Source organism: Hyla sarda, chromosome 4, assembly GCF_029499605.1.
Source record: "Hyla sarda isolate aHylSar1 chromosome 4, aHylSar1.hap1, whole genome shotgun sequence".
Lineage (NCBI taxonomy): Eukaryota > Metazoa > Chordata > Amphibia > Anura > Hylidae > Hyla > Hyla sarda.
In genome coordinates this window covers 268,992,238-269,136,416 of record NC_079192.1, presented here as the reverse complement: position 1 = coordinate 269,136,416, position 144,179 = coordinate 268,992,238, and the positions used below count along the sequence as shown (strand labels likewise).

At 44.0% G+C, this 144,179-nt stretch overlaps 1 protein-coding gene across 2 annotated transcripts; it reads left to right on the top strand.

Annotated features, from left to right (window-relative positions):
* Positions 1–36,489: 36,489 nt before the first annotated feature.
* On the top strand, positions 36,490–133,745 carry CNOT2 (CCR4-NOT transcription complex subunit 2). Of its 2 annotated transcripts, XM_056574132.1 has the most exons (16): positions 36,490–36,756; positions 75,852–75,924; positions 82,220–82,342; positions 83,447–83,519; positions 88,843–88,990; positions 89,181–89,363; positions 91,328–91,407; positions 98,377–98,502; positions 103,441–103,565; positions 106,213–106,333; positions 118,765–118,921; positions 126,648–126,709; positions 126,886–126,935; positions 127,419–127,519; positions 129,628–129,772; positions 132,495–133,745. In XM_056574132.1, exons 3-16 carry the CDS (start codon positions 82,232–82,234, stop codon positions 132,579–132,581), a joined length of 1,569 nt encoding a protein of 522 aa, XP_056430107.1. In that variant the 5' UTR covers positions 36,490–36,756; positions 75,852–75,924; positions 82,220–82,231; the 3' UTR covers positions 132,582–133,745. The 2 variants fall into 2 exon arrangements, with proteins under 2 accessions (XP_056430107.1, XP_056430108.1); XM_056574133.1 differs by lacking the exon at positions 75,852–75,924.
* The last annotated feature ends 10,434 nt before the right edge of the window (positions 133,746–144,179 follow it).

The window sequence follows — 144,179 nt, the reverse complement described above, 5'->3', positions numbered from 1 at the left end:
TGTCTCGATTAGCTAGAACACGATCGGAGGCCTCCTCACCTGCCTCCGTTGCTTTGGATCGGCGATTGATTGCTCCAAGCCTGAAATCCAGGCTTGAGCAATTGACCGTCGATTACACTGATCTTTGCCAAGTGTCTTTGCGGAAATGTCCGGACTATAAAGATATATTGTTAGTTAAACCGCGCGGTCAATGGCGTACACGCAAAAAAATTCCAAAGTCCAAAATAGCGCATTTTTGGTCACTTTTTATAGTATGAAAAAATGAATAAAAAACGATCAAAAAGTATGAACAATATAACAATGGTATTGATAAAAAAACTTCAGATCACGGTGCAAAAAATAAGCTCCCATATCGCCCCATACGCTGAAAAATAAAAAAGTTATAGGGCTCAGAAAATGACAATTTTAAACGTATACATTTTCCTGCATGTAGATATGATTTTTTTTTTTTGAAGTAATACAAAATCAAACCTATATAAGTAGGGTATCATTTTAACCATATGGGCCAATAGAATAAAGATAACATGTCATTTTTACCGAAAAATGTACTGCGTAGAAACGGAAGCCCCCAAAATGTACAAAATGGCATTCAATTTTGTCGCACATAGATTTTTTTCCCGCTTCGCCGTGGATATTTTGGTAAAATGACTAATGTCACTGCAAAGTAGAATTGGTGGCGCAAAAAAATAAGCCATAATATGGAATTTTAGGTGTAAAATTTAAAGCGTTATGATTTTTAGAAGGTGATGAGGAAAAAATTGGAACACAGAGCTCTGTGCTGACATTATGACCACAGTGCTCTCTGCTGACACCTCTGTCCATTTTAATAACTGTCCAGAGTAGGAGAAAATCCCCATAGAAAACATATGCTGCTCTGGACAGCTCCTAAAATGGACAGAGATGTCAGCAGAGAGCACTTTGGTCATGATGTCAGCAGAGAGCACTGTGTTCCAAAAAGAAAATAATTCCCTCTGTAGTATTCAGCAGCTAATAAGTACTGGAAGGATTAAGATTTTTTAATAGAAGTAATTCACAAATCTGTTAAAATTTCTGGCACTAGTTGATTTAGAAAAAAAAAAAGTTTTCCACCAGAGTACCCCTTTAAGGGGTTAAGTTTGTTCAGGTTGTGGTTGATCATGTGCACTCTTATTTTTAGAATACCTCTTAAAGCATTACTGTCATTCACAGGTGAAATAAGTATTGAAGGTGCTATTGGCATTTAATCTTCACCAGATGGTGGTAGTAATCCAAGTAATCCAAACATACAACAAACCAAAAGAAATTAGCTTAAAAATAAGTTATGTGTAATAATATGGAATAGTACAGGGTACAGTACAGAACGCATGAAAAAAGAGAAGTGCAAAAAGGCGTGGAAAGCCAAGACAACATCTGAAATCTATCAGCAATTAAAAAGCCATCCAGTCCCTTGTCAGTTCGAATTACTGGTTCAGTACCAAATGATGGTCTACAAAAAGATCACATTGCAAATGTGTCACACAAGTCACATCTCATGATAGGTATAAGAGATGTCTTAAGACCTTAACAACCAAATTTTTGCAAAACATAACAATGGTGTTGGTTACAGATGCATTTCTGAGCTTCTGAGTGTTCCAGTGAGCACTGTTGGGGCCATAATACAGAAGTGGAAAGACAATCTTCTCACCATAAATTTCCCGCGACCAGGTGCTCCTCGCAGGATTTCTGACAGAGGAGTGAAAAGAATAATCAGAAGAATCATCAAAGAGCTAAGGACACTTGTGGAAAACTACAAAAAGACCTGGAATTAGCAGGTACTGTTGCCTCAAAGAAAACAATAAGTAATGCCCCCCCATGGCTTGTATGCCCCTTCACTACACAAGACTCCATTGATGAATAAAAAGCATGTTGAAGCTTTCTTTACATTACTGTCATTAGTAAGAAATAGTAGTAGTAATGTGCCCTAAGACCTGTATGCATAATAATATGCATGCTTTAATTGATCTTTTGATCTATGTATATCTGTGATCAGTCTTTCTCTCAGAAGCTGGGGGTGTTTCCCCTGGAGTATGAAGAGCTCCTCTCCTTCCCTCTCCCCTGTCATGAGGTCTGCATAAACATTGCTCTATATAACTCTAATGCAGCCATGTGAAACTATATGGTACAAAGACAGAAGAAAAACCTGTAAAAAAAGATTTTTCCATTTACACAGATTTGTAACCAAAGTGCATGCTTTCTATAACCCTAAAGCAGCCACGTGGAACCTATAGGGTGTAAATACACAAGAAATAAGTTCGTAAAATGACCAAAGAGAAACCATTTTGCATATAAGTAAGAAGGCTAAAGCATTTAGCCTGAGTTTGTGGGAGGGGCGGGGATTTACTATAAGAACCTGCGGGTTCTTCACGTGACGTCAACAGTCAGTTGACAGGAAGTCGATACTGGAAGCGGTGTCTCCAGCGTGAGTATGTGGCTGGTCCTCCCGGCTCCTGCAAGCAGCACGCATGTATTTTGCGGGGTTTGCCCGCACACGTGGGGGGCCCACTCCCGCAGTGGGTCTATCAGGGGTTCACGCTGCTTGTTATTCTGGGGTTTTCTCCTGTGAGACCTCGCGCCCCCACGATTCCATGGGGTGGGGGGGTTCATAGGCTGGTTACTTCCCTTACGCTCGGTCCTCGGCACCAGCATCACAGCCCCCCCTCTCTCTTTTTTGCTGTCTCCTGTGTGATCATATTTGAGACCCGCCCACCCTCCCTGTTACTGGAAGAAAAAAATATCATATTCGGTGTATATGCTCTTTGTTTAGACTGGGGTCACGACACGGCCCTCCTTGCCGTAGCGTTTATACCGTACATACACCCGTGGCTTTTATACCGTACATACACCCGTGCTTTTTATTGTACATACGCCCGTAGCTTTTTACTGTACATACGCCCGTAGCATTCATACTGTACATACACCCGTAGCTTTTTAATGTACAGACGCCCGTAGCTATTATACTGGACAGACGCCCGTAGCTGTTATACTGAACAGACGTCTGTAGCTGTTATACTGGACAGACGCCCGTAGGTGTTATACTGGACAGACGCCCGTAGCTGTTATACTGGACAGATGCCCATAGCTGTTATACTGGAAAGACGCCCGTAGCTGTTATACTGGACAGACGCCCGTAGCTGTTATACTGGACAGACGCCCGGAGCTGTTATACTGGACACACGCCCGGAGCATTCATACTATACATACGCCCGGAGCTGTCATACTGTACATACGCCCGAAGAAATTATACTGCACGTACACTCGTAGCAATCATACTATACGTACGCTTGGGGCAGTCACACGGTACATATGCTTGTATCAATAATACTGTACGTACGCTTGTAGCGGTTATACTGTACGTACGCTCGTGGCATTCTTACCGTGCATACGCTCGGGGCATTTATACTGTAAATACGCTGGTAGCATTCATGCTGTGCACACGCTCGGAGCATATATATTGTACACACGTTGTTTTGTGCATAGATACGTGGTCACGGTTACCACAGGCGTGACCAAGGTTTGTCCGGTACAGACGATCATATAGTTTGTTCTGGGCAAATGCGCATGCACTTGTTTGGCACAGATAGTTGTCCTGAGTATAGGTTCATTAAGTTTGTTTGGTACAGTCACTCATAGTTTGGTTACACTATAGTTTCCAAACTAATGCGCATAGTTTGTTCTGTACGTATGCACATGTAGTTTGTTCTAGGCATACGCGAATACAGTATGTTCTGGGTTTCGCTCTTATAGTTTGTTTCGTTGCATTTTCTCAGATAGTAAGTTCCATGCGTATGCGCACATAGTTTGTTCCGTGCATACGATCACATAATTAGTTAGTGTTTGCACACATTGGGCCTCATTTACTAAGCTGAAACCGACCAGTTTTTGCCTGGTTATTTTGTTTGAGACATGTCTGCGCCAGTGTGCGCCAGTGTGACAGTGTGCGCCTGAAAAATCTGACAAACCCGAAAAAGGGGCATGGTCTGTCACAAAAGGGGCGTGGTTACACAACTCGACCGATTTACTATGGAATTCACAGAAAATCCTGTGGTTAAATGGCTGGAAATATCGACCTAGAAAAAGCTGGTCAGAAAATTTTCCCGACTTTTCCCAATAGTGAATAGAGAGGAATCCTACATGTCTGAAACAACTTTTCCCACTAGTAAAAACCCGAAACTCTTAGTAAATGAGGCCCATAGAGTTCGTTCAGTCTGCACACTCAGTGTTTCAGTGCATACACTCATGTAGTTGTCCTGTGCAGATGTTCATCCAGTGGGTTCGGTGCAAACACTCAATTTGTCAGTCACCTTATAGTTTGAAAAAAAAGAAAAAGAAAACACACACACACACACACACACACGTGTGTGCATATAGTTGGTTCTGTGCATTCGCCCATATAGTTTGTTCCATACATACAGTTCTGTTGTGCACACGTGCGTATGGTCAGTTTATGTATATCTTCACGGTGGTTCTGGACATATGCTCATATAGTTCGTGCTTGGCATAAGCACATATAATTTATTCTGTGTATACGTTCACTTAGTTGTTAGGTGCATACGCTCATATAGTTTGTTCTGTACATTTGAGCATAGTGTTGTTCTCTGCTCGTTTATACACATGCATATAGTTGTTCTTTTGATACGGTTATAGAGTCATTCGGTGCATACGGGCACCTAGTTGTTCTCAGCACGCTCACTTCATTATTCCTGCGCACATGTGCATACAGTTTGTTTTGGAATACGCTAATATAGGCAGGTGCACATGCTCACAGTCTGGTGAATACACCCACTTAGTCTGTTCTTTGGATATGCCCATGCGATTGGTTCCATGCAGGCAGGCTTAGTTGCTCTTGCTTTAAGCTCACATAGTTTTTCCCGTGCTATCCTTATTAGCTTATAGTTGGTCTGTGCTTACGCACATACCGTTTGTTGTGCACCTACTTATTTAGTTGCTCGGTGCATGCACTCATATAGTTCATGCTTACACTCACGTAGTCTGTTCTGCATGTATGCTTATATTATTGGTTCCAGGTATACAGTTTTTGTTTGTTTTGTCATACGCACATATTTTTGCTGTGCATGTACTCATTTAGTTGGTTCTAGTCTCACACGCATGTTAGTCGTTCCAGTCATACACTCATTTAGTTATTCAGGCCACACCATTACATAGTTTTTCAGGCTGTACAGTCTTATAGTTGTTCTGCATATTCACCCATACACTTTGTTCCGATCTGCGCCATAGTTCGTTCTGTGCATACGCTTTTTTTAGTCTGTTCTGGCCATACGCATATATTGTGAGGTCTGTACATACAGTCGTAGTTTCTCTTGGGTACATGCTCCCATAGTCGGCTCTGTCAGTTTTGTTTGTGCTTTTACACGAACAGTTTGTTTTGCCCACAGGCCCGCACACTCGCATTGTTTTTCGATGCTTTCGCTCATATAGTTAGTTCTTGCCATACGTTCATACGTTATTCAGTGCACACGTCTATATACTAGCATCATTCGGTTTATGATCACGCTCACATATAGTTCTGGTTAAGGGCTCATTTGATCAGATATTTATATGCATACGTTTATATAGCTGGCCGGGGCATACAGTCAGTTGTCCCGGGCCAATTCGCTGGCAGGGTGCACTGGTGTGACGTGGGCATGAAACTTTGCGTCTCATTTCATGTCAGGTTTTATAGATGTGGTACAGTGGGTCAGACTACGTAGGTATAATTTTTGGAAGAAGCACGTTTCAGTGTGCCATATAATCATACAGTTCGTACTGGGGATATGCACAGTTCTGTGCATGCTCCTTTAGTTGGTCCAGTGCATACGCTCACTCATGCAGTTCATTCTAGCCATATGTCCATAGTCTGTTCGCTGCATCCGCTCATAGTTTGTTCCGTGCATACGCCTATATAGTTGGGTCGGTATACACGGTCATGGTGTTTGTTTTGGGCATGCGTTCATGGTATTCGTGATGCGCATGGTTTGGATGGTTATGATAGGCCCACGTTAATGTCGTCATGTTCGGTATACGTGTCATGGAGTCATGCTAGGCATACGTTTACAGTGTTCGCACTTGGTATACGTCTATGGCCATTCGGTACATATGTTCATGCCTTTCTACTGTGCATATGTTTGTATTCAGACCATACACTTATGTCTTTGATGCAGCGCAGGTTTTGTTGGCATCAAGTTAATCTGTGCACAGATAATCCGGTGGGACGACATGTTTATTAGTATTGGAGTCTGGCATACGAGTATATAGCTTGGTTTCTGTGATTACGTGTCACGTCTACACGTCAATTCATGATTCGACCTGTCTCAGCTTCAGGTTGTTGTCGACACTACTTGTTATTCATATTGGTGGAGGCTTTAATTTCGACTACACCTGTCACGTCTACAGTTCGGTCCGGAAACAACCTGACATGGCTTCAGGTTGGCGACAAGGTCCTCATTTACGTTGGGGTTTATTTAGCAGACAGGTTGTGCTACAGGAAGATAGCCTTATGGTTCAGTTGAGAATCCTCACGTCTATAGGTCAATCAGGGTTACGATAATACTATCAAGTATATATTTGGCTATAGTCTTTTGCTTTTGGCCAGACCTGTCACGTCTACAGGTCGGTTTATTTACAACCTGACACGGCTTCGGGTTGGCGACAATGTCATTACACGTTTTCAGATGTTTATTAAGCTTTCAGGTTGTGCATACAGGGATATAGTTTGGTTTCTGTCGAGGTTTTCGTCTGTTCAAGTTGGCGATGATAGTAGTTTTGTATTGGTTGAGTCTCGTGGTTATGTTTGCTGCATAAGTGGTTTCATTGCTTGTGACATTCACAGGTCGGTTCAGTTTCAACCTGACACGGTCTTTTGGTTGGCGTCATGTTCGGTTTTTTGTGTATACATGTTATTTGGCACAGGGGGTTGGGCATATGGTTTGTTTGTGGAGACCTGTCACGTCTACAGGTCACGAAGAGCGTCTAACACGCAGAGAGTGGAAACCACAGTCTGGAATATGTAGTAATTTCTCACTATAGATACCTAGAGGATGTCCCACATACCATTTCATTCTATTTGTTTTCATTGGATTTTGCCACTCTTCACTATTTCCTTGCCAGGATGTCATCATACGGCATTTTCCCTACATCCCTCAAGTGGTGCCCTGTTCGAGTGTTGCAAGCTTTGTGTTTTCCGTATGTTTAGGATCCAACGAGGGTCAGCCATGGTTGGTTAAGAGGACAGCACTCACTACTACGTCAATTGGTCAGACATGTACGTATCCTCATTACATCCGTAGGTAATGATCCATCCGCTGTATTCGATCACTTTCACATCTCGGGGCAGCGACATCAACGTCGCACCATGGTGTGAATAGTACCGCTGTTGATATTTAGAGGGGCTGCTCTCACTATGACAATTCGTTAGACATATGCGCAGCTTGGTTAAGGCATTGGGTAGTGATCCATCAGGTATATCCGGCCTCTCGGCACGCATAGGCGCCGGGGCGTCAGCATCTCTCCATGGGGTACCAGCTCACATCATCAAGAAGTTGGGTCGCTGGATATCTAATACTTGCACGAGTTATATCCCTAACCATAAGCCAGAGAGGTGTCACGCCTTTCAGTCAGTGGCTATGTGATTATTATGTAATATGATAATAAAGCGTTTTGTACTGATACTGAAGTTTTTGCCCTCTAATTACAGGTGTACTTTTACGCGGCAGTACATGGCATAACTCAGACTGCCTAGAGGTTATAGATTGTCTAGTCTGGTATAAGGTGTTAGCAGGTAGGTAGGCTACGCTCATGAGCACAGACCACAAATAATAGTTTATCACCTTGTATTGTTTGTAACTGTGAATGTGAATGCTTCTCCTCTAAAAGACTGCAGGCTGTCTGAATCTTGTTTTTGCTCTGAGGCACAGCATGGAGATAACAACACCTCTCTCCCCCCTCCCCTCAGAGAATTTGGACTTAAAAAAAAAAAGGACCAAAAAGGCAGAATTTTCTAAGTTCGTTTGCAAAATTAAAAAGACAGAGACCTCTAGTGGCCATACTTTACACCTGTTTTTTACATCTTTAGAAATGAAATGTTTTAATGAAGCACAGTGCCTTGCAAAAGTATTCACCCCTTTGACTTTTCGTATTTTGGTGCCTCACAGCCTGGACATACCATGAATTGTTTGAGGATTTTGAAGATTTTTTTAGGACAAAATAACAGAAAAAGTCAATGTGCGTAACTATTCACCCCTCTAAAGTCAATACTTTGTAAAGCCACCTTTTGCAGCAATCACAGCTACAAATCGGTTTGGATAAGTCTCTATGAGCTTGCCACATGTTACCACTGGGATTTTTGCCCACTCTTCCTTGCAAAACTGCTCCGGCTCCTTCAAGTTGAATGGTTGGCGCTTGTGAACAGCAATCTATAAGTCTGACCACAGATTTCAATTGGATTGAGATCTGGGCTTTGACTAGGCCATTCCCACATATTTACATGTTTCCCCTTAAACCCCTCAAATGTTGCTTTAGCAGTGTGTTTGAGGTCATTGTCCTGCTGGAAGGTGAACCTCCATCCTAGCCTCAAATCATGCGGAGATTGGTACAGGTTTTGCCCAAAAATATCCCTGTATTGATCACGGCATCTGAGGGGTTTATGGTGGACATCCACGCGATCGCGGATGTCGGCCATTACCGGCGGGACCCCAGCTGCTGATAGCAGCCGGAACCTGTCGTGTATGACGCGAGCACCGCTCCGATGCTCGCGGTCATGCACAGGACGTAAATGTATGTCCTGGTGCGCGAAGTACCGCCAAACCAGGACGTACATTTACGTCCGTGTTCGTTAAGGGGTTAATAAAGTTTTTACATTGATTCCTTCATTCATGGTTACCTTGTGGCCTCTTTTTAGTGGTAATATTGCGGTGGCCATAGGACATAGTATCTATAGCCTGATCTATTTTTGTGATTATTTTCCTTTTTCATTACAGTGTATTGTCTCCCATCACACTGGATTTCATGGCTAGGGAATCGACCTGGAAAACCCAGGCCGAAAATGTATTTGGCAATGCGGTATCTCGAACGGATGGACGGACCAGGAGTCAACAAGAGGCTTAAAATTGACACTAAAGAATCTACTTCATCGCCGTACGAAGATATGGTGAAACAGAGCCTCATTGGAACAGTACAAAAGCAATGGATTCATCCCCCGTGGTCTAAGAATGCAAACCTTTCCTTCATACGGTAAGGATGATGAGATGGGAGGAGATTTGTCATAAGAGCTCGATGGATTTTATACAGTTGATTCTAGACCATAATGCACATCCTCTGACATCAATATCAACTAAAATAGAGACTGTGGGTAAAAAATTACAAAAACTTTTATCATCAGCAGAAAATTAGTCTTTTCAGAAGGAAAAGGATGCAGCATACCTCATCTGGGAGAAACAAATTCAAGATCAGAAGCAAAAAATTCCAACGGGACATGGCAGATTTTCAGAACCAGAGAGTATATAGATGGAAGTTTAATCGTGAGGATCCCAGACCTGGGAGTACTTTGGTTTCATCTCAGACATCCTTGGATTCTACATACGAGACTTTATCTAATACATCTGGCTCCATCGGCAGACGTAATCAACATAATACACAGGACCAATATAGAGGCCCTACTAAGAGGAGACGTCTTAACAGAACCTACAGTGGGGATCAAAAGTTTGGGCACCCCAGGTAAAAATTTGTATTAATGTGCATTAAGAAGCCAAGGAAAGATGGAAAAATCCCCAAAAGGCATCAAATTACAGATTAGACATTCCTATAATATGTCAACAAAAGTTAGATTTTATTTCCATCATTTACACTTTCAAAATAACAAAACAAAAAAATGGCGTCTGCAAAAGTTTGGGCACCCTGCAGAATTGTTACGCTATGCGCTCTGGCCACACATGCTGGCCGTGAGCGCATGCTCCCCTTACCTTCGGCTGCCGAAGGGGCTGGGACTCGCATCATGCGAGCCCCAGTCAGTCACTTTCCAGGTATTTCTCCTGCCTCTGCCTCTCTGCTCCGGCACGCATGTCCCCATCCCTTAGGGTGTGCGCTCACCGGAGCTTTAAGATTTAAAGGGCCAGTACGCTCATTAGTGTAATCCACTTGTGGGTTGTTTATAAATTCCTCCACCCTCCTCAGTTCTCTGCCGGATCTTTGTTGTCTTGTGCCCTAGAGAAAGCGTTCCATTGTATTTCCTTGCTGTGTACCAGATCTCCTGCTTTTGTGACTTGACCTTGCTCCTCTGCCACCTGCCTACTGAACTCCTGCTACATCCTGACTACGCTACTGTGCCACCTGCCCTGACCTTCTGCTATCCAGACTACGAGTTTCCTCATCCCTCCTGTGCCTCGCATCTCCTCAGCCGCCTGTGTGGTCGAGCCGTGCCAGGGGTAGCGACCTGGGTGTCGCCTGCAGCTGCAAGGCCATCCCGCTTTGCGGTGGGCTCTGGTGAAAACCAGTGGCACCTAAGACTCCGCTCCCTGGTACGGTCCGAGTCATCTGCCACATAGGTCCAGCAGATCTACATACACCGGAGTTCCTGTCTTCAGAAACGTGAGTGTTACAGTAAGATCCGGCCATGGATCCCGCTGAGGTCCCCCATCCTGAAGTTGCAGATCTTTCCTCCATTGTGATACGTCAGTCGCAGCAGTTAGCCTGACAGGCGCAGCAATTTTCTCAACTTTCAGCCATGATGCAACAGCTTTTGGCCTTGCAACAGCAGCAGGTACCACAATCTGGCCCACTCCCACCTCCAGCTCCTGCAGTGTCTCCTGGCTCCCAGCTGCACCTGCCTTTACCTTCCAGGTAAGATGGGGATTCCAAGTCTTGCAGAGGCTTTGTTAAACAGTGCTCCATGCATTTGGAGCTCATGTCTGAACTGTTTCCGACGGAACGTAGTAAGGTGGCCTTTGTCATTAGTCTACTTTCCGGAAAAGCCCTGGCTTGGGCTACACCCTTTTGGGACCATGGTGATCCAGTATCCTCCAATTTGTTGGCATTCTTGGCAGAATTTCGCAGTGTCTTTGAGGAACCCGCATGTGCCTCTTCAGCTGAGACGGTGTTGCTGAACCTCTGTCAAGGGAATTCTACTACTGGTGACTACGCGGTTCAATTCCGCATTCTAGCCTCTGAACTTGCCTAGAATGAAGAGGCCTTGTGTGCCACATTCAAAAAGGGAATGTCAAGCAGGATTAAAGATGCCCTTGCAGCACGAGATCCTCCATCTTCTTTGACTGAACTTATCCACTTGGCCACACGCATTACTGTGCGTTTTGCCGAAAGACAGGAGGAATTGCGCTTTGAGAGGGAATCTGCCCGCCTGACACCTGTGTTCCAACGTCCACCTCTTCTGTCTCTTGCGCCTCTTGCCGAAGAGGTTATACAAGATGATCGTTCTCGTCTTACGCAACAAGAGAGGTCACAACAACGTAATGAGAATTTGTGTTTTTACTGTGCTGGCCCAGAGCACTTTCTCAAGGAATGTACAGTTCGCCCGCACCTAGGGTACGTGGGAGAGGCGTCCCTGGGTGTGAACACTACCTCTCCACGCTTAACTATTCCTGTACAAGTCTTCGCTTCAGCCAAGTCTTCCTTCAGCGCTACAGCATTTTTGGATTCCAGATCAGCAGGTGACTTTATTGATGCATCTTTAGTCCACAAATATCATCTTTCCCTTACTCTGCTTGCCAAGCCCTTGTTCATCTCCTCTGTTAATGGACAAAATCTGGACTGTAAGGTTCACTTTCGTACTGAATCTCTCGTCATGCAAGTGGGAGTATCGCATAAAGAAAAGAATGAATTCTATGTTCTACCACACTGTACTTCTGAGACTCTTCTTGGTCTTCCTTGGCTGCAACGCCATTCCCCGCAACTGGATTGGAGAACTGGAGAAATAATTCGCTGGGGACAATCCTGTCAACATTTTTGCCTCTAACCTGTTCTGCGTAAAGTTGTTCCTCGTCTTCCTCCTTTACCTGGCCTGTCGCCACCTTACCAAGATTTCTCGGATGTTTTCTGCAAGAAACAGGCTGAATCTCTGCCTCCACATCATCCTTATGACTGCCCTATTGATCTTCTGCCTGGTACCACTCCTTGTGGGAGGATATACCCTCTTTCAGTTCCTGAGACCAAAGCCATGGCTTAGTATATCCAGGAGAATCTCCAAAAGGCATTTATCTGTAAGTCCTCTTCTCCTGCCGGAGCAGGTTTCTTCTTTGTAGGGAAGAAGGATGGCTCACTCCATCTATGCATTGACTACAGGGGACTTAACAAAATCATGATCAAGAACCGTTACCCTCTACCTCTTATCTGAGAACATTTTGACCGTCTATGTGGTGCAAAGGTCTTCTCCAAGTTGGACTTACGCGGTGTGTATAACCTCATTCATATCCGCAAGGGAGATGAATGGAAAACGGCCTTCAATATTCGTAACGGACATTTTGAGTATCTTGTAATGCCTTTTGGTCTCTGCAATGCTCCAGTCATTTTCTAGGAGTTCATCAATGATATCTTCTGTGATCTTCTCTACACCTGTGTTGTCATATACCTAGATGACATCCTGATCTTCTCTTCCAACCTAGAGGAGCATCGTACTCATATTTGTCTGGTTCTTCAGCGACTTCGGAAGAATCATCTCTACGCCAAACTGGAGAAATGTCTGTTCGAGAAATCTAGTCTTCCGTTTCTTGGCTACATTGTCTCTCATCAGGGCCTGCAGATGGATCCAGATAAGTTGTTTGCAGTATTGGATTGGCCTCGTCCATCGGGCCTACGTGCTATTCAACGCTTTCTGGGAATCGCTAACTATTATCGTCAGTTTATCCCACATTTTCACCTCATCAGCACCACACATGAGATTGCCCCCATTGATCCTAAAGGAACAGGAAGCACAAAGAGGTTAAAAAGCCCCTCCCCAGACAACCCCTAAGTGTTTCCTGTTCCTTTTACCTCTTGGTCCTAGGGCTGGTAACAGGATCAAAGTGGGCCAATCCAGGCGGCGGAGGTCAGTGTCCTCTGTGTCTCCCCTTCGGTATGCCGCTCCAGGTCGCACGCCTGTTGTAGGCCTGCCTCCTGGACCCTCGTGTTCCCCGCCGTGGCACTCCGTGAGTTTATGCGGCGGGGAGAATACAGGCAGGATCTCGGGTGCACGCGTGTGTTCCCCCTGGTCCTTCTTCCGGGTCCTGGGCGGTTCTGGCGCCAGCGCGTGACGTCACGTTGCGCGCGGAGTGCTGAGATAGCCGGGGACCAGAAGTTCCGCCTCTCCGGAAGCGGGAAATTTGAAAATTCGCTGCGGAAGGTGGTATTGTATGCCGAAAGCCCAGAATGGGTGCCAAATTCAAATTACAGCTGGGCTATTTAAGGTAAGACCTCCTTCCTTTCATTGTCTACTTGTCAGAATGAAGGCTGCTTCTAACCACTCTGAGTCTGTGGAGCTGGGGAAGTACATAAGCCCAGTGAGTATCTGGCCCTTTGGGGTTCACTTATTTATACTTGTTTTTTTTTCATTTATTAATGGGTTTCCTTCTCTCCTCTTCTTAGGGAGACAAGGAGACCCTGAAAAAACCTTCTAAGGCCAAGCCTAGGAAATGTGCTATTTGCAATGAGAGGTTACCTGAATGGCATCTAAAAGCTTTATGTAATTCTTGTACGGACAAGATTGTTCAGCAGGAGACTCCATCCTTTATGGACAAATTAAGATCAATAATTAAACAACAGGTCCAGGCCTCTGTTGCAGCTGTTCTGCCTACGCCATCTTCTCATGATCCTCCTCCTGCTAAAAAATCTAAGCCATCCTTCCTTGTGGATTCAGATTCAGAATCTGAAATAAATATTCTTTCTTCTAACTTGGATTCAGAAGAAGATCTTCCTTCTACTTCCAAAAGCTAATAAAATATACCATTTTTCTGCAGAAGATACTGATACTCTCTTAAAGGCAGTAATAAGTACCATGAACATAGAAGATCCTCAGGTTACCCTTTCTGTGCAAGATGAAATGTTTGCAGGTTTAAAACCTAGAAAACAGAATATGTTCACTATTCTTGAGAACCTTAAAAGCCTGATCTTAGATGAATGGAAGGATCCTGATAAAAAAAAACTCACGATCGCTAAGGAATTCAGAGCGAGGTTCCCATTTTATAGTGAAGATACAGACTTATGCAGTAAAGCTCCTAAAATAGATATACAAGTGGCTAAAGTAGTGAAAAAGACGTCTCTGCCCTTTGAGGATTCTTCACAATTGAAGGAACCTTTAGATAGGAAAATGGAGGGGATTCTGAGAAAAAACTGGGATGCCTCATCCGCCTTATTAAATCCCAACATTGCAGCCACAAGTGTTGCAAGATCTTTATTTTTATGGCTAGGTCAACTCTAAAGCCATATTAAAAATAAAACACCTAGAGATCAATTGCTTTCTTCCATTCCTATGCTAAAACTTGCCACTGCTTTTTTGGTAGATGTTTCAGCAGAATCCGTAAGGACGGCGGCTAAGTCAGCAGCATTATCTAACTCAGCCAGAAGAGCCTTGTGGCTCAAGAATTGGCAAGGGGACTCTCTGTTTCAAAAACTAAATTATGTTCTATTCCCTTTGAAGATAAACTGGTTTTTGGATCTGTGTTAGATAACATCCTTCAGCAAGCAGCAGACAACAAGAAAAAGTTCCCTGAAGAAAAAGGTGTAAAACCGAAGAGGAATTTTCGGCCCTTTAAGAACAAGCAGAGAGAATACAATGGCAAAGGGAAGTCGGGCAGATGGAGTTACCCTAAAGGAGGTAAAGGGCGAGACTTCTTGCTCAACCCTAACAATCCAGACAAAAAACAGTGACTTGTCTCTGGTGGGGGAAGACTAACTCTATTTTATCATCAGTGGGAGAGTATAACAAAGAACCAGTTCATTTTGAATTCTATCAAGAACAGGTTCAGAATAGAGTTTGTTTCCCCTCCACCTCAAAAATTCTGCATGACAAATCTCAGTTCCACTTGTTTAAACAATCAGTTGTTTCAAGGGCTCCAGGAACTGTTAGCTCTAGGAGCAATAATTCCTGTTCCTCGGGAGGAACAAGAACAGGGCCACTATTCTCGCCTTTTTCTTGTTCCCAAACCAAACGGTTCCTTCAGAACCATAATAAATCTAAAACATCTGAACCATTATATATTTTACAAATGCTTCAAGATGGAGACACTCAAAACAGCGGTTCCCTTAATACCCCAGAATGTCTGGATGGCAACAATAGATCTAAGGGACGCATATTTCCACATACCCATTTTTCCGGCTCATCAAAAAATTCTGAGATTTGCTGCAATTCAAAACCAGTTGACCTTCCACTTTCAATTCAAGGCACTACCGTTTGGGATATCCTCTGCTCCGAGGGTTTTCACAAAAGTGATGATAGAAGTAGTAGCGTCTGTGAGATTGAAGGGAATCCTAATTATTGCGTAACTGGATGATCTTCTAGTCATTGCTCAGTCCAAAGAACTTTTGGTTCAACATGTCAATCTAACAATCCTCTCTCTCCAGGATTTTGGTTGGATAATAAACTTCTAAAAGTCAAATCTTGTTCCTGCAAGACAAAAGTTTTTTTTTTAGTGAGGATGTAGGACTCAAACAAGCAAATTACTTTCCTGCCAAACGAAAAAGTCCTGGAGCTAATTCAAAAAAATTTAAGCTTTTTATCAAGCCAACCTGACTACCATCCGGAAAGCAATGTCCCTGTTAGGTTCCATGACCTCTTGCAGTCCAGCAGTTCCTTGGAGCCAAAGTCATTCCAGATGTCTTCAAAAACAAATCCTCAAGGTTTGGGACCGTTCCCAGAATTCCCTGGAAAAGAAGATGGTAATTCCTCTGACTGTCAAGAAATCACTCAAATGGTGGATGGAAAGTCGAAATTTAAAGAGGGGTGTATCCTGGATACCCCTTCCTTCAGTGACAATCACAACAGACACCAGCAAAAAAGGCTGGGGAGCACATGTTCAAGATCTCTTTCTCCAGGGCACATGGTCAGAGGAAACCCGTCTTTGCTCTTCAAATTTCCGGGAACTAAAAGCAGTATTCAAGGCTTTGAAAGCCTCAAAACACCTCACGCTGAATCATCATGTGAAGATTTATACCGACAATGCGACTGTAGTAGCTTTGCTGAACCATCAAGGAGGAACAAGACACAGCCTCCTTCAAGTATTGACACCCCAAACATTTTTGGGGGCAGAGGACAAGATATTGTCAATCTCTGCTATACATCTCAAAGGAAGCGAAAATATTCAGGCGGATTATTTAAGTCGCCACCAAATCAATCCGGGGAATGGGAACTCAATCCTCGAGTTTTCCAGGAGCTAGTCTCGAAGTGGGGAATACCCGAAGTAGACCTTTTCACCACTCAGAAAAATCGGAAGGTAGACAAATTCTTTTCCCTTTTTCCAGGTGATCTCCCAGATGGGATAGATGCTCTACAGCAAAGATGGGACTTCAAAACAATCTATGCATTTCCTCCGTTCCCTCTGATCAGCAGGACTCTGCAGAAGATTCGTATGGAGAAATCCAAGGTTATATTCATAGCCCCAAGGTGGCCCAAGAGGGGATGGTGAACCCTACTTCAACATCTGTCCATAGATCATCCGTATCCTCTTCCCATAACAGAAGATCTTCTAATGCAGGGTCCGCTGTTCTTCAAAGACCTGTTGAGTCTGCAGTTAACAGCTTGGCTCTTGAGCAGTCGATTTTAAATCAAAAGGGTCTCTCTCAGAGTTATTGATACTCTTTTGAAAAATAAAAAACCTACAACTTCGGCAATTTACTGGAAACAATGGAAAAAATTTGTCTCCTGGTGTGGTTCCTGTACTCCGGATCCCTTGAATCCTAATATCCCTCATATACTTAATTTTCTTCAAGACGGTCTGGACAAAGGGTTATCTACTAGTACTTTAAAAGTACAGGCATCAGCTTCGGGTTGTTGTTTTTTTTACTCAAATATTGCTGACCACAAGTGGATTAGAAGATTCTTTAGGGCTGTGGCCAGATTGAAACCCAAAATATCAAATATATCACCACCTTGGGATCTAAATCTAGTCCTTACTGGTCTCACAAAGGAACCTTTTGAACCACTTTCTGATTCTTCAATAAAGTGTCTTACCTGGAAAGCAGTTTTCTTGACAGCCATTACAACCACAAGAAGGGTGAGTGAAATTCAGGCATTATCCATTGAAGAACCTTACCTAACTGTCCTTAAAGACAGGATTATTCGAAAACTAAATCCGGCTTTCCTAACAAAAGTAGTGACAGATTTTCGTAGGTCTCAAGACATCATCCTTCCCACCTTCTGTAACTCTCCAAAAAACAAGAAAGAAGAATTATTCCATTTCCTGGACGTGAGAAGGACAATCCTTCTTTATCTAGAGCAATCAAAGGATTGGAGGAAGTTTTATTCAGTTTCAAGGCCCTAACAAGGGGAAGAAAGCTTCTAAAGCCTCTATTGCTAGATGGGTCAAGTCAGCTATCTCTGAAGCTTACAGAAGATCTGGAAATCAAGTTCCGGAGCATCTAAAAGCCCACTCAACAAGAGCAATGTCGGTCTTCTGGGATGAAAAGCCTTCTGCCTCTTTAGAACAGATTTGCAGGGTGGCAACTTGGTCTACACCTCACACCTTCTTTAAACACTATAAATTGAATGTAGCCTCGTCTCAAGATTTGGCCTTTGGACAGAAAGTGCTGCAAGCTGTGGTCCCTCCCTTGACATTATTTATCTGGTATGTCTCATGTGTGGTGCTGATGTGATGATGAGGTGAAAAATGGGAATTAGGACCTACCGACAATCCTGTTTTCTTGAATCATCCCATCAGCACCCTTTAATCCCTCCCTAAGTTGTGTACGTATGTTTATTATGCATGTAGGTTTCTTAATTAATTTGAAAACGCTGAGGGGTTGTCTGGGGAGGGGCTTTTTAACCTCTTTGTGCTTCCTGTTCCTTTAGGATCAATGGGGGCAAACTCATGTGAGGTGCTGATGTGATGATTCAAGAAAACAGAAATATAAGTCATAATTCCCATTTTTTCATCCTTGGTTGCTCCTATTGTGGCTTTCACTAAAAAGGCATCTAATCCTAAATCTTGGCCTCAAGAGGCTGAAGAGGCCTTTTCCCATTTAAAGTCTGTGTTTGCCTCTGCTCGGGTGCTTACAAGACCTGATCCAGAGAGGCCCTTTGCTTTGGAGGTTGATGCCTCATCTATTGGAGCGGGTGCCGTTCTCACTCAGAAAAACGCCAAGGGCAAGAGTGTAACTTGTGGGTTCTTCTCCAAGACTTACTCTCCTGCTGAAAGGAATTACTCCATTGGAGATCGTGAACTTCTTGCTATCAAGCTAGCTTTGGAAGAATGGCGACATTTATTGGAAGGTTCTTCTCATCCGGTCAGCATCTACTCCGATCATAAGAATCTTCTATACCTTCAGTCTGCTCAGCGTTTGAACCCCCGCCAGACAAGATGATCACTGTTCTTTTCCAGGTTCAACTTCTTCATTCACTTACGTCCATCAGACAAGAACATCAGGGCTGATGCTCTCTTAAGGTCCTCTGACGTCATTGGTTTGGATTCCACGCCTAGGCATATTATTCCTCCTGACCGTTTGATTTCTGCTGCTCCTGCCGAGATTCAGCAAGTTCCTCCGGGAAAATCCTTTGTGCCCGCCAGATTGAGAGGCAAGGTCCTGAAATGGGGTCATTCTTCATTGACAGCAGGACATCCTGGAATACGCAAGACCCTACTTCTTATTTCCCGGCACTACGGTTGGCCCCATCTTGAATGTGATGTTTCTGATTTTGTTCGGTCCTGTGTAACATGTGCCCCTGATAAAACTCCTCGACAAAGACCTGCAGGACTCTTACAGCCTTTACCCATTCCAGAGACTCCCTGGTCCCATATCACCATGGATTTCATCACCGATATGCCACCTTCTCATAATAACACTGTCATCTGGGTCGTGGTGGTCTCTAAGTTCTGGCAAGCCATTTGTTACCGTCTGGACATCAATCTGGACTTCTCCTAGGCCTACCACCCTCAGTCCAACGATCAGGTGGAGAGGGTTAATCAAATCCTTGAGACTTATCTTTGGCATTTTGATTGGGTCAACCTTCCCCCCTGGGCTGAATTCTCATATAATCTTAAGGATTATTAATCGTCTCCCTTTTTTGTTGTCTACGAACACAATCTCCGTTCTCTTTTTCCCCTTTCAGTCTCCTCCGGTGTGCCTGCTGTTGATGAGCTGGTCCGTGACTTCTCCACCATCTGGCAACAGACCCGAAAGTCGTTGTCCCAGGCTTCTTCACGCATGAAAGCACAAGCAGATAAAGGTAGAAGACCTCCTCCGTCCTTCTCTCCTGGTGACATGGTGTGGCTTTCATCCAAATACATCCGCTTCAAGATCCCCTGTTACAAGCTCGGTCCCCGCTACCTTGGTCCCTTCCAGATTCTACAAAAGATCAATCCTGTCTCTTACAAACTCCGTCTACATGCTACATTACGTATTCCCAATTCCTTCCACGTCTCTCTCCTCAAGCCTCTTGTCGTAAACCAGTTCTCTCAGAAGAATCCTGTCCCAACACCTGTCTCCGGCTCATCTGACGTCTACAAAGTTAAACAGATTCTTGCTGCAAAAACTGTGAGAGGTAAACAATTTTTTTTGGTCGACTGGGAGGGTTACGGTCCTGAGGAGAGATCGTGACCTACTCAGAAATTTTCTCTGTAACGCTATGCGCTCCGGCCACACACGCTGGCTGTGATCGCATGGTCCCCTTACCTTCGGCTGCCGACGGGGCTGGGACTCGCATCACGGGACACGCCCGCATGCGAGCCCCAGTCCGTCACTCTCCGGGTGTTTCCCCTTCTCTGCCTCCGCCTCTCTGCTCCAGCGTGCGGGTCCCTGTCCCTCAGGGCATGCGCGCACCGGAGCTTTAAATGGGTACTCCGCCCCTAGACATCTTATCCCCTATCCAAAGGATAGGGGATAAGATGTCAGATCGCCGCGGTCCCGCTGCTGGGGAGCCCCGGGATCCCCGCTGTGGCACCCCGCTATCATTACAGCACAGAGCGAGTTCACTCTGTGCGTAATGACGGGTAATATAGGGGACGGAGCAGCGTGACATTATGGCTCCGCCCCTCGTCCCCTTAATGCAAGTTTATGGGAGGGGGCGTGATGACCGCCACGCCCCCTCCCATAGACTTGTATTGAAAGGGGCGGGCCGTGACATCCCGAGGGGCGGAGCCGTGACGTAACAATGCTCTGGCCCCTGTATTGCCCGTCATTACGTGCAGAGCGAATTCGCTCTGTGCTGTGACAGCGAGGATCCAGGGGCTCCCCAGCAGCGGGATCGCAGTGATCTGACATCTTATCCCCTATTCTATGGATAGGGGATAAGATGTCTAGGGGCGGAGTACCCCTTTAAGATTTAAAGGGCCAGTATGCTCATTAGTGTAATCCACCTGTGGCTTGTTTATAAATTCCTCCACCCTCCTCAGTTCTCTGCCGGATCTTTGTTGCCTTGTGCCCTAGAGAAAGCGTTCCATTGTATTGCCTTGCCGTGTACCAGATCTCCTGTTTTTGTGACTTCACCCTGCTCCTCTGCCGCCTGCCTACTGAACTCCTGCTACGTCCTGACTACGCTACTGTGCCACCTGCCCTGAACTTCTGCTATCCAGACTACGATTTGCCTCATCCCTCCTGTGTCTCGCATCTCCTCAATTGCCTGTGTGGTTGAGCCGTGCCAGGGATAGCGTCCCGGGATGTCACCTGCAGCTGCAAGCCCATCCCGCTTTGTGGCGGGCTCTGGTGAAAACCAGTGGCACCTTAGAATCCACTCCCTGGTACGGTCCGAGTAATCTGCCACACAGGTCCAGCAGATCCACATACACCGGAGTTCCTGTCTTCAGAAACGTGAGTGTTACAAGAATTTATAGCATGCACTTCCCCCTTTGCATAGCTGAGACCTGCCAGTGTCATGGATTGTTCTCAATCATCATCTGGGAAGACCAGGTGATGTCAATCTCAAAAGTCTTAAATGCCCAGACTCATCTGACCATTCCCCAACAATCAGCACCATGGGTTCTTCTAAGCAGTTGTCTAGAAATCTGAAAGTGAAAATAGTTGACGCTCACAAAGCTGTAGAAGGCTATAAGAAGATAGCAAAATGTTTTCAGATGTCAATATCCTCTGTTCGGAATGTAATTAAGAAATTGCAGTCATCAGGATCAGTGGAAGTTAAAGCAAGATCTGGAAGACCAAGAAAAATATCAGACAGAACAGCTCGCAGGATTGTGAGAAAAACAATTCAAAACCCACGTTTGACTGCACAATCCCTCCAGAAAGATCTGGCAGACACTGGAGTTGTGGAACACTATTCCACTTTAACCCCTTAAGGACTCAGGGTTTTTCCATTTTTGCACTTTCATTTTTTCCTCCTTACCTTTTAAAAATAATAAGCCTTTAAATTTTCCACCTAAAAATCCATATTATGGCTTATTTTTTTGCGTCACCAATTCTACTTTCCAGTGACATTAGTCATTTTACCCAAAAATTCATGGCGAAACGGAAAAAAAAATCATTGTGCGACAAAATCGAAGGAAAAACGCCATTTTGTAAATTTTGGGGGCTTCGGTTTCTACGCAGTGCATATTTCGGTAAAAATTACACCTTATTATTATTCTATAGGTCCATACGGTTAAAATGATACCCTACTTATATAGGTTAGATTTTGTCGTACTTCTGGAAAAAATCATTACATGCAGGAAAATTTATACATTTAAAAATGTCATCTTCTGACCCCTATTACTTTTTTATTTTTCCACATACAGGGTGATATGAGGGCTCATTTTTTGCACCGTGATCTGAAGTTTTTATTGGTATGATTTTTGTTTTGATCGGACATTTTGATCACTTTTTATTCATTTTTTAATGGTATAAAAAGTGACCAAAATACGCTTTTTTGGACTTTGGAATTTTTTTACGTGTACGCCATTGTCCGTGCGGCTTAATTAACAATATAATTTTTATAGTTTGGACATTTACGCACGCGGCGATACCACATATGTTTATTTTTATTTACACTGTTTTATTCTTTTTATGGAAAAAGGGGGGTGATTCAAACTTTTATTAGGGAAGGGGTTAAATGACCTTTATTCACACTTTTTTTTTTAACTTTTTTTTGCAGTGTTATAGGTCCCATAGGGACCTATAACACTGCACACACTGATCTCTTACACAGATCACTGGCGTATATTAACACGCCTGTGATCAGTGTTATCGGCGTTTGACTGCTCCTGCCTGGATCTCAGGCACGGAGCAGTAATTCGTCGATCGGACACCGAGGAGGCAGGTAAGGGCCCTCCCGGTATCCTGTAAGCTGTTCGGGACGCCGCAATTTCACTGCGGCGGTCCCGAACAGCCTGACTGACTAGCCGGGATACTTTCGCTTTGACCGCCGCTTCTAAAGGGTTAATACCGCACATTGCCGCAATCGGCAATGTGTGGTATTAGCCGCGGGTCCCGGCCGTTGATGAGCGCCGGGACCGACGCGATGTGATGCGGGGTCACAGCACGACCCCGCTTCATATCGCGGGAGTCGGCGCAGGACGTAAATATACGTCCTGCGTCTTTAAGGGGTTAAACCCTCGGATAAAGGGGGCAACATAGTTCTATGGCCAATTGAGATGTATGAAAAAGAGGCCTTTAGACAACTAAGAGATATCACACGTTACAGAAAACTTACCTTTAATCCATTAAATTAATTTAAGGGGGAACTATTAATTATTCTTTCAGGAGCCGAGGAAACAGGTACCATCACACCCAAACAAAAGAGAAGCCTAATCCGGGACAAACCAATCATCGCTAAACTGTATCTTCTTCCAAAGGTGCATAAACAAGTAAGCATCCCTCCAGGTAGGCCAATAGTGTCAGGCCGCAACAGTTTATGCGAGCTAATTTATCGACCATAATTTAAGACCTATTGTGGAAACGTTGCCATCATACTTTAACCCCTTCCCGCAGAATGTCATATATAAACGCCGGGTTGTGCAGTGCGTTCGCGCATCCCGGCGTTTATAAATGACATGCAGTTAACCCGGCGATGCGCAGCATCGCACGGGTTAACTGGCAGAAGTCCCGCTGTTTCCAGCAGGGGACAACTTCTGCTTCACCCCCAGGACCATCAATTGATGGTCCTGGTCAGCGATCACTGTGATTGGTCCCTGTGGACCAATCACAGTGATCTGGGGTGAAAGTTCAGATCCCCCGCACTGCCCGCCCCTGGAAGTCGGGCAGAACGGGGGACGAAGGCTGCAGGGGCTCGCGGGGACCTGCGGCATTCGGGGGGAACACGTGGGGACCGGCGGACTTACCTGATCCAGCGGCGGGACCGAGGAGCAGCGCGGGACCGGCCACGTGGACGAGCAGCGACGGGTAAGTATGTGGTCCTCAGAGGCAGCAGTGAAGATCTTCACTGCTGCTTCTAGGAGTCTGAAAACTACAACTCCCAGCATGCCTAGACAGCCTTTGGCTGTCTGGGCATGCTGGGAGTTGTAGTTTTGCAACATCTGGATGGCCTCAGTTTGGAGACCATTGTATAATGGTCTCCAATCTGTGCTCTTCCAGCTGTTGCAAAACTACAACTCCCAGCATGCACTGACTGTCCAGGCATGCTGGGAGTTTTAGTTCAGCAACATCTGGCCCTTCAGATGTTGCCGAACTACAACTCCCAGCATGCCCTTCAGCTGTCTGGGCATGCTGGGAGTTGTAGTTTTGCAACAGCTGGAGACACACTGGTTGGGAAACATTGTTTCTAACTCAGTGTTTCCTAACCTGTGTGCCTCCAGCTGTTGCAAAACTATAACTCCCAGCATGCACTAAAAGACCATGCATGCTGGGAGTTGTAGTTTTGCAACATCTGGATGGCCTCAGTTTGGAGACCATTGTATAATGGTCTCCAATCTGTGCTCTTCCAGCTGTTGCAAAACTACAACTCCCAGTATGCACTGACTGTCCAGGCATGCTGGGAGTTTTAGTTCAGCAACATCTGGCCCTTCAGATGTTGCCGAACTACAACTCCCAGCATGCCCTTCAGCTGTCTGGGCATGCTGGGAGTTGTAGTTTTGCAACAACTGGAGACACACTGGTTGGGAAACATTGTCTGTTTCTAACTCAGTGTTTCCTAACCTGTGTGCCTCCAGCTGTTGCAAAACTATAACTCCCAGCATGCACTAACAGACCATGCATGCTGGGAGTTGTGGTTTTGCAACAGCTGATGCAAGCCCCCCCCGCCACGCCACCCCCGTGAATGTACAGGGTACATTCACATGGGCGAGGCTTTTACAGTGGGTTTCTCGCATCTTGAGATGCAGCAAATTTTGCGCTGGGAAACTCGCTGTAATCCCCCGCCCATGTGACTGTACCCTAAAAACACTACACTACACTAACACAAAATAAAATAAAAAGTTAAAAACACTACATATACACATACCCTTACACAGCCCCCCTCCCCCAATAAGAACGTCCGGTACACCACTGTTTCCAAAGCAGAGCCTCCAGCTGTTGAAAAACAACAACTCCCAGTATTGTCGGACAGCCGTTGACTGTCCAGGCATGCTGGGAGTTTTGCAACAGCTGGAGGCACCCTGTTTGGGAATCACTGGCGTAGAATACCCCTATGTCCACCCCTATGCAAATCCCTAATTTAGGCCTCAAATGCACATGGCGCTCTCACTTTGGAGCCCTGTCGTATTTCAGGGCAACAGTTTAGGGCGACATATGGGGTATCGCTGTACTCGGGAGAAATTGCGTTACAAGGTTTGGGGGGCTTTTTCTTCTTTAACCCTTCATGAAAAGGAAATGTTGGGGTCTACACCAGAATGTTAGTGTAAAATTTTTTTATTTTTTACACTAACATGCTGATGTTGCCCTATACTTTACATTTTCACAAGAGGTAAAAGGGAAAAAAGCCCCCCAAAATTTGTAACGCAATTTCTCCCGACTACAGAGATACCCCATATGTGAGCGCAAAGTGCTCTGGGGGCGCACAACAAGGCCCAGAAGGGAGAGCGCACCATGTACATTTGAGGTGATTTGCACAGGGGTGGCTGATTGTTACAGCGGTTTTGACAAACGCAAAAAAAACAAAACCCCACATGTGACCCCATTTCGGAAACGACACCCCTCATGGAATGTAATGAGGGGTGCAGTGAGAATTTACCCCCCACAGGTGTCTGACGGATCTTTGGAACAGTGGTCCATGAAAATGAAAACTTGTACAGCCCACTGTTCCAAAGATCTGTCAGACACCAGTGGGGGGCAAATGCTCACTGTACCCCTTGTTACGTTCCTCAAGGGGTCTAGTTTCCAAAATGGTATGCCATGTGTGTTTTTTTTTGCTGTTCTGGCACCTTAGGGGCTTCCTAAATGCGACATGCCCCCCGAGCAAAATTTGCTCTCAAAAAGCCAAATATGACTCCTTCTCTTCTGAGCATTGTAGTTCGCCCATAGTGCACTTCAGGTCAACTTATGGGGTACCTCCATACTCAGAAGAGATGGGGTTACAAATTTTGGGGGGTATTTTCTGCTATTAACCCTTGCAAAAAGGTGAAATTAGGGGGGAAACACATTTTAGTGGAAATTTTTTTTTTTTTTTTTTAGATATGCAAAAGTCATGAAACACCTGTGGGGTAATAAGGCTCACTTTATTCCTTATTACATTCCTCAAGGGGTCTAGTTTCCAAAATGGTATGCCATGTGGGTATTTTTTGCTGTTCTGGCACCATAGGGGCTTCCTAAATGCGACATGCCCCCCGAGCAAAATTTGCTCTCAAAAAGCCAAATATGACTCCTTCTCTTCTGAGCATTGTAGTTCACCCATAGTGCACTTCAGGTCAACTTATGGGGTACCTCCATACTCAGAAGAGAAGGGGTTACAAATATTGGGGGGTATTTCCTGCTATTGACCCTTGGAAAAATTTGAAATTTGGGGGGAAACACACATTTTAGTGAAAACATTTTTTTTTTTTTTACATATGCAAAAGTCGTGAAACACCTGTGGGGTATTAAGGCTCACTTTATTCCTTGTTACGTACCTCAAGGGGTCTAGTTTCCAAAATGGTATGCCATGTGAGGATTTTTTGCTGTTCTGGCACCATAGGGGCTTCCTAAATGCAACATGCCCCCAAAAACCATTTCAGAAAAACGTACTCTCCAAAATCCCCTTATCGCTCTTTCCCTTCTGAGCCCTCTACTGCGCCCGCCGAACACTTTACATAGACATATGAGGTATGTGCTTACTCGAGAGAAATTGGGCTACAAATATAAGTATACATTTTCTCCTTTTACCCCTTGTAAAAATTTAAAAATTGGGTCTACAAGAACATGCGAGTGTAAAAAATGAAGATTGTGAATTTTCTCCTTCACTTTGCTTCTATTCCTGTGAAACACCTAAAGGGTTAAAATGATGACTGAATGTCATTTTGAATACTTTGGGGGGTGCAGTTTTTATAATGGGGTCTTTTGTGGGGTATTTCTAATAAGAAGACCCTTCAAATCCACTTCAAACCTGAACTGGTCCCTGAAAAATAGTGAGTTTGAAAATTTTGTGAAAAATTGGAAAATTGCTGCTGAACTTTGAAGCCCTCTGGTGTCTTCCAAAAGTAAAAACTCGTCACTTTTATGATGCAGACATAAAGTAGACATATTGTATATGTGAATAAAAATTTTTTTTATTTGTAATATACATTTTCCTTACAAGCAGAGAGCTTCAAAGTTAGAAAAATGCAAAATTTTCAAATTTTTCATCAAATTTTAGGATTTTTCACAAGGAAAGGATGCAAGTTACCACAAAAATTTACCACCATGTTAAAGTAGAATATGTCACGAAAAAACAATCTCAGAATCAGAATGATAACTAAAAGCATTCCAGAGTTATTAATGTTTAAAGTGACAGTGGTCAGATGTGCAAAAAACGCTCTGGTCCTTAAGGCCAAAATGGGCTTGGTCCTGAAGGGGTTAAAGACACCACTGATGCTTTGCGCAAGATGGAAAATATCCAACTGGAGGACGATATGCTACTAGTGACATGCGATGTTGAATCCCTCTACACCTCTATACGTCATAATGATGGATTGGCCGCCGTATAACATTTCTTGATGATGTCTGAACTGGATGAGAAACGAGGTGAGCTCATACTAGATCTATTAAGGTTTGCACTCTTTCTTGTTGTTCAAAAAAAAATTGTATTTGCAGACACAAAGTACTGCAATGGGTGCTCCATGTGCGCCCGCATATGCAAATCTGTTTTTGGCCCCGTTTTTGACCACCTTCCTCTTGTTAACAGGGTCCAGCTGTGGTCTAGGTTTATAGACGACATTCTCTTCATTTGGAAAGGCTCGATGGATGAACTCCAGCAATTCATACATCATCTTAACAACAATCACCTAAACATTAAATTGACCTATAAGGCAGGAAGGGATAGGATGGACTTTCTTGACATTTCATTCTATACTGATGAACAAGGGTATGTACAGACGGATTTATACAGAAAACCTACTGCAACAAATGAATTACTTCATGCCCAGTCTTCCCACCCACAGAATTTGATCAAGGGTATCACACACTAAACATACAAAATGTGAGGTATTACTCCAACCTAAGCCAAGAACAACAAGAGACAATCAGGTGAGATTAATTTCTTCTTTTCATGCCCAGGTTCCACAAGAACATGACATATTACGGAAACATTGGATCATCTTACCTATGAATCCCACCCTAAGCATCTTACCTACCTGAGAAACCCTCCATTACATTTCAAAGAGCATCCAATCTATGAGATACCCTGGTACGTAGTTACTATACGGGTCCTAAAAACACGGGCATCTTTGGATCAGGGAGGCAGAGATGTGGATGTCGCTCATGTGGTAAATGCGTTGCATGCCCGAATGTGAGTTCAGAACTTGCTTTCACAAATTCAAGTGGGACCCGTACATTCAAGATTACCCACACGATTTCATGTGACACAAGTGGTGTTATCTATTATGCTACCTGCCCATGTGGTTTCATATATATAGGGATGACCACCAGGGAACTCAAAAGGACAAGGGAACATGTACTAGGAATTCTGGCTGTGAAAGATACTGAAGATCCATCCCAACTCACAACCATCCCGAAACACTACAGACAGTACCATGATTGTATTCCAAGTGGATTCAAGGTAAGAGGGATTGACAGAGTGTTTATGGGGATTAGTGAATAGAAGACACGGTTAGCACAGTTGGAGACTAGATGGATCTTCCGTCTTAGAACCCTTCATCCACTTGGCCTCTACGAGTACAACAACTTTGCGCCATTTTTGTAATTCCACCCTCAATCTTCCCGGAATGGTTATTTGAGTACTTACTGTATGCGTTGACAAAGTGCTGGTCTGGCAATTTACCTCCTGATGGGACTAGGGTTTTAACTTGTTTTTATTTGATGATTTTAATTTTATGTTTTTCTTCTTTTCCTATTGTGACGGACTGACTCCGCCAAAAGTGACTTCTCCTTCCGTCACACCTATCTTTCTCCACAGGCATCCAGCTTCAATAATATTGACGTCCATCTCCATTCCCTCCCTCCTCTCCTCTTTCTATTATTGCCCTACATCCCAGTAGGTATACTTACCCTGTTACAGCAGATTGTGCACCTTGTAGAATAAACCCTCCTCCTATAGATAATCAATGTCTTTATACTATGTCAGCTGTCCCTGAGCCTTTATGGATCTTTTATATTTTGATTTTTTATACTTCTATTTATACACACATGTGTTATCACAATTTTATAAATTTTACTAATTTTTATGTGAATATGTTGGTTGCATATACATTGCACATCATCACATGCACTTTGCAACATCCCCCCCCCCCCCCCCTCAGGGGATAGTTTTGGGTCTATACACTGTCCACACATATGCATTACAAAATTCTTATTCACTTCATTGGTTGGCGCTTAGATACTCTTTTGCTTAATTTTATACAGTATTTACACCTTTACAGGTTGGGTTAATAGTTCTAGCGTATATACCATACACAATATATTTATATCTAGATACCACATTATCATACATGACTTTATCAACATTCACTTTTTACTCACATTCAATTCTTTTTTCATCCTTATACACTCGTTAATCACACAGCCAGTGACAATATTACTCAATATTTTTTTTTTTTCATTTACTTATCATTTTTTTCAGAGGTTTATAAGCAGTTATGGTCTTTATGCGTTTCATCTCTTTTTCATGTTGGTGAGTGTCACGATCACACCTCTTCACTTGATCATGTTCCTGTTTTGCACTGTTGTATCACTTCACTTATGGTCTACATACTTATCTTAACTAAGCACTCATTTATTATTATCTTTGTGCATGATTGTACCTTTCTCTTTACTCTTGCCATGTATGGGTTAATCCTCTATTCAGTTTTGCTTCTTCCATGATGGAGCTCTATCACGATTTCCCCTGCTCACATGACCATCACCGGTCCTCCTGCCTTGATGCGCATGTGTCCTGATTCACCCTGTGATTCTTCTAGCGCAAGACCTGCCCCATCATGACGTATCTTGATGACGTGCTTAGACGTGTCATGTTACTGAGGGGGCAGTCACTTACTCTGTGATATCCCGCGATACTACCTGTTACTGCACACTCCGGTCAGTGGGTAAACCTCTTGGTGACGTCGCTCAGCGTGTGCATATGTGACGCAACTTTTACCTAATTCCCGCGATTCAGGATAACTGGGGTCAGGCTGAGGTATGATTGGTTGATTGGGACGTCCATCTTAGCTGTGAAGTGTGTGATTGGATGCTGTGTGATATATGTACACCCTCCCCACTAGTGTCTGTATACACACCCCCTGACGAAGCAAATGGGTGAAAACGTGTGTTTGGGGCTGAGGTTAGGTATCTCCATACAGGGTGCACAACTTGTTTCCTATACCTATGCTTTTTCATTATGCTATCTATACATGGTGTTTATTAGTGCCTTTATATGTATATATCCATGCTTGTTGTATGCAGCCACCCTTAATTGAATCATACTTAGGCTCCCATATATTCAATGTTTGTGTCCCTGCTACCTGCCCTGGATACTCTGGAGTATACCCCTCATCTTTTCTTTCTTGATACTGGCTTTGCCTTTATGAGTTTTTAATGCTGTATGTCAATTTTATACATGTTTAATAAAGTTGTTATATTGATTCTTTCATTCATGGTTACCTTGTGGCCTCTTTTTTGGTGGTAATATTGCGGTGGCCATAGGACATAGTATCAATAACCGGATCTATTTTTGTGATGATAGATTTCATGGTGTTCCTGGGGATCATCAAAGATTTGGATATTTTTTTATAATCTAACCCTGACTTGTACTTTTCAACAACATTGTCCCTTACTTGTTTGGAGAGTTCCTTGGTCTTCATGGCAGTGTTTGGTTACTGATGCCTCTTGCTTAGGTGTTGCAGCCTCTGGGGCATTTAAAAAAAGATGTGTATATGTAATGCCAGATCATGTGACACTTAGATTGCACACAGGTGGACATCATTTCACTAATTATGGGACTTTGTTTTACCAGAGCTTTTTATGGGCTTCCTAACAAAGGGGGTGAATACATACGCACATGCAATTTTTCTGTTTTCTATTTCAAAACAATAGTTTTATTTATATATTTTTCTCATTTCACTTCACCAATTTAGACCATTGTGTTCTGATCCATCACATACAATTCAGATTAACAAAACATTGAACTTAACTTGTTGGGGACAGAGGGTGTATGGATACACCCTCGCATCCTGTCACTTAAGGACAGGGGGCGTACCTGTACGCCCTCCACATTTCCGATCACTGCAGCTCACTTGGCGGTGATCGGAACGGGATGTCTGCTGAAATCATTGACCCGGAAAATAAGGGGGAACAGGGTTGTCCAAGACACCCACGATCCCCCTGAAGGGATAGGAGTGAAGTGGCAGGGGTTCCACCCCTCCTATCCCTGCTATTGGTCCTTCAGAAGCGACGACCAATAGCAGATCGGGGGCAGGGGGGGGGTTAACGTTCGGAAACCGACAGGGACCGGTGCCGAAGGTCTACTTACCCATTGGCGGCGGCAGCGGGCGACGATGCGGCTCCCTGGATCCTGCGGAAGCCGGTGAGTTGCCTAGCAACATCTGGAGGGCTAGAGTCTGAGACCACTATACAGTAGTCTCTAAACTGTAGCCCTCCAGATCTTGCAAAACTACAACTCCCAGCATGCACACACAGCAGTTTGCTGTCTGGGCATGCTGGGATTTGTAGTTTTGCAACATCTGGAGGGCCACAGTTTGGAGATCACTGTGCAGTGGTTTCTAAACTGTGGCCCTTCAGATCTTGCAAAACTACAACTTCCAGCTTGCCCAAACAGTTGTCTCGGCACGCTGGGAGTTGTAGTTGCGTACCTCCAGCTGTGTCATAACTACATCTCCCAGCATACCCTTCGGCAATCAGTACATGCTGGGAGTTGTAGTTTTGCAACAGCTGGAGGCATACTGGTTGGAAAATACTGAATTAGGTAACAGAACCTAACTGTAGGTTTTCCAACCAGTGTGCCTCCAGCTGTTGCTAAAAGTACAACTATCAGCATGTTCGGTCTGTCAGTGCATGCTGGGAGTTGTAGTTTTGCAGCAGCTGGAGGTTTGCCCCCCCCCCCCCCCCAGGGTACATTCACACGGGTGTGTTTACAGTGAGTTTCCTGCTTCAAGTGTGAGCTGCGGCAAATTTTCAGCCGCAGCGCAAACTCCTAGCGGGAAACTCACCATAAACCTCTGCCAGTGCGAATGTATCCTATAAACACTACACTAACACAAAATAAAGGGTAAAACACTACATATACACCCCCTTACACGGTCTCCTCCCCCAATAAAAATGAAAACGTATCGTACGGCAGGGTTTCCAAAACAGAGCATCCAGCTGTTGCAAAACAACTCCCAGCATTTCCGGACAGCCACTGACTGTCCAGGCATGCTTGAGGTTTAGCAACAGCAGGAGGCACCCTGTTTGAATCACTGGCGTAGAATACCCCTATGTCCACCCCTATGCAACCCCTAATTTAGTCCACAAATGCGCATGGCGCATTTATTATTCATTCTGTGGACGGATTGTAGTGAATAAGCTGTGGTTTATATGTATCCTCCGGGGGTACTACAACTGGTCCAATTGTGTTGCCATCAACTAGGCCCTGCGGGCCACTGCATATACAGTATATTGAGTATGTCTCGACTATAGAGATATATTTGTATATATAAGAGACACAGATAATTTGGTGTGAAGCAGTACCATCTATACTATATTAAGTCTAACATCAATCTGATAGACTGTCTATTATTCCTTTCACCCTAGGGTGAAGTCTCACATTAAATGTGAATATCTACTATACAAAAGGTAGGGCCATCCATCCCTGTCCTTTTAGCTACACAGGGCTCCCCAGTGAGACAGTTAGCACCTTCCCCTATTGTCTTATATCAGGGCGATTAGGTGACAGAATAGACTAGGTTCCGGAGCGTCTACTCCGCCTAGGGTTAGGTATAGAACAGGGGGTATCAGGGTTATGACAGGTAGTGGCCAACCACCACAATCGGCCTATTGTCTCCCTAGGTCCTTCCCCTTTTCTACCCCCACCTATACCCCCTCCTTTATCTAGGCGTTGTGGATATTTCAATTTCTAACCGAGTGTGATGTTGATAGGGATTTAATATTTTACTTATCACAGTTTTTGTATGAACTGACTTGAACCTGCATCGAGGTCATATTTGTCACTTCATATTTTTGATACAGTGTGTATTTTTTCTATTGCTTTGTTTTGATGGTCTTGGGGCACATTTTCCCCATTTTTAGATTATATCTAATAAAAGTTATGTATTAGTGTTTTCTTCGGTGACTTCTTAATGGTACACTAAGTTAGAACTTGTTTTCGGTGAAAAGGTACTAATACTCCCATTATGGAGCACATTCTGCTGGGAGCTGTAGTACCCGCATTAATAGACAGATCGCAGCGAGTGTAACTTCTGACACCTGTTGTGATCTGTCTATTAATTCAGGTACTACAGCTCCCAGCATGGAGCAGAGTGTGCTTCATGTTGGAAGCAGTAGTACCTGCAGTTAAGGAAAGATCACAGTGGGTATCACTCCTGACACCCACTGCGATCCTCCTGTATAATGTATGGATGCAGGCAGCCGCTCTTCTATGGTCCCCTGCACTGACGTATATATATATATATACACCTATTCATATTTCCCAGAGTTGTGAGTGGCTGGAACCATCTGGCCAATCACAGCTCTCTGCGGGAAATAGGAATATGTGCACATATACGGTAGTGCAGGGGACCATAGAAGAGCGGCCAGCCGCATCTATACATTATACAGAAGGATCGCAACGGGTGCCAGAAGTACAGGTACTACTACTCCCATCATGGAACAGTGTGTTTCATGCTGGGAGTAGTAGTACTACCTAAAAAATGTAAAAAATAAAGAAAAGTGAAAAACAAACACACTACATTTTTATTATTGTCAGCTACCTTTTTAGTGCCCTGCCCGCCCGCATAAATTGATCCCTGTTTTAAAATGACTAAATATTTTGTTATAAAAAAAAATATCAATTTCGTTAAATACTATTTTTGCCATCACTACTGTATCTTTTTATAATTTTTTTTTAATGGTACCCAAGAAATTTTATTAAAAATCACTTTTCTGGATTACTAAAGTCCAAAAAATAATAAAGAACGCCTGCAAAAACGCCAAAGTTACAAACCACGTGGCGTTTTTCTTGTCGTTTTTTTTTATACTCTTATAGACTTCTATGGGAGAAAAACACCACTATTTCAGGGAAAATAATGCCATAGGCTTAACATGCTGCGACTTAGCAAAACCGCCAAGGAGCTGAAAAACGCAAAAAAAAAAGTGAAAAAACGCCAAAAGGATTTTTAAAAATGCCAAACTGAAAAACGCAAAGTTGAAAAACTATTTTGCGTTTCTTCATTGATTTACAGCTAACATCTGGCCACAGCGTTTTTTCAATAAAAAAAAAAAAAAAACAAGTGGAAACTTAGCCTTACACATAACTTATTTTCTGATCTTATATGCTTTGGTTTCTTTGTTCGTATGGATTACTTGGGTTGTTCCTAACATCTGGTAAAAACTTCATGTCAGCAGCACCTTTGGAAATATACTTTGCGAGAAAAATGGTGACATGTTCAATATTTATTTCACCCGCTGTACATAAACTTTTCATATGTTGTCCAGACATGTCAAAAGTGTAAATCTCACCAGGTCTCAGTCGGGCGAGTTATAGCTGGGTGAAGTGTGAAGAAGTGCGCTTCACTCCCTGGCATGCCACAATATCTGACTAAGGCCATGTTCACACAGTGAAATATTTGCAGAATGTCCACACAGAAAACTTCCAACTGACATTCCAAAAACAGTGCGTACCCTAAGAACACGCCATCGCTGCAACCTTTCGGAAATGTGCCATATCCGTAGATAATTTATTTCAGAGCGGACTCCGCAGAAAGAATTGATATGTCAATTCTTTCTACAGAGGCTGGATTTGGAATTTCCTAAGGCAAATGTTTTTGTCGTGGAAGCTGAAATTCCGCCGCGTGCACGATGTAAAAGAATCCCATTGAAAACATTCCGCCGTGTGAACATGGCCTATGGCACTTATAGTCTATGGAGCACATCAGTCGGATTTTGGGGGCAGCCTGGGAATGAAGTGCATTACTATATAAGGCTGGGTCCACACTACGTTTTGTCCCATACGGGAGCGCATACGGCAGGAGGGAGCTAAAACCTCGCGCTCCCGTATGTCATTCACTTCAATGAGCCGACCGGAGTGAAACGTTCGGTCCGGTCGGCTCATTTTTGCGCCGTATGCGCTTTTACAACCGGACCTAAAACCGTGGTTGACCACGGTTTTAGGTCCGGTTGTAAAAGCGCATACGGCGCAAAAATGAGCCGACCGGACCGAACGTTTCACTCCGGTCGGCTCATTGAAGTGAATGACATACGGGAGCGCATACGGTCACATACGGGAGCGCGAGGTTTTAGCTCCCTCCTGCTGTATGCGCTCCCGTATGGGACAAAACGTAGTGTGGACCCAGCCTAACCTGGCTATATAACTCATGATCACAGCGGATCTCGGGACTGAGACACAGTGTGATCTAAACTTTTGCCATGTCTGGACATGTCAAAAAGTTATGTAAATGACACAGTAACGTTTTTATTTTTGGACATGGGCTGCCAAGGGGTACTTGTGCAAAATAAGGTTAAAAATCACTGCTCTAGATGTAGATGATGCTGTTGTGTTATAGATACAGTCCTGGGTATAAATAGATCATGGGAGAGATCTCTGTACTGCCCCCTGATACATTTATACATAGTTATTAGGTCTCCCCATAGCCGCCTTTTTTCTAAACTAAATAACCCCAATTCTGATAATCTTTCTGGGTACTGTAGTCCTCCCATTCCCCGTATTACTCTGGTTGCCCGTCTTTGGACCCTCTCCAGCTCCACTATATCTTTCTTGTACACTGGTGCCCAGTACTGTACACAGTATTCCATGTGTGGTCTAACCAGTGATTTGTACAGCGGTAGAATTATTTCCTTGTCATGGGCATCTATGCCCCTATTGATGCACCCCATGGCAGCAGCTGCCTGACACTGGTCACTGCAGCTAAATTTACTGTCGATTTACTTTTGACTCATTTTCCATGACAGTTGTCCCCAGTATTTCCCCATTTAGTACACAATCCTACATTATGCCGGGTCTTATACTGAATACAGAGCAGGAGGCTTCATCCCCTATTGATACGGCAGGTAGAGTGGCGCCTGTTCTAGGGTATAGTTGCCAAATTGAAATGAATAATTTAGGAAAATGACTGTGGCGCACAGAGCTGCACACTATTCATATTCCATAATACAGACAATAACAATGGGGGAGATTTATCATAACCTGTCCAGAGTAAAGGTTCCTGAGTTGCCCATAGCAACCAATCAGATCGCTTCTTTCAATTTTGAAAAGGCATCTGAAAAATGAAAGAAGCGATCTGATTGGTTAATATGAGCAACTTTTCCTCTGGGCAGGTTGTGATAAATCTCCCCCAGTATGGAGAGTGTGAGGAGAGCCTGCCACCTGTACGGTAATATGGGGAAACCCCTCTGAGACCACCAAAAAGTGTCTTCTAGGAAGGTGGTCTCCTCAAAGAATGTACAATAAAAACTGTCACAGAAGTATTGGTCTTCTCATGGAGGTGGTCGTGTCAGAGTCGTCCCGGTAATACAGTGTGTGCCAGCCCCCCTTATAGAGATTAGCGCAGACATAGACAGTGACGCTGTACAGCGCAGCTTCCTCCTCTCTGGCCTGGGATGTGAATGAAGCCGCCAAAACGGCCGCTTCCTCCTCCTCCCCCCGCCCGCCGCGCACGCACAGGAAGGAGGGGGCTACTGAGCACCGGAGAGCAGGCGCAGTCCCCGCACCAGCAGGCCGATCCCCCCCATCTAGGCCCGGGCCGCTTCCTGGTTACCTGCTGCCGTTGTTAGGGAGGGAGGAGAAGGAGAGCGGGTCACGGCGGAGGGTCAAAGGGGAAAGGTCACCCACCCAGCATCCTCCGGGTTGGAAACACAGCCATCTTGGTTCTGCGAGACAAGAAAATTCATGCGGTGAGTGTTTCTTATTTGTCTGGGCCCCACTCGGGGTCTTCCTCCTCCGTGGCCGGGCTCCGAGCTGTGTCAGGGAAGGCCGGGAGGAAGAGCCGGAGTGCGGCGGCCGGGAGCGCGGGGAGCCGCCGAAGAAGAGAGGCCCTGGCGGCCGCTGTGGCGGCGGCTTTTGTCTGGAAGTGGCCGGGAATGGAGATAGTTACAGGAGGAGGAGGCGGTTGGACGTCGCGGCGATGCGGTGGGGGGCACAGGGGTTCATGCTGGAACAGGGCCTGCGGTGATGGGGCTGGGAGCTGCCGGCAGAGCGCTACTGGAGCCCGCAGGCTGAGGCCGGGCCTAGCTGATGGATCCGGTGATGGGACTGTCACAGAGCCGCTTGTCCCCTCTGGAGGCCACTATCTGACCGTGACAGTTATAGCGCCAACTGTCACTTTCTTCTGGGTCATATATGGACCTGGGTCATACATGTACTGTGCACAATCATACATACACGATCATACATGTACTGTGCACAATCATACATACACGATCATACATGTACTGTGCACAATCATACATACACGATCATACATGTACTGTGCTCAATCATACATACACGATCATACATGTACTGTGCACAATCATACATACACGATCATACATGTACTGTGCACAATCATACATACACGATCATACATGTACTGTGCACAATCATACATACACGATCATACATGTACTGTGCTCAATCATACATACACGATCATACATGTACTGTGCTCAATCATACATACACGATCATACATGTACTGTGCACAATCATACATACACGATCATACATGTACTGTGCACAATCATACATACACGATCATACATGTACTGTGCACAATCATACATACACGATCATACATGTACTGTGCACAATCATACATACACGATCATACATGTACTGTGCACAATCATACATACACGATCATACATGTACTGTGCTCAATCATACATACACGATCATACATGTACTGTGCACAATCATACATACACGATCATACATGTACTGTGCACAATCATACATACACGATCATACATGTACTGTGCTCAATCATACATACACGATCATACATGTACTGTGCTCAATCATACATACACGATCATACATGTACTGTGCACAATCATACATACACGATCATACATGTACTGTGCACAATCATACATACACGATCATACATGTACTGTGCACAATCATACATACACGATCATACATGTACTGTGCACAATCATACATACACGATCATACATGTACTGTGCACAATCATACATACACGATCATACATGTACTGTGCTCAATCATACATACACGATCATACATGTACTGTGCACAATCATACATACACGATCATACATGTACTGTGCACAATCATACATACACCTCTGCACAATCATACATACACCTCTGCGCAATCATACATACACCTCTGCACAATCATATATACACCTCTGCACAATCTCACGTGTACTGTGCATGAAAATGTACACCTCTGTACGATCATATGTGTACTGTGATCATACATACACCTGCACAATTGTTTATGTACTGTGCATGATCATGTACACCTCTGTATGATAATACGTCTACTGTGAATGGTCATATATACACCTCTGTACGATCATACGTTTACTGTGAATGGTCATATATACACCTTTGCATGACCATACGTGCACTGTGCAGATCATATACACCTCCTGCACGATCGTATATGTACTGTGCATGACCATGTACTGTGAATGTTCATATATACACCTCTGTATGATCATACATGTACTGTGAATGGTCATATATACACCTCTGTATGATCATACATGTACTGTGAATGGTCATATATACACCTCTGTATGATCATACATGTACTGTGAATGGTCATATATACACCTCTGTACGATCATACGTGTACTGTGAATGGTCATATATACACCTCTGTATGATCAAACGTGTACTGTGAATGGTCATATATACACCTCTGTATGATCATACGTTTACTGTGAATGGTCATATATACACCTCTGTACGATCATACGTGTACTGTGAATGGTCATATATACACCTCTGTACGATCATATGTGTACTGTGAATGGTCATATATACACCTCTGTACGATCATACGTGTACTGTGAATGGTCATATATACACCTCTGTACGATCATACGTGTACTGTGAATGGTCATATATACACCTCTGTACGATCATACGTGTACTGTGAATGGTCATATATACACCTCTGTACGATCATACGTGTACTGTGAATGGTCATATATACACCTCTGTACGATCATACGTGTACTGTGAATGGTCATATATACACCTCTGTACGATCATACGTGTACTGTGAATGGTCATATATACACCTCTGTACGATCATACGTGTACTGTGAATGGTCATATATACACCTCTGTATGATCAAATGTGTACTGTGAATGGTCATATATACACCTCTGTATGATCATACGTTTACTGTGAATGGTCATATATACACCTCTGTACGATCATACGTGCACTGTGCAGATCATATACACCTCTGTTGCATTCTCCATGGACCTCCTGCCCCCAATAGCGACCAGATCTGGCCTTTGTCTTCCAGCCCACAGTGACAGCTGGAATCTGCTTGGTTGCTGTTGGCAAAATCCCAAGTAATCCCCGGGTTTTATATAGATGACCATTGCTGTTATGTATAAACTTATGTATGTTTTCAATTTGTGACTGTGACAAGTAGATAAGATTTCTTTATATACATCATTTATCTGAATGAGTTAAATTCTACAATAAAAAATATAAATGTGGTCGCCCATAGCAACCATTCCATTGCTTTCATTTATTAGTCTTCAGTGACTGCAATACATCAACATTCAAAGTGTAACTGCGATTACACTCTGGCTGCAGGGTCTCTGTTCAAAGCCCAGTGGTCTCAAACTGTGGCCCTCCAGATGTTGAAAAACCTCAACTCCCAGAATTCCCGGACAGCTGTTGGCTGCAGCCAGTGTCTATCCAGGCAAGCTGGGAGTTGAGTTTTTGCAACATCTGGAGGGCCACAGTTTGATACCACTGTCCTATCCTAAGACTGCAGCGATCTGGATCAGTTAAGTTTTAAGGCCCTTTTATATTGGTTGCCCACTGCCACAATACAAGCACTGATCCCATAGCATTTACATGGCTTGGTGATTGTGCAGGTAGGATCCTACAAGCAATCACTTTCGTAGCCCTTAACTACCATCATTCATTGGCCAAACGCCCCTATTACACAGGGAGTTTTCAGCTTATGAACAAGAATTTAAACCTGTCAAAATGATGTGTATTACACTGGGTAATATTTGCTGATCACTGAATCTATTACACTGGGTAATATTTGCTGATCACTGAATCTATTACACTGGGTAATATTTGCTGATCACTGAATCTATTACACTGGGTAATATTTGCTGATCACTGAATCTATTACACTGGGTAATATTTGCTGATCACTGAGCCTTATACACTGGGTAATATTTGCTGATCACTGAGCCTTATACACTGGGTAATATTTGCTGATCACTGAGCCTTATACACTGGGTAATATTTGCTGATCACTGAGCCTTATACACTGGGTAATATTTGCTGATCACTGAGCCTATTATATTGGGAAATATTTGCTGATCACTGAGCGTTATACAGTGGGAAATATTTGCTGATCACTGAGCGTTATACAGTGGGAAATATTTGCTGATCACTGAGCCTTATACACTGGGTAATATTTGCTGATCACTGAGCTTATTACACTGGGTAATATTTGCTGATCACTAAGCCTTATACACTGGGTAATATTTGCTGATCACTAAGCCTTATACACTGGGTAATATTTGCTGATCACTGAGCTTATTACACTGGGTAATATTTGCTGATCACTGAGCTTATTACACTGGGTAATATTTGCTGATCACTGAGCCTTATACACTGGGTAATATTTGCTGATCACTAAGCCTTATACACTGGGTAATATTTGCTGATCACTGAGCTTATTACACTGGGTAATATTTGCTGATCACTGAGCTTATTACACTGGGTAATATTTGCTGATCACTAAGCCTTATACACTGGGTAATATTTGCTGATCACAGAGCTTATTACACTAGGTAATATTTGCTGATCACTAAGCCTTATACACTGGGTAATATTTGCTGATCACTGAGCTTATTACACTGGGTAATATTTGCTGATCACTAAGCCTTATACACTGGGTAATATTTGCTGATCACTGAGCTTATTACACTGGGTAATATTTGCTGATCACTGAGCTTATTACACTGGGTAATATTTGCTGATCACTAAGCCTTATACACTGGGTAATATTTGCTGATCACTGAGCTTATTACACTGGGTAATATTTGCTGATCACTAAGCCTTATACACTGGGTAATATTTGCTGATCACTGAGCCTATTATACTGGGTTGTAATTGCTGATCACTGAGCCTGTTATACTGGGTAATATTTGCTGATCACTGAGCTTATTACACTGGGTAATATTTGCTGATCACTAAGCCTTATACACTGGGTAATATTTGCTGATCACTAAGCCTTATACACTGGGTAATATTTGCTGATCACTGAGCCTATTATACTGGGTTGTAATTGCTGATCACTGAGCCTGTTATACTGGGTAATATTTGCTGATCACTGAGCCTTATACACTGGGTAATATTTGCTGATCACTGAGCCTTATACACTGGGTAATATTTGCTGATAATTGGGCACATGACATGGGATAATGTTCCGCCGGATACTTTCACTGTGTGGTGGTAATAGTTTTCCTACTCATTATCCTTTCTAGGCCTTGATCCTGTGTAGTTGTTCATACGTTTCTATAATTTTATGCCTCCTGTATTTGACATATTGGAGCTTGTGGAGTGAATTTGTACACGCTAAATGGCACTGTTGCCTATAGCAAAGAAAGAGACTTTAGACATATTAAGGAAAGTGGCTGCTATGGGCAACAACACCATATTTTCTTTTGTGCTACCTTGTAGTCCAATTCTTTATAAAGGACTGAGTATCACTGAGATCTTACTGTGGTTTCTAAAGGGAGGATGGAGTAGATTATGGTGGGTACCTACTGTGTGTCAGGTTATGACAAGATAAACAATATTATGGTAGCTCCATCTACTTAGTCATGGTCCTAAATGTTGGCACCCCTGAAATTTTTCTAGAAAATGAAGTATTTCTCACAGAAAAGGATTGCAGTAGCACATGCTTTGCTATACACATGTTTATTCCCTTTGTGTGTATTGGAACTAAACCAAAAATGGGAGGAAAAAAGCAAATTGGATATAATGTCACATCAAACTCCAAAAATGGGCTGGACAAAATTTATTGGCGCCCTTTCAAAATTGTGGAAACATAAGATTGTTTCAAGCATGTGATGCTCCTTTAAACTCACCTGGGGCAAGTAACAGGTGTTAAACCTGAAACCAGATAAAAAGGAGAGAAGTTCACTTAGTCTTTGCACTGTGTGTGCCACACTAAGCATGGACAACAGAAAGGAAGAGAACTGTCTGAGGACTTGAGAACCAAAATTGTGGAAAAATATCAACAATCTCAAGGTTACAAGTCCATCTCCAGAGATCTAGATTTGCCTTTGTCCACAGTGTGCAACAATATCAAGAAGTTTGCAATCCATGGCACTGTAGCTAATCTCCCTGGGCATGGAGGGAAGGGAAAAATTGATGAAAGGTGTCAACACAGGATAGTCCAGATGGTGGATAAGCAGCCCCAAACAAGTTCCAAAGATATTCAATCCGTTCTGCTCAGGGAGCATCAGTGTCAGCGCGAACTAACCGTCAACATTTAAATTAAATGAAACGCTATGGCAGACACAGGAGGACCCCACTGCTGACACAGAGACATAAAAAAGCAGGACAACATTTTGCCAAAATGAACTTGAGTAAGCCAAAATCCTTCTGGGAAAACGTCTTGTGGACAGATGAGACCAAGATAGAGCTTTTTGGTAAAGCACATCATTCTACTGTTTACTGAAAATGGAATGAGGCCTACAAAGAAAAGAACACAGTACCTACAGTGAAATATTGTGGAGGCTCATTGATGTTTTGGGGTTGTTTTGCTGTCTCTGGCACTGGGTGCCTTGAATGTGTGAAAGGCATCATGAAATCTGAGGATTACCAACGGATTTTGGGTCGCACTGTACAGCCCCGTGTCAGAAAGCTGGGTTTGCGTCAGAGATCTTGGGTTTTCCAGCAAAACAATGACCCCAAACATACGTCAAAAAGCACCCAGAAATGGATGGCAACAAAGCGCTGGAGAGTTCTGAAGTGGCCAGCAATGAGTCCAGATCTAAATCCCATTGAACACCTGTGGAGAGATCTTAAAATTGCTGTTGGGAAAAGGCGCCCTTCCAATAAGAGAGACCTGGAGCAGTTTGCAAAGGAAGAGCCGTTCAACATTCCGGCTGAGAGGTGTAAGAAGCTTATTGATTGTTATAGGAAGCGACTGATTTCAGTTTTTTTCCAAAAGGTGTGCAACCATATATAAAGTTAAGGGTGCCAATAATTTTGTCCAGCCCATTTTTGGAGTTTGGTGTGACATTATGTCCAATTTGCTTTTTTTCCTCCCTTTTCTGGTTTAGTTCCAATACACAAAAAGGTAATAAACATATGTATAGCAAAACATGTGTTACTGCAATCCTTTTCTGTGAGAAATACTTCATTTTTTAGAAAAATTTCAGGGGTGCCAACATTTACAGCATTGACTGTATTGTATTAACATCAATCCAAATGTGTACCCCCCCCCCCCCCACACACACACACATTACGAGCTGAACATAAGCTACCTCCCCATTGTCCCCATTCTTTGCTTTCAGGGAATGATAGGAGTGGTAGTTTACAACTACTGGAGAATCACTGGTTGTGGAACACTAATCTATAGGCATGTCCAGACCATCAACCTATAGTGATGTAGTATGTGTATACACTTCTATATTCCTGTGTTCATATGAAAAAAATGACATACCGTAACAAATATTTTTGTAATTTCTATACAACACCTATATACCCACCCCAGCAGAGATGCTATGTGTTTTGTCACTTTTTCCAGGGGAGGTTGCAAAAATCTTTAAATTTTTTATTTTGTTTTTTTTAATCTTTCCTCCTTGGCCAGGTTCACACAGCTATTATGCTCCAAGCCACGCAGCTTCTACTTCCCCCCCCCCCCCCCCCTCCGCTCAACTACTGTCCTTCCGATGGATTCGGTGAAGGAGCTTCATTTAGCGGAACGTGGCAGCAATGTGAAAAAAGCCCTTATTGATGTTTTTGGGGTAAAGGATGCCATCTGTCACATGTAGATCAACATTGTGGCCGTTTCAGAATTGATGCAAAAGAATGGTTGAGCGGTTATTGTTCAGAAAGAAGTGACCAGATTGGTTGCCGGGGCCGACTGCTCCACTTTTTCTTTCGATTACTCGGTCCTGTTGCGTTGTCATTTGTGTTTATTTAAAATTCCTAAATACACAAACATTTGCACATTAACTGGAGGTACGGATCTGTTTACATGACTGTCATTGTTTCTATGACCGCTATGGCAAGGAGTGTTGTCTAACAGATTTGAAGGATTCCTGACTGCACTTGAGAAAAAATAAATAAATAAATAAAAATCCTAAGGATTGGTTAATGTTTTAGACTCTAGGGAGTGTCACAGTAGCTTTAGAAGATCCTTAGGCCCTGTTCACACTACAGAAGTCCGTGTGCAAATTCTGTGCAGATTTCTGATTGTAGTGCTTTTGTATTGCTCGGTTCACATGCTGGAACTTCCTTGACACGACTTCTGGCAGGGATTTTCAACCATCCGCCGGAATCCTGTAGGAAAGTCCTATTTGTCAATGAGGCAAATTGCTGCCACCATTCACAACAGTGCAGGCCGTGCGGATGTCCCCAATTTCCAGTGTGACTGGATGGAGCACGCAGATACATATCAAAATCAATGGGAGGCTGCTGCTTTGGCATTTCCAAGTGTAATTTCTGGATGGAATGCCGCTCAGAAATTCTTTGTGATCGTACCCTTAGAAGTTAGCACGGGTAAGGCCTGTCTGCTATGTGCAGGAGTTTGTACAATGACAATAGTGGAGCCATAGAAGGGGAGATTTAAACCTGTGCAAAGGAAATATTGGCCGTTATCAGATTTCTCCTTTCATTTTTCAGAGGCCTTTTTAAAAGTGATAGGGCTCATATTGCTATGGGCAACTGCCCCACTTTTCCTCTGCACATGTGTGCACTGAGAGTTGCTGTTAGGCTCTATGGAGGCATTGTGTAAGCCATAATATGGCCATGAGGTATAAGCCTAGGCAAACATTCAGTAGTCATGGGCTGATATCACTTATTTGATCTGTATAAAAGCTATGGAAGCATAACACCAGATATTATACAGTATATCCAATATATTGCAGCTCACCGTCCTACAGTCAATGCTGTGCCATATAGACGCTCTTAGTGTATTTTCACACTGAGAGAAGTTCCTTTGCTGACGTTCTATAGCAGAAATCCACTTTCTGTTATATGCTGAAATGAAGTGGAATTGGCCTTTATTTTACGCAGAGTTTCAAACAGAAATACAAAAAGCCATTGAGGTCATGGGATTTTACTTGTTTCTGCTGAAAGGATTGACAGGTCAATAGCTTGTTATGGCAAGGTTCCTACTTGATAAGTGGCCTGCGTTTGGAATATATGTTGGCACACTAGGAGAACGTGTATATAATCATATACAGGGGTGTGGAAATTCTATTGCCCCATGCCCGGGATATGCAGTTCCGGGCGCAAAGCAGGTGACTTCTTTTATGCATTAAGCCCTGCTTCGGGCAAGCAGGGCCAGACTTCCTTCTCCCTCTGATTTTAATACGCCAGTGCTTAGGATGGAGTGGGCTCCTTACTCGTGCCCACTCTATACCCGTCAGCCCCCAGCTAATTTCAGTAGCTGGGGGCCGCCACTAATAGCCGGCATGTGGCAATCGTGGCAGGCAGCTGTTAACTCATTAGATCGCCGATGTCAATTCTGACAGTGGCGTCTAAAGGTACCTTTTAACCATCCCTGCTGGTCTAGTGGGGGGTGATCCACTGTAGTGGATCTGGATGGTAGCTGGAAAGCTTAACTCTTCATCCAAGGCTGCAGTGGATCTGTACTTGTTTGAGCCTGCCTGGAGCACAGATCAATGGAGTTCAATAGAACTGCATTGATCTGTTTGAGGAATCTGATTCCTTCTTAAAGTCCCCTAAGGGGACTGAAAGTGTTAACCAAAATTTTTTTTCATAATTTTTTTTTTTTTTTTTTAAACACACATTAACCCCTTCCATATTAAAAGTTCACATCACCCACTTTTCCATATAAAAAACGTATAAACATAATAAAAATAAACGTATTTGGTATTGTCACTTGCGTAATTGTCTATGTATTTAGATATAACATTATATATCCTGTATGGTCAATGGCGTTAACGTTAAAAAAAATAAAAATAAATAAAAATAAATCATATCCTAAAAAAAAAATTAAGTAAAAAGCCTGATTAATTCCAATACAATAATATAATGGTACCCACTGATATATCACTGTATAGCGTAGTGTAGCCGAGCCCAATCAGCTCATTGGATTGTGTAGTCTAATAGTGACTGTTTTGCCAACTTCTGCTTATCCCGTCCAGGACACTGATCGCGGTGCTGCACGCTACAGGGGGCTGTTTGGGATCGCTGCAATGAAATCGCGGTATCCCAAACAGCTTACAGGACAGCAGGAGGGTCCCCTACCTTCCTCCTTGTCCAATTGCTGAATGACTGCTCAGTGCCTGAGATCCAGGCATGAGTAGTCAAGCGGCAGAATCATTGATCAATGAGCAGTGTTATAGCCCCCTATGGGAGCTATAACACAAAAAAAAAAGTGGAAAAAAAGTGAATAAAGATCATTTAACCCCTTCCCTAATAAAAGTTTGAATCACCCTCCTTCTCCCATAAAAAAGAAAAAAAAACTGTAAATAAAAATTAACATGTGGTATCGCCGCATGCGGAAATTATACATATATATTGTTAAACCGCACGTTAGATCATGAAAATAAGTGATAAAGTCCGATCAAAAATGGTACTGCTAAAAACTTCAGATCAAGGTGCAAAAAATGAGCCCTCATACTGCCCTGTACATGGAAAAATAAAGTTATAGGGGTCAGAAAATGACAATTTTAAACGTATAACTTTATTATGAAAGTCAGGCAGAAATACTATACCAAAATAGTTTTTCTACTATCCCAGCCTTTGCAGGAGGGCATCAGCTGTATAGTGCAAGCTAAGCTCCCCAGACTATGCTCCAGTTGGCACAGTGAACAGACTTTCCTCTTTCCAGTACTATGCCCCAATGCAGGGGTGTGGAAATTTTATTTTTTAAAAACTGCGTGTCCACGGGACTAAAACGGAGCAAAATTGTCCGACATGACGATCCACTTGTCCATGCCAATTTTCGCTTTTACACTCTCGTTTTCCCTCCTCGCCCTATAATAGCCATAAATAACTACTATAATGATATACCGTTAAATTTTTCCATAACATATGCTCCGAAACAACAAAAAAAATTTTGAAGTGAAATTGAAATGGTAAGATACCGTAATTTTGCAAATTTAGTGTTTATCTTTTTTACCCCATTTAGCTTGTGGTTGAGATAACATGTTTTGATACTTTAGGCCCGCCTGATTACAGCAATACCAGATTTGTATAGTTTCCATCATGTTGTACTAACTTAAAAAAATTCTGAACTTTTTTTAACCCCTTAACGGCCACGGACGTAAATGTACGTTCTGGATTGGCAGGACTTTGCGCACCAGGACGTACATTTACATCCGGTGTATGTCTGAGAGCATTGGAGTGGTGCTCGTTTCATACATGGCAGGTTCCGGCTGCTATTAGCAGCCGGGGATCCGCCCGGCAATGCGCACATTAAAATAGGTGAGCGAATCGCCCGCAGCGCTGCCGCGGTGATCCGATCATCTGTAATTTGGGGACAGCGGTCCCCTCACCTGCCTCCTTCCGTCTCCCGGCGTCTCCTGCTCTGGTCTGAGATCGAGCAGACCAGAGCAGGAGATCCCCGATAATACTGATCAGTGCTATGTCCTATGCATAGCACTGAACAGTATTATCAATCAAATGATTGCTATAGATAGTCCCCTATGGGGACATAGAAAGTGGTAAAAAAAAAAATTCAACCCCTTAAGCGTTTTTCCGTGTTTGCATTTTCATTTTTTCCTCATCACCTTCTAAAAATCATAACTCTTTCAGTTTTGCACCTAAAAATCCATAGGATGGCTTATTTTTTCGCTACCAATTCTACTTTGCAGTGACACTAGTCATTTTAATAAAAAAAATCCACGGCGAAACGGAAAACAAAATCATTGTGCGACAAATTTGAAGAAAAACATTCATTTTGTAACTTTTGGGGGCTTCCGTTTCTACGCAGTGCATTTTTTGGTCAAAATGACACCTTCTCTTTATTCTGTAGGTCTATACGGTTAAAATGATACCCTACTTATTAGGATGTAAGAAAAAATCGATTTGCGCGATTATCGCGATTTTTCATTTGGCGATACTGAATCGATTCAAAATATTTTTGAATCGATTCTTTTAGGGATGTGGAATTTGTATCTCCTGACGCCCGGAACAGCATGTCCCGGGCATCAGGAGATACAAGTTCCACATTTGTGGAGCCGGGCAGGCCGGATCTGACGCGGCGGCGCTTTGGGTGTATGGAGCGGGCTCTGACCCGTGCCCGCTCCGTACTCAGCGACCCCCGGCTGATTTCAGTAGCCGGGGGCCGCTGATGCATCACCGCCGCTAATATACAGCATGCGGTGCTCTGCAGTCTGTATGGAGCGGGCTCCGGACTCGTGCCCGCTCCATACTCTGCAGCCCCCGGCTGTTCTCAGTAGCCGGGGGCCGCCGCTAATAGCCAGCATGCTATTAAAGGAGTAGTCCGGCACGCACTTTTCTAGTTTATCCCGTCTGAGCTGCAAAATAAAAGAAAACGCACTTTCTCTTACCTGCCACTGAGCCCCCTGAGCTCCTGTACACTCCGGTAAAGGTGTTCGGTCCCCGGGCTGTATTCTTCTTACTTCCTGTTAGCCCGGCACGTCACACGGAGCTTCAGCCTATCACCGGCCGAGGCGGGACATCGCTGCAGCCGGTGATAGGCTGAAGCTCTGTGTGACGTGCCGGGCTAACAGGAAGTAAGAAGAATACAGCCCGGGGACCGAACACCTTTACCGGAGTGTACCGGAGCTCCGGGGGCTCGTTGGCAGGTAAGAGAAAGTTTTGTTTTCTTTTATTTTGCAGCCCAGACGGGATAAAATGAGAAAAGTGCACGTTGGACTACTAGATCGCTGCTGTCAAAGCTGCGTCTATTGGGATTTATGAATGCTCCCTGGTGGGCGATGTATCGGGATATATCGTAATGTATCGTCACCTAGACTGTATCGCGATGTATCGGGATATATCGAATCGCCACACTGGTATCGCGATTCGAATTGTATCGCCAAATTCTTAGCGATTCACACCCCTACTACTTATATAGGTTTGATTTTGTCGCACTTCTGAAAAAAATCATAACTACATGCAGGAAAATTTATACGTTTAAAATAGTCATCTTCTGACCCCTGTAACTTTTTTATTTTTCCCCGTACTGGCCGGTATGAGGGCTAATTTAATTTTTTTTTTTTTATAGGAAAATAGGGGTGATTCAAACTTTTATTAGGGAAGGGGTTAAATGACTGAAGGGTTAACAGCGCGCGGCACCGATCGTTGCGCCGCGCGCTGTTATCCCAGGGTCCTGGCTATTGTTAGCAGACGGTACCGACCCGGTGTGATGCGTGGTCACGGCGTGACCCCCGTTTTTCACATCGGGACCTGGCTCAGGGCGTACAGGTATGCCCTAAGTCCTTAAGAGGTTAAATGTAAAAATAAAAAGTGAAAAAGCCCCTCCCCCAATAAAAATGAAAATTGTTAGTTTTTCCCATTTTACCCCCAAAAAGCGTAACTTTAAAAAAAAAAAAATCATATTTGGTATCGCCGCGTGCGTAAATGTCCGAATTATCAAAATATAATGTTAATGATACCGTACGGTGAACAGCGTATACGTAAAAAATAAAGAAAATCCAAAAATGCTGCTTTTTTGTCACATTTTATTCCCCCAAAAATTTATAAAAAATTATCTAAAAGTTGTATATATGCAAATGTGGTATCAATAAAAAGTTCAGATGACGGCGCAAAAAATGAGCCCTCATACCGCCCTATATATGGAAAAATTTAAGATATAGGTGGTCAAAATAGGGTGATTTTAGATTACTGATTTTGTACAAAAAGTTTTAGATTTATATTTTTGTACAGCTTAAAAAAAAAAGTATCTAGCCATGGGTATCATTTTACTCATATTGACCCACAGAATAAAGAACACGTGTCATTTTTACCGTAAATTGTACAGCGTGAAAACGAAATCCTCCAAAATATGCCAAATTGTGTTTTTCATTTCAATTTCCTCCCTAAAAATTAGTTTTTTGGGTTCGCGGTAAATTTTTTTTTTGTAAAATGAGGTTTCATTACATAGTACAATTGGTCACGCAAAAAACAAGCCCTTATATGGGTTTGTAGATGGAAATATAAAAGAGTTATGGATTTAAGAAGGCGAGGAGGAAAAAACGAAAACTCAAAAATAAAATTGGCCTGGTCCTTAACCCCTTAAGGACCGGGGTTTTTTCCATTTTTGCATTTTCGTGTTTTGCTCCTTGCCTTTAAAAAATCATAACTCTTTCAAATTTGCACCTAAAAATCCATATGATGGCTTATTTTTTGCGCCACCAATTCTACTTTGTAATGACGTCAGTCATTTTGCCCAAAAATCTACGGTGAAGCGGGAAAAAAAATCATTGCGACAAAATTGAAAAAAAAAAAACGCAGTTTTGTAACTTTTGGGGGCTTCCGTTTCTATGTAGTACACTTTTCGGTAAAAATGACACCAGGAAAAAATCATAACTACATGCAGGAAAATTAATACGTTTAAAATTGTCATCTTCTGACCCCTATAACTTTTTTATTTTTCCATGTATGGGGCGGTATGAGGGCTCATTTTTTTGTTTTTTTTCCCTCTCCTTCAAAAAATCATAACTTTTATATTTTCATCCACAGACTATTATGAGGGTTTGTTTTTTGCGCGACCAGTTGTCCGTTGTAATGCCATCACTCACTTTACCATAAAATGTATGGCGCAACCAAAAAAATTCTATTTGTTTGGGGAAATTAAAAAGAACCTCAATTTTCCTAATTTTGGAAGGTTTTGTTTTCACGCAGTACGGTAGAAATGGCATGTGTTCTTTATTCTTTTTGGGTCAATACGATTAAAATGATACCCATGATAACATACTTTTCTATTACTGTTGCGCGTAAAAAAAAAAAACGCAAACTTTTTAACCAAATTAGTATGTTTAAAATCCTCCTATTTTGAAGACCTATAACTTTTTCATTTTTCCGTATAAGCGGCGGTATGAGGGCAAATTTTTTTGCGCCGTGATCTGTACTTTTTATTGATACTATATTGGCTTTATATAAAACTTTTAATCCATTTTTTATAAATTTTTTTGGAGTAAAATGTTATAAAAAAAAAGCAGCTATTTTGGACTTTTTTTTTTTTTTCTTCACATTCACGCTGTTCACCACATTTTATTTTAACAGTTCAGATATTTACGCACGCGGCGATACCAAATATGTATATAAAATAATTTTTTAACACTTTTTGGAGGTGAAATAGAGAAAATGGGGCAAATTACGTTTTTATTGGGGGAGGGTGTTTTTCAATTTTTTTTTACTTTTATTTTTACACTTTAACCCCTTAAGGACGCAGGACGTAAATGTACGTCCTGGTGAGGTGGTACTTAACGCACCAGGACGTACATTTACGTCCCGTGCATAACTGCGGGCATCGGAGCGATGCCCGTGTCATGCGTGGCTGATCCCAGCTGCTGATCGCAGCCAGGGACCCGCCGGCAATGGCCGACGCCCGCGATCTCGCGGGCGTCCGCCATTAACCCCTCAGGTGCCGGGATCAATACAGATCCCGGCATCTGCGGCAGTGCGCGATTTCAATGAATGATCGGATCATTCTCAGCGCTGCTGCAGGGATCCGATCATTCAGAACGCCGCACGGAGGTCCCCTCACCTTCCTCTGTCCGGCTCCCGGCGTCTCCTTCTCTGGTCTGAGATCGAGCAGACCAGAGCAGAAGATCGCCGATAACACTGATCTGTTCTATGTCCTATACATAGTTCAGTATTAGCAATCAGTATTAGTATTCATGGTATTGCTATGAATAGTCCCCTATGGGGACTATTCAAGTGTAAAAAAAAAAATGTTAAAAAATGTCAAAGTAAAAGTAAAAAAAATCCCATTCCCCAATAAAAATGTAAAACGTCCGTTTTTTCCTATTTTACCCCCAAAAAGTGTAAAAAATTTATTTTATAGACATATTTGGTATCGCCGCGTGCGTAAATGTCCGAACTATTAAAATAAAATGTTAATGATCCCGTACGGTGAACGGCGTGAACGAAAAAAAAAAGTCCAAAATTGCTACTTTTTATTTTTTAAAAAATGATAAAAAATGTATTAAAAGTTTTTTATATGCAAATGTGGTATAAAAAAAAAGTACAGATCATGGCGCAAAAAATGAGCCCCCATACCGCCGCTTATATGGAAAAATAAAAAAGTTAGAGGTCATCAAAATAAAGGGATTATAAACGTACTAATTTGGTTAAAAAGTTTGTGATTTTTTTTAAGCGCAACAATAATAGAAAAGTATGTAATAATAATGGGTATCATTTTAATCGTATTGACCCTCAGAATAAAGAACACATGTCATTTTTACCATAAATTGTACGGCGTGAAAACGAAACCTTCCAAAATTAGCAAAATTGCGTTTTTCGTTTTAATTTCCCCACAAAAATAGTGTTTTTTGGTTGCGCCATACATTTTATGATATAATGAGTTATGTCATTACAAAGGACAACTGGTCGCGCAAAAAACAAGCCCCCATACTAGTCTGTGGATGAAAATATAAAAGTTATGATTTTTAGAAGGCGAGGAGGAAAAAATGAAAACGTAAAAATTTTAAAGTCTGAGTCCTTAAGGCCAAAATGGGCTGAGTCCTTAAGGGGTTAATAGTCCCCATAGGGGACTATTTATAGCAATCATTCGATTGCTAATATTGTTCAGTGCTATCGGTCATCTTCTGTTCTGGTCTGCGGGAAGGCCGATCAGAGCAGAAGACTCTGGGAAGCTTGTGGAGGCAGGTGAGGGGATATCAGTCTGCCATGCTGGATGATCAGATCGCCGAATTCAGACTAGTGAGCTAAATTAAAAGTGTAATAAAAAAAATAAAGGTGCTAAACACATAAAAATTTTATGTACATGGTCAGGATTAGGTACTGAGAGGCATATAAAAATATACATATTTTTGTTGGATCTGACGGGTACGCTTTAATATAAAAAAAAAAAGAAAGAAAAGGGTACACAAAAACTCACCCAAAAAGATAGGGTACACACACAGGGGAACACTCAGTTGCCAATGCAGCACTGGGCCCAAGAATAGATAAGAGTATATCTGGTAACAGGTAAGTAGGGGGGGGAACGGTGTTTCAACATTTTAAGAATACCGGATGATATATTAGGGTACAGTGCTATAGGGGAGTCAGGATGTAGTAGTAGGAGCAATGGGATTGTGCACTCTAACTTTAATCCTCCCCCCACTTCTGTCCTTGCCATTTGAAGGACCCACCTCCTGAACAGGGTGGCCTCAACCATTATGCTGTTCACTGGGTTTTCAGTAAATAAGGGAGAAAATAAAAATAGTGTGATGTTTTGAACTGTGTGTCCTTTGCTCCGAAGGCCAAGAGTGCCCAAAATATCTTAGCCCAAAACAAACAAAATTTAAACCGCACCAGTATTTTGCTAATCAAGTGGTTCCCTGAAGAACTTGATTGCATTGGACAGGAAAAACGTGTTGGAACTGGCAGAATTGTATTAATGTATCATATCTTGGATGCCTTTTCTAGGCATCGATTTGGTTTTATTCTGGTGAACACTGTATGGTGGTGTAAATTTAGTTTGTTTATGGCTAATATATTTGGGCCACTCTTAGCCTTTGAAGCACGGGACTCCCTGTTCACACTATCTTATCTTTTTTTTTTTTTTCCTCCCTCACTTACTGACAGGCCAGGGAACGGCACCGTGGTTGAGGCCACCCTGTTAAGAGAGACGTTTGGGAGCATTAGAGTTAGAGGGCACAATCCCCTTGCTCCTTCTACTACATCCTGACTTCCCTGTAGCACTGTACCATAATATCATCCAGAATCATTCTTAGTTAAACATCATTCCACCTCTACTTACCTGTAACCAGATATATATACTCTATCTACTCCTTGGGCCTGGTGCTCCATTGGTGACTGAGTGTTCCCCTATGTGCATACACTATATTTTTTGGGGTGTGTTTTTGTGCACCTTTTTCTTTAAGTGTATTTATTCATCAGTACAATGAAAAGTTACATTTTTTTACCTGATAAGTTGGACCAGATGTTGGACACTTAGAGGAGATGGGCACTACTGCATTGCATAGGTCCCTATTTGGGGATTTCCTAGTAGTATTTCTAGATAAGATGTGAAAGGGCTGTTAAGCATTACAGAAACATCATGTAGCATGCTTAAACTGGGCTGGGTTCACACGTAGCTTTTTACTCAATATTTGGTCCGCATCTTGGAGCTTATTTTAGTCATTATTTTATTTTTTAGTTAACACCAAGAGTGGAATTGACACAGAGAAAAGCAATATTGGAAAGCTTTTCAGATTTTTCAGTGTCCTGGATCCTCTCCTGGTTTAAAATGAAGAGGCCCAAATACAGACCAATATACTGTGGTTCACACATATAGTGGAATTGCTATGGTTTTTCCACAGCTGATAATCCACACTATTTCCTCTTGGAAAAACATTAACCTTTCTAATATACTTCATAAGAAAATGTTATTTCCTTTTTATAGAAATGATGGCTTTGTCCAAGCTGAAGCACAGGCATGGGCAAAGTACAGTAAGTGAGGGTGGGCTAGTACTCCGGCTGGAAGAAGTGCAGCTGTTGCACGACACTACCGTTTATAGCCTGTGAGCTCCCCGTGCCATCTTCGGATAAGACATCCCATACCGTATCATATTGCTATGGAGAGTTCAGGATTTCCTTTTTTATTACCAATGTTTTATATCTACCTTATTGCTTCCGTGCACCACCATTCATTTGGATATATATTACGGATTATGGACTCTATCGAACTTATGTGATATGCGGTGCTGGTATTTTAGGCAAGTTTGAATCGTGCCTCCATTCAAATCTTTGGTTTATTTAATGAAAATAAAATAAATAAAGCTCTAAATTATTCTAAAAAAAAAAACAAAAAACCTGTACATAAGTTTATTGCCACATTTGTAACGAGTTGTACTATAAAACAAAAAAAATTATTTATCCCGTGCAGTAAACACCATAAAAAAAAAAAGAAAAACCAATATTGGGAGAATTGTTTTAAACTGATACCAATAAAAAAATTAGCTCGCCCCACACAAAATTAGCCCTCACATAATGTGGTCGGAAGAAAAATGTATAAGTTATTGCTGTCAGAACATGGCAAGAGTGTTTTGCTGTGAAAAGGAACATTATCCCAAAAAGCTGTGTAAATTGGGTATTGCCATAGCCCTACCGACCCACAGAATAAATATAACAGAATTTAGAAACAGAAAATGAAACCTCATTTAGCCCCGTATGTGGGGAAAAAAAGGTTATAGGGGTCAGAAGATGACTATTTTAAACATACCAATTTTGGTGCATGTAGTTATAATTTTTAAGTGGTAAAATTTAAAATAAAACCTACAATAATTGGGTATCCCTGTTACTGTATGGACCTACAGTGCCTATGATTTTAAGAAGGGGAGGAGAAAAAAAACGAAAGATGAAAACTCAGATTGGCCTGTCCTTAAAGGGGTACTCCGGTGAAAACCTTTTTTTCTTTTAAATCAACTGGTGCCAGAAAGATAAAAAGATTTGTAAATGACTTCTATTGCAAATTTTTAATCCTTCCTGTACTTATTAGCTGCTTAATACTACAGAGGAAATTCTTTTCTTTTTGGAATTCTCTCTGATGACATCACGAGCACAGTGCTCTTTGCTGACGTCATAATAATAATAATAATAATAATAACTCTTTATTGTTGTCCTTAGTGGGATTTGAACCCAAGTCCCCAGCACTGCAAGGCAGCAGTGCTAACCACTGAGTCACCATGCTGCCCTTAGCATACATCTGCTATGCACGGTTGCTAAAATGGACAGAGATGTCAGCAGAGAGCACTGTGCTCGTGATGTCATCAGTGTTCCAAAAAGAAAGGAATTTCCTCTGAAGCATTCAGCAGCTAATAAGTACTGGAAGTATTACGATTTTTTTCATAGAAGTAATTTGCAAATATGTTTAACTTTCTGGCACCAGTTGATTTAAAAGAAAAAAGGTTTTCACCGGATTACCCCTTTAAGCCCAAAATGGGCTTGGTCCTCAAGGGGTTAGAGAGACACGTGTCAGATAAAAAAAAAAAAAGCCTGTCATTAAGGGGGTTTAAGCTGAGCATACACACTAATGGGGACTGTGGTTGGGTGGGCCTTGGCTTTTTATATTGTAAATCTGGTAGATGGTCTAGTGAGAGCACCATAGCCCATAGGGTGTATTCTGTATTGAGCAGACAGTCGCCGAGTGTTTACTCTGCACCCAGCCCCCATTCACTCCAGCAAACACAGACCTTAATTATTGATAACCAATATTTGCAGTGCGGCCCTGAAAAGAACATGTCTGCTGTACCTGCAATTTATGGCCTTAATTCTTTGCCTCTTTTGAGATGAAAATGGCTGAATTAATAATTGATATGACAGACGTAATTACACTTACTATTAGATATACTTGTTATACGTGCGCCGTTTCTTAAGCGTCGGTAGCAAACATGCCGGCGTGTAAGCAGGAAATCCAGAGGCAATGCAAATACATATTCTATTCTAAGTGGAAATAATACTTTCTTAATAAAGGGCAAAGGCTGTGCTCACAGATAGGATTTAGGTCATTTGGTCTCTGTTTGGAGCTGATTTTGCTCAGTATTTTTAGCCCAAACCAGGGGTGTAACCAGCACAGAGAGAGAGACTGTAATGGAATGATTCAGGCTGAAGAATATCAAAATAAGGCTTGACTACTGTCCGAAATCATAGGTGTGAATCCTATGTTACAGCCACACAGGGTGTAAAGTTCTCGTCCCGCTGTTTGCGCCTGAGGTGCATAGCGACTTACATAAAATGCTCCATTGAGTTCTCATGCATGCTTCTTTTGGGCTTTTTTTTTCTTCCTATAGGAGAGCATATGGACAGAAAAGCCTAAAACAATTCAAATTCAACCTCTGGGATCCCCTCCAATCCCAGCTCTGCAACTTTACATAAACCGTGGAAGTTTATTCCAGATCTGTATCAATAAGAGCAATATTTTGTATTCGTACAACTTGTGCAGTATATGCTTGTGGTTGGCGACCCTTCTATAATACACTGCATTACTGTGCTGGTGGAGGCTCCAGTGAGGGGATGGAGTTCTCTCATCGTGTCTAACACTTGATGATGCAGTCTGTTTCTATTGGCCACAGTGCCCAAGGGTTTTAATTGTGAACAGTGTCAGCTGTAGTAAACACTTCAGGGGAGATCCATCAAAACCTTTGCAGAGGAAACGTTGCTGAGTTGCTCATGGCAACCAATCAGATCGCTCATTTTTCAAAGGCATTTTCAAAAAGTGGGAAAAAAAGCAATCTGGTTGCTATGGGCAACTCGGCAACGTTTCCTCTGGACAGGTTTTGATCTTCCCCCTCGGTGCTGTACCTTTTTAAGGTGCTTGTTAATAACATGGCATCAATACTGTGAACATAGACTGCTTAGTGCCAGTTGCTTTTAGGTAGTAGTGAGAAATTGCTGTAGACTTTATAAAAGAAATAATAATGGATACTGCAAATTGTTGTCAATGATTTCCATTATCTAATTATCGGTCTGTGATTAGTTGATCGCGATCCTCAGTAACAGTCCGCAACTATGGCTCTGGCAGGAGGCCATGGCAGAAGCAGGCCAAAACCACAACAGGCCTCTGACGCACAACGGAAGCCGAATGCCTCCGCTGTACTAACCCCAGATGCATGGAATACGAGCTGCTCAATGCCATAGGAAAGGCTGCACGACCAATCACTGCTGCTGTCATAAGGGACTACAGGATCAGCCATTGTGACTATACATAAGAGTGAGTTAGAACAGATGTGAGATAATGATGGAGGAGAGTCATCACACCACACTCTACTCCCTTATTTTACATATACTATCTATCTATCTACTAGCCTAAGTTCTTTCACATAAGTTGAATAAGCGCTATATGTCTTCACATATTTAATGTATTTCATACAGAAATCAGGAGGAGGATAGTAGTAGTAGTACTTTACCAAAGGTGACTGAATGTGCAATAGATACGCTCCATGGCCCAGACTTGAAACTGTGTGAGCGAAAAAGTGGAGAGATTTTCCACAGCAGCCAATCATAGCTCAGCAAACAAACTCTGGTAAAGTGAAAGTTGAGCTGTGATTGGCTGCTGTGGGAAATCCCTCCACTTTTTCTCTCACACAGTTTGATAAATGTGGGCCTATATGTCTCCAGTGCAGTAATCCTAAAGTATATATCCTCCTTATTCAGGATATATACTTCCCTGCTCACTGTACTGTAAAGAGGACTGCAGACTTATAGGGCTTATTGGACCATAGGCAGATAGTATATGGCTGCAAAATAGATACATTTTTTTCCCTCTTTTCTCTCTAGTCTAAAGGAAGAGTATTGACTAGAATAACAATTGACTAGAACTAGATACTGCAGGTGAAGTGATTTGGCTGACTACTGAACTAAACTTCTGTAGCAGAACCAGAAGTGTCTTTAGGAGCACCAACTCGGCAGAATTTAGCTTTTTTTCCTGTCCCTGTTAGGCTTCTTTCACACTGCTGTTGTGCGTGGCCATGACGTCACGACCCCCGCTGCCCTCACCCAGTGTTCCAAACGAACGTCGTGTGCTGTACAGAGATTACGGGGGTCCCAGCTGCGGGACCCCTGCAATCGGTCATCTTATCCCCTATTCTTTGAAGGACACAGAGGAACAAAATGTTAAGAACAATATACGCAATTTAGGAATAAGTCCAGCCCTAGTACCAGCTTACTAAATGGGGACCATTATCTTTATTCTGTAGGTCCATTTGATTACGCTAATGCCCAGTTTTATGTTTTTATTTAATTATTTATTATTTTTACTACTTTTTTTTTCCTCTCTATATGGAGCTGTATGTCTGTCATCCGGTGGGGTTTCCCGAATGAAGGGAATGTAGGAAATATGCCCCCCCTGTATGCCAGGATAGCAACCACCCAGTTGGCTATTTTGGGGCTAAAGCCAAAGGAGAAATCTCTGAAATTGTAAGGGGGGCCTTAAAGATAGGGGAGGGGGAATTTATCAGTGTTTTTTGGGTAGTTTTTGAACAATTTACACACATGTGAGCAATTGCTTATTAAGTATTTTGTTGTACAAATGTGTAACTTTATTATTATTTTTTTTTATACCAGTTTTCTGGTAAAACCATTGATACATTTTCAGCTAGCTACAGATGCTCTTCAAATATGATGCCAAACCCATAATTCTGCAGCAGATGTACTAAATCTACATAGCCATTGTAAACTAAATCTGTGATTATTATTATTTTTTTTTTTTTTGCAGCAAGCATTTGAAGAGATCCTATTAGGGGACCATTGTAGAGCAGTACTTACTTAGTACAGTAATTCTAGTCTTAGTCGTCTGCCGCAGTCTGCTTTGGTTTCAGGCCTGTATGTATGACAAACGTGTGTAGTCGCCAGTATTTCTTTGTAGTATTTGGCAGGGGCAGTTCACCCACGTCCTTGAATAAACACAGCACTAAAAGACTGAGCTCCTGAATGGTTTTGCTTAAATAAAAGGCATCTTTCATGTTCGCTTTCTACACTCGCCACCGGATACATTTACCTTCCTGTGCCATGGTATGTTTATGATAACTGGTGTTTTCAAGCTCCAGTTTTATGGGCGTCCATGCTGAGTATTACTTGAACTTTCTGCGGTACCAATGCTGGAGAAGTCCATTCACATGTAATGATGATGTCAAACTGACATGGTATATTGATTCTTCAGGTCAGTACAATTACAGTGATACCCAGTGTATAGTTTTTTTCTTAATGATTTACTACTTTTAAAATGAGTTTACTCTAAAAAAAAAAAAAAAAAAATAGTATGCTTAAAATTTCCCTGTTTTGACGCTTATAACTTAATTTTTTCCACCTATGGAGCTTTGTTGGGGCTGCTTTTTTTTTTTTTTTTTGCACCATGATCTGTAGTTTTTTTTTTTTATGTATACAGATTTGGCGTAGATTTGACTTTTTGATAACTTTATATTTTTTTGTGACGTGACCAAAAAGCCACATTTACGCTGTGCGTGGTCAGTAGTGTTATAATTCAATTGATAGGACAATCCTGTACATGGGGATACCAAATGTGTTATTTTGTTATTATTTTGTTATATTTTTTTATTGGAAAATGGGTGTGATAAATTAATTTTTTTTTTATTATGGGAGGGGTATATTAAAAAAAAAAAAAAAAAAAAAAAAAAATATATATATATATATATATATATATATATATATATATATATATACACACCCCCGTATATACTCGAGTATAAGCCGAGTTTTTCAGCACGATTTTTCGTGCTGAAAACACCCCCCCTCAGCTTATACTCGAGTGTACTCTCCACCCTCAGTGGTCTTCAACCTGCGGACCTCCAGAGGTTTCAAAACTACAACTCCCAGCAAGCCCGGGCAGCCATCGGCTATCCGGGCTTGCTGGAAGTTGTAGTTTTGAAACCTCTGGAGGTCCGCAGGTTGAAGACCACTGCGGCCTTCGACATCATCCAGCCCCCTCTCACCCCCTTTAGTTCTGTACTCACCTCCGCTCGGCGCTGGTCCGGTGCTGCAGGACTGTCCGGTGGGGAGGTCGTCCGGTGGGATAGTGGTTCCGGGCTGCCATCTTCACCGGGGGGGGCCCTCTTCTCCGCGCTTCAGGCCCGGCCCCAGAATAGTCACGTTGCCTTGACGACGACGCAGAGGTACGTTCATTACCAACATCCCTCTGCGTCATCGTCAAGGCAACGCCTCTATTCAGGGCTCGAAGCGCGGAGAAGAGGCCTCCCCGGTGAAGATGGCAGCCCGGAACCACTATCCCACTGGACGACCTCCCCATTGGACAGTCCTGCAGCACCGGACCAGCGCACCCTAACGTCCCGCGGAGGGGAGTACAGAACTAAAGGGGGTGAGAGGGGGCTGGATGATGTCAATGTCTGATACAGTGGTCTTCAACCTGCGGACCTCCAGAGGTTTCAAAACTACAACTCCCAGCAAGCCCGGACAGCCGATGGCTGCCCGGGCTTGCTGGGAGTTGTGGTTTTGAAACATCTGGAGGTCCGCAAGTTGAAGACCACTGTATCAGACATTGACAAGCGGTGATGATGATGACATGTGGTGATGATGAAGGGGGGTGGGGATGATGACAAGGGGATGATGAAGGGGGTGTGTGGGATGATGACAGGCGGTGATGATGAAGGGGGATGATGATGAGGGTGTTAATGACCGGGGTCTGGATGATGACATGGGGGGGGGGAAATGATGTATTTCCCACCCTAGGCTTATACTCGAGTCAATAACTTTTCCTGGGATTTTGGGGTGAAATTGGGGGCCTCGGCTTATATTCGGGTCGGCTTATACTCGAGTATATACGGTATTTATTTATATATATTAATATTCTATGTATACATTTTTTTTATCTCCCTAAGGGACTTGTATTAGCAATCATGAAATTGCTTATAAAGATCAATGCAGTACCTTTGTACTAGATCTTTGCTCTATTGGTAAAGCCTGCATAGGCAGGCTTTTCAGCAAGTCCTGGCTACAGAGGCCTCAGGCTGCAGTGAAAATGCATGGCTTTCCCTTGATCGTACTGAGGCCTACGCGCAGCATATAACCACCACAGACGGCACTGTCAAAGTTGTCATTGGTGGTGCAGATCGCACCACCAATGACAACTTTGACAGTACCGTCTGTGGTGGTTATATGCTGCGCGTAGGCCGTTTACGTCGGCCTGTGTTCTGTGAATGGAATTGTATTTTACCACAGGCCTTGTAAGAACTTGTAACCTCATTCATGACTGTACCCATTTCCCTATGGTAGACTGCCGCATGTTGAGACTTAAGCCCTTGGTTGTTTCAGCTACATGAATATCCCAAATAAAGTGGCGATGCAGACATCATTACATTTGGTGCAGGATTCCTACATCATCAAACTAGTTCTAAACTAAATGGTCACGTAGAGTATAGTACCATAACTTGAGTTATGTTCTGTTAATAGCCACACTTTTAATAAACTTTTTTTAAGTCAACTGGTGCCAGAAAGTTAAACAGATTTGTAAATTACTTCCATTAAAACATCTTAATTTCCTCTGTAGTATTCAGCAGCTAATAAGTACTGGAAGGATTATTTGATTTTCTTTTTGGAACACAGATCCCTCTGCTGATATCACGAGCACAGTGCTCTCTGCTGACATCTCTGTCCATTTTAGGAACTGTCCAGAGCAGCATATGTTTTCTGTGGGGATTTTCTCATATACTCTCGACAGTTCTTAAAATGGACAGAGGTTTCAGCAGAGAGCACTGTGGTCATGTCAGCAGAGAGCACTGTGTTCCAAAAAGAAAATAATTTCCTCTGTAGTATTCAGCAGCTAATAAGTACTAAAAGGATTAAGATATTTTTTAATAGAAGTAACTTACAAATCTGTTTAACTTTCTGGAATCAGTTGATTTAAAAAAAAAGTTTTCCACCGGAGTACCCCCTTTAAAGGAGAACTCCAGAATATAAAAATTGTCCTCCATACCGCCGCGATCCTCTTCCTTGTTGCCGGTGGTCGACGAGTCATACTGCACTGTGGCCGGTGATTGGCTGAGTGCAGTATGACTCGCCGACCACCAGCAACCAGGAAGAGGATCGCAGCGGAGGCCGGAACCGGTTACCGGGGGAGCGAAGGAAGGTATGTACTTATTTTTTATTTTTTTTCTGCCAGCAGTATGGAGGACAATTTTTATATTCTGGAGTTCTCCTTTAAGGGTATATCCCAGTGGCAGATGACTTGTTAAAATGTAGATGGCCGGCCCTTTATTTTGAATTGGGCTTGTAACAGAGTATATTCTCCATGGCAGACATTTCAGCAGTGGAAAATCTCAGGGTCCTTGCACACTATGGAATTTCCAAGTGGAGATTCTGGTGCCTTAGCCTTCCATTGTCTTCAGTGGGATTCTGTTGCCCTGTGCACACTAAAATTCCAGACTCCTTAGAAACCTTAAAAATTCCTGCATAACTATATTGTCACCATTGGGGACTGCACGGGTCCAAACGGTCATTGCTGATTCATTCTGGCAGAGCCTACAGTACATGGATATTATGTAGTGTGCAAGGGTCACAAGGGTTCCCGCTGAAGGGGCACTTCTCTGGGCAGTTTCACCGGAAGATTTAACAAGTCTCCAAAATTGTGGATGTTGGGAATTAATCTGATTGTCTGGGTTATTGAATCCCAGAAGACTGGTATAGGGTGAGGGAAAATTCTTGGCAATGATAGTAGGCGGTTTGGATTTTGAAAGACAGGCTTGGATCATTGGCACAACACAGAACCTGGTAGAGTGGTAGACAGAAATGAGATGAGAGCTTTGTGTATGAGACTGATATGTTTAAAGGGGTACTCCGGCTTCATACATCTTATCCTCTATCCGAAGGATACAGGATAAGATGTATGATCGCAGGGGTCCTGCTGCTGTGGACGCCCGCGATCTCTGTGCAGCCCCGGGCATTCTGTGCCGGGCGCTGCCTCTTAGACGGGGACGTGATATCACGGCCACGCCCCCTAGTGATGTCATTCCACGCCTCCTCAATTCATGTCTATGGGATGGGGGTGTGACTGCAGCCATGCTTTCTTCCATAGACATGAATGGAGGGGACATGGAGTGACATGACGTCCCTATCTCAGAGGCAGAACCTGGCACAGAATGCTGGGGGCTGCACAGAGATCATGGGGGTCCCTAGTGGTGGAACCTCTGCCATCATACATCTTATCCCCTATCCTTTTGGATAGGGGATAAGATGTATAGAGCCAGAATACCCCTTTTAAGGGGGTTTTACTACTAAAGATAAAGAGATCTAAACTGGTGCATTATGTGAACTTAAATATATTTCCATTGTACAGGCATTTATGAAAATGTACTGTTTGAGAGAGATACTAACAAATCCACCATGTTCCTTCTTTGTTTTGCCCTGTTGCCTTTTGTTACGACCATGTTAGGGCATCCACTGAGACTGTCACCAGGCATGCTCAGTTAACCTGCATATTGCTTGTTAGTCTCCACTGTGGGGGATTGTGGGAAAGTGCAGGGGTGTGGAAAAAAAACTACTTGCCCAAGGGACTAAAACAGAGCTACTTGTCCCTCATGACGATCCACTTGTCCGGGCCAATTTTCATTTTTACACTTTCTTGTTTTTTCTTCTTCGCCCTATAATAGCCATAATAACTCTTTTATTTTTCCATCTACAGACTCGTATAAGGGCTTGTGTTTTGCAGAACCAATTGTATTTTGTGATGACTCCTTTTATTTTTCCATAACATATGCTACAAAGCAAAAATAAATTATTGGTGAAGTGAAATTAAAATAAAAAAAGCGAATTTTGCGAATTTGGTGGTTTTCTTTTTCATGCAATTTACCTTGTGGTTGAGCTAACATGTTATTTTGATACAGCAGTACCAGATTTGTTTAGTTTATGTCACATTTTACAAATGTAAAAAAAATTCTGAACTTTTTAGAATTTTTTTTTATTGCCATTTTCTGACCACTGTAACTTTTTGAAATTTTTTTTTTTTCCGTATACCGGGTTGTATGAAGTCTCATTTTGTGCGCCATTGTCTTTTTTTGTATGGTTAACATTTTGGTATTGATCTGACACTTTAATCGCTTTTTACTTTGTTCTGGAATATTATAGAAAATTGCAATTCTGGTGTGTAGTATTTTACATTTACGTAATTTACAGTATGGTGTGTATATATAATGCTTTATTTTAATAGTCCATACAATTACGCGTGCGGCAATACCAAATATATATATTTTTATTATGTTTACATGTTTTTTTTTATATAGGAAGAGGGGGTTGTTAATATGAAATGGGCAAATGTGTCCTTTAATCTTATTAAATTGTTTTTTGTTTTTTTTTTTGTTTTTTTTTAACACTTTTAGTCCCCTTAGGGGACTTTTAGGAGGAATTATTAGATTCCTCATACAGATTAATGCAGTTCTATTGAACTCCATTGATCTGTGTGCTCTGCAATCTATTGATAGAGCCTAGTCCAGTCAGACTCTATCAATGACAGACGACACCAAGGAACAGAGGTAAGCCCTCCGGCTACCTCAATAGTGGATCGCCCTCCCCTCCATACACCCCTGTGAGCGCCGCCATGCTTGTCGGGGGCTTTCAGTTCCGGCCCTGCTTGCCTGAAGCAGGGCTAAGGACCAGGGCTAAGGAACTCTGGCAGGCTCCTTACATGACAGTTTGCTCAGCCTATCACCGGCCAAGGCGGGACATCGCTGCGGCCAGTGAGACGCTGACGGCTCTGTGACGTTCCTATCCCCAGGAAAGCGGCAAGAGCATTCGCAGCAGAGGACCGTGAGGCAGATACAGGAGCAGCGAGGGAATGTGAGTTAAAGTTTAGTTAGTTTATTTTTGCAGCCCGGGCACAGAAATATGTAAAATTCATGCAGTACAGATGTCCTTTAATAGTCCCCATAGGGGACTATCTATAGCAATCATTTGATTGCTAATACTGCTCAATCTCAGACCAGAGTAGAAGACGCTGGGCCTACCGCAGATGAGGGGACCTCCGTCGGCCATTATGGCGATCTGATTATCCATTTTAGTGACTGCACTCCCGTAGATGCCGTGATCTTTATTGATCACAGAATCTAAGGGGTTAGTGGCGGACATCTGCTCGATCATGGATGACGGCCATTACCAGCGGGTCCCTGGCTGCTATCAAAAGCTGGGACCCTACCGCGCATGACCAGAGTATCGCTCCGATGTTCGTAGTCATGAACAGGACGTAAATGTACGTCCTGGTGCCTCAAGTACCACCACACCAGACGTACATTTATGTCCTGTTTTTTTTTTTTTTTTTTTTTTCAAATCAACTTGTTCCAGAAAGTTTAAACAGATTTGTAAATCGCTTCCATTAAATTATCTTAATCCTTCCAGTACTTATCAGCTGCTGTATACTACAGAGGAAGTTGTTTTCTTTGTTGCTCTTTTGAGTCTGACTACAGTACTCTCTGCTGACACCTCTCCATGTCAGGAACTGTCCAGAGTAGCAGCAAATTCCTATAGCAAACCTCTCCTGCTCTGGACAGTTCCTAAAAACGAAGGTGAGAGCGCTCCATAGTGTAATTCACATTTAAAAAATAAAGTATTGGGGAAATGCATAAAAGCTGCTCACCCTGAAAGGTTGTGTAATGTCATACACAACAATGGTAAACACACAATAGTATAGCAGGATCGTCTGTTGCTCTGCTACCGTAGAGAAATATCTTGACACTATGTAACAAAAAATTATTTTTAATATTGGATCTGTGTTTACACAAATGTGAACGCACCGATTCTATCGTGCGTCCAACGTATTGTAAGCGGCAGCTACAAGATAGCATATAGATCACAAATTGTGTCAAAACGAACAGAATGGACATGAGAAAATGTTTTATTTGTTTGGTACAATTAAAATGTAGTGGTCCGGTTACCAATCATAACGCAACACAAACAACAAATTCTATTGCAAGTGGAGCATCCCTTCACTACCGAGACTAAAGGTGAATCCATATGCTCTACCTTGGGAATATTATATATTTTTTTTATCTATTAGGGGCCAACAAATTCTGTAGATTTCTAGATCATCTAAACGTCACCCCAGGGTGTTAGGTACAATTTCTCTTAATATGGGGTCGCTGCGAATAATGTGCCAATTCTGTTTAAGAATAATTTTAATTTCATTTGCCTCACAATTATAATTTGTTATAAAGTTTTATTTAACCTGTTAAGGACCCCGGGCATACAGGTACGTCCTGACACCCTAGGTCTTAAGGACCCAGGACGTACATGTACGTCCCCGCCGGGCGTGGATTGGACCGGGGTGACTGCTGATATCGATCAGCAGGCAACCCGCGCAAATGGGGGTTCATCAGACCCCCCCATGTCGACGCAAATCGCAAGTGAATTCACACTTGCGATTTGCGCTTATTCCGGGTCAAAAGGGGCTATGGTGACCCGGAATATAAGGGGGATCGCGGTTGTCCAAGACACCTACGATCCCCCTGAAGGGATAGGAGTGAGGTGGCAGGGGTGCCACCCCTCCTATCCCTGCTATTGGGCGTCAAAAGCGACGACCAATAGCAGATCGGGGGGGGGGGGGGGGGTTTAACTTTCGTTTTCCCTGTTCGGCTTACCCACAATAGGCGGGGCAGGATGGGGAAACCAAAGGGGAGCGGGCGCCGAAGTCCACTTACCCATCGGTGGAGGCTGTGGGACACGATCGGCTGCGGTGATCGGCGCGGGCGGCATGTCGTGCGACTGGCTCCCTGGATCCTACGGAAGCCGGTGAGTTGCCTAGCAACATCTGGAGGGCTACAGTTTGAGACCCCTATACAGTGGTCTCTACACTGTAGCCCTCCAGATGTGCAAAACTACAACTCCCAGCATGCCCTGACAGCTTTTGGGGCATGCTGGGATTTTCAGTTTTGCAACAGCTGGAGGTCTACAGTTTAGAGACCACTGCACAGTGATCTCTATACTGATCTTGCAAAACTACAACTCCAAGCATGCCGAGACAGCCGTTTGCTGTCTGGGTATGCTGGGATTTGTAGTTCTGCAACATCTGGAGGTCCACAGTTTGGAGATCACTGTGCAGTGGTCTCACACTGTAGCCCTCCAGATGTTGCAAAACTGCAAATCCCAGCATTCCCAAACAGCAAACAGCTGTCTCTGCATGCTGGGAGTTGTAGTTGCGTACCTCCAGCTGTTGCATAACTACATCTCCCAGCATCAGTACATGCTGGGAGTTGTAGTTTTGCAACAGCTATAGGCACACTGGTTGGAAAATACTGAGTTAGGAAACAACCTACAAAAACTACAACTCCTGGCATGCACGGTCTGTCAGTACATGCTAAGAGTTGTAGTTTTGAAACAGCTGGAGGTTTGTCCCCCCATGTGAATGTACTACTTCAAGTATGAGCTGCAGCAAATTTTTCGCTGAGGCGCAAATTTCTACCGGGAAGCTCACTGTAAACCTCTGCCAGTGCGAACATACCCTAAAAACACTACACTACACTAACACATAATAAAGGGTAAAACACTACATATACACCCCCTTACACTGTCCCCCCTCAATAAAAATGAAAAACGTATTGTACGGCAGTGTTTTCAAAATGGAGCCTCCAGCTGTTGCAAAACAATAACTCCCAGCTTTTCCAGACAGCCACTGACTGTCCAGGCATGCTGGGAGTTTAGCAACAGCTGGAGGCACCCTGTTTGGGATTCACTGGCATAGAATACCCTTATGTCCACCCCTATGCAATCCCTAATTTAGTCCTCAAATGCGCATGGCGCTCTCTCACTTCGGAGCCCTGTCGTATTTCAAGGAAACAGTTTTTAGGGCCACATATGGGGTATTTCCGTACTCAAAAGAAAAAAAAATTTGTAGTGCAATTTCTCCCCTTTTACACCTTATGAAAAGGAAAAGTTGGGGGCTACATCAGCCTGTTAGTGTAAAAAAAAATTTAAAATGTTTACACGAACATGCTGGTGTTGCCCCATACTTTTTATTTTCACAAGTGTTAAAAAGAAAAAAAGACCACCCAAAAGAGTACGGAAATATGTGAGCGTAAAATGCTGTGCGGGTGCACAACAAGGCTCAGGAGTGAGAGTGCACTATGTACATTTGAGGCCTAAATTGGTGATTTGCACAGGGGTGGCTGATTTTACAGCGGTTCTGACATAAACACAAAAAAAGAAATACCCACATGTGACCCCAATTTGGAAAAAACACCCCTCACAGAACATAACAATCCCCCACGTGTGTTTACAAAGCCCCCATAGTGCCAGAACAATGGACCCCCCCCCCACATGTGACCCCATTTTGGAAACTACACCCCTCATGTAATGTAATAAGGGGTACAGTGGGCATTTACGCCCCACAGGTGTCTGACAGATTTTTGGAACAGTGGTCCGTGAAAATTAAAAATTTAATTTTTCATTTGCACAGCCTACTGTTCCAAAGATCTGTCAAATACCAGTGGAGTGTAAATACTCAATGCACCCCTTATTAAATTGTGAGGGGTGTAGTTTCCAAAATTGGGTCGCATGTGGTGGGAGGGGGGTCCATTGTTCTGGCACCACCGGGGGCTTTGTAAACGCACATGGCCCCTGACTTCTATTCCAACCAAATTCTGTCTCCAAAAGCTCAATGGCACTCCTCCTCTTCTGAGCATTGTAGTGCACCAGCAGAGCACTTGACATCCACACATTGGGTATTTCCATACTCAGAAGAAATGGGGTTACAAATTTTGGGGGTCATTTTCTCCTATTACCCCTCGTAAAAATGTAAAATTTGGGGAAAATCCAAATTTTTTTTTTCATTTACACATCCGACTTTAACAAAAAGTCGTCAAACACTTGTGAGGTTTTAAGGCTCACTGTACCCCTTTTTGCGTTCCTTGAGGGGTGCAGTTTCCAAAATAGTATGCCATGTGTGTTTAATTTTTTATTTTTTTTCCCTCCAAAAACCATTTTAGCAAAATTCGCTTTTCAAAGCCAAATGTGACTCCTTCTCTTCTGAGCATTGTTGTGCGCCAGCAGAGCACTTGACGTCCACACATGGGGTATTTCCATACTCAGGGAGATGGGGTTACAAATTTTAGGGGGCATTTTGTCCTATTATCCCTTGGAAAAAAATGTTATTTGAGGGAAAACCAGCATTTTATTGGAAAAACAAATCATTCACACATCCAATGAAACACCTGTGGGGTGTTAAGGCTCACTGGACCCCTTGTTACGTGCCTTGAGGGGTGTAGTTTCCAAAATAGTATGCCATGTGGGGTGTTTTTTTTTTTTTTTGCTCTTCTGGCACCATAGGGGCTTCCTAAATGTGACATGCCCCCCAAAAACAATTTCGGAAAAACTCACTCTCCAAAATCCCACTGTCGCTCCTTCCCTTCTGAGCCCTCTACTGCGCCTGCCGAACACTTGACATACACATATGAGGCATTTCCTTACTTGAGAGAAATTGGGTTACACATTTTAGGAAGATTTCTCTCCTTTTACCCCTTGTAAAAATTCAATAACTGGGTCTACAAGAACACTCCAGTGTAAAAAATTAAGATTTGAATTTTCTCCTTTAGTTTGCTGCTACTCCTGTGAAACACCTAAAGGGGTAACAAACCTTTTGAATGTCATTTTGAATACTTTGAGGGGTGCAGTTTTTATAATGGGGTCATTTATGGGGTATTTCTAATATGAAGGCCCTTCAAATCCACTTCAAAACAGAACTGGTCCATGAAAAATTTTGATTTTGAAAAATTTTGTGAAAAATGTGAAAATTGCTGCTATACTTTGAAGCCCTCTGGTGTCTTCCAAAAGTAAAAACATGTTACCGTATAAGCCGGCCCGAATATAAGCCGAGGCCCCTAATTTCACCCCAAAATCCCAGGAAAAGTTATTGACTCGAGTATAAGCCTAGGGTGGGAAATACATCATCCCCCCCCCCCCCTGTCATCATCCAGACCCCCGTCATTAACATCCTCATCATTATCACCCTGTCATCATCCAGACCCTCATCATCATCACCCTGTCATCATCCCCTTGTCGTCATCCCCTTGTCATAATCCCACACCCTCCCTTCATCATGCCCTTGTCATCATCCCCTTGCCATCATCCCTACCCCCCCTTCATCATCCCCTTGTCATCATCCCACACCCCCCCTTCATCATCCCCTTGTCATCATCCCCTTGTCATCATCCCCTTGTCATCATCCCCTTGTCATCATCCCCTTGTCATCATCCCCTTGTCATCATCCCCTTGTCATCATCCCCTTGTCATCATCCCCTTGTCATCATCCCCTTGTCATCATCCCCTTGTCATCATCCCCTTGTCAACTATCCGCCCTCAGTGGTCTTCAACCTGCGGACCTCCAGAGGTTTCAAAACTACAACTCCCAGCAAGCCCGGGCAGCCATCGGCTGTCCGGGCTTGCTGGGAGTTGTAGTTTTGAAACCTCTGGAGGTCCGCAGGTTGAAGACCACTGCGGCCTTTGACATCATCCAGCCCCCTCTCACCCCCTTTAGTTCTGTACTCCCCTCCGCTCGGAGCTGGTCCGGTGCTGCAGGACTGTCCGGTGGGATAGTGGTTCCGGGCTGCTAACTTCACCGGGGGCGCCTCTTCTCCGCGCTTCGGGCCTAGAATAGAGGCGTTGCCTTGACGATGACGCAGAAGGACGTTGGTAATGAACGGGCCGGGCCCGAAGCGCATTGAAGAGGCCTCCCCGGTGAAGATGGCAGCCCGGAACCACTATCCCACCGGACGACCTCCTCACCGGACAGTCCTGCAGCACCGGACAAGCGCCGAGCGGAGGCGAGTACTGTACAGAACTAAAGGGGGTGAGAGGGGACTGGATGATGTCGAAGGCCGCAGTGGTCTTCAACCTGCGGACCTCCAGAGGTTTCAAAACTACAACTCCCAGCAAGCCCGGACAGCCGATGGCTGCCCGGGCTTGCTGGGAGTTGTAGTTTTGAAACCTCTGGAGGTCCGCAGGTTGAAGTCCACTGCGGGTGGAGAGTTCACTCGAGTATAAGCCGAGGGGGGGTGTTTTCAGCACGAAAAATCGTGCTGAAAAACTCTGCTTATACTTGAGTTTATACGGTAACTTTATGATTCAAACATAAAGTAGACATATTGTATATGTAAATCAATATATCATTTATTTGGAATATTCATTTTCCTTGTAAGCAGAGAGCTTCAAAGTAAAAAAATAAAAATAAATAATACTAAATTGTAATTTTTTTCATCAAACTTTGGAATTTTTCACCAAGAAATGATGCAAGTATCGACAAAATTTTACCACTAACATAAAGTAGAATATGTCACAAAAAAACAATCTCTGAATCAGAATGAAAGGTAAAAGTATCCCAGAGTTATTAATGCTTGAAGTGACAGTGGTCAGATGTGCAAAAAATGGCCGGGTCCTACAGTGAAAATTGGCTGGGACCTTATGGGGTTAAATTTACTTTCATTTCAATTTGTTTCCATTTTCTCACTTATTTTTATTTTTAGGATTAATAAGGTCAGATTGTTTACATTTTTTACTTTATGAAAGGCCTTCATCAGTAAACTATCAGCATACCCCTTGGCTGAAAAACGTTCCCTTAGAACAGCTGCTTGCACAGCAAAGTCTGAATCTGAAGTACAATTTTTTCTCATTCTTAAATACTGACCATAGGAAACGCTCTTCAGCCAATTAGGGTAATGAGCGCTACCATAGTCCACCGATTTAAAGAGTGTTCTAGTGGAAATATGTCCAGACTGATTTCAAAATTTCCAGATCCAAAAATTGTATATCCTCAGTGGAAAAATGTAGACTAAACTAAAGACCCCCAAGTATTGGAATTAAGGGTTTCAACAAAATCTCTGGCCTGTATTTCAGTCCCTGTCCAAATTAAGAATAGTTTGTCTTTAATTTTCATGATTTTTTTTTTTTTTAATATGTTGGTCATTAACACTTTCCTAACAAATTCCTAAATGTATTCTATTAAAAAAAAAAATGTGTATTTTCATGTTAAAATACATTTTGTAATAACCACCACTAGGGGTCTCCCTAAGTGTCTTAGCCGCTAGCCTGTTATAGATTTCGGACTCATGCTGGGCAGCCCTGTGTGTGTAGTGCCAGAGTCCGAAATCTCAGACTGCAGCTGAGACACGTGACCAGTACAGCGCTGCTCCCTGCCTGTCAATCAGACAGACGGGAGAGAGTGATGTGCCCACAGCAGCGGCGGACATGGCCGGCTGGAGACAGGTGACAGAGCTGTGTGTAAGAAGATCTCACCTTCTCCCAGCCGGCCAGCAGCTGCAAGCTCCGCTGCGCTCCTCTGTCCAGCGTGAAGTGAGGGCGGAAGCGTTCCTCCCCAGCAAGCTTCAGTGACTTGTTCACTTGTTTGTGTTGCGCTATGATTGGTAACCGGACCACTACATTTGAATCATACCAAACAAAACATTTTCTCATGTCCATTCTGTTAGTTGTGACACTCAACTCAATTTGCGATCTATGTGATCTTGTAGCTGTCACTTACAATACGTTCAACGCGCGATACAATCGGTGCATTCACATTTGTGTAAACACAGATCCAATATTAAAACTAATTTTTTTGTTACATAGTGTATCAAAACATTTCTCTACAGTACACAACAATAATATTAAATCTTTGTGATTGATCATATTAGAAACTATACCAGAAGATGCTTCAAATCGTTATCAGCGACTTAGAAACCGCAAGTCTCTTTGAATATTCAAACTTTTCACGTTGGTGCCGCAGGGTCTTAATGAGACAATAGAAAATTTTATTTGCACAACATGTATGTCGTTTTTTTTTATCCTGTACGCATAGCATAAAAATTGTATTATGTTTTTTATAATGGGGTTTTATTATACTGTGACTTTATTTTTCACATATATGTATTCATGTTATGTAGAAGTGCCGTAGTTGTTATATAGGATTATTTGTATGGATTTGATGTATTTCTATGGTAACTTTTTGCTGGGTAATAATGAGTTAACCTGTTTTGTATTGGTAGTAAAAGAGTAAACTCCTACATATAGAAGTATGCATCTTGCCTTTTTTCATGCTTGAATATGCTGCGCATGCGCATCGAAACCCGTTGCATATTGGTATTAAAGCTGTGTTTTATTCATTCTTGCTGTGTGTACCTGGGTCTCGTCAGCGCCACGTTGAGCCGTCTGTTTCTGTTGAAGCCTACCCAACTTACAATCTGGACAGTTCCTGACATGGACAGAGGTGACAGCAGAGAGCCCTGTGGTCAGACTGAAAATAACTATACAACTTCCTCTATACTATACAGCAGCTGATAAGTACTGGAAGGATTAAGATTTTTTAATAGTAGAAATTTACAAATCTGTTTAACTTTCTGGAGCCACCCGGCGTATATGCAGCGTATTTCATGCTGCACAAAATATGCAGCAGCAGCAGCACCATACACACAAGGCTTTTCTGTGACGCGCGGCTCCGCCTCCAAAACTCACTACACACATAGGGCTGCCGCCGGAAAGACCTATGTGTATGGTGGGCCAGGGATATGCAGCTGTGTATACGCCAGGTTGGAACGTACCCTAAGTTTGCTTATAGCTGATCAGGTATGCCAGTCCCTTTAGGCTTTGGAGTCTATTCTACCCGTTCAGTTTCTGGGCCGAGAGGGCATTAGCTTATTTAGATCAGATATGTAGAGCAGCTTCCTGGTGTTCGTCCCATACCTTCTTTGACCACTATTGTCTTAATTTTTGTCTTTTGACTGGAAAGTCCTACAGGCAGTAAATATTAGAGGTATGAATCGGCAAGAATTTGGCGATACGATACATATCGCGATACACGTATGGCAATACGATATATCCCTATTCTGTTTACAAGACAATATATTGCGATATATCCCGATTCTGTCTCAAAAACAATGTCTTTTACACTTTTAATAAAACTTTTTTTTTATACACTTTATTAGACTTTTAGGAGGAACCATTAGATTCCTCAGACAGATGAATAGAGTTCTATTGAACTCCATTGATCTGCGATTCATTGATAGAGCCTAGTCAACCCAGGCTCTATCAATGACAGAGCCACGGGACAGCAGGAAGCAGAGGTAAGCCCTCCGGCTACATCCACAGTGGATCGCCCACCCGAGATCGCGCAGCAGGTGGGTGATCCACCCCACTAGCCCACCAGGGAGAATTCACAGATCCCTTTAGACACCACTGTCAGCTTTGATAGTGGCGATTTAAAGGGTTAATAGCCAGCCACGGCGATCGCTGCATGCTGGCTATTAGCGGCGGCCCCTGGCTACTGAAATCAGCTGGGGGCTGCAGAGTATGGAGCAGGCAGGAGTCCGGAACTCGCTCCATACAGACTGCTGAGCGCCGCATGCTGGATATTAGCGGGGGCCGCAGAGTACGGGGCAGGCACGAGTCGGGAGCCCGCTCCAAACACCCAGAGCTCCGCCGCGCTTGTCAGGTCCGGCCCTGCTTGCACGAGCCGTAAAAATTCACGTGCCCGTAACTGCATGTCCCGGGCGTCGGGAGATAAGAATTCCACATCCCTAAAAGGATCGATTTCAAAATATTTTGAATCGATACCGTATCGCGATAATTGAGTGACTCTATTTTTTTTCCTTACACCCCTACTAAATATTGTCTATTCTAGCCTACTATGCAAGGGTGCTGTCATAGGGCAAAACGGAAAATATAAATTACTGACCAGTAATTGTTATTCGTGGAGCCCATGACATATAGGCATAAAAAACTAATGAAGTATTATAATTTTGGGAAAGAAACTCAGGTGCTTCTTTTCCTTTTTATGCAAATTTGGTTAATGGTTTCCTGTCCAGAGGGAAGGAAGAGAACGCTCTACAAGGGTGCTATCATGGGCTCTACGAAACACAATTACCTGAACGTAATTTGTTTTTTCCCAATTTTTTCATTTTTTTTTTCCAGGCCTTTCCATCTCTACAAGGGACTACAGCTCTCATCAGATGCAGAATACACATTTACATCCAGAGACTGACAGGTGAATGATGCTACTGTGCCCAATGATTAATTTTTGCCAATGCCCTCCTAATTGTGCCACTGTCCTAATGATCTGTGCCTCTGTTCCCCTGAGAATACTCTCCTTACTCAGCTTCCACACTGCTCTGGCCTCTTTCAATCAGGCCAGATCATACCAATGCAGGTAGCAATAATCATAGTGTCTGCATCATATAGGAAGCACTGGTGGGAAAGGAGCGCAGGGTTTCTTGCTACTCCCAGTGTTCGGTTATTCAATCCTATCAGCATCTTAAAGACACAGATACAGTTGAATTCCTGGACTGCGAAGAACCACTTGCCAGTTCCCTAAACTGGCAGCAGGTGGTGGTAGCCTCAGCTAGATCCTCGTCTGATGTGGCAAGGGGTTCTTGGGTCCAGTTGCAATTACGACCACCCTGACCCCCTATAGTTAATCCAGAGCTTATGAGGATATTTCATGCAAGAGGACTGTCATTAAACCCACTAGTGCACAGAGCTACCTGCAGAGATCGGCTCTTTTCCTCTTTGGCTAGATGGTTCATAATATTGTGTTTTCCCTTCAGTGCATTCTTTGTTGTTTTTCTTATCTATAGTTTCACCATTTTGGTAAGTCTGCATTTTCATGCATGGCCTCTATTTCTCCTTGGCGGAGGGAATGTCCGTGGTTCATTCTAATGTAACCTTGTGTCAGCTGTTGGCAAGTGGTTCTAACTGAGATGTAGGATATGGGTCACGCTCATCAAATTAATACTGTTGTGAAGGGCAAAGCGATTAATACTTTAAGCAGATTTTACCTTTTTACAGAGGTTCCTGGTTAGTTCCATATTATTATAGTTTTTGTCGTAGTATGTGGATTTTTGTAAAGCTGCATGAGGCATTACAGTTTATATTCATACAGGTATGTTCCCATCTCATGAGGTGAGGTCATTTTGCTAGGATTTGATGTTCTTGTATGATTGCCTGGGATCTGACCACTGGGACACACACACACACGATTCAAATTTCTTTTCGTTGTAGCTTAAAATCATTCTGTGTCTGTTGTAATGGAAAAGATACATTACATAGATTTCTGGTCATCTTGTGCAGGGCTTTGGTTTGAGTCTGTAGAAGCGGAGTGTCGTATAAAGCATGAAGGAAGGGGAGAAAAACAGGCTTCTGTAGGAGGTTATCTGACTACCTAAAACTCCTGTTACACAATATGGCTAATCTTTATCCACTGGCCATAGATCTGTACCAAGACCACATCTGTTTTTTGTGTCATAGAGGTTAGGTTTACAATCTGCGTATGGAAAGGTGTGTAAGAATGGGGCTGGAAAGAACACTAGAACCCCTTTGTTCTGGCGATTGGCGGTGTCTGTACACTAGACTCACCAGTGCTTATTCTTACTTGCCTCTGACAAAACCATAAAGCACATGAACTTTTCTACTGTGGATGTATGAATGGCCTATTCATTAAAGCCTTAACTTTTTTTTCCCCATAGTAAATATATTATTTTTTACATAAGTGCAGAATTTTATTTTAGCTGTCAGCTACATTAAATAAAGCTCCTGTAATGAATATGGTCATTTCTTCACTGTCAAGTCACTAGAACAAAAGAGCCTTCAGACACGTGAGGGCTCTGCACTCGTAGCAGGTGATAGCAGGCTCTTACGTCCTAGTGATGTGAGAGTGAAGAAATGACCATATTCCTTTCAGGTATGGGCATAGCAATGCACATTGTGGAAGCAGGGAAGCACGGCGGGACCGCTCCCCACTTCCATTGCGCAGAGAAGCGCTATAGCAATGGGAGATTAAACACCCTAGTATTTTGGGTTCAGTGCGTTTGACTAGCCTGTCAGTTTGTCAAATATTGTCTTATTGAGTTACTGCCGTAGAGACGATTTATAACTGTACATTTGGAGTAGAACTCTTAGGTAGCCACTTAATATACATTTCTGTTCTGATGGCATCTGACAAATTTACTGCTAAATTAAATTGGAGTTTTCCTTGGGGTGGTGGGACAAGTAACTTGGGTGTCCTTTCCATTTCTTTCCTGACAACTGTTGAGATCTTTGCCTGGATGAGTGGGACACATTTATGCATATTTGAAGGTCAAGGCTGTCTTTAGTAATACTTTTTTGTTTATACCATTTTACTAAATATTCTTTCCTATTTTACTAAGGCTAATTTCAGCACTTCAGTCATCTGGGAAAAATAAAAGCTGCACTATGGTTTCCCTGGGCAGGTTTTGTCAACTTTTGGTTGAATTATTGCACAATCGTTGTGATACTTAGGCTACTTTCACACTGCAGTTTGGACACTGTAGTGTGACGGTCATTGGGGGAGTCTGGGAGAATAGCGGGTGAGAAAATACTGCTTGAGCCACCTTTTTTCTTCCGCTATATCCCGTCAAAAAAAAAAAAAAAAAAAAAAGGGCGCCCAATGGCCCCCGTAATAGTAAATCGGAGCTGTCGCGACCTGTTGTGCCCCGTTATGAGAACGCCCGTTAAAGTCATAAAAAAAGAAAGAAAAGAAAAAAGACTTTCACGGCCATTCTTGACAGGGAGCAAAGGCAGTGTGAAAGGGGCCTTAAATCTATTGTACCCATTTCTCTTTAGGCAAGCCAGGGGCTTATCCTAGTCCAAAAGTGCATCAAAATCAGTACAATGTAGAGTAAATTGGCTTTTCTTAATGTGCCCGTACATTGGGCGGCCTTGCAGTACCAGGCACAGTCTTGTGTATGGATGAGCCACTGTGCTTTGTTTCAGGTTTTTATGGTTAGGGTTATGCTCACACACAGAGGGAATCTAATTTTGGTCTCTGCCTGGTGCATGTTAGACAGAAGTTGCAAATGCTATGGTTTGCACAAAAATTCTACATTTAGCCTATCTGTGTTGCGGTTACCAGGTTTGCAGGGCTTGTTACAGTGAAGGGTGGTCCGCAAACAAAGGGGGAGTAGCCCCACATGCAAAACTGCCAACAATTTATGTTCAGTGCGATTGTACACAGTCTGTGTTAATTTAGGACCGGCTTAGTAACGTCTCTTCATAGTGGAAATGCTGTGGATTCTACTTCAGGAAATCTATAGCTATAATCTGCAGTATGTGAACACTAGTTTTAATATTCACTTTCTTTCCATCATTGGTCATGGCTTAAAATCCCCAATGAAATGCTTAGTGTCAAATCCACAGCATTATGTGCAGATCTTATGTAGGGAAACTCGATGATGATTACACCTTGTGGATTTTCTTGCACTTTGTGTGAACATACTCTAAATGTAGGCCTTCAGTGTTTCTTCCCAGAAAACTCCCTTTCAAGAACATGAAGGTTATTCGATTGAGTCTTGAATTCTAGCACGCTTTCATGCTGGGATGTGACTGTCTGCAGAATCATTAAAGGGGTATTCCAGGCAAAAACTTTTTTATATATCAACTGGCTCCGGAAAGTTAAACAGATTTGTAAATGACTTCTATTAAAAAATCTTAATCCTTTCAATAGATATCAGCTTCTGAAGTTTTCTGTCTAACTGCTCATTGATGATGTCACGTCCCGGGAGCTGTGCATGATGGCAAAATATCCCCATAGGAACTGCACAGCTCCCGGGATGTGAGTCATCAGAGAGCAGTTAGACAGAATACAACAACTCAACTTCAGAAGCTAATAACTATTGGAAGGATTAAGATTTACAAATCTGTTTAACTATCCAGAGCCAGTTGATATATATAAAAAAAGTTTTGGCCTGGAATACCCCTTTAAGCACTGGATACTGGCTGCTTCTGGGGCCCGCGTGTGCCACGTCATCTGCTGTTTGGTTTTAAGGATGCACAGCTTTTGGGTTTTAACCCCTTAAGGACGCAGGACGTAAATGTACGTCCTGGTGAGGTGGTACTTAACGCACCAGGACGTACATTTACGTCCTAAGCATAACCGCGGGCATCGGAGCGATGCCCGTGTCATGCGCGGCTGATCCCGGCTGCTGATCGCAGCCAGGGACCCGCCGGCAATGGCCGTCGCCCGCGATCTCGCGGGCGTCCGCCATTAACCCCTCAGGTGCCGGGATCAATACAGATCCCGGCATCTGCGGCAGTTCGCGATTTAAATGAACGATCGGATCGCCCGCAGCGCTGCTGCGGGGATCCGATCATTCATAACGCCGCACGGAGGTCCCCTCACCTTCCTCCGTGCGGCTCCCGGCGTCTCCTGCTCTGGTCTGTGATCGAGCAGACCAGAGCAGAAGATGACCGATAATACTGATCTGTTCTATGTCCTATACATAGAACAGATCAGTATTAGCAATCATGGTATTGCTATGAATAGTCCCCTATGGGGACTATTCAAGTGTAAAAAAAAATGTAAAAAAAAGTAAAAGTAAAAAAAAAGTGAAAAATCCCCTCCCCCAATAAAAAAGTAAAACGTCCTTTTTTTCCTATTTTACCCCCAAAAAGCGTAAAAAAAACATTTTTTATAGACCTATTTGGTATCGCCGCGTGCGTAAATATCCGAACTATTAAAATAAAATGTTAATGATCCCGTACGGTGAACGGCGTGAACAAAAAAAAATAAAAAAAAAGTTCAAAATTCCTACTTTTTTAATACATTTTATTTTAAAAAAAAATTATAAAAAATATATTAAAAGTTTTTTATATGCAAATGTGGTATAAAAAAAAAGTACAGATCATGGCGCAAAAAATTAGCCCCCATACCGCCGCTTATACGGAAAAATAAAAAAGTTAGAGGTCATCAAAATAAAGGGATTATAAACGTACTAATTTGGTTAAAAAGTTTGTGATTTTTTTTAAGCGCAACAATAATATAAAAGTATATAATAATGGGTATCATTTTAATCGTATTGACCCTCAGAATAAAGAACACACGTCATTTTTACCATAAATTGTACGGCGTGAAAACGAAACCTTCCAAAATTAGCAAAATTGCGTTTTTCGTTTTAATTTCCCCACAAAAATAGTGTTTTTTGGTTGCGCCATACATTTCATGATATAATGAGTGATGTCATTACAAAGGACAACTGGTCGCGCCAAAAACAAGCCCTCATACTAGTCTGTGGATGAAAATATAAGAGTTATGATTTTTAGAAGGCGAGGAGGAAAAAATGAAAACGTAAAAATTAAATTGTCTGAGTCCTTAAGGCCAAAATGGGCTGAGTCCTTAAGGGGTTAAAAGGGTACTCCGGTGAAAACCTTTTTTCTTTTAAATCAACTGGTGGCAGAAAGTTAAACATATTTGTAAATTACTTCTATTAAAAAATCTTAATCCTTCCAGTACTTATTAGCTGCTGAATGCTACAGAGGAAATTCCTTTCTTTTTGGAACACTGATGACATCACGAGCACAGTGCTCTCTGCTGACATCTCTGTCCATTTTAGCAACCGTGCATAGCAGATGTATGCTAAGGGCAGCATGGGAGCTTAGTGGTTAGCACTGCTGCCTTGCCTGGGGCCTTGGGTTCAAATCCCACTAAGGACATCAATAAATAAATAAAGATTTATTATTATTATTATTATGTCAGCAGAGAGCACTGTGCTCATGATGTCATCAGAGAGCATTCCAAAAAGAAAATAATTTCCTCTGTAGTATTCAGCAGCTAATAAGTACAGGAAGGATTAAGATTTTTTAATAGAAGTAATTTACAAATCTGTTTAACTTTCTGGAGCCAGTTGATTTGAAAGAAAAAAGGTTTTCACCGGAGTACCCCTTTAAATATGAGTGATAAAATTCTCATTGTCTCCTATTTCCATTCAGCTTTTACCAGTTCTGCATGTTGACTTATTATATGGCCACTAAACCCATGTTTGAAAGCTTTGACAGATGAACTGTTTTTACTTTAAAAAAAAACTGTTTTTTGCAAATGTGAGATCAGGGATTTTTCTGGCTTACCTGTTGCTTACATGCACGCTTTAATGCATTTCTCTCCAGTTTGACATACTGATAACAGGGAACCATAATCACATAGAAATAAATTAATTTAGAAAAAAAGAGGGGAACCAAAAGTTTTCAAACCATTCCCATTGTTGGTGAAGAGAGCCTACCCATAAAATCAGTGGGGTTGGTTTTAAATTAGGTTAAGCTCCGTTTGAGGAAGCTTCATTGCAGAGTCAGTTCTAGTGCTAAACAATGGACCTGGACAGTCCGTTGCACAAGTAACACCAATGGGATTTATTGACTTTGAGGTCCTTGCAGCTTTTTTATTTTTATTTTTTTTGTCTCTGCTGAACTCCCAACATTGATTTGAACCCAGCCTTACAGTGCAGGGATATAGTCATCCTATAATCATTTTATCCATTTTGTTCTATATTTTTTAGGTGACATACAGCATGTTTGGTGCTTCAAGAAAGAAGTTTGTAGAAGGGGTCGAAAGTGACTACCATGATGAGAATATGTATTATAGCCAGTCCTCGATGTTTCCGCATCGGTCGGAGAAAGATGTAAGTCACTCCTCTTCTTTTATTTTTTTTTTCTTACCCCAGTTTTTACATTCTATTCACAGTTCATGTAGTTCTATTCCTTAGTCACAGCTTAAAAATCTAACTATGGAGTTATGGTACAATACACAAATTTGTAGGTTCCTCTAAGCCTTTGTATTTCAGCTGGATTAAGTTTTTGCCATTCTCTGAAGCCTTTAGGAGCTGACATTTCTTTCTTGACACTTTTTTTTTTTTTATTTTTATTATAATGTCAGACGAGTGGAATAAAAAAAAACCTATAAAGATCATAGAAAAGATAAAAATGATGGTGAAGGCTTTATTGTAAGGTATTCAAGCAATACATGTGAGCATTAACCACTGCAGTATCTGTGTCTGTGAACTCTTTAAATGTGAATGGAAATTGGATTTTATGCTTTATTCTAGTTAAAGGGCTACTTTGGATAACTGAATTTATCAGACACTTTACCCCTATCCACAGGATAGAGGACAAGTGTCTGATTGCTGGGCTCCACCACAATCTACTACTCCTACTTACCCGCTACGGTCCCCACCTTCCCGAACTTGAGTAAGTGACGGCCTACTTAACCAATCACCGACTCAGGCAGGACATGGCTGCAGTTGTTGATTGGTTAAGCCTGCCGTCACACTGTCACGCCACGGTTGGGGGCTGGAGCATGCTTAAAATGGGTAAGTAGGACAAGCTCAGTACAGCAGATAATGGGGGGCTCCAGTGGTAGAACCCTCAGCAATCAGCTAGTTATCGCCTATCCTGTGTCTGATAAGTTCAGTTCCCCGAAGTAGCCCTTTAAAAGGGTTATCCTGATTTAGAAAAACATAGCTGCTTACCTGAGGACAGGTATGGTGATGTTTTTGGAAGATTTTCTAATCTTGGATTTTCCTGTTAAAACAGAAATATATGAGAAATTACTCAGTAAAGGGTAGTTCTGACTCTCCCTTGTCAAGGCCTGGGTAAATTGTCAGTGACTGTAGATATAAATGGAATTATGGTAAACTAAGGCACAAATGTCAGTAATGATTGTCACTAATTTACCCAATTATTCCTGTCTTTTTTTATTTTTATAAATACTTTAAATTTATCAATAGATGCTGGCATCTCCATCACCATCTGCATCGGGTCAGCTGTCCCAGTTTGGGGCTAGTTTATACGGACAACAAAGTAAGTTCATAATAAAGGGTTATCCTACAACTTAAAACTAATATACTTGTTACTGATATAACAATTGTATTAAACAAAAACGATCCTTTTTTTTTTTTTGTCTGGATTTTGCTTCTTCTGTTCCTTTCGATTCCTTCAGTCTACCTGAAGTGTTCAGTGCTGGGAAGGTAAAGCCACTTCTGATGTACTGATTATGGCCGCCTGCACCATAACAAACATCACTCAGCCGTCCATATACTAGGCGTTGGGACTGAGCATCTTGGGTGGACATTTTGAGGGTATGTTCACACAGCGGAATGTCAATGCAGAATTCCGAATATTCCATGCGGACATTATGCTGCAGCAGAGTCCCATTGATTTCAGTGTGATTCTGCTGCACTGTGCACATGGTGAAATTTCTGCGGCAGATGTTTCTTCCACGGAAATTCCGGCATCCGCAGAAAGAATTATTGTGTATGCAGGGGCGGACAGACAGCAGAGGGCCCCTGTGCAAAGAATGTGCCTGGGCGCCCCCCCAGCACCCTCATGTACCTAGACGCCACCGGAGTGCCTCCACTTACCCCGCGCGTGTAGTGTCGCCACTTGCCTTGTCCACCACAGGTGGATGGAACGGCTCCTGAGGTGGGCTCCGGGTGGCCCCTGTCCCTCTCAGTGTGCAGCCCAAGCCCGGTGAGTACTCCCTCTGGTCAGCCTGACCCGTATCTAGCTGGGAGGCAGAGGGCAGTGCTCCCCTTTACACTCACACCCCTGGACTTAGCACGACACCCCTTGGCACCCCCTAGTTCCTTGGCTCCTTAATGATAGAAGTGACCTACAGGCAGGGCCAGACTGGGACCAAAAATAGGCCCAGGCATTTTAAAATAAACAGCCCATTTTTATGGTGGGGGGCTGACTCATGGGACCCCCACCAATCACCTTGGTTCAAGTGCCTCCCCAGATGTTGGAAAGCTGCAACTCCCATCATGACTGAAGTGACTACAGCTGATGGGACAGTAATTAGACTACACAATGATATCACTGACTACAGCTCTGATGGGGCAGTTAGGAAAATACACAATGATATCACTGACCTTAGTGACGTCTTCTCTGTTGTCTTTACTTTTCTTCTTCATCTGGTTCAGACACCAGGATTTCTTCCATCTTCTCTGCAGAGTCTGACACCTGGACATCATTTGTTCCGTAATTTGTCAGTAGATCCTCATCCTCTGTATGATGACAATAATCATTATAACCTTGCCAAATACTGTACCCCCTGAATAGAATACTGCCAACCACTGTACCCCTGAATATAATACTGCCAATTACTGTACCCCTGAATATAATACTGCCAACCACTGTACCCCTGAATATAATACTGCCAACCACTGTACCCCTGAATATAATACTGCCAATTACTGTACCCCTGAATATAATACTGCCCACCACTGTACTCCATGAAATACTGCCAAATACTGTACCAACCACTGAATCACCCCACACACCACATGCACCCCATCCTCAGTCTCCTCATCACCCCATACACCCCATCCTCAGTCTCCTCATCACCCCCATACACCCCACGCACTCCATCCTCAGTCTCCTCATCACCACATATACCTTAAGCACCTCATCATTATTACACAGCTGACAACCACCACCTTTGTCCACAGTGTGCAACATTATCAAGAACTTTGCAACCCATGGCACTGTAGATAATCTCCCTGGGCATGGATGGAAGAGAAAAATTAATTAAAGGTGTAAACGCAGCATAGTCCAGATGGTGGATAAGCAGCCCCAAACAAGTTCCAAAGATATTCAAGCTGTCCGGCAGGCTCAGGGAGCATCAGAGTCAGCGCGAACTATCAGTCGACATTTAAATGAAATGAAACGCTATGGAGGGGACCCAGGAGGACCCCACTGCTTACACAGAGACATAAAAAAGCAAGACTACATTTTGCCAAAATGAATTTGAGTAAGCCAAAATCCTTCTGGGAAAACGTCTTGTGGACAGATGAGACCAAGATAGAGCTTTTTGGTAAAGCACATCATTCTACTGTTTACCGAAAACAGATTGAGGCCCACAAAGAAAAGAACACAGTACCTACAGTGAAATATGGTGGAGGTCAATGATGTTCTGGGGTTGTTTTGCTGCCTCTGGCACTGGGGGCCTTGAATGTGTACAAGACATCATGAAATCTGAGGATTACCAACGGATTTTGGGTCACACTGTACAGCCCAGTGTCAGAAAGCTGGGTTTGCGTCCGAGATCTTGGGTTTTCCAGCAGGACAATGACCCCCAACATACATCAAAAAGCCCCCAGAAATGGATGGCAACAAAGCGCTGGAGAGTTCTGAAGTGGCCAGTAATGAGTCCAGATCTAAATCCCATTGAACACCTGTGGAGAGATCTTATAATTACTGTTGGGAAAAGGTGCCTTCCAATAAGAGACCTGGAGCAGTTTGCAAAGGAAGAGTGGTCCAACACTCTGGCTGAGAGGTGTAAGAAGCTTATTAATGGTTATAGGAAGCGACTGATTTCAGTTATTTTTTCCAGAGGGTGTGCAACCAAATATTAAGTTAAGGGTGGCAATAATTTTGTCCAGCCCATTTTTGAAGTTTGGTGTGACATTATGTCCAATTAGCTTTTTTTCCCTCCCTTTTTTGGTTTAGTTCCAATACTCACAAAGGGAATAAACATGTGTATAGGAAAACATGTGTTACTGCAATCCTTTTCTGTGAGAAATACTTCATTTTCTTGAAAAATTTCAGGGGTGCCAACATTTACGGCCATTACTGTCTATGGCACTGAATACATAATCTGAGACTTTAAAACCTCACTTTTAATACTTCTTCTAAAAACCATATATCAAAAAAGAAAGTGACTAGAACTGTATTTATACATATCTGCATCTATTTCCGGCCACCATCTTAGTAGCCATATTAATACTAGCCGCCTGTTCACACAGACCATATATGCACACTTGCCTGAGTGAACATCCAATTTTCAACATCAATGTGTTAGTCTTATATACAATCATGTGTTCCATGTCCATCGCAAGAATCCTTGTCAGTTATTTTATGTATTTGCATGTATTCAGAATTAGTAGTGTTAATTTTGTAGTCACACTCATTATTAGTATATTATTGAGAGTTTTAGCACACTCCAAAACATCAATGTATAAATCCTCTCTCTGGCAGACCACATTCTCAGTCTCTTACTGCGTGCTATCAAATGAATGGCATTTAATCCATACAGTGCATACAACATAACTGTTCTTAGGACATCTTCATATCTGCAGGTACTATTAGTTACACAATGCCCACATTCTAAGATAAGTCACATGATTTAAACAATCAATCCTCTGCATTAATGTGAAACAAAAGCTGTTATCCTGATTTTACTTCCTTATTGATCCGTTCAGGCTTTCCTTTTTCTTTTTAGACTCTATATGTTTCCAGCTGTCCTGTCATCAGGTATTGATGTGACCGTATTTACAGTCATAAATATGTGGCTTAGCGTGCATATGACACGACGATGATGGCGGCCATAACACATACACACACACTACCCCTATATACACACATGGCCATCATACACAGCTTCTATATGCACATACACTGCCACTGTATATACACACACAGCCATCATAAATATATACACAGCCATCATACACACATACACAGCTGCTATATACACCCACTGCCCCTTTATACACGCATGGCCATCATACACATACACAGCTTCTATATGCATATACACTGCCACTATATAGACACACACTGCCATCATACACACATATACAGCCACTATACACATACACTGCCACTGTATATACACACACAAGGCCATCATAAATAAATACACTGCCTCTATATACACACACTGCCCCTGTATACACACATGGCCATCATACACATACACAGCTTCTATATAAACATACACACCTTCTATATACACATACACAGCTGCTATATACACATACACAGCTGCTATATACACACACACTGCCCCTTTATACACACACAGCCATCATACACACACACACACACACACACTTCCCCCATACACACATGCACTGCCCCCATATATGCACACACACAAGTAAGTACCTGTGTGCAGTGTAGCAGGCTGCTCCGCTCCTCTATTGCAGGAACTGGGCAGGAAGAGGAGGGACACGTGAGCCGACGTCACTGGCCAGCTGCTACTAGCAGGCCCTGCTGGTAACTGAGAGCCGCGCACAGGCATGTCTCATACCAACTGCAGCCCCTGCCATTTTAAAGCGACAGAGTGCCGCCCTCCGGACGGTGCTCCCTTTTGCTCCAGCCCCCGCTGGCCAGTCTGGGCCACAGACAGGGCAGGGCTGGAACATAAGAAAAAAAGGATGTGTAGTCAGTCAGTGTATAGTGATGCCTCCCCCCCCCCCAGCCGTCAGTGAGTGACAGTCACTCACTGACTCGCAAGAAGAGTGTTGGGGCCAGTCGGGCCTCCCTGAGGGTCTGGGCCCCTTACTGGGGTACCGGTTGTACCCCCCTGATGGCGGCCCTGCCTGTCCGTCTCGCCCGGCCGGTTTAAAGGTAAATTACTGCTGTCAGCGGCAGGTCCGGGACCTGTTGCTGCAACATTTAGTATGAAGTACTGGCAGGGGGCCCTGCAGGGGCCCAGACTGTGAAGCCCAGGCTGTGACCTGGGCCACTAAATGGGCCCCCTAACACGCTGGGCCCCTGTGCAACCGAACCGGCTGAACAAGTGATATGTCCGCCCCTGTGTGTATGTTCTTTCTGCGTATTCCGCTCAGAAATGCATTGCCATCAGTTAGATGGCACATTTCTGATCTGTCCTAGTGCCCCCTGGATTATTTATGCGTAATGTCGGCCTGTGTTTTCTGGACAGACATTCTGCACATTTTACGCTGTGTGAACAAAAAAAATAATAAATAATAAAAATAAAAAAATAGCAGAGGGCACCATAACAAATATGTAAAGGCAATATAAAAGATTTTTCAAAACCTGTGCAGAGGTACAGTGGAGAAGTTGCCCATAGCAACCAATGAAATTCCAGCTTTAATTTTTAAAATGAACTCTAAAAAAATAGCTGGAATCTGATTGATTGCTATGGGCAACTGCTCCACTGTACCTCTGCACAAGTTTTGATCAATCTTTCCCAATATCTATATACTGGAGCATTTATTTTAACTGACTCAATTTTAAGAGTTATGCATTTAATGATCTAACAGAAAGATGGAATATGTAGCCGTAACACAACAAGCTATTAAATGTGTACAGTAATAAATCCTGATGTATGTACCTGCTTCCTTGTGCTTATGTGAAATTGTATTTTCTGTAGGTGCACTAGGCCTTCCAATGAGGGGGATGAGCAACAATACTCCTCAGTTAAACCGCAGCTTATCACAAGGCACTCAATTACCAAACCATGTAACGCCGACAACAGGGGTACCAACAATGTCACTTCATACGCCTCCATCGCCAAGCAGGTAGTTGGGAAAGCTTTTCATTCTGCAGTGTTTACTTGTTTTGTGTTTTCACTTTGCTTTGACCTCAGATTTGGGATCAGTAGCACTACTGTATATAAAGGGGTTTGTGTATTGGGCCAAGTATATCTCTTAGACTAGTCATATTGTCAAAGTTTACATGACAAGATTTTACTTTAATGATGTGTTTTAGGGGTATCTTGCCGATGAATCCCAGGAATATGATGAACCACTCCCAAGTTGGTCAGAGCATTGGAATTCCCAGCAGGTCAAATAACATGAGCAGTTCAGGTTTAGGTAGTCCAAACAGAAGCTCGCCCAGCATAATATGTATGCCAAAGCAACCATCATCCCGGCAACCTTTTACTGTGAACAGGTAAGTCACCTTTATTTATCACAGTTCATAGACAGACAGCGCGGCACTACTATCCCTTCAGGTGCAGAACGATGATGACACGGCAGACCAGGACTATAGTTTGCTGGGGGTGGTGCTCTGACTAGCAATAGTGCATGGAATCGCAACAAAGAAGAAGAGAAGAATAATCGGCAACTCACTGCGGCCAGCTGAGTATATCTTCTTTTATTGATTCATACTCACAAACATCTCATTTGGGAAGAGGGTAGTGGGGGGACACAGGATGGCGACCAAGCTCCGTTTCGCACGATGTTCGTGCTTCCTCCGGCCATGAACATCGTGCGAAACGGAGCTTGGTCGCCATCCTGTGTCCCCCCACTACCCTCTTCCCAAATGAGATGTTTGTGAGTATGAATCAATAAAAGAAGATATACTCAGCTGGCCGCGGTGAGTTGCCGATTATTCTTCTCTTCTTCTTTGTTGCACCTTTATTTATCAGAGGTGGACATGCCATAAATGTCTTTAAAAAAAAAAAAAAATCCTCTCAAATCTGTTTTTATTGAGAACAATACATAGAACTCCTCCTAGGGGATAAGTTATAGATCGAGGGAGGTCTGAGCGCTGGGACCCCCCTCAATCTCCTGCACGGGGCCCCGGCCGTTTGCTGGAAGCTGATGTCCGACCCCCGCAGGAGGCCGCGACCAGCACACCCCCTCCATGTATCTCCGTGGGGTACATGGAGGCACGTGTCGGCCAGCTCTCTGTGCGAGGGTCGCCACACCCCCTTCCAGCTGACTGCCAGGACCCCGTGCAGGAGATTGCAGGGGGTCCCAGTGATCTATAACTTATCCCCTATTCTTGGATAGGTGAGAAGTTATTTTTCACCAGACAACCCCTTTAAGGAGAATTTAAAGAGATGCCAAAAATATAACAAATAAGATAGTGTGTGTGTGTCACAGAGCAAACATGGTAGCAGGAACAGGTGATAAAGTTAAAGAAAGTATAAACAGTGGAAGCAGAGCATCACAACAAATGTTCAAAAAAGAGATAATCTTGAAAACATTGGTCTATTGTAAAGTGTAGTAATATGCAAGGTCTGTAGTGCCAAACAATGACTTGGTTCTTTCAATCAGATCTGTCAAGAAGGGGTGGGAGGTCTGAAAAAAATCCTCAGATTCCCAAAGGGTTAGGAATTTAATTGTAATTAATTTTCTCCCTCCTTGATTTAATGTACTTTGTCAAGCTAATACTTCCAAGATGCTGGGTCATTAGACCTTCTGTGTAAAAGGATCAGAAGGTTAGCTGCCATGAGCAGTATGGTGGGTGAAATATTCTTTTATATTCGATGGGAAAATTTATTGGCATTTTAACAGCACAATTTTTTTTTATGTTGGGCTTTAGGTGCTGTAAAAAAAGGTTCCTGTGATGCGTTGTCCCCGCACAGCCAATTACTGGCTCATGCTTGTCACCGCTGTGGATAGTGATTGGCTGAGCAGGGACAACACCTCACAGGAACCATCGTGCAGCTGAAAGCAGGGGGAGACTGGAAGCTGGGGGGTTTAGGAAGGCGGTTATGGCTTCTTCCTTATTTTTATATCACAAGCCAAATAAATAAAAAATGTTGCACCACTATAATACCGCTTTAATCCTTACTTACTTTGGTTTACCGTTCTAAATTGTAGCATTTGAAACACATGTATAAATATTGGATTACTGTCTGTGTGTAATACCTGTCGGAGAAAGCAGAGTACAGTGCACTGTTTTATGCCCACACCCTGATGAAACGGAGGATGTTTAGGGGTTAGTTATTCAGTGGTAGTTATTAGATCAATTTTAATAGGTCTCACCCCATACTGTTTGAAAAAGATGCAGAAGACTTTAATACTTATAGCTATAATTGTTTTCCTTTGTATTGTATTTCACATCTTAGTCTCTTTTTTTAATTTTTTTTTTCTAAACTGATGTTGTCATCTTTGATTATACAGCATGTCTGGGTTTGGAATGAACAGAAATCAGGCGTTTGGTTTGAACAATTCATTATCGAGTAATATTTTTAATGGAACAGGTGAGCAAACAATTTTCTGTTTTTTTGAAGTCCTGTAACCCTTGTTGCAAAAAGTAACTCCCCAATGTATTTACATATATCCGTTCCATCATATACAGAAAATTACCACAACTAGAGATAAGCAAACTTTTCAAAAATTCGATTCGGCCGATTCGCCGAATTTTCAGAATTTGTTCGTGGCGAATCTATATTAAAAAAGGCTATTTCTAGCCTACATACAGCCTCTATAGGGGTATAGAACACCATATGGAGTGTGCTGGGGTAGTGAAATAATACTGTTATTCAGAATAACATGCAGATTACCGGCATAGCTCTTAGAATCACTGCCGCACAGCAGCACAATGACAGAGCCTGGTGGTGGTATCAGTGTCAGGAGACTATATAGTGACTGAATGACATAGCGTGGACATGTTGGCAGCAAGAGGAGACCATTTAGTGGCTGAATGGCACAGCGTGGAGTTGGCTGATGCACTAGTACACTACACACCAGGGCTTCACAATCCCCCCCCAAAACACAATATATGAAATTTTTGACAAAGATTTCTCATTGGTAGCACCCGCTATCCAAAATTTTGAAATTAACAGACCCACGCCCCACCCCTGCGGCATCAGTAACCCATATATTGCCTGAAGGACACAGCCTGGAGTTGGCTGATGCACCAGTACACACCAGGGCTTCACAATCCCCCCTCCAAAAACACAATGAGAAATTTTTGTCAAAGATTTCTCATTGGTAGCACCCGCTATCCAAAAATTAGAAATTTCCAGAACCAGGCCCCACCCCTGCGGCATTATTAACCCATATATTGCCTGCATGACACAGCCTGGAGTTAGCTGATGCAAGAGTACACACCAGGGCTTCACAATTCCCCCCCAAAAAAACACAATATATGACATTTTTGAAAAGATTTCTCATAGGTAGCACCCGCTATTCAAAAATTAGAAATTTCCAGACCCAGGCCCCTCCTCTGCGGCATCAGGAACCCATAGATTGCCTGAAAGACACAGCCGGGAGTTGGCTGATGCACGAGTACACACCCGGGCTTCACAATCCACCCAAAAAAAAAAACTCAAAATGTTATTGAAATTGTCTGACAAAATACCTGTTTTTTAAAAACAAGCGCATATACAGCAGTTCAGAAGACTCTCTAATGCAGGATGGTGGACCACCAAAAGACATTCTTCTCAAAAATTATAAACCACACAATGTTTGAAATTTGGTTAAAAAAATTATTAAATGTGTGTAAGCGCATATGTCCCCCAGATTAGGCAGCATAGATGTCCCTCAGATTAGGAGCATACTTGTCCCCCAGAGTAGGCAGCATAGATGTCCACCAGATTAGGAGCATACTTGTCCCCCAGATTAGGAGCATACTTGTCCCCCAGATTAGGAGCATAGTTGTCCCCCAGATTAGGCAGCATAGATGTCCCCCAGATTAGGCAGCATAGATGTCCCCCAGATTAGGCAGCATAGATGTCCCCCAGATTAAGCAGCATAGTTGTCCCCCAATCAGCGTGGGCCGGTGCATTGCCGTGGAATGAGATTTGCCATAGAATGAGATGGTCCGCCTCCATCACATCCTATTGGCTCTCTCTTGTCACGTGACATATTTAAACGTCACGCATCGATGCGCACAGCAGTGTCAGTTTGGCTATCACAGGGAGAGGATCTCCTCATCCTGTGATAGCTGAAGCTGTACGGAGCTCTCATGGCCTCTGTGGCCCGACAGAAGTTCACACATGTACGCAGCTCATACGGCTGCCTCATATACATTTACTGTTGATCCACAGCCCTATCGGGATCCCGATGCCCGATGGCGCTGTCATCTGTGTGCCTTCCCGCGAGCGCCCCACGCCCGCAGCTCCACTCCCCGTCCTCCGCCCCCCGCAGCTCTACTCCCCGTCCCGTTAACGCTCAGGGAGCGGGGAACAGAAAGTAGAGCATCGGGCGCAGGTTAAGTTATTCGCGTAGTGCTGCGCATGCGCAGTACTACTTTACCTGCGCCCGATGCTCTACTTTCTGTTCCCCGCTCCCTGAGCGTTAACGGGACGGGGAGTACAGCTACGGAGGGACGGGGAGTACAGCTGCGGGCATGGGGCGCTCGCGGGGACGCACACTGATGACAGCGCCATCGGGCGTAGGAATCCCCATAGCGCTGTGGATCGCTCCCTGAGCGTTCACAGGGGACGGGGAGTAGAGCTGCGTAGGACGGGGAGTAGAGCTGCGTGGGACGGGGAGTAGAGCTGCGGGGGACGGGGAATAGAGCTGCGGGGGACGGGGAGTAGAGCTGCGGGGGACGGGGAGTAGAGCTGCGGGGGACGGGGAGTAGAGCTGCGGGGGACGGGGAGTAGAGCTGCGGGGGACGGGGAGTAGAGCTGCGGGGGACGGGGAGAAGAGCTGCGGGGGACGGGGAGTAGAGCTGCGGGGGACGGGGAGTAGAGCTGCGGGGGACGGGGAGTAGAGCTGCGGGGGACGGGGAGTAGAGCTGCGGGGGACGGGGAGTAGAGCTGCGGGGGACGGGGAGTAGAGCTGCGGGGGACGGGGAGTAGAGCTGCGGGGGACGGGGAGTAGAGCTGCGGGGGACGGGGAGTAGAGCTGCGGGGGACGGGGAGTAGAGCTGCGGGGGACGGGGAGTAGAGCTGCGGGGGACGGGGAGTAGAGCTGCGGGGGACGGGGAGTAGAGCTGCGGGGGACGGGGAGTAGAGCTGCGGGGGACGGGGAGTAGAGCTGCGGGGGACGGGGAGTAGAGCTGCGGGGGACGGGGAGTAGAGCTGCGGGGGACGGGGAGTAGAGCTGCGGGGGACGGGGAGTAGAGCTGCGGGGGACGGGGAGTAGAGCTGCGGGGGACGGGGAGTAGAGCTGCGGGGGACGGGGAGTAGAGCTGCGGGGGACGGGGAGTAGAGCTGCGGGGGACGGGTTGTAGAGCTGCAGGCGTGGGGATCCTGATGACAGCGCCATCGGGCATAGGGATCCCGATAGCGCTGTGGATCAACAGTAAATGTATATGAGGCAGCCGTATGAGCTGCGTACATGTGTGAACTTCTGTCGGGCCACAGAGGCCATGAGAGCTCCGTACAGCTTCAGCTATCACAGGGTGAGGAGATCCTCTCCCTGTGATAGCCAAACTGACACTGCTGTGCGCATCGATGCGTGACCTTTAAATATGTCACGTGACAAGAGAGAGCCAATAGGATGTGATGGAGGCGGACCATCTCATTCTATGGCAAATCTCATTCCACGGCAATGCACCGGTCAGAGCCAATCAAAGGGCCGTATGTGGCAAGCGGGCCGTACAATGCCCAGGTCTGCCCCAGAGGGTTTCATAACCAACCACAATAGAGAAAATTTTGTTGTAGGAGCATGGTCAATCTACTCTGACCCATCTGTCATTGGTGGCTGGAAATCCTGGCTGATCCATCCCTGATTCATCTTGACAAACGTCAGTGTCTCCACATTTTTAGTGGACAGACCAGTTCGCCTTGGGGTGACTATGGCCCCGGCAGCACTAAACACCCGCTCTGATGGCACACTACTGGCTGGGCAGGACAGCTTTTTCCAGAGCAAACTCCGCTAGTTGCGGCCATAAATCGAGTTTGGCTGCCCAAAAGTCCAGCGGATCTTCAACGGTTGTTGGCAGGGTCATGTCGAGGTAAGCCACCACCTGCTGGTTCAGGTCCTGCTCCATGTCCGCCTTGCTGCCTCATAGGCAAATCTCTTCTCCTGATGATGATGAAGCCCCGGCTTCTGCACCCGGCTCCCAATTGCGATCGGCTTCATAATCATCAGAAGATGTGTGCATGTCACTGATGTCCTCCTCGTGTTCCACAACAGTGTCTGCCTCAGGACCCTGAACAATTGAAATACAGCCTCCCACGTCACTCTCCGCATCACTACTTGCCCGCCTTGCGGAGATAGCAACGCATGTCTCCTCACATTCTTTGCTGCCCATTAGCTGCTGACTGTCCTCTATTGGATCGTCCTCAGTAACTAGTGGAGCTGAACCCAAAGCATGAGATACTTCTTTGGGAGAGGGAACAGCATAGAACAAAGGCAATGGGATTACGGGGACTGCTCCCGGGCCATGCCAACTGAGGGTTGTGTCTGAGGAACCCACCGACTCTTGACTGGGGTTGTCAGATGTCGCTTGTGATAATGGGGATGAGTGTGCAAACCAATTGACGAGGAGAGATGGGTCGACGACACGACCACTGGGTGTTAATGGGAGCTCAGGCCTATTGCTGCGACTCCTGCTGCCACTCGCCCCAAGTCTGCTGCCAACTCTGCCTGACGTATGTAGGCCTCTGCCCCTTCTCTGTGCACGTCCTGGCACTTCCCTGCCTGACATACTTAGTGCGTTTATGAGAGTATAGAACAGCAGCAGGTGATTACTTATGGCTGTCCTTTAAAAGTATATAGGCCCTAGACAGAATAACAGTTACTAAATAGTACACTCCTTTGTTGTATGTATGCCCTTTGCAATGATGAGCGCACTCGTATGCGTATTTCTACGCAGAAAACACACTTTTTTTTTTTTTAAATACACCAGCAAGTGTATACTAATGTGTGGAATAGCACTGAATTTAGCACAGAGAGAGAATAACAGGTAGTAAATAGTACACTGCTTTGTTGTATATATGCCCTTTGCAATGATGAGCGGCGCACTGTTAAGCGTGTTTGTACGCAGGAAAACCTTTTTTTTCTTAATACACCGGTAGGTGTATAACGTGTGGTATAACTCTGAATTTGGCACAGAGACAGAGTAACAGGTGAAAAATGGTAAAAAGACACTAAAGTCCACACTAATATGACTTATTTCTGAACAGCAGCAGGACCCAACAGTGCAGCACCACAAAAAAAATCCAGGGATTAAACCCTAAATTGCACTCACACAATTCTGAGCAGCAGAAGATTGGAGCAAAAAAAAAAAACTCAATTGAGCTGAAAAATGAGGAGATAAGATGCTTCAGAAAGTTCAGGCAGCTTGGAGATCTGTATGAGGCAGCTGACAGCTATCTGCCCCTCTCTGCTGCAATGCTCAATAACGTGAATAGGAGGTTTAGCTATCAATGATCCTTCTCAGAGTAACAGCACAGCACTCTGCACTCCTGTCTTTCCCTAATGCTGATGTGACTAGCAGTTGCAGTGTAACGCTGTGGTATGAGCTATTCACACTCACGCAGTCCCGTCCTCTCCATCTGAGTGCATAGATGAAATGAAGAGAGGCAAGATGGCTGCCGATTATATAGGGGCTGTGACATCACAGGGGTCAGTGAACACTGATAGGTGCTTCAGGGTCAGCCCGCCTACCTTCATTCCCGTCGCTGTTTCCCGCCCTCCCATAATTCCCTGCCCCATATACTCCCATGTGGATCCGCCATCTTAGGTCTCCAATAGCCTGGAACGCTGTAAAATGGAGTTTAATGAAGCAATTTGTGCGATAGAATCGCGGCGATATTCGTTGCGAATCGAATTTTTCATGAAATTCGTAACGAATTCTGGTTCGCCAACTTCGATTCGCTCATCTCTAACCACAACTGATTAAAAAATGCATCAGTTGTCATCAGGCTTTGACAATTTACTACTGCAGAAATTTCAGTGCTAGATAGGAAAATTCTCTTATCTGGTATCTGGACCACTAACCTGCTGGATGCCTTAAACGTTCTTGTTGGAATAATGGGACCGGTTCTAGTATCAATTTCCCTCCAAACAAATGAGAATGGGGCCTTATTTACATCACAGGTTTGGTGTTTGCATAATAATTTTGACAAGTTGTTATAACTCTAAATTGCTAAAAACGTGATTGTGTAAACACACAAACATCTCAACATGACAATCCCTGTCTATTTGTCCTCTCTGCCTGTCTTTATCACACAGTCAACTATACATTCAAGAGATAAGCTAGGCAGGCTTCTGTTTAGAATGCCCTAGCCTGAAAAAAGTCCCAATTTCCTTCTAGTGGCATGAATAATTGTGGGTATTGAGTAGTCTGTTTCAGGGGATGTGTGAGTATCTATTATATCAAATAGACTTATGAGTGTGAGATATGGAAAGGAAGAAATATTTAAATTAAGGTTCAGTCTTTAATTTTAAAATCAGTGTCTCCATAATCCATAGCAATTTAAATATATCCATAATTCTGACTTTAAAGCCCTACTGCTTAGGTACAAGAATTTAGTTAAAATAAGAGGACAGAAGCGCTTCTTAGCTTAAATCGTACAGTTGTTAGTTGAACAAGGGATTTCTGCGGCCTAGGCATTTGTCAGTGCACAACTACCTGTGCAATATGGGATGTGCGGTTAATGAATAATTAAAGGAAAGGATGGGATGAATGATCCAGCAGTAGTTTATCTGGACCTGCTCAGTAGGTGTAATACAGCCTTTATACTTTGTCAATTCCAATGAGATGTATAGCAAGAGAGGAGCCACTAGATGGCAGAGATGAATGCATCATTGCTTACTTTTTTTGCAAACCCGACAGCCTTCTAACCTAACAGCAGCAAAGAATAAAGTTTTTCTATCCAAAAAAACTTTTTTTTACATGTCCAGAAAACTTTTATACATAGATGTTTAATTCTCTGCATGTTAAAATGTTGTTGGCCTTCATGCATGCTCTTGTTAATTTAAGAATGCCACTTTTATTATTTATTAACACTGTTTTTATTAACATTTTATAAACCATGCAGTTTTAGGTAACTTAATACTCAGCAATCAATTACAGTTCCGCTCTCGTTTCTCAAATTGCTCTGCTAAAATGAAAGCTGAGCTCTGATTGGTTGTTATGGGCAAATCAGACAGGAAGTAATACATCTGTCCCATTATAAAACCGTTATAAACATTGTGGGGACTGGAGTAAAGCTGTAAGGGTAAAGATATATGTACTAGTTGGGATTCCATTTACAAGCCTGTGTTTGTTCTTGCACATTGCTTTTGGTAGACTTTTTTTGTACCTTTTTTTTTCTGTATTTCAGACGGAAGTGAAAATGTGACCGGTTTGGACCTTTCAGATTTCCCTGCACTAGCTGATAGAAATCGAAGGGAAGGAAGTGGTAACCCTACTCCGTTAATAAACCCTTTAGCGGGAAGGGCTCCTTATGGTAAGGGAATACCTGTTCATTTTCAGTTCACTTGCATTATTACTAGAAAAAAGATGCTTTCAAGGTGGAGTTATACTGTACCCCTAACTATAAACAGCCTTTCAGAATTCAGCCTCCACACAACTGATTACTAAGTAGATTTAAATGGGCTCTGCCAGATTCAAGAACTTTTTTTTTATATGTTGTTTATCTTGGCAAAATATTAACCTCTCTAATATACTTCATAAGAAAATGTTATTTCATTTTTTTTTATAGAATTCATGGCTTATAAAATCATGGCTTTGTCCAAGCTGAAGCATAGTGAGGGTGGGCTAGCAGTTATCTGTCGATTTGGACAGGAGAGAGTACAGAGGAGTGCTATCAGACAGGAGAGAGCACAGAGGAGTCATATCAGACAGGAGAGAGCACAGAGGAGTCATATCAGACAGGAAAGAGAGCACAGAGGAGTCATATAAGACAGGAAAGAGAGCACAGAGGAGTCATATCAGACAGGAGAGAGAGCACAGAGGAGTCATATCAGACAGGAGAGAGAGCACAAAGGAGTCAGATCAGACAGGAGAGAGAGCACAGAGGAGTCATATAAGACAGGAAAGAGAGCACAGAGGAGTCATATCAGACAGGAGAGAGAGCACAGAGGAGTCATATCAGACAGGAGAGAGAGCACAGAGGAGTCATATCAGACAGGAGAGAGAGCACAGAGGAGTCATATCAGACAGGAGAGAGAGCACAGAGGAGTCTTATCACACAGGAGAGAGCACAGAGGAGCCCTATCAGACAGGAGACGGCAAAGAGGAGTCCTATCAGACAGGAGAGAGCACAGAGGAGTGCTATCAATCAGACAGGAGAGAACACAGAGGAATCCTATCAAACAGGGGAGAGAGCACAGAGGAGTGCTAGTCCACCCTCACTTACTGGATTTTTTCCATGTCTGTGCTCCAGCTTGGACACAGCCATGATTTTATAAGCCATGATTTCTATAAAAAGGAAATAACATTTTCTTATGAAGTATATTAGAAAGGTTAATGTTTTGGCAAGATGTACAACATAAGTTTTTGTAGCTGACAGTGCCCATATGTTACACATGATTTACACATATGAAGTTACACATCCACTCCCGGACGAAGGTCACGTGCCAAAACGCGCGTTGGAGTGGCATCATCCCGGATTCATACCACTTGTGTAGTGTGTAGGTATCTTGCTTTTTGCAACCCCTATCTTGTATTTGCATGGTCTTTTGTACCCTTATGACATACAGCATATAGCACTTTATATTGTATGCAACTTTGGACAGTATTTACTGTTTACAAGGGCTTTTAGCTATAAAAGTGTCAATTTCTCTAATATATATATATATATATATATATATATATATATATATATATATATATATATATATATATATATATATATAATATACCTACCTCTCCATTTGCTATACTAAGATCTCTTTTATCATATCCGTTGAAGCCGCTTTTTTGATGTTTGTTTCCTCTTTACATATACCGTATATACCCGAGTATAAGCAGAGTATTTCAGCAAGATTTTTCGTGCTGAAAACACCCCCCTTGGCTTATACTCGAGTGAACTCTCCGCCCTCAGTGCTCTTCAACCTGCGGACCTCCAGAAGTTTCAAAACTACATCTCCCAGCATGCCCGGACATCCATCGGCTGTCCGGGCATGCTGGGAGCTGTAGTTTTGAAACCTCTGGAGGTCCGCAGGTTGAAGACCACTGCCCGGGCCTTCGTCATCATCCAGCCCCCCATCCCCCCTTTAGTTTTGTACTCCCCTCCGCTCGGCGGGAAGTTCGGGTGAGCTTGACCGGGCCATCTGTGCTGCAGGACCATCCGGTGGGGAGAGATAGTCGTTCCGGGCTGTCCATCTTCACCGTGGGGGCCTCTTCTCCGCGCTTCGGGCCCGGAATAATGACGTTGCCTTGACGACAACGCACAGGGACTTCGTCAAGGCAACGTCATTATACCGGGGCCGGGCCCGAAGCGCGGAGAAGAGGCCCCCCCTGGTGAAGATGGACAGCCCGGAACGACTATCCCTCCCCACCGGACGGTCCTGCAGCACAGATGGCCCGGTCCAGCTCACCCAAACGTCCCGCCGAGCGGAGGTGAGTACAAAACTAAAGGAGGGGATGGGGGGCTGGATGATGACCAGATGACATCCAGTTGTTTCAAAACTACATCTCCCAGCATGCCCGGACAGCCGATGGCTGTCCGGGCATGCTGGGAGTTGTAGTTTTGGAACATCTGGAGGTCCGCAGGTTGAAGACCACTGTTAAATCAGACATTGACAAGCGATGATGATGAAGTGGGTGGTGGGGGGTGATGACAGGGTAATGATGATGACAGGGTAATGATGAAGGGGGGGATGATGACAGGGTAATGATGAAGGGGGGGGATGATGACAGGGTAATGATGAAGGGGGGGGATGATGACAGGGTAATGATGAAGGGGGGGGGATGATGACAGGGTAATGATGAAGGGGGGGTTGATGACAGGGTAATGATGAAGGGGGGGGGTTGATGACAGGGTAATGATGAAGGGGGGGGGGGGGTTGATGACAGGGTAATGATGAAGGGGGGGATGATGACGGTAATGATGAAGGGGGGATGATGACGGGGTAATGATGAAGGGGGGATGATGACGGGGTAATGATGAAGGGGGGATGATGACGGGGGGATGATGACGGGGTAATGATGAAGGGGGGGGTTGATGACGGGGTAATGATGAAGGGGGGGATGATGACGGGGTAATGATGAAGGGGGGGATGATGACGGGGTAATGATGAAGGGGGGGATGATGACGGGGTAATGATGAAGGGGGGATGATGACGGGGTAATGATGAAGGGGGGGATGATGACGGGGTAATGATGAAGGGGGGGATGATGACAGGGTAATGATGAAGGGGGGGATGATGACAGGGTAATGATGAGGAAGGGGGGGGATGATGACAGGGTAATAATGAAGGGGGGGGATGACGACGGTAATGATGATGAAGGGGATGATGACAGGGTAATGATGAAGGGGGGGATGATGACAGGGTAATGATGAAGGGGGATGATGACCGGTGATGATGATGACGGGGGTTTGGATGATGACAGGGGGGATTATGTATTTCCCACCCTAGGCTTATACTCGAGTCAATAACTTTTCCTGGGTTTTTGGGGTGAAATTAGGGGCCTCTGCTTATACTCGGGTCGGCTTATACTCGAGTATATACGGTATGTGGTTTTTAATGTATATCAATAAACCTTATACTTTTTAATATACTGGTTTGCTAAAACTCCCTTTTGTTCTTTTGTTTGTTTTTTTCACCAAGTTACACATGATGCAGAGGGAAGCAGGAATGTTAGTTTCCCTAAGCATGAGGTTACTGTTTAAGAGAGCTCAAGGCACAGACAGGCTGCTGCTTCTAGGTAGTGTTCTGTCTCACCCCAGTGTGTACTCATTAAAGGAGATATGCAGCGGAAAGAAACTTATCCCCTATTCACAGAATAGGGGATAAGTGTCTGAGCGTGGGGGGGTCCCCCGCGATCTCCCATACAAGGCCTCTGCTCTGCTGTTGTAATAACATGTCACACCCAGCACGGAAGCTGGTGGAAACACACCCCCTCCATTCTTCTCTACGGGAGAGGCAGAAGCACACGAACGTTGTTTCTCCGCCTCTCCCATAGAGATCAATGGAGGGGGTGTGCTTCGACCAGCTTCCTTACTGGGTACGACACGCACATTAGAGGAGCAGAGTCGGGGACCTGTATGGGAAATTACAGGTTTCAGCAGTTGGACCCCCTGCGATCAGACACTTGTCCCTTATCCAGTGTATAGAGAATACATTTTTTTTCCCCACATTTCTTCTTTAATGCTGTATAATATGTGTTTGTGCGGTTTGAGTAGCATAAAACTAAACTGATGCTGACATCGCGATTGCAGGACATTGTCAATTATTCTGAAACACTCGGGCATATCAGAGTAATCCTATTTTTAAAATGCCACCGGGACCCAGGTAACTAGGCATTTATACGGGTCGTGACTGCTCCCTACTTGGCTTGTGTGAGTCGTGCATCTCTCCTTAGCAGTGTATAGGGAATGTATTGCATATGTCCATTTTTTTAGCACATTTTTACAGCTGACAGAAATAATTAAAAAAAAACATCTTTTTTGTAAATATATTATTACTTCTGTCTTAATCAAGAGCAGTTTTCACAATTTTGCTAGTTATCACTGGAAACAGTTAACAGTCCTGTAATTAGACATCTCTTCATTGGCTTGGCTAAGCTTTTAGGCTGGAGTTTAGGCAGGAGGGATAAGAATTTGTCATTTTTCCCGCATTTCCCATTCCTTTTTTAATCCATTTTTGGCTTTGGATCAAAAACTGCAGTGCATGACAGCAGACTTATGATGTCTTGGATTGTTTTTTTCCAGTATCAGATTGTGTAACTGTTACTCCTGTGAATGTGGCAATTTATCAGAATGCAGACTACTAGAGCAACCCCTGTGTAGTCATTGAGCCAGCAAGGAATGCTGTAAGATTTTGTCTCTAAAAAGCCTGTAAAATTATAACTTTTGGGTGAGTGGTTGGTCTTGTTAAAATGAGCTTTATGATTAAAGGAGCAAAGCATTGAAACTGGCGATTGTTAATAGGATACTGTAGAAGTATGCTCACTTTTATCTGTAGAAGTATGTTAGCCATATGCTGGGCAGTAAGTTACGTTACTTTCCTGCATCTCTCTATTTGATTCAAGACAATATTAAGTCAGTATTCTGTATCTTAAACTGAAAACTGAATCCTCTGCTGCCTCTGCATGTTACCTGTTCTGAAGATGACAGCATAATTATAAGAAAAAGTCATAATATATATTTATTGTTGTTGTTATTACTATATTAGTATTATTATTTCACCAATTTAAATGTGTGTTCTTGTCTCCACAGTCGGTATGGTGACAAAACCAGCAAGTGAGCAGTCTCAGGACTTCTCAATACACAACGAGGACTTTCCTGCATTACCAGGCTCCAGTTATAAGGATCCAACATCGAGCAATGATGACAATAAATCTGTACGTAGCAATGCATTTTTGTTGTTTGCCTAGGATTTGACTTTTTAACAATTGCTGATATTTTATTGAAATCTTAGAATCCTATTGAAGTGTATTATCTATTAAAATCGGGTAACGTGTACATTTAAAGAGACTCTGGCACTAAGTTTGTGCTGCCCTATCTCATTTGGAGCACATGTTTAGTAGTCCCTGTACTGCTGAGGTAGCTGGGAGGGCTTACCTCTCTTCCTCCGCCGTCCATGGCTCCGAGAATGATAAAGCCCTGCTGGACCAGGCTTTATCAATCGAGTGCAGAGCACACAGATCAATGTAGTTCTATGGAAGTATACTGCTCAAAAAAAATAAAGGGAACACTAAGATAACACATCCTAGATCTGAATAAATGAACTAATCGTATGAAATACTTTCTTCTTTACATAGTTGAATGTGCTGACAACAAAAGCACACAATCAATCAAATTTCAACCCATGGAGGTCTGGATATGGAGTCACACTCAAAATCAAAGTGGAAAACCACACTTCAGGCTGATCCAACTTTGATGTAATGTCCTTAAAACAAGTCAAAATGAGTCTCAGTAGTGTGTGTGGCCTCCACGTGCCCGTATAAGCTCCCTACAACGTCTGGGCATGCTCCTGATGAGTTGACCTTGACTAAAGCATCCGCCAACTCCTGGACAGTCTGTGGTGCAATGTGGCGTTGGTGTATGGAACGAGACATGATGTCCCAGATGTGCTCAACTGGATTCAGGTCTGGGAAACTTCTGACACACTCCAGCCACATCTTGGTCTAGCATTGTCTTGCATTAGGAGGAACCCAGGGCCAACCGCACCAGCATATGGTCTCACAAGGGGTCTGAGGATCTCATGTTGGTACCTAATGGCAGTCAGGCTACCTCTGGGAAGCACATGGAGGGCTGTGCGGCCCCCCAAAGAAATGCCACCCCACACCATTACTGACCCACAGCCAAACCGGTCATGCTGGAGGATGTTGCAGGCAGCAGAACATTCTCCACGGCGTCTCCAGACTCTGTCACATGTGCTCAGCAGGTTCTGCTTTCATCTGTGAAGAGCACAGTGGCGAATTTGCCAATCTTGGGGTTCTCTGGCAAATGCCAAATGTCCTGCATGGTGTTGGGCTGTAAGCAAAACTCCCACCTGTGGATGTTGGGCCCTCATACCACCCTCATGGAGTCTCTTTCTGACCGTTTGAGTGGACACATGCACATTTGTAGCCTGCTGGAGGTCATTTTGCAGGGCTCTGACAGTACTGCTCCTGCTCCTCCTTGCACAAAGGTGGAGGTAGCGGTCCTGCTGCTGGGCTGTTGCCCTCCTACGGCCTCATCCACGTCTCCTGATGTACTGGCCTGTCTCCTGGTAGCACCTCCATGCTCTGTACACTACGCTGACAGACACAGAAAACCTTCCTGCCACAGCTCGCATTGATGTGCCATCCTGGATGAGCTGCACTACCTGAGCCACTTGTGTGAGTTGTAGATTTAGTCTCATGCTACCACTGGAGTGAAAGCACCACCAGCATTCAAAAGTGACCAAAACATCAGCCAGGAAGCATAGGAACTGAGAAGTGGTCTGTGGTCACCACCTGCAGAACCACTCCTTTATTAAGGTGTCTTGCTAATTGCCTATAATTTCCACCTGTTGTCTGTTCTATTTGCACAACAGCATGTGAAATTGATTGTCAATCAGTGTTGCTTCCTGAGTGGACAGTGGGATTTCACAGAAGTGTAATTTTTTTTTTTTGAGCAGTGTACATTGATCTGTATGAGGAACCTAATGATTCCTCCTAAAAGTCCCCTAAGAGGACTAATAAAGTGTAAAAAAAAAATGTAATAAAAGTAAAAAAAAAACACACAGTAACCCCTTCCTTATTAAATTTAAAACATCCCCTTTACCGAAATTCCATATAAAAATATAAAAACATAATAAAAATAAACATGTGGTATCACCGCGTCCGTAAATGTCCGAACTATAAAAATATAACGTTAATTAAACCGCACTGTCAATTGCGTATACGTAAAAAAGATACCAAAGTCCAAAATTGCGTATTTTTGGTCACTTTGTATACTCTAAAAAATTGATAGAAAACAATCAAAGTCCCATCAAAACAAAATGGTACCAATAAAAACTGCAGACCACGGCGCAATAAATGAGACCTCATACATCCCCGTATGCGGGAAAAAAAAGTTACATGGGTCAGAAGAGGAAATTTTAAACCTACAAATTTTCGTGCATAAAGTTATAATTTTTGTTACAGAAGTAAAACAAAATCAAACCTATATAAGTAGGGTATCATTTTAATCGTATGGACCTACAGAATAAAGATAAGGTGTGACTTTACCAAAAAGTGTGCTGCGTAGAAATGAAAGCCCCCAAAATTTACAAAACGCCTGTTTTTTTCCAATTTAGCCCCATAAATATTTTTTTTTCTGATTTCGCCATAGATTTTGTGGTAACCTTATTGATGTCATTACAAAGTAAAATTATGGGTCTGTAGGTGGAAAATTTAAAGCGTTATGATTTTTAGAAGGTGAGGAGGAAAAAATGAAAGTGCAAAAATGAAAAAACCTGTGGTCCTTAAGGGGTTAAAGCTTATTATAATATTGTGTTGCATTGTTTATTTTTATGGGCAGAATTTAAATACACCAGGAAAGACTGCCTCAAGTACGGATGGACCCAAATTTCCAGGAGACAAAAGTTCCACAACACAAAATAATAACCAGCAGAAAAAAGGGATCCAGGTCTTACCTGATGGTGAGCTCTTATTTCATATATTTTTTTTGTTGCCTTAACATGTCATTGCATGTATAACTTCAATATACAGGGTACGTTAACACGTGTGTATTTTTTGCTGCAGATCTGCTGTACCAGGTTTTGCTAACCTCTTAAGGATGCAGGGCGTAGAGGTACGCCCGTGGGAATTTCAGTCTCCTCTGCTAGCTGGTCAGGGACTGGACCGGGATGCCTGCTTGAATCGTTTAGCAGGCATCCCAGCACATCGCCGAGGTGGGTCCTCAGACCGGCAATTTGCGGCGATTCCGGCTCATACTGGTCTCCGGTGACCTGGAAAACAAGGGGGATCAGGGGTGTCCAAGACACCCCCAATTCTCCTGAAGGGATAGGAGTGGGGTGGCAGGGGTGCCACCCCTCCTATCCCTGCTATTGGTCGGTCAGAAGCGACCGACCAATAGCAGATCGGGGGCAGGGGGGTTAAAATTCTGTTTCTCCACTCTGCCCACCCACTATAGTTCGGGCCGAGCGGGGGAACCATGATGTGAGCGGCGGTGGAGGTCCCTTACTGGGCGACGATCCTCCAGCTTGCGATCCTGCTGCAGGTGGTGAGTAGTTGCCTAGCAACATCTGCAGGGCGACAGTTTGGAGACCACTATGCAGTGGTCTCTAAACTGTAGCCCTCCAGATGTTGCAAAATTACAACTCCCAACATGCACAGACAGCTGTTTGGGCATGCTGGGATTTGTAGTTTTGCAAGATTTAGAGAGGGGTACAGTTTGGAGATCACTGTGCGTTGGGTGGTCTCTAAACCCTCAAAATCTTGCAAAACTACAACTCCCAGCATGCACGAACAGCAAAAGGCTGTCTCAGCATGCTGGGAGTTGTAGTTGCGTGCCTCTAGCTGTTGCATAACTACAACTCCCAGCATGCCCTTCGGCGATAAATACATGCTGGGAGTTGTAGTTTTGCAACAGCTGGAGGCACACTGGTTGGAAAATACTTAGTTAGGTACCAGAACCTAACTCAAGGCTTTCCAACCAGTGTGCCTCCAGCTGTTGCAAAAGTTATAGTTTGGCAACAGCTGGATGTTTGCCCCCCCCCCCCCCCCCCCCCAAATATGTGCAGGTTACATTCACATGGGTGGGTTTACTGTTTCAAGTTTTAACTGTGGCAAATTTTCCACCGCAGCTCAAACTCCTAGCGGGAAACTCTATAGTAACCCCCGCCCGTGTGAATGTACTCTAAAAACACTACATTACATTAACACAGGAAAGCAGTGTTTCCTAAACGGAGCCTCCAGCTTTCTCTATCGGCTCCATTGGGGGACACAGACTCTGGGGACACAGACTCTGGGTATATGCTGCTGTCTCTAGGAGGTTGACACTATGGTAACCAAAAAGTCGGCTCCTCCCAGCAGGATATACCCGCCTCCAGGCCACTGAGCAATTCAGTTTTTGCTTAGTGTCTTAAGGACGTGGACATGGTCTGGTTTTCTCCAGACCAAGTCTCATATTTTTTATTTTATTAGGTTTAGGGAATGTGCTAGTTCTTTATTCCTTTTTATTTCTGTTTTCAGGTGGGGACTCAGGAACGCAATGTTCAGTTTCCCCATTGCGAGAGGTGGCAGGCATCTTGGATGTACTGTTAACCCCCTCTCGCAACGGTCGGGTCCCCCTACCTCCCTGTTTGCCTCGCTATGAGCTTGGCTTGCCGCAGGTGAAAATGCTGACTGAAGACTACAGTCTGAAGACTTCGTTAGGTAAGTTCTTCAGCATAGGTGAGTATCTTTTTCTCCCTAGGTCTTGCAACAGCTGGAGACCCTTTGTTTTTTGGCCCTATCCTACAGAAGCTAAGACTGGCTTATTCCCTGCAGGGGGAGTATTTTTTATTATATGGGGGGCAGTGGAGCTATGGGGCAGTGTTTGTCTGTACGGGCACTTTATTAGAAGCATGTGTTTTACTGTACATGCCGCAGGCTTCTCCCTGCGGGCGGCTTGTGCCTTTTTTACTTTCACTTTCGGCAGCCGCGGCTGCCGACGGAACTTCGCCCGCTCTGTTCCCGGGCGCACAGGACTCGCTACGAGCGGCGTGTGCGCTTGGGGTTCGGAGCGGGCGCCATTACAGAGGAGTCCCGCTGTATATCTTCAACGGACCGGCGGACGTTAGCTCCGCCCACCTAGCAGCATAAGCGCCTCAGCAGTGCGAAAAAGGCCACCAATCAGCGCTGTGCGCGCGTTGGGGCCGTGCAGGGGCCAATCACAGAGCTCCTTGCCCTGACCCTGCCTCTTCCTCTTATTGGCCGGTGTCTTTTCTCTCTCCCTCAGCACTGTGCAGAGTTCTCCTCACAACACCTGCCTTGGGACACAGACTCTGGGTGAGACTGTTCATTTTTTGACTATGTCCATGCCCAGAACTGTTCCTCCCTCTAAGCAGATTCCGGGAATATTACCCATTACGCTTGTAAAAGCTGCTCTGCAAAAATGTCAGGTTCTGCTGAACCCACTTGTTCTGCCTGCTCCACTGTTCCCCCAGACTGCTATTTCTAACCCTGGTGCCCCTTCAGACCTGGTGGGTTCGGCTGCCCCTCCAGCCTGGGTTTCCTCCCTCTCCCAGTCTATATCCGACTTGGCACAGGTCTCCTGTTCTGTGGTGACTGCCTTGGAGAGGTCTACCCTTCACCGGCCCTCTAGAAGGTCCCGTTCCCCTTCTCCCTACGCTTCGCATAAGCGTAATAGGGGGGTCTCCTCTGACTCTTCCCAGGAGTCTACTGGTAGGCACGGGCGTTCCTCTCGCAGGTCTCGCCCGACCACTTCTTCAGGCGTCACTCTTCTAGAGGACGTTCCCGTGGTCGCCGCTCTGGCTCTCCTGAACCACGTACCAGGTCGGAGTCTCCCTCTTCCAGGGCCGCCTCCACTCATTCGCACTCTCCTGGAGAGCTAGCCGGCCGAGGGTTCCGATTCGGCATCCGATTCGGAGGACCGTTCGGACTCAGTGGACGTGGTGAACTCATTGGTTATGGCCATAAGAGACACCTTTAACCTAGAGGACCCAGGAACTTCGGACGCAGCTCCAGAAGTATCCTTTCATCGTGCCCGACTGGCACCCAAAGTGTTCAGCTCTCACGCTGAATTTGAGGCCATTCTAGAATCTGCCTGGAAGCACCCTGAGAAGAAGTTTCAGGGACTGAAAAAAGTCCATGCGCAATATCCTTTCGCCAAGGACCTTGTTTCCAAAGTGACTTCTTCTCCGTTGGTGGATCCACCCGTTTCCAGCCTCTCTAAAGCTACTACTTTGCCGCTGGCGAATGCAGCGGCCTTGAAGGATCCTGCAGACAAAAAGGTTGAGTTGTTAGCAAAGTATGCCTTTGAAGCAGCGGGTTCTTCCCTGCCTTCGCCTCCACCTGGGTGTCTAAAGCCCTCTCGGTTTGGCAGTCCCAACTCCATCAGGACATTCTTTCAGGTTCTCCCCAGGAAGAACTGTCTGCTCTGGCCCTCCAATGTTCCAAAGCTGGAGATTTCCTGTGTTCTGCTTCCTTGCACTCAGCTCACTGCGCTGCCTATGCCACCGGTAATCTAGTGGCCCTCCATCGTTCCATTTGGCTTAAAACTTGGAATGTGGACGCTACATCTAAGAAGTCTCTCACCGAGATTCCTTTTACTGGTTCCCGTCTTTTTGGCAAGCGCCTGGATGAGATTATCTCTGAGGCGACAGGGGGCAAGAGCTCTTTATTACCTCAAAACAAATCTAGCACTTCTTTCCGTAGGAAGTCTTCTTTCTTTCGGTCCTTTCGGACATCTGGCCCCTCTAAAGGGTCCAACCAGGCACCTCCACGGGACAAGAAGGTTCCCTTTTTCAAGGCCCGTCCCTCGTGGAAGTCTGACACCAACTGTCCCGACCGTTTTGCGGCCAAAGCGGGCAACCGCAAACCCACTTCTGCATGAAGGGACCCGCAGCTTTTTCTCGGGTGAGAGGTTGTCTCTTGCTTTTTCGAGAAGTTTGGACCACGCACATTCAGGACTCCTGGGTCAGGGACGTGGTGTCCAACGGATACCGGATAGAATTTGCCTCCCTTCCGAGGGATCGTTTTTTCCAGTCCCATGCTCCCCGATCTCCCTCGCTTGCGAGGGGATTTCGGGAGGCTCTTCAGTCCCTTCTCGTCCAGGGTGTCATCGTCCCAGTTCCTTCAAGGGAACGCTTTTGGGGTTTTTATTCCAATCTTTTCGTGGTTCCCAAGAAAAACGGTTCTGTGCGGCCAATCCTGGATCTCAAACGTCTCAACCACCATCTTCTTATCCGCCATTTCCGAATGAAATCTCTCCGTTCGATGGTGGCATCTATGGATCAAGGGGAGTTTCTTTCCACGGTGGACATCAAGGATGCCTACCTCCACGTTCCAATTTTTCCCGGACACCAGCGGTACCTCCGCTTTGCGGTTCCGGAAGGTCATTATCAATTTGTGGCTCTCCCCTTCGGTCTGGTCACAGCGCCACAAGTCTTTACCAAGATTCTGGCGCCTGTGGTAGCTCTGTTATGGTCAAGAGGGGTCTCAGTGATACCCTACTTGGACGACCTTCTCATCAAAGCCCCCACCAGACCCCAGGCTCTGGAGAATGTGAGCCTCACTCTTCAGACCTTTTGTCGCTTCGGGTGGATGGTCAACCGAGACAAGTCAGTTCTCTTCCCCCACCCAGTCTCTGGTCTTCTTGGGGCTTCAGTTCGACTCTGCCTCGGCTCTGATTCGCCTTCCGCCGGACAAATGTCTGGCCCTCTTGTCGGGAGTCCGCTCCCTCCGCACACCATCCCCGATCTCCATCCGTACTTGCATGAAAGTCCTGGGTCAGATGGTGGCAGCCATGGAGGCCGTACCCTTTGCCCAGTTTCATTACCGTCCTCTTCAGCTGGCGATTCTTGCACGATGGGACAGATCCTCTCTCTCTCTCTCTTTCTCTCTGTCTATTTCTCTCTTTGTCTATTTCTCTCTTTGTCTATTTCTCTCTTTGTCTCTTTCTCTCTTTGTTTCTTTCTCTCTTTGTCTCTTTCTCTCTCTTTCTCTTTCTCTTTCTTTTTCTTTCTCTCTCTCTCGCAAGATTGTTCGCCCGCTCCGGACTCGGCGGTCTTTGCGCTGGTGGCTCCGCTCCCCTCTTCTTCTTCAGGGACGTTCGTTCCTCCCCCTTCACTGGCAGGTGCTCACAACGGACGCCAGCCTGTCGGGCTGGGCGGGTGTTTTCAGGGATCAGACGGTTCAGGGCCTCTGGCCTCCCCAAGAAGCCTTTCTTTCCATAAACATTCTGGAACTGAATGCTATCCCTCAATCCCTCAGACTCAACAACAACATCCATAGTTTCAAACGTGGCCTAAAAGCACATCTCTTCAGACAGGCCTATAACATTCTCTAATTGGCCTCAACATATCCTCAACATATCCCCACACCTCTTGTTTGAATAGTTGTGTAATTTTATGTCTGATACTTGTCTTTGTTTGTACCCCATAATTGTAAGCGCTGCGGAATCTGTAGGCGCTATATAAATAAAGTTCTGAAGTTTGTGTCAAAGTCCAGGGACCCCCTGGCTATAGCCTCGGATGCCTTAGTAATTCCGTGGTCGATCTTTGTCCTGCCCTACCTGTTCCCTCCTCTCCCTCTCCTTCCCAGGGTTCTGAGGAAGCTCAAGGCGGAAGGAGTCCCCGCCATTCTGGTGGCTCCAGACTGGCCTTGAAGGGCATGGTACGCCGACGTGGTCTGGCTTCTGGACTACGTTCCGTTTCGCCTTCCTCTTCATCCAGACCTACTGTCACAGGGTCCCCTTTGCCACCCCAATTTACAGTCGCTGTATTTGACGGCGTGGCGGTTGAGACCGCGGTTCTAAGGGCCCGTGGCTTCTCTTCCCAGGTAATTCGCACTATGCTTAGGGCTCGCAAGCCCTCCTCTGCGAAAATTTACCACCTTACCTGGCGGTCTTACTTTCGTTGTGCGAAGCTCAATCTTTTTCTCCAGTTACCTTTTCAGTGCCCCGTCTCCTTTCCTTTTTACAGTCAGGGTTGGAACTAGGGCTGGCTCTAAGTTCCATTAAGGGTCAGGTTTCGGCCCTTTCTATTCTTTTTCAGCGTCCTCTGGCTTCCAATTCTCATGTCCGGTCCTTCCTCCAAGGGGTGGCACATGTGTCCCCTCCTTACCCGCCTGGAGGCGGGTATATCCTGCTGGGAGAAGCCGACTTTTTGGTTCCCATAGTTTCAACCTCCTAAAGACAGCAGCATATACCCAGAGTCTGCGTCCCCCAATGGATCCTTCGAGAAAGAGATTTTATGGTAAGGATAAAAAAATCTCCTTTTTGCAAAACAACGATTCCCAGCATTTCCGGACAGCCATTGACTGTCTAGGCATGCTGGGAGTTTAGCAACAGAATGCAGGGACCCTGTTTCGGAATCACTGGCGTAGAATATTTTTGATAGTGGAGCCAATTGTAACGCTTGCATCCGAATCCACCCATATGCAAATCCCTAATTTATGCCTCATATGCGCATGGCGTTCTCTCACTTCAGGCCTGTAATATTTCATGGAAACAGCTTAGGGCAACATATGGGGTAGTTCCGTACTCTGGAGCAATTTCTGAGGGCTTTTTCTCCTTTTACCCCCATATGAAAAGGAAAAGTTGGGGTCCACACCAGCATGTTAGTGTAAAAAAATGTAAACGTTTACACTAACAAGCTGTTGCTGCCCCATACCTTTCATTTTCACAAGAGGTAAAAGGAAATAAAAGACCCCCAAAATTTGTAACGCAATTTCTCCTGAATACGGAAATACCCCTTATGTGGACGTAAAATGCTCTGCGTGCGCACAACATGGCTCAGGAGTGAGAGCGCACTATGCATATTTGAGGCCTAAATTGGTGATTTGCACAGGGGTGGCTGATTTTACAGCGGTTCTGATATAAACGCAAAAAAATAAATACCCACGTGTAACCTCATTTTGGAAACTACACCCCTCACGGAACGTAACAAGGGGTATAATGAGCCTCAACCCCCTCCCCACAGGTGTTTGAAGAATTTTCGTTAAAGTTGGATGGGAAAATGAAGAAAAAAAATTTTCTTCACAAAAATTCTGGTGTTACCCTACATTTTTCATTTTCATAAGGGAAAATAGGGGGTAAAAAAGCCCCCCAAAATGTGTAACCCATTTCTTCTGAGTAAGAACATACCCCATATGTGGATGTGAAGTGCTCTGTGGGCGCACTACAATGCTCAGAAGAGAAGGAGAGCCATTCGGCTTTTGGAGAGAGAATTTGTCTGGAATTGAAGGCCACATGTGTTTACAAAGCCCCCATGTGCTAGAACACATTTTGGAAACTACACCCTTCACGCAATGTAATAAGTGGTACAATGAGCATTTATGCCCCACAAGTGTCTGACCGATTTTTGGAACAGTGGTCCGTGAAAATAAAAAATTAAATTTTTCATTTGCACAGCCCACTGCTCCAAAGATCTGTCAAACGCCAGTGGGGTGTAAATGCTCACTGCACCACTTATTAAATTCTGTGCATTGTAGTGCGCACGCAGAGCACTTTACATCCACATATGGGGTATTTCCATGCTTCATTTACACATGCGACTTTAACGAAAAGTCATCAAACATCTGTGGGGTGTTAAGGCTCACTGGACCCCTTATGTTCCTTGAGGGGTGTAGTTTGCAAAATATTGTGCCATGTGGGTTATTTATTTAATTTTTTTTTGCTGTTCTAACATCATAGTGGCTTCCTAAATGCGACATGCCCCAAAAAAACATTTCAGTTAAATTTGTTTTCCAAAAGCCAAATGTGACTCCTTCTCTTCTGAGGGGTATTTCCACACTCAGAAGGAATGGGGTTACAAATTTTGGAGAGCGTTTTCTCCTATTACCCCTTGTAAAAAGCCAACATTTTAGTGAAAAAAAAAAGTTTTTTTCCATTTACACATCCAACTTTACCGAAAAATTGTCAAACAATTGTCAAACAACATACGGGCTTCCTAAATGCAACATGCCCCCCAAAAACCATTTCAGCAAAATTCACTTTCCAAAATCCCATTGGCGCTCCTTCCCTTCTGAGCCCTCTAGTGCACCCACAGAGCACTTTACATCCACATGAGGTATTTTCTTAATCGATAGAAATGGGGTTAGAAATTTACGGGGGATTTCACTTTTGACCCCTTGTAAAAAAAATTAAAAATAGCTCCACAAGAACGTGTGAGTGTAAACAATGAAGATTTCAAATTTTTTCCTTCAGCTGTTATTTCTGTGAAACACCTAAAGGGTTAACAAACTTTCTGAATGACATTTTAAAGAGGGGTGCAGTTTTTATAATGGGGTAATTTATGGAGTATTTCTAGCCCTCTAAGGTCATCAAAAAGTGAAAACATGTCAACTTTATGATGCAAACATAAAGTAGACATATTGTATTTGTGAATCAATATATACCGTACTCGAGTATAAGCCGACCCGAGTATAAGCCGAGACCCCTGATTTCAACCCAAAATCCCAGGAAAAGTTATTGACTCGAGTATAAGCCTAGGGTGGGAAATACATCATCCCCCCCCCTGTCATCATCCAGACCCCCGTCATCATCCAGACCCGTCATTAACATCCTCATCATCATCCCCTTGTCATCATCCCACACATCCCCCCCTTCATCATCCCCTTGTCATCATCCCACACATCCCCCCTACATCATCCCCTTGTCATCATCCCACACATCCCCCCTTCATCATCCCCCCTTCATCATCCCCTTGTAATCATCCCACACACCCCCCCTTCATCATCCCACACACCCCCCCTTCATCATCCCACACACCCCCCTTCATCATCCCACACACCCCCCTTCATCATCCTCTTCTCATCATTCGCCCTCAGTGGTCTTCAACCTGCGGGCCTCCAGAGGTTTCAAAACTACAACTCCCAGCAAGCCCGGGCAGCCATCTTGCTGGGAGTTGTAGTTTTGAAACCTCCGGAGGTCCGCAGGTTGAAGACCACTGCGGCCTTCGACATCATCCAGCCCCCTCTCACCCCCCTTTAGTTCTGAGTACTCACCTCCGCTCGGCGCTGGTCCGGTCCTGCAGGACTGTCCGGAGAGGAGGTGGTCCGGTGGGATAGTGGTTCCGGGCTGCTATCTTCACCGGGGAGGCCTCATCTCCGCGCTTCGGGCCCGGAATAGAGGCGTTGCCTTGACAATGACGCAGAAGTACGTTGGCAATGAACGCACCTCTGCGTCGTTGTCAAGGCAACGTGACTATTCTGAGGCCGGGCCCGAAGCGCTTAGAAGAGGCCTCCCCGGTGAAGATAGCAGCCCGGAACCACTATCCCACCGGACCACCTCCTCTCCGGACAGCCCTGCAGGACCGGACCAGCGCCGAGCGGAGGTGAGTACTGTACAGAACTAAAGGGGGGTGAGAGGAGGCTGGATGATGTCGAAGGCCGCAGTGGTCTTCAACCTGCGGACCTCCGGAGGTTTCAAAACTACAACTCCCAGCAAGCCCGGACAGCCGATGGCTGCCCGGGCTTGCTGGGAGTTGTATTTTTGAAACCTCTGGAGGTCCGCAGGTTGAAGACCACTGCGGGTGGGGGAGTTCACTCGAGTATAAGCCGAGGGGGGTGTTTTCAGCACGAAAAATCGTGCTGAAAAACTCGGCTTATACTCGAGTATATACGGTAATTTATTTGGAATATCCATTTTCCTTACAAGCAGAAGTTTTAAAAGTTAGAAAAATGCTAACATTTTCAAAATTTTCATGACATTTTGGGATTTTTCACCAAGAAAGGATGCAAGTAACAATGACAATTTACCACTATGTTAAAGTAGAATGTCACGAAAAAACAGTCTCAGAATCAGAATGAAAGGTAAAAGCATCCCAGAGTTATTAATATATAAAGGGACAGTGGTCAGATTTGTAAAAAAGGACTGCGTCCTTAAGGTGAAAATGAGCTGAGTCCTTAAGGGATTTAAGAAGAACTGTCATTATGAAAAACTTTTTATAATTTGTAGTACTACTGATAAGATTACTTTTTTAAAGATACATTTATTTAAAGAAAAAAGTCAATTTTACAAAAAAAAAAGTTAAATGAAAATAGCCGCCACTAGGGGTCGTCTGTCTTTATGCAGACAGACTACTCTGTATTTTGCAGCATACTGGATACCGGCCATAAAGTGTGTTGGTATCCAGTATAGGAGATCACCATTGCACCACTACAGCCTTCAGCTGATCCTAAACTACAACTACCATGATGGAAGTTGTAGTTTTGCACCAGCTGGGGGTACAATCTTTGTAAAACTATGTTTTAGAGCTGCGTATTCTCCAGCTGTGTGCCTCCAGCTCTTGTAAAACTACAGACAAAGGATGTGTAGGCATGCTGGGAGTTGTAGTTTTGCAACAGCTAAAGGCAACACTGCTCTAACACAGTGCTTTACAAACACTTCAGCTCCAGCTGTTGCAAAACTACAACTCTTTGTCATTCAGGAGTCAGAGAAAGCTATGGCTGTTCAAAGAAGCTGATGAGCCATTCAGGAGTCTGTGAAAGCTAAATGACACATAGTGACAGCTATGTTGATTAGCATCCAGCTTTCCTAGGAACAGATAGAAAATGTACGCATAAAAACTCCTGTGCAGTGATCTGCAGACTACATTTTTGTTAGGGACATACAGGTCCTAGGCACATAAAAATAAGGACATGATCAGGATTAGGCACTGAGTAACATATCCCTTTTTTTTTTTTTTTTTTTTTTTTTTTTTTTTTTTTTTTTTTGCACGATGACAGGTGCGCTTTAACCTCTTAATGACACATGGCGTACCTGTACGCCCTGAGTCTGCTCCCTTTCTATAACGACCTGGTTAATAGCGCGCAGAACCGCGATCAGTGCCGCGCGCTATTAGTCAGGGGTCCCGCCGCGCACTATTAACCCTTAAGATGCGACATCCAAAGTTGATCGCCGCGTCTAAAGTGAAACTAAACTGCCCCCGGCTAGCTCAGTGTGCTGTTCAGGACTGTACAGCGGCATCCTGAACAGCTGTAGGACACAAGGAGAGTCCCCCTACCTTGCATGAGATCCAGGCATGAGCAGTCAATCAGAATCATCAATCAATGGTTTCCTATGAGATCTGGGAGCTATAACGCTGCAAGAAAAAGTGAATAAAGATTTATTAGGGATGGGGTTAAATAAAGTTTGAATCACCCCCTTTACCCATTTAAAAAAAAAAGAGAAACAGTGTAAATAAACATGTGGTATTGCCGCGTGCGGAAATGTCCGAATTATTATAAAAATATATGGTTAAACCGCACGGTCAATGGCGTGTACACAAAAAAAAATCCTAAGTCAAAAATAGCGTATGTTTGGTCACTTTTTATATCATGAAAAAATTAATAAAAAGTCGGATCAATACAAAAATGGTATCGCTAAAAACTTAAGGTCACGGCGCAAAAAAATTGCCCACATACCGCTCCATACGTGGAAAAATAAAGAGTTATAGGGGTCAGAAAATGACCATTTTAAACATATAAATCTTCCTGCATGTAGTTATGATTTTTTCCAGAAGTACGACAAAATCAAACCTGTATAAGTAGGGTATCATTTTAATCGTATGGACCTACAAAATAAAGAGAAGGTGTCATTTTTACCGAAAAATGTACAGTGTAGAAACGGAATCCTCCAAAAGTTACAAAATTGTGTTTTTTTTTTTCTTCAATTTTGTCGCACAGTGATATTTTTTTCCCGTTTCTTCATAGATTTTTGGGAAAAATTACTGATGTCATTACAAAGTAGAATTGGTGGAGCAAAAAATTATTGATTTTTAGGTGAAAAATTTAGAGTTATGATTTTTTAAAGGTAAGGAGGAAAAATGAAAGTGCAAAAACGGAAAAACCCCTGGTCCTAAAGGGGTTATAATGGCCAGCAAAATCTGCAGAATATCTGCTGCAAAATATGCACGTATGAACGCACCCTTAAAGAGGATCTGTCAGTTCTAGGAAAAACGCAAAAAGTGACAGATTAATTTGAGAATTATTTCAAATAGCAGAACAGTGGTTTTCCCTTAAGCTCCTTTCACACTATAAATTCATCCATTATAAAGATCCGTTACAATGACCCGATAACAAAACTATTTAAACGGACGTTAAATGGCCTTATACAAAATTCCATTAGTCATAGCCGTTATTAATAATGGACGTTATTTTGTGACGGGAGAAAGAACAGAAGAAATCGTGCATGCACGATTTCTTCCGTTGCCTCCTCCCGTCACAAAATAACGTCCATTATTAATAACGGGCTATGACGGGTTAAAACGGATAATGTAAAACTTTTCTTCTGGACAGGTTTTACTAAATCTCCCCCATAAAGTGTAAATTCAGCATGGTGTGCAGCTGAAGCTCCTCATGTTCTAGGGTTATCATTTCCTAACTTTTAATCGCTTGTCTTTCTGTTTTGTCTTTTATCCAGGCCGAGTTACCAACATTCCTCAAGGCATGGTGACAGACCAGTTTGGTATGATTGGGTTGTTAACATTCATCAGGGCAGCTGAAACAGATCCAGGGATGGTACATCTCGCATTAGGAAGTGACTTGACAACACTAGGCCTCAATCTCAACTCTCCTGAGTGAGTATTTTATCTGTTTTTTCTCCTTCGGCTCCATTGGGGGACACACAGACCATGGGTATGTGCTGCTGACACTAGGCAACAAAAGAAGTCGACCCCTCCCAGCAGGATATACCCCGTCTACAGACTCTGAGCTAATCAGTTTTAGCTTAGTGTCTGTAGGAGGCAGACACAGGTCTGGAACTCTCCAGACCTGGTCTTTTATTTTCTTATTTTTTAGTTTAGGTGTGTATAAATATTTTTTTTTTCTCCCTTTTATTTCTCTTTTTTTCAGGTGGGGGCTCAGGAGCACAGCGCTCACTTTTCCCCCATTTGTGAAGAAGGGGCACAGGCATAGAGTTATGCACTGCCAATTCCTTCTCGCCAGTGGTCAGTGCCTGGGGCTGCACCTTTGGGTCCAGGTCCCCCTGTCTACCCTGCTCGTCTTGCGGTCTCAGCCCGGCATGATGCAGGCGTATAATAGCTGGCGGAAGACTCCAGTAGGTAAGTTTCCCAGGACAAGGCAAGTATTTCCTTCTCCTTCCCCCCTCTTTTTCTTAGGAATCTATCTTTTAGTCAGGATTCTAAACCTCTGTACCCCCTCTGTTTTGGGCCCACTCCTTTTTATTCTTTCTAGGGGCAGTTCCTGCTCGGCCATTCTGAAAACAGGGGACAGAAGCAATGGTGCTTAGGACAGTGGTTAATGTTGTTTTCACTGGGGCGTTTTTAAAGCCCTACTTTGAAGGCGGCCGGGAGTTTATCTTCTGTCTGCCACGCTGCATGCACATGGCTGGCAGCCTTTTCTCTTCTCCAGACACACTCCAGGTAAAGTGTCCGGAGTGTAGGAGGTATTAATTGATGCTGCGGCAATTTTCTCCGCCCATTCCCCGCTGCCCGACATTTCGGCGGTGATCTGGCCCCTTTCTTTCCTGTTCTATGGGTTTTCAGCAGGGGGTCATTTCTGTCCAATGGGGGCCAGTCTAGTGCCTGCCCTGCCTGCTGCTGCTCTTTAGGTTTAGCCCCCCTCCCCTCTATCTCTCTCCATCTCTCTCCATCTGAGGGACACAGACACCGGGTGAGACTGCTCCACTTTCTTTTTTGCTGTCTTCCTTTTTTGTTACACCTATTTCCGAACCAAGGCCCGACCGACCCCTGCCAGAAAGGTTAGTGCGGCCCTGGTCACTTATTACGCTTATGTGGGTTGCAAAACTAAAATGCCTTGTGGTTCTGCTGAACCCATCTGTCCTGGCTGCACCACTGCGTGCCCCGATGCTCCTGGTTATTCATCACATCGCTGGAACATAAGGGCCCTGCTCCCCCCCCCAGAATGCGTTTCCTCCCTCTCTGTCGATTTCCGACCTGTCACAGGTTTCCTGTTCTATGGAGACTGTATTGGAGAGGTCTTCCTTACGACAGACAACCAGAGAGGCTCGCTCACCCTCCCCTGATCCTTATTTTGGCCGATCTCACAAGCGCCCTAGGGTGTTCTCCTCTGGATCCTCTCCGGAATCTGGAGCTTGGGACAGGCGTTCTCCTCATAGGTCTCGCTCCTCTTCCCTTGGTCTCCAGGTCTGCATGCCAGGTCCGTTTCGCCTTCATCTAAGTCTGCCTCCACCCGCTCCCACTCTCCTGGGAGCTGGAAGATGAGGTGTCAGGTTCTGCCGACATGGTAGACAACTTGGTTTCTGACATCATGGACACCTTCCACGTAGAGGACCCCTGAACTTCAGACCCAGCTACAGAAGTTACCTTTCATTGCTCCCGCCGCTCTACTAAAGATTTCAGCTCTCATGCTGAATTTGACACCTTACTGGAAACAGCATGGAAGCATCCAGACAAACGTTACCAAGGGACTAAGGGTTCAGGCGCAGTTTCCCTTTGCCCAGGACCTTATTGCGAAATGAACATCTCCACCGACTGGGGATCCTCCGCTTTCCAGTCTGTCAAAATCGACCACTCTACCCTTGGCAGATGCAGCATCCTTTAACCCCTTAACGACCCATGACGTATGCGTACGTCTCCGCACCCTGGGCTTTAAGGACCCATGACGTATGAGTACGTCATGGCGTTTCCCAGTCTCTGACGCTCACCGGGCGGAGATCGGAACAGCATGCCTGCTGAAATCCGGGACCCCCTCATGTCGGCGATCGCAGAAAATCGCATGTCAATACAGACATGCGATTTTCTCCTATTCCGGGCTGATCGGGTCTCTGGTGACCCGATCACCCAGATAATTGTGATGATCGGAGCTGTCATTGACAGCCCTGATCATCTTGCAGGGTAGGAGTGAAGTCGCAATGCTGCGATCTCCTCCTATCCCCTGCCATTAGTCAGAATTGATTCTGACCAATTGCAGAGCAGGACAGTGGGTTGCCGTTCTGGCCACCCCTGGATGTCGAGGGGATCGTGGGAAGAAGATGGAGGCCAGGTACCCTAGTCGCTGGAGACTGCTGGATCCTTGCTCAGGTAGGGGGCGGGGGGGGGGGGAATTGAAAGTGAAATTAAAGTGATCTTTACTGTGGCAACCACTAGGAAGGCCAAACTGCAACTCCCAGCATGCCCAGTCAGCCAAAGGCTGTCTGGGCATGCTGGGAGTTGTAGTTTTGCAACATCTGGAGGGTCACAGTTTGAAGACCACTGTTACAGTGGTGCCCAAACGGTAGCCCTCCAGATGTTGCCAAACTACAACTCTCAGCATGCCTAGACTTCCCAGGCATGCTGGGAGTTGTAGTTCTGTAACAACTGTCCCTTCAGATTTAGCAATTTTCATGACATTTTTGAAAATTGCTGCTCTAATTTGGAGCCCTCTAATTTTTCAAAAAGCAAAAATATGTCCATTTTATGATGCCAATATAAAGTGGACATATTGGATTTGTGAATAAAAATAGAATTTATTGGCGATATCCATTTTCCTTACAAGTAGAGAGCTTCAAAGTTAGAAAAATGCTACATTTTCAAACTTTTCATGAAATTTTGGGATTTTTCACCAAAAAAGGATGCAAGTAACGCCGAAAATTTACCACCAAAATAAAGTAGAATATATCACGAAAAAATCTCAGAATCAGAATAACTAAAAGCATCCCAGAGTTATTAATGTTTAAAGTGACAGTGGTCAGATGTTCAAAAAATGGCCTAGTCCTAAGGTGTAAAATGGCTGGGTCCTTAAGGGGTTGAGGACTAGAGGAATGAAAATCTGGCCAAATTCGCCTTTGAAACACCAGGTTCATCTTTGCTTCCTGCCTTTGCTTCTGCTTGAGTGTCCAAAGCCCTTTCAGGCTGGGCTTCCCAGCTGCGCCAGGGTATTTTGTCCGGGGCCCCTTAAGAAGATTTGGCGGATCTTGCAATTCAACTCTCCAATGCTGGAGACAATTTTTGCCCTGCTTCTTCAGTCTGCCCGTTGTACAGCTTTTGCCACAGGTAACCTGGTGGCGATTCGTCGCTCCATGTGGCTCAAGGTCTGGGACACTGATGCTGCTTCCAAGAAATCTCTCACTGAGCTTCCTTTCTCTGGGACTTGACTTTTTGGGAAACGCCTGGATGAGATTATCTCTGAGGCTACTAGAGGTAAGACCTCCTTATTGCCGTACCGGTTCCCACAGGAACCTTCCGGTCTTTTGACTCGGGTCGGGCGAGTCAGCTTTTCGGGTCGCGATTCGGACAGTCCAGTGACGTTGGTCCTCCCAGGAAGCTCTCCTCCCCATCAACATCCTGGAACTTCGGACAATTTACCTTTGCCTCCTCCTATATTAGGAGCACCCTCTCCAGGACCGTCCTGTTCATGTCCAGTTGGACAACTCCATGGTTGTGGCTTATATCAGTTGCCAGGACGGCACTCGCAGCAATGGCTGAGGTCTCCAGGATGCTTCTCTGGGCGGAACTCGAGTTCCCCCGATCTCAGCGATTCACATTCTGGGAATGGAAAATTGGGAGGCAGACTTCCTCAGTCGCCCCTCGGCCGACCCCAGAGAGTGGTCTCTTCATCAAGCGGTGTTTGAGGAGATCTGCAACCTCTGGGGCACTCAGGATGTGGACCTCTTTGCGTCCCACCACAACCAGAAAGTTCCTTGCTTCATCGCGAAGTTCCGAGATCCTCTGGCCCTAGCCGTAGATGCCCTAGTGATCCCCTGGTCGCACTTTGTCATCCACCACCCCTATTTCTTCCATTCTCTTCCTCTCCTTCCCAGGTTTCTGAGAAAGCTCAAAACGGGGGGCGTACCCGCCATTCTCATGGCTCCGGACTGGCCCATGTGAGCGTGGTATGCCGACGTGGTTCCACTAGTGGACGATGTACCACTGCGCCTCCCAGGTCGTCCTGACCTGCTCTTAGGGTCTCCTCTGCCACCCCAATTTACTGTGGCTATGTTTGATGGTGTGGCGGTTGAGACCGTGGTGCTGAGGGCTGGGGGTTCTCTCCCCAAGGGATCCGCACAATGATCAAGGCGCACAAGCCTTCCTCTGCGAAGATTTATCACAGTACTTGGAAATCCTGTGAATCTCACTCCTTATCCCCAGTTGTGTTAACACTCCCACGCCGCCTTTCCTTTTTACAGTCTGGGCTGGAACGCTTGGCTCTCAGTTCCCTTAAGGGTCAGGTGTCGGCTCTCTCCATTCTCTTCCAGCATCCAATCCTCACATCCGCACCTTTCTGCAGGGTGTTGCTCATGCGACTCCACCATACAGATCCCCTACTCCCCCATGGGGCCTGAATCTGGTTCTCAGTGCCTCGCTGGGTACTCCCTTCCAACCTCTCCGGGACATTTCTCTTCGTATCCTTTCCTGGAAGGTGGCCTTCCTCACTGCGGTCACCTCCATTAGGAGAGTTTCGAAGCTGGCGGGTCTCTTCTGCCGTTCCCCCTACCTGGTTTTACACCAGGACAGATTTGTAAGGCCAAAGCCTTGTTGCGGAGGCCTCCTGGGCTCTCCGCAACAAGGCTTCAGCCTTACAAATCTGTAAGGCCACCTGTTCGTCCTTGCACATGTTTACAAAATTTTACCAGGTGCTCACCTTTGATGCTGGTTTGGGTCGCAAGGTGTTGCAGACGGCTGTGGCCCAGCCTTCCACCTGAGTTACTTAAGGTTTTTTTCACCCCGGAACTGCTTTGATACATCCCACGATCTCTGTGTCCCCCAGTGGAGCCGAACGAGAAAAGTAGATTTTTATGCTTACCGTAAAATCTTTTTCTCGGAGGATCCATTGGGGGACACAGCACCCAACAATTTGTTCTGTTGTCCTTGGCTCGGTTGCCTGTCCAAGGGTTGGTTCAGTTAATTTTTGTCTGTGGATTTCGGACAGTTACTGTTTTTTCTTTCTTTCCCGGTCAGTCCTCTCCTACTGCTTTGGGACTACACTAATAGCTCAAACCCTGTAGGCGGGGTATATCCTGCTGGGAGGGGCCAGCTTTTTTTGTTGCCTAGTGTCAGCCACCTAGTGACAGCAAGATATACCCACAGTCTCTGTGTCCCCCAATGGATCCTCAGAGAAAGAGATTTTACGGTAAGCATAAAAATCTACTTTTTAAATAGCAGAAGCTAGGTTGTGTGTCATAGTAAGAGCGCTCACAGGCATTTCGTCTTAATTAGATCTGCTTTTAAGAATTCAGAAGACATTTATTGTGAAAAAATATTCCCCTGTAGCAAAGTTAGTGTTGTTAGATCTTTTATGTGCATGTTCTGAGAAATGGAAAGTAGCACTTGGATATATATCAACTGGATATAATTTAAAAAAATGATTAAAACCAAGGTATAAATAATTCATATATATTAAAGGGGTTTTCTGCGTTTGACATCAACTGTTCACATTTTCTGTAAGAGAGTATAAATATGATTGAGTAACTTTTTGCAGGGAAATCCCTGTCTATTATTGTAGATATATAGTGACTCCAACGATTATCCTTTACTTAAAGGGGTACTCCGGTGAAAACCTTTTTTCTTTTAAATCAACTGGTGGCAGAAAGTTAAACATATTTGTAAATTACTTAATCCTTCCTGTACTTATTAGCTGCTGAATACTACAGAGGAAATTCTTTTCTTTTTGGAATGCTCTCTGATGACATCACAACCAGAGTTCTCTCTGCGGACGTTATTATAATAACGCTTTATTTATTCTTGTCCTTAGTGAGATTTGCAAGGCAGCAGTGCTAACCACTAAGCCACCATGCTGCCCTTAGCATACATCTGCTATGCATGGTTGCTAAAATGGACAGAGATGTCAGCAGAGAGCACTGTGTTCGTGATGTCATCAGTGTTCCAAAAAGAAAGGAATTTCCTCTGTAGCATTCAGCAGCTAATAAGTACTGGAAGGATTAAGATTTTTTGATAGAAGTAATTTTTATGTTTAACTTTCTGCCACCAGTTGATTTAAAAGAAAAAAGGTTTTCACCGGAGTACCCCTTTAAAAGACTCCAGCATGTCCATGCATTACATAGACAACCCATTGATTAACATAGGCACTGTGTAATACTGGATTACCTATGTCGTGGAGCTGCAGGAAATGTGATCACTTATATTCTTTAACCGATTATAACTGATCATTGGAGTTCCCATCGGCAGGACCCCTGTGATTAACTTATTGTCAGAGGACCATGATGATTTCTAAGAATTCTAATTATAAAATGTTTTTATGTTCAGAGTAGTTGTAGAGTTGGGGTTGTTTTTGTGTCCACCCCACCCACATATACTTTAGATGCACTGATCTGTATTTATAAGGCTATGTTAACACTGCAGAATTTCCGTGCATATATCCGCATTGGAATTCCGCACAGAGTCCCATTCATTTTAAAGAAATATTGCTGCACTGTTCACATACTGGAACTTCTTCGGAAATTCAAATTCCAGTGTCTGCAGAAAGAAAAGACATGTCTAGTCTTTCTGTGGACTCCACATGGAATGCATTGCAGTCTAGCAGGCCACACATTCCCGAACGGTACTAGCGCCGGGATTCTCTGTGCGGGCATACACAGGGGGGGACATGTATCAAAGATTTTACCCCTGTTTTGTGTGTATTTTTTTGCGCAAAAATTTGCGCAAGCCCTTTTTTGCGCATTTTTTTTGTGCACGTTTTGGTAGAGCATGTCCTCCAGATGTGGCTGAATCAGGGTACCTTGGAGTGACATCTATAGTACACATGGATTTATTAACTGCGTACTTTTTTTTTTTACACCAAAAATTTTGCCGCAAGACCTGTTTTTTTCGCGCAAATCTAAGCCATCTTGGACTTAACGTAGCAAGATGCTCTAAATCATCGATTCTATTTTCCAAAGAGTGGATTGAGGAGATTACTATATTTACCTGCAATTTATGAAGCTCATTGCGCTTGATTGATAAATTTAGCGCTTCTGCGCATAATTTAGAGTTCGGGAAAAAGGGTAAACTGCTTCTACCATACACAAATAATGATACATGTCCTCCAGGGGGTGTAAAAACAGCCTAACTGCATCTCAGCGTTATCACCGATCGTGTTCCCGACTGCTACTACTATCTACGGTCTATGAAACAACTGCAGCTCCTGCACTCGTTTCATAGATCAGACATGCTGCAGGGTGTAAATATATGCCCTGGTGCGCTAACTACCAGACAGCCAAGGTGTAAATTTACGCCCTGCGTCTATAGGGGTTAATAAGAATTTAATGTTGTGTTTTTAATTAAGCGTCAAAGTTTGTTTGGAGTCATGTGCTCAACAATGTCATAATGTGACATATATTACACAGATAAGAGTTTCGCACTTATAGTATATATGTTTCAACCACAGGAACCTTTATCCAAAATTTGCATCGCCGTGGGCATCCTCGCCCTGTCGACCACAAGACATTGGTAAGCTATTTTTATGGTTTTAAATCTGAAATATCCATTTATTTACTTGTTCTTCTCAAGACTCATGAGTTGTTTTTTATTCTATAAAGTGAATACGATGCTTTACTGGCTTGAAAATGTTGTAAGAACTTAAGTTAACTGCTAAGTTTACTATCTCTTCCTGCCTGTCCTTTTAGATTTCCATGTTCCATCTGAATACTTAACGAATATTCACATTAGAGATAAGGTGAGTGTCTGGGGCTGCGTTATAGAAAATGGTTTCTGTGGTTATCAATTGTCTTAGGTTAATGCAAAAATGATTTATAGGTTCACACATGCAGATTATCCCCTGTCACTCAATGAGAAAATAAGCAGCAGCATATATGTGTGAATGTACCCATAGTCTGTTGTTAGAAAATCTATGTAGTTGCTGTTTATATGGCACCGACATATTATGAAGCACTTTACAATTCAGATAACATCAATCTTTAGTAACAAACTATCAATTAAAACTCCTATCAGATATGTATTGTTCTGGTTTCTTTATTTTGCTATGTTATGTCTTAAAAAACACAAATGAAACCTTTAAAAAAAAAAAATAAATGAATTCAAACAGAGGAGTAAATGCATAAATGTTGGTTACATTATAAATGTAGTTTAAATATCAATTTTCTGTATAGATACTATATGTAAAATTTTCCCTTCAATGGTTTTTTCTTTTTTTATGTAGCTGGCTGCAATAAAACTTGGCCGATATGGAGAAGATCTACTCTTCTATCTTTATTACATGAACGGCGGGGATGTATTACAGCTTTTAGCAGCAGTAGAGCTGTATGTATACTTTTATTTTTTTATTTATTTATTTATTTTTTTAAATCCTGATGTACAACTACAACTGTATACTTTCTTTCTCATGTAAGCTCAGCTTTCTGAATTCTACCATTCTGCTGTCAATTTAAAGGCTGTCACTTTCCAAAAAACAGTGACATGTCAGAATTTGGATGGGTTGGGGTCCCATTGTTAAGACTCCCACAGATCTCTCAAATGAACGGGCAGCAACACTTGGCCGAGCAGTCTGCCCATTTATTTTTTGCACTACTAAGCTCTGCTTCAGAAGACACCCAACTGCCTGAAGTATACCGTTCTTAGCCATATTAGCTTGCACAGGATAGTTTTTTGTTTTACACTCGCCCTCTGAAAAAAAAAGTCTCATCAGGAATGTGTCATAAAGACCAAAACTTTCACCATAATTGTAAGCCCCCATGCGGCCAGTACAGCTCTGACCCTACAAACGGGAGGCAGGCGATGGCACGGTGTGATTTTTACATCAACCATCAGGACTGAAAGGTTTGTGGTCCTCAGTTTTCAATAAAGCACAAAATGTAATGATTGTGAAAGCAAAGGTACTCCCCAAAGTATCTTCATAGAAATGTATTTCTTCATTAGAGCATACAGGCACTGCATACGCCAATGTAGAGGACTGATAACAGACATTTCGTGCGTTGTAGTGCTTCTTCGGAGCGTCATTTAAATTTGGATACTTCAATTAATGACAGTTCAGTCTATCAATACCAATATTTTTAAATAGCAGCTCTAACCCTTTGACTCTACAAGACCTCTGAAGGTGTCCCGTTACATCTGGCACCAACACATGAGCAGCAGATGCTCTAAGTTGACCAGACTTTTTTCTTCTTTTTCTGTACATCTCATGAGTACTTTTATTTTTATTTTTTTAAACCTCTAATCGTTTCTGAACAATGTTTTGCTGGGTGGTTTGGCAGCATCCTGAAAGAGGCCCCTGCCATTTGAAATACTGTTGCGTTGTACTCTAACCTTTTTAAAGATATCTACAGGATAGTAAAGAAGTGTTGATTGCGGCGGGTCAGACTACTTGGACCCCCTGCGATTTCCAGAACAGTGCCACGGCTCTTTCTGTACTTGGTTGCTTAACCTTTGGGGAAAATGAGAGCCTCCAATATTTAATTTAAAAAAAAACTTTTTGAGCCATCTATGAGCCTCTCACTCATTCAAATTTTTTTTTTTTTACATTTTGTCCTACATTTCACATGCCTGATGAACCGTGATTGTAAATATTAGTGGGAAGCTCGTCGGATAAGTGATTTTAGATTGCATAAGTATATCCATATTTGAACATTTGTTGGGCCATTGGCCTTGATCGGATAGGGAATTACAATTTTGTGCGAGATTGGTTAATTTTGTATGCAGATTATCTACTCTCCTAAACATGGGGGCACTTGCTGCAGTTTGAGAAGCTTTTCTAATTGTCCTTCCTCTCATAAGGAATTCTCATGTCAGTGAAGAAGCAGCAGTACACCAAGCCTTTATTCTATCATCATACTATTCTATATGCATTATGCTAGCTATACTCTACAATAACCCTGAAAGCTTGCAGTTTTAAGTATGGTCACTAAGCCTCATATTAAGTCAAGAATTAAAGGATTATTCCTGTCCCTAAAAACATATCCCCTATCCACAGGATAGGACATAAATGTTTGATTGTGAGGGTGTGGACCTCTGGATCCCTGCACTTTCTAAAACAGGGACTTGTCTCTCCCCTCCGAAAGGAAGAGCCGGTTTGGCACTTCATTCATTGTCTGTGGGAGCGCAGAGATACTGGATTACAGTGCTTGGGTATCTGGGGGGTCCCATGTACAATGAATTGAGCATGTGCTGACCCACATCTTTCAGCTGGGAGAGTCAGGTCCCTGTTTTAGTGATCAGATATTTATCTCCATCCTGTGGATAGGGGAAACAATTTTAGGGGCTGGAATACCCTTTTTAAGCTCATAGCTCAGCCTCACCATTGACTTCACCTGTAAGTGGTTTAGTGCTATGACTCATCAGCGTATATAATAGTTGATCTCCTTGTTAAATATTTTATATATAGGGCAGTTGTCTTATATCGCTTTACTTTTTAGTTTCAACAGAGACTGGAGATACCACAAAGAAGAGCGGGTATGGATAACCAGGGCACCTGGAATGGAACCAACTATGAAAACCAACACCTATGAGAGGGGAACATATTATTTCTTTGACTGTCTTAACTGGAGGAAAGTCGCAAAGGTTCTGTATATGAGTGAAATAAATTGATATGTTTGATATGGGGTAAATGTACAAACTTGGGCATAGGGTTTTTAAGGGAAAATAGATATGTATATTTTAGATCTGAACAGTGAAGTGTACAGTGTCAGAACTATCCGATTGCTTTGAACAGCACCCTTGTTATGCTTAATCTTGCTTTTATGTGACCTTTCTAGAGATGAGGTTTAGTAGGCTAGGCATAGGTTCCCTTTAGGGTAGGGTCACACTGTGCAAATACAAAGTGTATTTGACGTTGCGAGAAAGGAGCAGACAGACAGGGCTTTCCCTGCCGCAGCCCTGTGTTTGCAGTAAGGTTCAGGACCTAGGCTGTAGTGGGGAAAGCCCTGTCTATCTGTTCCTAGCACATGCACAGCATATTTCCTTTTGCCCGGCAGATTTCTCGCAGCGTTAAATACGCTGCGTATCTGCTCAGTGTGACCCTACCCTAAATGGTAAAACAGTCCAGTCAGGTTGTCTTCATCCAACTAGCTTAAATAGCTGCTATAATCATGTTAATTCTGCTACACACTTAAACTGCACGTGAACCCAGATGTGATATTACTATGGTGTATTGACATGGCAGCTTTGCATGCTTTCTTTACTTCCTTGCTCTGAAAGAATTGAGGTCATGTTTGTAACAGAGTTTAGCATATGAATTGTACATAGAGCAGTCACTATGCGGTAAATAGCTAAATGCTTTAACTGAGAATTACCCTGGTACGCCTTCCGCAATTAGTTGTAGAAATGAAATCAGCTTAATTATGGAGAAGCCTGATTCATGGAATAGGAATGAAATCATTTAATAAGGGGAGCATTTTACTTTAATTTTACATTGAGTAACGGTCTAAAGAAAGAAATTAATGGCATAAATATTTAGACCTCTTCCATTTGAACAATTTGCTTAAGTAAATTCATTGCAGTCAGTGCGGTTGAATGATATGTCTGGAAAAGGTTCCCGCTAAAGCCACATTACAACATTCATTTCCATTTGTGTAATGTAAGGCTGGCTTCATATCACGATTTAAGTGTCCGCTGCACAGATACGATTTCAGAAGCTCAAATCGCCTAAAATCGTATCTGTGCAGGGACAGGTACTGACAGATACAGAGCCATTAACTATTATGGGGCTGCGGACCCGATCATAATCTGCTAGTGACTATGATCTGGTCCTTTTCTGAGCATGTCCGATTTTTGACACAGACTGAAAATCATGGCAGATGAAATGTCATTTTTACCGTAAATTGTACAATGTGAGAACAAAACCCTCCAAAATGTGCAAAATTGTGGTTTTCATAAAAATTTCCTCCCTAAAAAAATATTTTTTTTGGTTCGCCGAACATTTAATGGTAAAATGAGAGGTTTCATTACAAAGTACAATTGGTCACGCAAAAAAAACAAGCCCTTATATGTAGATGAAAATATAAGAGTTATGGATTTTAGAAGGCGAGGAGGAAAAAACGAAAATGCAAAAATAAAATTGGCCTGGTCCTTAAGGTCAAAAGGGGCTTGGTTCTTAAGGGGTTAAAGAGAGCTGGTTCTCCCTTTATAGAAGGGGAGCCTCAACACCTACTCTAATATCCCTATATCTTAAAGGGGTGCTCCGCCCCTAGCCATCTTATATCCTATCCAAAGGATAAGGGGATAAGATATCTGATCGTGGGGGTCCCGCAGCTCCCAGAGTTCGACTAGAAAGCTAGGTGCCGGTGACATGGGTCATGACGTCAGGGCCACTCCCATAGATTTGCATTGAGGGGGCGCGGTGTGACATCACAAGGGGCTTGACCGTGACATCACGACCTGTGCAGACTCGTATGTAACCATGGTTACAGGGATACAAACAGCCTTTGAAATTTGGTCCTGCAGCCAGTACCTCTTTTATATTTGTTCTTTGCATCTAATTAAAGGATAAAATTGTCATCATTTACCATACATAACATGTGGCAACACGTTATGTATGGTAAAATCTTCTTCACCATCCCTGGGATACGTTCCTGCTGATAGAGATAAGGATTTGATGTTTAAAAGTGTCCACCGCTGGCCCAGTGTGTAGTGCCCCGGTTGGGGAGCTATACTCACCTAGTCCCGGCGTCTCTGGCTAAAATCACGCCCCCATCAGTGTGATTCACAGCCCGGGCACGGTCCGCATCATCGCTCTGCTTCATATGCTTAGGCAGCAGTGAAGTGAAAAGGGCGTGATTAGAGACAGAGCAGCGGGACTAGGTATGTATAGTTCCCTGCGCTGGGGAATACTTATGGGGCTGGTGGGGGACACTTTCAAACATCATATCCTTACCATCCCTGCCAGCAGAAACATGTTTGGGGGATGGTAAGGAAGATCATGTTATCACATATAAAGCATTGCTGTGTTCTGTATGGTAAAATCTAGTGACAGGTTCCCTTTAAACCTTTAAAGAAGAACTCTTGTCTGGCGTTTTTTTTTTTTTTCCCCCCCTTCTAACTATGGCCATTGTGTGGGAGGGAAAAAAATCTAAACACCTGCTTACCACCAGTTTCCCTGCGGTGCCCCCAGTGTCCTGCCTCAGTCCCCTGATGTGATAGTCTTCCTGAGCTGCAGCATAACAGTCACCCCAGAAGCACCCGGGCCCAATGTGTCATTCTAAACATAGGTGCTGCTAACCCTTGTGTCTTCAGGAGTAGCTTAATAAAACCGCATTTTGATTTTCTTTATTTTCTCTCCTGATAGGAGTTCCATTTGGAATATGACAAACTAGAAGAAAGGCCTCATCTGCCATCCACGTTCAATTACAATCCTGCTCAGCAAGCCTTCTAAAGACTTCCCTGTTCATGGGGTATGGCTGTCTCAGCACAATACTCAACATAACTGCAGAACTGATGTGGCTCAGGCATCCTGGTTTTAATTCCTTGAGGATCTGGCAATTGTCTCATGCAAAGGGATCATCACTTGAGGTCCTGCCTTACTAATTATGTGCTGCCCAACAACTAGAATTGTCATTTGTTTCTTTAGTTTGAGCAGGGTCTGATTTTTTTTTTTCCCTCTTTGTTTTGTTTCATTTTATGCCAGCAGACAGACATAGCTCTGTATACAGACACACACATAAGAACAGAATACTGACAGTTTACCACTCAGTTTTCAAATTGTACAAAAAAAGAGAGTGAGATTGAGAGACAAACACAAAATTAGACAGCAAAGTTTGCATTGTTCATTGTAGCACTATTTGGTAATAAAAGAAACACATGTTTGTGCATTTTTATGTGAAGATCCTTCTCGTATTTCATTTGGAAAGATGGGCAAGGTCAACTTCCTTCATTTTACTCCCCTTCTGTTCTTGATGGGCAATTTTCTGCCATGTTCTGCCCCTTCCCAGCTAGAGGAGTATGCATCTCCCTGCAGTGCAAGGATCTGCGGGCCCCTGTGGCAGGGAATGGGAAGACAAAGCCAATAATTCACTCTAAAGGAGAAAGATATTGCCGCAACCTTTGGACAATTTCCAGAGTTGTGTATTACTGAGCTTCATCTTTCCAGAATGAGCAAAACACTGTCCAGTCTTTGTTACGATTTTGTAATAAATGTGTACATTTTTTTTAAATTTTTGGACATCACATGAATAAAGGTATGTATGTACGAATGTGTATATATTATATATATGACACCTATTTTGGAAATGTTTGCCCTGCTGTACCTCATTTTTAGGAGGTGTGCATGGATGCAATATATGAAAATGGGACATTCTGGAACTGCTGGTCAGGGGACTCCATTGTCGCCCTGTGCACTAAAGGGCCAGATTTTCAGCAGCCAAGGACATCCATACCCAAGTGAACGTGATGGGACTTAAAGAAGTGAACTGAGACAATTCACTCTGGCTGTTTGAACAGCAGCGTTTCATAGGAAGAAAAAAAAAAAAAGATCAATCTTGTATTTTCTGACCACATAAAGGCTTCTTCTCTTTGTAATAAAGTAGAAAAGCTCTCCTCACTGCAGTGTTGACTTTGATTTGAGATTGTGAAGTCTTTTGTGCTGTCATAAGAATTCACTATAAAACCTAAATGAATGACACCTCCAGTGTATTATAAGTGGAGGCGGTAGGTAAGCACTGAGGATTTGAATGCAATGTATAAAAATATATATATATATATCTGCCTCTTAAGTAGCCATACAAGTTCTTCATTTGGCACCATGAATGTAGAGAATTTCAGTAGTATCCGAAAGATAATTTACGTATTCAAAAACAGATAAAGGACATCGAATATAAACATCTTTCCTAATGTCTACTGTTTAAGGTTGACAGCCATTGTTAAATTTCACCTTACCATTAATTCATAATAGTTTTTTAGTTTTAAGGAGGTTTTCCGTAGAGTTTTGTTTTTACTATGCTAAGGGTGGGGTTAACTAGGAAAAAAAAAAAAAAAACTATGCTTACCCCCTTAAGACAGTCCCCCACCCCACCGTGCCTACAATCTCTGTGTTTGTCTCTTGTTGTGCTGCACTTCCTTGTTTGTTTGCTACTCAAGGATCTTCCTGCTCATCCAATCAGTGGCTGAGGTTGACACCACTGCAGTCCCTGATTGGCTGAGCAGGAAGGGCCTTGTGTGAATACAAAAGGAAGTGCAGCATGCCAGGGGAGAGAAGGTTTAAGGGGTACTTCACTGGAAAACTTTTTTTTTTTTTTCTTTTTTAATCAACTGGTGCCAGAAAGTTAACCCCTTAAGGACACAGGGTTTTTCCATTTTTGCATCTTCATTTTTTCCTAATCACTTTCTAGAAATCATAACGCTTTAAATTTTTCACCTAAAATTCCATATGATGGCTTATTTTTTGCGCCACCAATTCTACTTTGCAGTGACATTGTCATTTTATCCAAAAATCCACGGCAAAATGGAAAAAAAAATTGTGTGACAAAATTGAAGAAAAAACGCAATTTTGTAACTTTTGGAGGCTTCCGTTTCTACGTAGTGCATTTTTTCGGTAAAAATTACACCTTTTCCTTATTCTGTAGGTCCATACTATTAAAATGAAACCCCACTTATATATGTTTGTTTTTGTTGTACTTCTGGAAAAAATCATAACTACATGCAGGAAAATGTTTACGTTTAAAATTGTCATCTTCTGACCCCTATAACTTTTTAATTTTTACGCGTACAGGGCGGTATGAGGACTCATTTTTTGCGCAGTGATCTGAAGTTTTTAGTGGTACCATTTTCTCTATCTGCTCCATTGGGGGACACAGACCATGGGTATATGCTGCGGTCTCCAGGAGGCTTGACACTATGGCAACAAGAAAAGTCTGCTCCTCCCAGCAGGGTACACCCGCCCACAGGCACCTGAGCCAATCCGTTTTAGCTTAGTGTCTTAAGGAGGTAGACGCTGGTCTGGCTTCTCCCCAGACCAGGTCACACTTTTTTTTTTGTTTTTTAGATTAGGTACATTTAGATTTTTATCTCCCTTTTCTTTTCTGTTTTCAGGTTGGTTACTTATTATCTTGGTCTCTCTAACCCTGGGGATTGGGGGACATTATTAGTGGTGTAGGACTGTATTCATCGCCTGTCTGAGCAGACGCCAGCATTTTTAAACAGCTCCCTTCCCTCAGCAGCCGCACCTCTCATACTCCATGTGAGTGCCGGCTTCAGGCCCGGCCGCATCTTGCGCCCGGGACACAGTTCTCTATCATCCGACCCTCTCTTTTCCACTGGTCCTGCTTTCTCCTGCCCCTCCCCCCCTCTCTCTCCCTCTCTCAGCTGCACTGAAGTTCTCCTCACAGCAGCTGCTCTGTTCATTGGCCATACATTCTCAGCCCCTCCCCTCTGCCTCTCTTGGCTGCACTGAAGTTCTCCTCACAGCAGCTGCCCTGTTGGGGACACAGACACCGGGTAAGACAGTTTCATTTTACGATGTCTGAGCACAGAACTTTTCCTCCCTCTAAGCAGTTAACTGGGACCCTGGTCACCTATTATACCTGCAAGGGCTGTAATACAAAAATGTCTGGTTCTGCTGAACCCACTTGTTCCGCCTGCACCACTGCTCTCCCTGTTATTTCTGTATAGGATGCTCCTCCATCCTGTGGGTTCCACTATGCCTCCAGTTTGGATATCTTCCCTCTCCCAGTCTATTTCTGACTTGGCTCAGGTCTCCCGTTCTGTGGTGGCAGCCTTGGAGAGGCCCTCCTTACGCCGACCCTCAGAGACCCACTCTCCCTATACTAATTGCTCTCGCAAGCGTAATAGGGGTAACATAGAAACATAGAATGTGTCGGCAGATCAAAACCATTTGGCCCATCTAGTCTGCCCAATAATCTGAATGCTATGAATGGTCCCTGGCCCCTTATATGAAGGATAGCCTTATGCTTATCCCATGCATGTTTAAACTCCTTCACTGTATTTGCAGCGACCACTTCTGCAGGAAGGCTATTCCATGCATCCACTACTCTCAGTAAAAAATCATCCAACTCATTTCCTGAGACACAGACATTCCTTCATTTCCTGCGACACAGACGCTCCCCTCACAGGCATCGCCCCTCTGCTCCAGTTTGCCGCAAGAGTCACTCCCCTAGAGGACTCTCCCCTGGTCGCCACTCTGACTTCCCAGAACCGCGTACCAGGTCAGTATCTCCCTCTTCCAGGGCTGCCTCCACTCGTTCCCACTCACCTGGAGAACTTGTAGATGAGGATTCTGTTTCTGACTCAGAGGACCGCACAGATGTGTCAGACACGGTGGACTCATTGGTTTTGGCCATAAGAGACACCTTCCACCTAGAGGACCCAGGAACTTCAGACGTAGCTCCAGAAGTTTCCTTACACCGTGCCCGACCGGCACCCAGGATTTTCAGCTCTCATGCTGTTGAAGCCTTGCTGGAGTCCACCTGGAGGCATCCTGACAAGTAGTTTCAGGAAACGAAGAAGGTTCAAGCTCAATATCCTTTCGCCAAGGACCTCATTGCTCAGTGGACCTCCTCTCCAACTGTGGATCCACCGGTCTCCCGCCTTTCTAAGGCAACTACCCTGCCATTGGCTGATGCGGCAGCCTTCAAGGATCCAGCGGACAAGAAGGTGGAGACTTAGACAAAATTTGCCTTTGAGGCAGCATGTTCCTCCTTTCTTCCTGCTTTTGCTTCTGCCTGGGTGTCAAAAGCCCTTTCAGTATGGTCTTCCCAACTCCGCCAGGGTATTCTTTCAGGATCCCCTCCAGAGGATTTATCTGACCTAGCTCTCCAATGCTCCAAAGCTGGAGATTTTCTGTGTTCTGCTTCCATGCAGTCAGCCCGCTGTGCTGCTTTGCCACAGGCAACTTGGTAGCCCTCCGTCGCTCCATGTGGCTTAAAGCCTGGGATGTGGACACCACCTCCAAGAAGTCTGTGACTGAACTTCCCTTGACTGGTTCTTGGCTTTTTGGTAAGCGCCTAGTTGAGATAATCTCAGAGGTGACGGGCGGAAAGAGTTCCTTATTACCTCAGAATAAGGCTCGCAGCACTACCCGTCGAAAGTCCTCTGGTAACCGTTCCGGCGGTTTTGCGGCCACATCGGGCACCCGCAAACCTAGCTAGGCCTGAAGGGTTGCCCCCACCCGCAGACACTTCTCGGGTGGGTGGTCGTCTCTTACTCTTCCGTGATGCCTGGACCACGCACATTCAGGATTCTTGGGTCAGGGATGTGGTAGCCGACGGAAACAGGATCGAATTTGACTACCTTCCAAGGGATCGCTTTTTTCTTTCCCGGATCCCCCGGTCCCCCTCTCTAGCAAAGGCAATTCGGGGCGCACTCCAGTCCCTTTTCATCCAGGGAGAAACATCCGTAATGCAGGGATACACTTCAAAAAGTTTAACACAGCAACGCATTACTTGCCCGTAAAGGGCACTTCATCAGGCAAAGTGTATACAAGAATGGCAAAGAACTCGGTTTAAATAAGCCTAACGTACTTTCTAAAGGTTAAGTTCATTATGCTATTCAGGTTCCATTACCAACACCCGAACAGCTGTAGTGAGCATTATATTCATAAAATTAAAACAGACACACTGAAGATTCAGTAATAATCAATATACACAGTTTGTTTATACATAGATAAAGGTATTCAGATGATATCATCTATATTAATAGGATATGAAAACGTAGCGTATAGTGCTGTTATTCACTTACTCTGCCACAAACATCTTACCAGTTGCTGACTTCGCCTCCCGCTAACCACGCTACGGCATGTATAGCGCTGCCACTCAATCACTCTGTTACAGACAGCGCATCTTCCGGCCGTATAAGCGCACTAGTCATACGGTTTACTAAGACTCTTATTACACTACTTTTTCATATTAACATAGATGATATCATCTGAATACCTTTATGTATGGACCAACTGTGTATATTGATTTTTACTGAATCTTCAGTGTGTCTGTATTTTATGAATATAATGCTCTCTACAGCTGTTCGGGTCTTGCTAATGGAACCTGAATTGCATAATGAATGTAACCTTTAGAAGGTACCTTAGGCTTATTTAAACAGTTCTTTGCCATTTTGGTATAGAAGATGGTCCCCAAGAAAGGCATCTCTGTTCGCCCAGTCTTGGATCTCGAGCATCTCAACCAGCATCTTCTACTCCTCCATTTCCGAATGGAGTCAAGGGAAGTTTCTTTCCTCAGGGGACATCAAGGATGCCGACCTCCACATTCCAATATTTCCTGGTCAGTTCCGGATGGCCATTTTCAATTTGTGGCTCTCCCCGTCGGTCTGGCCACTGCTCCGCGGTTCCTTACCAAGGTCCTGGTGCCTGTGATGGCCCTTTTACAGACAAAAGGTGTCTCAGTGATTCCTTACTTGAACGACCTCCTGATCAGAGCTCCAACCAGGGCCCAGAATCTGGAGAGTCTTAGTTTCAACCTCCCAGGTCTTGTCTCGCTTCGGTTGGATGGTCAATCAAGACAAGGCCAACCTCTTTTCTACCCAGTCACTAGTTTTCCTGAGGCTCCAGTTCGACACGGCCTCTGCCCGCTTTAGACTCCCGCCGGACAATCGGCTGACTCTCTTGTTAGGAGTCCGATTAATTCGGCACCCTGCACCAGTTTCCATTCGCTTTTGCATGGAAGTCCTGGGTCGGTTGGTGGTGGCCATGGAGGCCGTGCCATTTGCCCAGTTTCATTAACGACCTGTTCAACTGGCGATTCTCTCCCGGTGGGACAGGTCTCCATGGTCTCTCGACCGCGAGATCGTTCTATCTCGACAGTCTCGTCAGTCCCTTCTATGGTGGCTGCATTCCCCCCTGCTTCTTCAGGGGAATTCCTTCCTGCCCATCCACTGGCAGGTCGTCATGACTGATGCCAGTCTGTCGGGCTGGGGAGGTGCTTTCAAGGACCGGATGGTCAAGGGCCTTTGGTCCCCCCGAGAAGCCCTTCTCCCCATCAACATATTGGAACTAGAGCAATTCTATCTTTACTTGCTTGATTGGGAAACTCCTTTGGGTGGAACTCAGGGGTTCCGGCCATCTCAGCGACTCTCATTCCGGGCGTACTCAACTAGGAAGTGGACTTTCTCAGCCGACCCAGGCGAGTGGTCCTTGCATCCGGAGGTGTTTGCAGAGATCTGCAACCTCTGGGGCACTCCAGCCGTGGACCTCTGCGTGTCCCGCTACAACCAAAAAGTTCCTCTTTTTGTGTCAAGACCTGGGACCCCTTGACTCTGGCCGTGGATGCCCAGGGTTCTCTTGGTCAGGCTTCGCCCTACCTTATCTGTTTCCTCCCCTTCCTCTCATTCCTAGGGTCCTGAGGAAACTCACGACGTACCGCTGCGCCTTCCCTCTCGTCCAGACCTCCTATCTCAAGGTCCCCTGTCCCACCCCAATTTACCATCTCTGCTTTTGACAGCATGGCGGTTGAGACCGCGGTTCTAAGGGCCTGCGGCTTCTCTTCCCAAGTGGTTCGCACCATGCTAAGGGCTCGCAAGCCCTCCTCTGCGAAGATTTACCACCGTACCTGGCGGTCTTATTTTCGTTCGTGTGAAACTCAGCCTTTTTCTCTGGTCGTGGTTTTCCTTTCCCCGACTCCTTTCCTTTTTGCAGTCGGGGCTGGAACAAGAGTTGGCTCTCAGCTCCCTTAAGGGTCAAGTTTCGGCCCTTTCCATTCATTTTCAACGTCCTCTGGCATCCAATTCTCATATCCAGACCTTCTTCAGGGAGTGGCACACGCTGCCCCTCCTTATCGGTCTCGTTCTCCTCCTTGGGACTTAAACTTGGTCTTAGGTGCCCTGCAAGGCGCTCCTTTTGAACCTCTCAGGGACATTCCTCTTTGCCTGGAAGGTGGCGTTCCTTATTGCTATTACCTCTATTAGGAGGGTGTCATAGCTGGCAGCTCTCTCCTGCCGTTCTCCCTTCCAACCAGGACAAAGTTGTTTTCCGTCCTGGTCGGTCCTTCTTACCTAAGGTGGTTTCGGCCTTTCATCTCAATGAAAACATTGTCCTGCCATCCTTTTTGTCCGGCCCCTTCTCATCCCAGGGGGCGTTTGCTCCACAAACTTGATGTGGTGAGGGCTGTTCGGACCTATATCTGTCACTTCTTCCTTACAGCAGTGTGACTCCTTTTTTGTTCTTCCGGAAGGTCGTTGTAAAGGACAACTTGTTTCTAAGGCCACCATTTCTCGGTGGATCCGATCTGCTATTTTGGAAGCTTACCGCTGCAAGGGGAAGATCCCACCCTTCAGTGTTTTTGCTCATTCCACCCTTCCTGAAGGGTCATCCTGGGCCCTCCGCAACAAGGCTTCGGCCTCGCAGATCTGTAAAGCGGCCACATGGGCTTCTTTGCACACTTTCGCAAGGTTCTACCAGATTCAAACCTTTGTATCAGCTGATGCTAGTCTGGACCGTAAGGTGTTGCAAGCAGCGGTGGTCCAGCTGTCCACCTGACTGATTTCCTTGCCCACCTAAGGGACGGCTTTGGTATGTCCCATGGTCTGTGTCCCCCAATGGAGCCGATTGAGAAAGATTTTACGGTAAGCATAAAAATCTCCTTTTCTCTAAGGATCCATTGGGGGACACAGCTCCCACCCTTTTTCTGGTGTTCCTATTTCACTTATCTGTCCGAGGGTGCGTTCAGTTATCTTTTCTTCTGGTTGCTCGGACAGTTCTTGGTTTTTCTCTTGACCTGTCGGTCTTCTCCTATTGCTCTGGGACTAAAACTGATTGGCTCGTGTGCCTGTGGGCGGGTGTACCCTGGTGAGAGGAGCCAACTTTTCTTGTTGCCATAGTGTCAAGCCTCCTAGAGACAGCAGAATATACCCATGGTCTGTGTCCCCCAATGGATCCTTCGAGAGAGATTTTACGGTAAGCATAAAAATATCCTTTTTGTATTGATCAGACTTTTTGATCGCTTTTTATTCATTTTTTCATGATATTAAAAATTGACCAAAAATACGCTATTTTGCTCGTACGCCATTGACCATGCGGTTTAATTATATAATTTTATAATACGGACATTTACGCATGTGGCGATACCACATTTTTATTTCGTTTTTTTGGGTTTTTTTTTTTTTTAAATGGGAAAAGGGGGGTGATTGAAACTTTTATTAGGGGAGGGGTTAAATGACCTTTATTAACTTTTTTTTTTCTTTTTTTCACTTTTTTTTCCCCCCCACAGGGAGCTATAACACTGCACATACTGATCTTTTACTCTGATCCCTGCAAAGCCATAGCTTTGCATTGATCAGTGTTATAAGCGGCCGATTGCTCAAGCCTGAATCAGGCTTGGAGCAATCAGTCGCCGATTGGACGCGACGAAGGCAGGGGTCGGCGACCTCCGCTTGCATCCTAGCTGATCGGGACATCGCGATTTTATCGGGATGTTCCCGATCAGCCCGACTGAGCTGCCGGGAAGCTTTCACTTTCATTGTAGACGTGGCGATCAACTTTGATCGCCACGTCTAAAGTGTTAATAGCGCGCGGCATAACGATCGGTGCCGAACGCTATTAGCCCAGCTATCACTAGCCACCGGGACCGTCCCAGTATTGACCCCGCGTTATATACCGGGGCGCAGGGCGTATAGGTATGTCCTGCGTCCTTAAGAGGTTAAACAGATTTGTAAATTACTTCTATTAAAAAATCTTAATCCTTCCAGTACTTACCAGCTGCTATGATCCACAGGAAGTTCTTTTCTTTTTGAATTTCCTTTCTGTCTGACCACAGTGCGCTCTGCTGTCTGTCCATTTTAGGAACTGTCCTGAGTAGGAACAAATCCTACAAAAAACCTATCCTGCTCTGGACAGTTCCTATAATGGACAGAGGTGTCAGCAGAGAGCCCTGGGGTCAGACAGAAAGGAAATTCAAAAAGAAAAGAACTTCCTGTGGATCATAACAGCTACTGATAAGTACTGGAAGGAGTAAGATTTTTTTTTTAATAGAAGTAATTTACAAATCTGTAACTTTCTGGCACCATTGATTTTAAATAAAATATTTTCTAGTGGAGTACCCCTTTTTAAGTAAAGTTTTCTGCTCACATCCACAATGGCACCACAGGAGTCAATACCTTGACCTATGACCTATAGGTAAGTACCGTATTTATCGGCGTATAACACGCATTTTTTAGGCAAATTTTTTTTGCCTAAAGTCTATCTGCGTGTTATACGCCGATAAGCCGCTGCAGTTCAATTATTTAAAGCGGGCGCTTTGAATCAATTAACTGCACTGGCTTTTGCAGGTCCAGAGACCTGCCGTCACTGCCCGATTCTCTGCCCCTGCCTATCCTGGGGTCCAGAGACTGCCGGAGCCGCTGCCCCATTGCCTCCCCCATCCCCGGTTTTTCTGACCCCGCAGAGGCCCCCCAGGAAAGGCAGGGGGAAAGAGGCCGTCGCTGCCCGCTTCTCTACCCCCTGCCTTTCCTGGGGTCTAGAGCCCTTCTGACGCCGCATCTCTCCCCCTGGCTATCGGCGCCACTGCTCCTTTGCTTCTGGTTCTGGTGTCTCGTCTCCTGCGTCGTTACTATGCGCTGAGCTGCGCAATGACGAGTGACGTCGCATTGAAGAAGTCACTGTGCCTCGCAGTGCATAGCAATGACGCAGGAGACGCGACACCGGAGCCAGAAGCAGCGCGGACCCGACCCCGGCAACAGGTAATTATAAAACCAGGGATGGGGGAGGCAATGGGGCAGCGGCGCCGACAGCCAGGGGGAGAGAAGCGGCGGCAGCAGCAGCAGGGCTCTAGACCCCCCAGGAAAGGCAGGGGAGAGAAGCAGGCAGCGATGGCCTCTCTCCCCCTGCCTTTCCTGGGGGCTTCTGCACACACACGCACCCTCATTTTACCAAGGATATTTGGGTAAAAAAACTAATTTTTTTTGTAAAATGAGGGTGCGTGTTGTAGGCCAGTGCGTGGTATAACCCAATGAATACAGTACTCTCCTTGTAGAGATATTACATTATACATTTCTGGTGTGTGGAAATTCAAAGGCCATTAGCACTTCACTGGGCATTATTCTAGGCTGGAGCTAAAGCTGATGTCTAGGGAATGCTACCTGTGAAGCTGCTTTGCATATTCCATGTGTGTGTAATATATATATATATGTGTGTGTGTGTGTTTATGTTCCACAAAAACTTTCAAACGGCTAAAGATATTAACATGAAACTTGGCACACATGTTACTTACATGTCAACAACAAACATAGGATAGGTGATTTAACCCTTACTCACCCCCATTTGACAGGGGCGGGGCTTATGTTTAAAGTCCCATGCAAGTCAATGGGAAATATGTTACTGCATAACTTCCAAACGGCTGGAGATATTTCGATAATACGTGGTCACATGTTACTTATAGGTCCACTTAAAATATAGGATAGTTAATTTAACCCTTAACTACCCCCCATTTGTGAGTGTCGGGGTTTTTGTTTAATGTCCCATGCAAATCAATGGGAAATGTATGTTCCCACATAATTTCCGTATGGCTGGAGCTATTTCAATACCTGGGACACATATTACCGGTCGATATATGAGGACGGGATGGGAGGTCGGGATAGGAGGTGTGGATAGGAGGTTGAGATAGGAGGTCGAGAAAGGAGGACGGGATAGGATGTCGAGATAGGAGGTCGACAAAGGAGGACGGGATAGGAGGTTGAGATAGGAGGTCGGGATAGGAGCTCGAGATTGGAGGACGGGACAGGAGGTCGAGATAGGAGGTCGGGATGTGGACTTGGGATATGACAACAATATATGAGGACTGCATATGAAGTCAAAAGCTTCCTCCTTTGTTTATTTTCCTCCCCTACCAGGATTAGGAAGGAAAAACCGGGCAACGCCGGGTACTCAGCTAGTGTGTGTGTGTGTGTATATGTATATATATATATATATATATATATATATATAACTGTGTGTGTGTGTGTATGTATGTGTGTATGTTCCAGCATCACGTCCAAACGGCTAAAGATAATAACATGAAACTTGGCACACATGTTACTTATA

Bases quoted from the DNA above. Each gene is read 5' to 3' on its own strand.
- CNOT2 (XM_056574133.1), top strand. From the start codon at position 82,232: ATGTTTGGTGCTTCAAGAAAGAAGTTTGTAGAAGGGGTCGAAAGTGAC. The intron at 106,334-118,764 runs GTGAGCTCTTAT...TCTTTTATCCAG, and splicing joins GATCCAGGTCTTACCTGATG to GCCGAGTTACCAACATTCCT. The intron at 129,773-132,494 runs GTTCTGTATATG...CTCTCCTGATAG, and splicing joins ACTGGAGGAAAGTCGCAAAG to GAGTTCCATTTGGAATATGA.